At 48.3% G+C, this 117320-nt stretch overlaps 5 protein-coding genes and 1 long non-coding RNA gene across 10 annotated transcripts; 2 read left to right on the forward strand and 4 right to left on the reverse strand.

Annotated features, from left to right (window-relative positions):
* Window positions 1–5435: 5435 nt before the first annotated feature.
* On the reverse strand, window positions 5436–8665 carry Glyctk (glycerate kinase). Its single transcript, XM_038323484.2, has 4 exons — window positions 8000–8665; window positions 7636–7787; window positions 6899–7074; window positions 5436–6661 (listed from the first exon to the last, which is right to left on the reverse strand). Exons 1-4 carry the CDS (start codon window positions 8464–8466, stop codon window positions 5795–5797), a joined length of 1662 nt encoding a protein of 553 aa, XP_038179412.1. The 5' UTR covers window positions 8467–8665; the 3' UTR covers window positions 5436–5794.
* Window positions 8666–10041: 1376 nt separating this feature from the next.
* On the reverse strand, window positions 10042–23518 carry LOC119809057. Its single transcript, XR_006020758.1, has 2 exons — window positions 20853–23518; window positions 10042–10812 (listed from the first exon to the last, which is right to left on the reverse strand). It is a non-coding gene; the product is annotated as an uncharacterized LOC119809057 (long non-coding RNA).
* Wdr82 (WD repeat domain 82) lies at window positions 22595–43955 on the forward strand. Its single transcript, XM_038321754.1, has 9 exons — window positions 22595–23057; window positions 28835–28932; window positions 33087–33153; window positions 36804–36903; window positions 37361–37477; window positions 37822–37977; window positions 38403–38472; window positions 39455–39597; window positions 41383–43955. The coding sequence occupies exons 1-9, from the start codon at window positions 22897–22899 to the stop codon at window positions 41410–41412; spliced, it is 942 nt and encodes a 313-aa protein (XP_038177682.1). The 5' UTR covers window positions 22595–22896; the 3' UTR covers window positions 41413–43955.
* A 2272-nt stretch (window positions 43956–46227) lies between these two features.
* Window positions 46228–52349, reverse strand: Ppm1m (protein phosphatase, Mg2+/Mn2+ dependent 1M). 3 transcript variants are annotated; one of them, XM_038322439.1, is made up of 10 exons: window positions 51039–51331; window positions 50087–50204; window positions 49750–50004; window positions 49096–49208; window positions 48697–48781; window positions 48478–48596; window positions 48250–48313; window positions 47933–48040; window positions 47672–47820; window positions 46228–47371 (listed from the first exon to the last, which is right to left on the reverse strand). In XM_038322439.1, exons 1-10 carry the CDS (start codon window positions 51260–51262, stop codon window positions 47227–47229), a joined length of 1380 nt encoding a protein of 459 aa, XP_038178367.1. In that variant the 5' UTR covers window positions 51263–51331; the 3' UTR covers window positions 46228–47226. The 3 variants fall into 3 exon arrangements, 2 of the variants coding, with proteins under 2 accessions (XP_038178367.1, XP_038178368.1); XM_038322440.1 differs by lacking the exon at window positions 49750–50004; XR_005284647.1 differs by lacking the exon at window positions 46228–47371 and having other exon boundaries at window positions 47787–47820; window positions 48250–48327; window positions 51039–52349.
* A 3024-nt stretch (window positions 52350–55373) lies between these two features.
* LOC119810686 (twinfilin-2) lies at window positions 55374–75326 on the forward strand. Of its 3 annotated transcripts, XM_038324293.1 has the most exons (9): window positions 55374–55514; window positions 58793–58870; window positions 63241–63419; window positions 63734–63829; window positions 64216–64320; window positions 64417–64542; window positions 65269–65419; window positions 65545–65666; window positions 65863–66454. In XM_038324293.1, the coding sequence occupies exons 1-9, from the start codon at window positions 55490–55492 to the stop codon at window positions 66028–66030; spliced, it is 1050 nt and encodes a 349-aa protein (XP_038180221.1). In that variant the 5' UTR covers window positions 55374–55489; the 3' UTR covers window positions 66031–66454. The 3 variants fall into 3 exon arrangements, with proteins under 3 accessions (XP_038180221.1, XP_038180222.1, XP_038180220.1); XM_038324294.1 differs by lacking the exons at window positions 55374–55514; window positions 58793–58870; window positions 65863–66454 and adding an exon at window positions 72046–75322 and having other exon boundaries at window positions 62456–63419; XM_038324292.1 differs by lacking the exons at window positions 55374–55514; window positions 58793–58870; window positions 63241–63419; ... (4 more) ...; window positions 65545–65666; window positions 65863–66454 and adding exons at window positions 71170–71245; window positions 72046–75326.
* A 9653-nt stretch (window positions 75327–84979) lies between these two features.
* Alas1 (5'-aminolevulinate synthase 1) lies at window positions 84980–99603 on the reverse strand. The gene is made up of 11 exons (XM_038323288.2): window positions 99453–99603; window positions 98472–98694; window positions 95616–95843; window positions 93562–93711; window positions 92994–93216; window positions 90964–91148; window positions 90139–90318; window positions 89436–89600; window positions 87767–88035; window positions 86909–87071; window positions 84980–85284 (listed from the first exon to the last, which is right to left on the reverse strand). Exons 2-11 carry the CDS (start codon window positions 98671–98673, stop codon window positions 85124–85126), a joined length of 1926 nt encoding a protein of 641 aa, XP_038179216.1. The 5' UTR covers window positions 98674–98694; window positions 99453–99603; the 3' UTR covers window positions 84980–85123.
* Window positions 99604–117320: the final 17717 nt, after the last annotated feature.

Genomic DNA, 117320 nt, shown 5'->3' on the forward strand with positions numbered 1-117320 from the left:
GGTGGGACACCCAGAACAGCGCACCCCTGAAGGTTTGAGTCTACGCCCAGTCCTCCCTGCCTCTGGCTGGGCTGCAGCTAGGAGATTGCCAGGGGGCATCAGCCGCACTAACCGGGTTGTGACCCTCACAAGTACCTGTCCCGGGGTTGGTTGTGGGTCGGAATGTGCTGGGGCTGTTTCTTCTGCCCAGGTGAAGGGGGGCGGGGCAGAGCTCTTTCACCTATCACCAGCTCGCGGTTTTCCTCCAAGCTACTGACCCTCAGACTCACAAAGCCTTGGGAAACGGGACATGTTTCCCTTCTCAACGAGTCTTTGACCAGCTCCCGCCCAGACACGGTGCCCAGCACAGCATTCCCCAGAGTTGCAAACGGCATCTGAGGCCAGGGAACAGATGTTCCTGCAATTGACTCGCTGGGACTGGGAGGGACAGAAAGGTATCGGGTTCTGTGAGAGGGGTGGAGGGAGGAGGGGGAAGCAGGCGGAGACAGAGCCCTGGCTCTTGGGTGAAGAAGCTACAAGTGCACTTTCTGGGACAACCTGGAGCCACCACAAGAAGCTTAGAGCCTAAAGCTGGGTAGTGAGTGGGAGTGGACAGAAAGGACAGGGGCTGAGCCGTCAGGGCCCCCTTCTCAACTGGGGCTCAGGGCTAGTTTTGACTGGATCCAAGACTGAAAAGTTCATAGTCCAAAAGCTCTGCTTGTTTCAGGTGAGCCCGAAAAGGGTAGGAGAGTGGTGACCCACGGGGGACCTTCCCAATGGGGTGCATTGGGGGAGGGTGTCTCAGACTGCCTGTTTGGGATAGGACCAGATCCTACAGCTCTCGAAACACCCAGGGCTAGTAGTGGACCGGATCATGAAGGTGGATATGATCGTGAATCAGAGTTACTAGGGGTGTGGCCTAAGGACTGAGTACCTAGGGCACACACTCACAGAGGCTCATAGGGGACACACTCACAGAGGCTCATAGGGCACACGCTCACAGAGGCTCAGTCTCCCTCACCCTTGTCCAGAATTTCATTTTAACAGAGCAGCAGCTGCTGCTACCGAGTCTACCACCACTGCACCCAGATAGAGCTGGTGTAGCTGCTACAGACTGAATACTCACTTTCTGCCCACACCCTCCAGTCACTACAGGCCAGTCTGAGCCAGAGGGAGGGAGGACAAGCAAAGTCTCGGGACCAGCAAGAGTGATTACCGGGGGGAAACTACCCCTCCCAGGCTGGGGACAGCTCACTGCAGCTCTATCTCATGTCTGCCTAAGTCACTGGGTGTTAGGGCTCACCCCTTCCCCCCACATGGACAACCCATCTTCTCCCCTAGCGTACTCCAAATCATAACCCAGCCTGGGGCCAAGCCAGCCATCTCCTCCCTCCCTAACTGGGCCTATGTTCCTCATACATGAACCAAACTCAGAGGATGGTAGGCTTCCCTGCCTTTTTTTTTTTTTTTTCCTGAGACATCAGGGGACCATCTTCCCGCAATACAGGCAGCTGACTCTCACTCCAGCTAGCCCCCCTCAGATCCTGGACCTCCTGTAATTCAAATACCATCCCTGAACTGGAGACGTAGCTCAGTGACAGACACCCCTAGACAGTCACACTAAGAAGGGGGGACTGGGATGTAACTCAGTTGGCAAAGTACTCAGCTACCGTTCATGAGCTCTGGATTTGATTCCCAACACCACATAAAATTGTGACGATGGCACGCATCTGCAATCCCAGCACTCATGAGCTAGAGAAAGGGAGATGGAGAAATTCAAAGTCATCCTTGGCTATATCTCAAGTTCAAGGCCAACCTGGGCTATGTGAGACTCTATAAAAAAAAAAAATAGCCAGCTAACGTCATTCTAATGTCAGAGGACACAGGTGGCAGGTGGCTTGCTTGGCTTCAGGGCATGAACACCAATGTCCTGCTGGCTCTAATCCTGGCCCTTTCTGGCAAGAAGAGGGCTTCTCTACACTGAGATCTCCTTACAGGTATCTTTAGAAAATACTAATATCTGAATTTTTTATTTTATGTATATAAGTGGTTTGTCTGCATGTATGTATGTACATCACATGTATGCCTGGTGCTCAAAGAGACCAGAAGAGAGTGCTGGATCCCTAGAACTGCAGTCACAGACAGTTGGGAGCGGCCATGTGGAGGCTAGAAACTGATCTCGGGCCCTCTGGAAGAGCTGCCATCTCCACAGCCCCATCTATCTAGCACCTTTTCCCACTTTCTCTCCCAGGGCTTCCCGTTTGCATGGAGCTTTCCCATAGAGATCCACCTGGGCGCAACACTGTCTACAGCAGGAAAGGAGGAAAAAAAGGTAGCGGGGCCAGGACAAGGGTCTAGAACCTGACTCCCATGCTAATGTGTCTCCCAGGTCACTTAGGTGCCATTCTAGTGAAATTTTTATATGCACAGACTCCACACCCTCTAATGGATACACTAACTGTACAGTCTCTCTGCCTCCCACATTCTCGAGGCACTGATGACATTCTCAGGGACAGAGGGGCTCATTTATTCCCAAGGATGTTTGAACCAGGGCTTTCATCTTGATTCCAAAGAGGGCATCTAAAGAGTTGCCAATGAACTGGGTATGTGGTACCTTTAATCCCAGCACTTGGGAGACAGAGGCAGATGGATCTCTGTGAGTTGAAAGCCAGCCAGGGTTATATAGTGACCCTGTCTCAAAAAAATAAAAATAGAACAGAGTTGCCAAGGCTAAATGAAGGCTACAGGGATGAGGTCATAAGGAACTTGCAAAGGTGAGGGAGGAAGGGAGGAAGTGCTGGAAGCCACATGCTGTGTCTCTCCGCCTGGAACCCTCCTACCTTCTCACAAACCTTCATTCCCTGACCTCTTGGACCAATCCTGCCACATCCTCTTGGCTTCACCGCCTGCTAAAATCTTCAAGAGCCTTGCCTCTGTTATCAGAGTAAGGTTAACTCTCCCACAAGGCTCTTTGCCATCCTACATCTGCCAGATGAAGGTCTCCTTGCCCACAACATCTCCAACATTCTAACCACACCAAACTGCCTGCACCCGGGAATGGCGCAGTGTGGTGGAAGCCTGCTCAGTGGCTGGTTGGAGTTTACACATGCGCACTCAGGTGTGTGCGCACCTTTATGTAGAAGTCCGCCATTTACGTGCATGGGGTTTACTACCAGATCACTCACCACGCTGCCCTTCCATCCACAAAGAGACCAGCAAATCTGCTTTAGGGATCCCTGAAGAGACTAAGTATGGTGACATGACTGTCCTCCAACCCCTAAGGGACAAGGAAAGCAAAGGTACATCCCCTATAGGACTTGCCTAAGCCTTAGGTTGGCCCCAGGGTATCTGAGCCCCAAAAGGCAACAGAGAACAACCAAAAAGGTATAGTGCAGGTTCTTGTGCTGGGCCTGTGACTAACTTGCTCTACCGTTCCAGACAGACCATTTTCTCTCATTCTCCAGCTACAGGACAAATGGGTTTAGCTAAGCTGACCCCAAAAGACTCTCCAGACCCACAGCTCATGCCAAGGTCTAAGAATGAGGAAGCTTAAGATAAGGAGGGCTGGACACCCTCATGGAACAATCCTCTAGCATCGGCACATGAAGATGGAATGGGGACTTGGGCAGCAAAAACCTGAGTCAGGAGAGATGGCAGCCAAAATCCAAAGGAAGGGAGTACCTTCAATAATCCATAATTGATAAGACTCATGTGTATTTAGCCATTCATTCATTTTACTTTTCAGTGCTGGAACTGAACTAGGACTTCACACATGCTAGAATAGCAAGAACCATTGACTATATTCCCAGGTTTCTTTTAAAAACTCTTTGAAATGGGATCTCAATTGCCTAGGCTAGCCTTGAATTCTCTCTATAGCTCAGGCTAGTCCTCCTACCTCTCAAGTACCTTGGGAGATAAAGACCTGTGCCACCAGGCCCGGCTATATAATTGACAGTGATGGAGGGGAGAAGGTCCCATTGAGCATTAACTGTGAGAAATTTGCATATTTTCATCATCTACACTGTCCAAATAGATAGGTGAGCAAATACAGTGAGTTAAACCCACCAACTGTTTGCTCTAAAGGGGCCCAATTCAGACCCTGGCCCCCAGACTTTAAAAGCATACAGGAAAGGGACCAAGGTAGGCAAGGGGAGCTCCGGCAAGTTCTGCCCATAATGAAACCCTCAACAGACGATGGTGGCAGCCATACCCACAAGCAACCCTATTCTGAAAAGCACCTGTGGGACTGCAGGTGTATTCTGATGCCAGTGTCCTGTGCCCGCATGCTCACAACACCAAGACAAGTCCTTGGTCCCCGGCCCTCTCCTCTTGAAGTTCTTGCCTACAACTTGGTGTCCAACGGGAATACATTTCCATGGTCAAGGATACAAAGACAGGACCTCTCTAGCGGATGCCAGAACACCAGTGTAAAGACAAAATCCCTTGGGACTTTGACCCTCTACACCAGGAAAGAAAATGGTACACACCATTCCACTTCCCTAAACCCCTCTGGTCCTCAGAGGCAGCTTGCTTTGCCTCCCTCTCTCCCCATACCTGAAACATGCAGGATCTAGGTCTCTGCGTCATAGTCCAACTGCTAGCCAGACTGTCCAGAGCCCATGGTGAAGGGCGGCTCTTCCCAGGACACCTCAGCTCTGACCTAGGGCCCCACACACCCTCACAGTGGAAGAAGGGCCCGTAGGAGCAGCCCCAGGCCTCACTGTTCTCTATGGCTTTTTATTCCTATGTGATTCTACTGCTCACTCATATAGGGATTGGAGCCGTGGCGCACGGTGAGGAAAGCCAACGGAGAGCTCTGATACTGAGCAAGGAAGCTCAGTGACAGCCAGACCAGTGGCTGCAGACCAACCCAAGGGACTCACTTCTGACAGCTGTGATGGGACGGGGTGAAGGACTGTTGAACCCTACTTCTCGAGTCCTGGAGACATGTGCTGAAATGCTGGCACCAGGACCCTGGCTGTGTACCCAGAACACATGGGACATGATGGGTACAGAACATGGCCTGTTTAGCCTGGGAAAATGGGACGGGTATGAGAGAACAAGCTTAATGCCCTGCAGCCTGAAGAAACCCCTTGATAAGATAAAGGATGAAAGCTAAGAGTGGTCCAAATCCTGAAGGGATACCCTTGGCAGCAAGTAGAAAAATTGCTACCCAGCCAGGCTACAGCAGGAGAGGAGAAACCACGGCCAGGTTGCCATAGGGAGTCATGGTTGAATAGGTCACAGTCCTTACACCTCTCCTGCTCACCCACATTGAGGCTGCTAGGGGCCATAGTCAATCCTCACAGATTCCCATCAATGGACCCTGAGTGTGCCCCGCAGAGAAGGGGGTGAGAAACCCTGTGAGATACTGGCACCAGTGCTAGGACCACACCATGGTCCCCTTCCCAGCAGCTACTCAAAGCTCTGCACCAGAGAAGCACTGAGAGATGAGCTGAGACCCCACACAATGCTTCTTTTTATTTTCAGGCTCCTTAGCTTCACTCCATGGAAGAAACAGGCTAAGACCTGGACAGATGGGACCCTGGGGAGAAAATCAGGACTGGGAACTGGCCAAGGAGCGTCTTCTGGGCCTCAGCGCTACCTGCTGACATGAGAAAAAGTAGGGGGAAGAATCTGGTCGGGGGAATGAATATGGAGAAGATCGAGGGAGGTGGGTAGAACAGTAAAGGAGCCAGGCTAAGGGGACAGGGAGTCCTGACACACAACAAGGACCTGGGAACCAGCCCTGGATATTCCCAAGAGACCCTGCCCTTGTAAGCTCCTTATATACTCTCAGATATGAGCTATGCCATCACTGAGGATGAAAAATCAGGAGGTGGACATCCATAACATTGGTCCCTGTCAACCCTGTATGCAGCAAGTGTGTCCCACCCTGCAGGCTGCAAAAGAAGGTGTAGGAGTCATTGTGGGAGAGGACGGTGGCTATGTCCAGGCCTTCAGCAGAAGCCTGGCTGACAAGATCAGACATGACCCAGGCCCCGGCCACCTTTGTAGGCCCATCCTGCCCATCAGTGCCTCCACTCAAAAACAGCACACTAATAGGCCCCAGTGGCTGTGTGCCCAGCTCTGTTCCCACGCGCAGGGCCAGTTCTTGGTTCCGACCACCCTTGCCAGATCCCTGCAGCTGCACCGTGGGCTCACCACCAGCCAGGAGGCAGACTGGGCCTTTAGCCTTTGCCAAGGCTTCCAGAGCCTCCTCCAGCTGCAGGTCTGGGAGCTGGAGCTCAGCTGCCAGCTGATGGAGTTTTGCCTCCTCCTCCAAAAGAGGCCCAGCTATGGGTGAAGTGAGATGGGCCACAGCCACCCGGGCTAGCAGCCCATAGAATTGGGCCACACTTTTTACATCACCCTGCATGGCTGTGCTCAGCACCTTGGCATGGTAGCCCAGCACCTCAGCTTGCCTCTGAGCCTCAGCCAGTGCCAGAGAATTAGAGCCGATGATCACATTGAGGACATGACCACAAGCATGTGGCCCGCGGGGGTCAGAGTCAGCTCGAGAGAGCACAGTCTTCACAGAACGTGGCAGAGCAGCACGAAGACCATAGCGATTAAGAATCTGCAGGCAATCTTGCACATTGTGGTCACTGGCTACAGTAGGGCCACTGGCGATCACCTCCAAAGGGTCCCCAATCACATCTGACAAGATGAGGCTTACCACCTAAACAAAGGACACAAAATAAGACTCAATCTTGACTCCTCTCTGTCCCAGGGCCTTTACGAACAAACTGGTCCTGGGTGCACACGGCCTGGCATGCTTCCTGACCCTCTCACTGCCTTTGGCCTCCTTCCAGGACTTCCCCATTGAGGCCCCTGCCAACTTGTACGTTGGACTTAGCTTTCATTTCCCTGTCACCTGTGGGGAACCCAGGGCTGGCTGAAAAAGTGAGGACTGCACCTGAGCAGGATAGGCAGCCTGAGCCAGCCCTCCACCCTTCAGCTGGGACAGGGCCTTCCGGATGGTGTTCAGCTCCTGGATTGTGGCTCCACGGGCTGCCAGCAGCTTGGTGAGCATCTGTTTCTCCTCCAGTGTGACAGGTGGGATGGGAGCAGGCAGCAGGGCAGAGCCCCCACCTGTAGAAGCAGCGAGTGTTGGGGAGAAGGGAACCAGGTAGAACGCACGGGAAGTGGACTAAGACAATGGAGTTACAGTGCCCCCCTGTGGACACGAAGTGAAGTTGTTCCCCTAGCTGGGTTACTCCAGATCCCAGAAGATGCTAGGAGGGCTGCTGATATATATAGCTCAGGAGAGTGTTTGCCTAGCCAGTGTGAAGCCCTAAACTCGATCCCCAGAACCAAACAAATTATACACTTTTTTTAAAGCATGGAATAAGGAAGAGCAAGAAAAAAAAACAGCAAACAACCAAATAGAGTTCTGTGGGGCCTGGAAACTCAGTTTGTGGAGCCCAGGTGACACAGTTGCATACAGCAAAGGTCCTGACATGTGTTAGCGTGTTAGTGTGCCCTCACCATCAAAGTTCAGGATAAATGACTCCCCTGACACCACCTACAAGGCACCCTCTAGACACCTCACTGTTTCCCTTGGTTCCAACTTTGCCCTGTGACCGTGGAGGCTCAGATGAACTTCTCAGGAATCTGATATTTGGGGCACTCCCTGTCAGCTGGGACCCACACCTGAGATGAGCACAAGCAGCAGGTCATCGGCTGTGAGCCCCTCTGCCAGCTGCTGGATGGCCAGGGCAGCCCGTAGTGCTTCACGGTCTGGTAGGTTGTCCTCTGCACCCTCAAACACCTGGATGCGGCTGTGTGGCTTCAGCAGCATCTCTCTGAGGAGAGAGCAGACAGGGAAGGGATGGGGTGGGCTCCTCTCCTCCTACCTGACTTCTTGGCTGTACAGGGAGTGACATGAGGGAGATTGCCCACAGCGCGAATCTTGAAACCAGGCCAGACCCAGGAGATAGGGAGGCCAAAGAGAAACAGAGCGGTTTGCCTTCAAAGGGCAGTAGAGAGGAACCTTCCACCCCCCATAAATTCTTACTGCTTTCCAGCGTGCTCCATAGCAGCTCGGATCCCCTTGGGAACGCTGATCACACCCTGCACAAGATGCTGGCCCAGTAGCTCCTCGGCTGCAGCTGCCATGCCCAGTACAGCCTTGCCGAAGCCCACTAGGTAGAGGTTTTCCCGCAGCTGAAAACTCCGGTCCCGCACCTTCAGCTGTCTGCCACTAGGATCCAAGGACAGTGCCCTTTGCAGCATGGGGCCTGGCTGCACAGCACCCACGGCACTTTCAAATAGCTGCCGTGCCTGTTCTGCCAAGGCCATACCACTGGACTTCCGGGCCACTGGAGGACCCCAGAGGAATGGACGTGACGGAGCTCGGAGGAGACAGGACAGGACCTGGAGGGCTGCAGCCATGCCCCCGCTTCTCTCAGCACAGCCTTGTATCCATAGCTGCCTGGAGAGGGAGGAGAATGCGTGAGGCCACAGACAGAACCCCACCATCATGACCACCCTACTGAAACCTCAGGACTGGTGGATTCCATAGCCATGGCTGCAAGAGTGAGTCATCTGAAATGAAAGCTAAGACTCCATGAAGCCTGCAGGCAGCCTGACACTGCTCCAGTCCTGCAAGCCCAGCCCTGATGCCCAGCCACGTCCTCTTCCTCTGTAGGCCACACACCAGTCTTCCAGACACTCTGTCCCAAGTCCAAAGTTCCTATTCCATGGACCCTCCTCCTGAGTCACCTCCTCTGGCTGAGAGTTAATCATTCACAAAGGCAGCTATTCCTCCCAGTGGTCCCCTGCACCACCCACCCTTTTTCCACACCTCTGCTTCTAAGTTCTCACACCAAGGCAGTGCCCCTTTCTGGCATTTCTGCCTTATCTTTTTACCATTTCTACTGCCAGAAAGAAAGAAAAGAAAAGAGAGAAAGGTTGTTGCTTGTCTCATCAACTGACCCCAAGCCCACTGACCTCTAGCCTGTTCTGTTGCATTAGCTCAGACTAGTCTGGGGCCACTAGTTCTGTGTAGAAAGGCTACCGGCTATCAAGCACACAACCTGAGGATTCTCAGCACTCAAGACCAGTTCATCAAAAGGTCCGGGCACAAATCAGGAAGAGCTACAAAACTGGACTCAAGGTGAGCCCTTTGGCAAGCCCCAGGTCATATGCAAGTGGACATGTGCTATGAGGCGCAATCTACAGCACAAGAAAAGGTGCCCTTCTACCCACACAGCTGGACAGGGTCAGCTTGCCAGGAACACCCCTTTCTGGCTCCATAATAGCAAAACAAGCTCTGAGTTACACCACTCACAGCAGAAACAGCCCAGTGCTAGAGCAGGCAAAGGCCAGGCTCCTAACTGTGCCCAAACAATCATTTTCCCACTGGACAGAATGAAAAACAGAGAAGGTCTTGGGGTAAAGGTCAGGCAGCTATACAGGGACAATGAAACCAAAGCACTCATCTGTTTAAAAAAAAAAAAGTATCTAAATTTGGGGATAGAGGAGTACCGGAGACTGAACCCAGGTTTTGCATGTGACAAGTATGCACTCTACCACTGAGATAGATTAAAGCCCCTATAAAGGATACTTACTAGAATGAATGCCTACCATTATGCTGGAAGACAACTGTATCAGTAAGCGTGGATAGAAAGAGGAAGGAGTCTAGGAATTGGAATGCTAGTTTTTCTAAAGTTTGTAGTATATCTTTTCTTAAACTGAGCTCATTTGCAAGGTGGGATGAAATTAAACCTAATTCTTTCAGGGAACTTGCAAAGTACCATTCTGTGAGAGAGACACCCCTGCCGTGCATCAGTCATGGACTCCTCCGTAACAGTGGAGGGTTGATACTCTACCTGACACCTCAGGCTTTCTGATGCTCTGTCTAATGCAACAGAGAAAACTCCAGGTAACAATTTATCACCCTCCTAAACAATGTGCAACTTCCAGACCTGTGCCAGTTAGCCATGTAGCACACAGCCAACTTTCAAAAAAAAAAAAAAAAGAAAGAAAAAGAGAAAGAAAAATGCTGTGTTGTGAAAGGAATATACAGGGCACCCACCCCAAGGGTTTGGAGCTAAACACATCTTAGCTCAGCTCTAGGTGAACTTAGTCTATCTCACAGGGGAGCAAAAGCCTACAGGATCCTTATCAGACTCCAGGACAAAGGAATGCTCAAGATCAAAGTTGCCAGATAAAACGCTGGGCATTTGGTGAATTTTTAGTATAAATATAATCGGTACATTTGGGATTATTTGTAACTAAAAATTACGTTGTGGTGAATTGAAATCTAACTGGCCTTTTCAATTGCCAAATCCCCAACTCTTTTTAAGTCACTACACCTTTCCAGCTCCGGAGAGCTCCAATTGCTAAATGAAGAAATGGGAAGATCAGCCTTAACTCCTCCCGGAACAAACTGGATTTGACATCACTTCCTGATTTGGCCAACCGCCAGGTTACCGGAAGTGACGTCACCAGAGCTGGTAGCTTGTGATCTTCGCGAGAGAAATGATTACCGCACAGTGTTAGGTGTCGAAAAAAATTAAGGGGCTGCTATCGCCTGGATTCGCCTCCGTCCGGATCAGGAATGACTTCCAAGGTCCATGTTTATCCTTGAGACGCAAACTTACCTTTCTGTCGCGTCCAGCGCTGGAGACCGGAAGTACTCTGGGTGGGTGGAGATTCATCCGGAAATGGCAGATCTGGGGCCACTCTAAAGACCAGGATCGTGACTTAGAACTTTCATGGCTTACTGACAACCAGAAAACCTGAAAAGAGGTGTATGGAGCCCTCCGATTTCTGTATTCCTGCAGCGGATTCTCGGTGATTTGCAATTATCCTTCCCTCTTCGTCCTGTTAGATATAATCAGTCATTTAATACACTCCGAATTCCTGTTAGGTGTCAGACACTGGGCTGAAAGATCAGAGAGCTACAGCCCACCGCTCTAGAGAGATTTAAGGTCGTCCTTGTTCCTCCGAGTAGTTATAATTCCGTGACAATTCATTGATGTTTATCACTTTTCCTATCACTCTTCCCCATGAGCTACCAGATACAGCTAATTCAGCAAATGATTTTTGTTCCGTGGTCTTTGAACACAAAAGTGCAAACTGCCTGTAAACAAAAGTGAGTCTGAGCCTTCTTACCTGCTCTCGATCGCACCTTGTATCCACTATGACCCAACCATGCCACCTTCCCACATTTAAAATCAGCTGTTGGCTGGACTCAAAAAAAAAAAAATACACTTTTTTTTAACTGATGGAAAATATTTCTTCAAACATGTTTCCTTAAAACGTTCTGGATTTTTGTTGTTGTTTGAGGTTTTTGTTTGTTTTGCCATGTCCCCCAAGTACGGAAATTGCAGGCATGTACTACTGTGTAATTGAGAAGCTTTGTCACCCACCCACCTACTGTTCTAAATTTCCTTGCTTCCTGATGCTTCCTCCACTCAGCAACATCTTCCTTCCTTTTTTGTGAAATCCCTTCCGTTTTTCAACTCCATGTCCATTTTGCCGGCAACCCAGTGGGATCCTGTCTCCAAAAATATCTTTGAAAAGAAGGCAGAAGAAAGAGAGGAGGTGGGGTAGGCTGGGGAAGATGGTTCAGTAGTTAAGAGCACTGGCTGCTCTTCCAGACGACCTGGGTTCAACTCCTAGCACCCACATGGCAGTTCACACCTGCTTATAACTCCAGTTCCAAGGGATATGGCACCCTCACATATACATGCAAGCAAAAAGCACCAATACACATAAAAATAAACCTTAAAAAGAAAAAAAGAAGGGGAGAAAAAGGAAATTCCAGTTTCTGTTTGTACTCAGGACAACAGAGATAAAAGAAGGAATTAAATCCACTCAATACCATTCAGGAGTTTACAGTCCATTGTGTTTAATCTTCCTGCTGTTAAATGCATCCTGTGAATAGTTTGGGAATGGCAATCGAGTATTAAAAACCAGGTAAAGGAAAATGGGTACAGGGAGCTGGAAAGATGGTTCCAGAGTTAAGGGCAGTTGTTGCTCTTGTAAAGGTCTTGGGTTCTGTTCCTAGCACCCAAGGGGTTTACAACTATCCAGAACTCCAGTTCCAGGGAAGCCGATGCCATCTTCTGACCTCAGCCACCAGGCATTCATGTGGTGCACATACATGAGGCAAAACATTTATACGTATAAAGAAATCTTTTTTAAGAAAATGAGCACAGGGCTGGTAATGTAGCTCAACTGATGGAGAGCTTGCTTAGCATGCACAAGGCCCTGGGTCTGATCCCCAGCATCACATAAAACAGTGTTTATAGTTCATGCCTAAATCTCAACATTTAGAAATCAGGCTCTCAAAGTCATCCGGTCTATGTAGTTTGAGATCAGTTGATCAGTTTAGAATACATGAGACCTTGTCGCAAAAAACAAAAAAGAGGAAGGAAGAGAAAGAAAGGAAGGAAGGAAGGAAGGAAGGAAGGAAGAAAAAGAAAATTGGGGGGTTAAAAAGATAGCTCAGCTGTTTAGAGTGCTTGATAGTCTTGATAGTCTTTCAAAGGATAGGGGTTCAGTTCCTAGCACCCACATGGCAGCTTACAACAATCTGTAACTCAAGTTCCAAGGGATCCAATTCCCTCCTCTGGTCTCTGAGGGTACCAGGTGCACACACACATTACACTTACATACATGCAGGCAACACACACACATAGAAGTAGAAAATAATAAAACAATAAATGAATAGTACCTGAGGAGTAATACCCAGGGTTTTCTGTTGTCCTCACACACATGCACACAAATAAACATACATATTACACACACATACATAAGCTATCCGCAGGTTCAGCTTCTGGTCATGGCTTTGTTTCTGTTTCCAAAATGACAGTTTATCACTGTATCCTCCAGAGGAGATGAAATAAGACTTCACATGGTAGAGAGTTGAAGGGTCTCTTAGGAGAGGCCTTGATCTCATTTACAAAGGACATACCCTCAGGATCTAACCACCTCCCAGAATCCCCACTTTTTTGTTGTTGTTGTTGTTTGGTTTTATTTCGGGTTTTGGTGTTTTGTTTGAGACAGAGTCTCACTGTGTAGTTCGGGTTGTTCTAGAACTCACTATGTAGAACAGACTCATACAGATCTGCCTGCTTGTCTCTGGAGTGCTGGCATTAAAGGTTTGCATCACCAAACACCTGAATAAGGCTCTACTTCTTACCATTATTTCATTGAAGAACGTTAGGGGGATACAAATATCCCAACAATAGCAGAGCTCAGTGGACCTGTGTCACACCTAATGGAAGATCCTACAGACTCATTCACTGACTGGAATTCTACAGTTCTGAGGAGCTAGAATGCTGCACATTCTGGAGCTGAAATTATCTGGGGCAAATTTTAGTTCCCTTGAGTTTTCTTGTTTCTTGGGCCTGGTGTTTCTTAATATTTATTTTAGGTTATTTGTGTGTAGTGTGTGTACCTCTGTGGGGGCATATACACATGAGTATTCAAGGAAGCTAGAGTTCCCTGAAACTGAAGTTACAGTCAGTGGTGACTCCTCACCTGGCAGATTGGAACTGAACAAGGGTCCTCTGAAAGAACCAGCACACACTCTTAATCACTGAGCCATCTCTCCCGCCCTTAGTGTTTTTTGTTTTGTTTGAGACTGGGCTTCACACTATACCCCAGGTGCGGAACTCTGCATAGTCCAGGTTACCTGGAACTCATAGCAGTCCTTCTGCCTCAGCTTCTTTTGTGAGCTACCATCCCAAGCTTTTTGGTTCCTTAAAAGACACGTATCCCCTGCCTCTCTACCTGACCTAGCATCACTTTGACTACCACTTGAACCTCTGGAGTGCAGTGACTTACTAACTTACTAACGGGCCCCCAGCTTCTGCCAAAGAATGCTGTTAGGTAGCATCCGAGACAGACAGCAGGGCTTTCCTGTTTTGGTAAATGCAATGAATTATACTTTCTTCTGTGATTATAAAATTATCATATAACTGCTTCCATGGTGGGCAGTGCCAAGCAGAACAACTTGAATCCGTATTCCCTGGTCATGGTCACACATATTTAGCTCAAACCAAACTCTTGAGCCCTATGGAACAATCACTGTGTCTTGCAGTGAAGACTCATAAGAGAGAGATCCATCTTAAAATTCACAGTGAAAATATAGTGGGGCAGTGGCCTTTAATCCCAGCACTCAAGAGGTAGATGCAGGAGGATCTCTGAGTTCGAGGACAGCCTGGTCTACGGAGCAAGTTCCAGAACAGCCAGGATTACACAAAGAAATCCTGTGTCAAAAACTAAAAGGAAAATATACTGATTTTTACAATTTTATTTATAAAATTAGATTATGTGTTTATAATGTATATGTGTAGATACAAGGACATATGTGGAGGCCAGAGAACAGCTTTGTGGAGCCACATTTACATGGACTCCAGGAATCCAACTCAAGTTACCAGGGCTGTGCAGCAAGCGTTTTTACCAACGGAGCTGACTCACCAGCCCAAAATTGGTTCCATTTATGAAATATTTGAGAAAACTCAGACTTTCATCAGCTCCATATTAAGAGCAGCTGTCCCTCCTAAAGTTGCTTTAGATGTGTGTTTTGTCCTTCACTTGTCCTTGATATCCTGGACCTTGGGCCCATAGTTTCTTGTCTGCTTAGCGCCTCTTCCATACTATCTAGCCCCTAACACCTCACAGGGTCTGCACCAACCGGTCTGCTACCTGCCATGGAGCTGCTTGGTGGGACTTCCAAGGTCAGCCCTGTGTGAGGTTCTGCTGTGCCCAAGAAAGCCAGGAACTCTAGAGACAGAGCGATAGACAAGGAAAGGGTTTGTTGCTGTTTTGTGGATCTCTTTTAAGGCGCAGTGGGGAGCAGGGAGCATTCCGTGTGTGTACAGGTGCCCGTGGAGGCCAGAAGAGGGCATCAGATCCCCTGGAGCTAGAGTTACAGGTGATTGTAAAGGATCCAGCATACATGTTGGGAATAGAACTTAGAAGCGCTCTTAACCACTGAGCCATCTCTCCAGCTCCTTTGTGTTTTTATGAAGTGCTGGGGGGCAAACCCAGGGCTTCATGCATGCAACTGAGCTACATTCCCCAACAGCAATATTTCTTTCTTTTTTCTTCTCTTTTTTTTTTCTTTTCTTTTTGGTTATTGTTGTGGTTGCTATTTTTCGCCACCGCCACCCGGCTAATAATTCTTTTCTTTTAGACAGGGTTTTACTTTATAGTCTTGGCTGGTTGGGAACTGGTTGTGCAGGTCTTGAATTCTTCACAGAGATCTGCCTGTCTCTGCTTCTGGAATACTGGTATCAAAGGTATGAGACAATCATGTTTTCTTAAATTCCCAGGAGGTCCACGGTGCTCACTGACCTCTGACCAGCAAAAATACAACATCCCATAACTGGTGTGATATATCAAGAGTAATGAATTCTACTTGTGCACACCTATTTGATACTGAAAGCATTTTCACAAAAGATTCCACAAAGCTAAGCCTGGATGTACATAACCTGTAACCCTAGGAAACAGACACAGGAGGATCACACAGAGTTTGAGGCTAGCTAGTTCTACCTAGCAAGTCCAGGCCAGTCGGAACTAAGACTCAGATTTTATCTTAAACAAAATAATAAATGCATTTTTAATTTAAAAAAGGAAAGAAAGGAAAAAAGACAGAAAAGATCTAAATGTCTTAGTCGCAACAACAACCCAGGTGTTAGACTCCTATTTCCCAACATGTTAAGTTGTTCCAAATTAAAACTTTTCTTCGAGCTGGGCGGTGGTGGCGCACGCCTTTAATCCCAGCACTCGGGAGGCAGAGGCAGGCGGATCTCTGTGAGTTCGAGACCAGCCTGGTCTACAAGAGCTAGTTCCAGGACAGGCTCCAAAGCCACAGAGAAACCCTGTCTCGAAAAACCAAAAAAAAAAAAAAAAAAAAAAAAAACAACTTTTCTTCAGCTGGGAATTTTGTTTTGTAGTAAAACACTTAGCATATGTGATGCCCGGCATGGTGGTGCATGTCTATAATCCTAGCACTCAGGAAGTAGAGGCAGGATTAGAAGTTCATGGTCATCCTCACTACACAGCAGGTTAGAAGTCACATGAAATTCTTTTTTAAAAAAATAAAAGGGAAAAAAACCACAATTGATTTTTTTTAAAAAAAAAAAAAAAAAAGCTTGTTTAAAGATCTGAGCACCTGATTTTAATCACAACTAATCTCTGGTTGGTATTTTCTCTTTTTTTAAAGATTTTTTTAAATTTATTATGTATACAGTGCTTGCCTGCATGTATGCCTGCACACCAGAAGAGGGCACCAGATCTCATTATAGATGGTTGTGAGCCACCACGTGGTTGCTGGGAATTGAACTCAGGACCTCCGGAAGAGCAGCAGTGCTCTTAACCTCTGAGCCATCTCTCCAGCCCCAGGTTGGTATTTTCCTAATAACTACTTTTTAATTATAAACCTTCCTGTAACCTGTGAATGGGGCAGCTACAGGGGAAGGATCAATACATTTTAATGAACTTTACAGTTCATTAAAACGTGGAGCTGTGTGCAAGAGAGAAGAAAGCCACCCTAGTGAATTGAAGGACACACAAAACCCTTTCAATTTGGGGTGGGACCTCAAGCTTGGGGCCAGTCCTCCTCCACCATCACCCTTGGCTCTGACCTGCTAGCTATTCCCTGAGCCCTTGTCTAGTGGAAGGATGCAAGTGTGAAGTTGCTCTGCGGAAAGAAATGAGTTGGCAGTGTTGGAATGAGTTGGCAAGGTGGAACGGAAGGTGCAAAATGCTCACAGAAGCAGCTCAACTGTAGAACTGATGGGGGATCGCCAGAGTGCAGTTGTTCCTTAGGAGGTAAGAATGAGACCACAGAACCACCAGAACTTCTCTCTCTCCTCTCTCTCTCTCTCTCTCTCTCTCTCTCTCTCTCTCTCTCTCTCTCTCTCTCTCTCTCTCTCTCTCTTCTGGTTTTTCAAGACAGGGTTTCTCTGTGTAGTACTGGCTGTCCTGGAACTCTCTGTAGACCAGGCTGTCTTGAATTCAGAGATCTACCTTCCTCAGTGCCTCTCAAGTGCTAGGATTAAAGGCGTGTGTCACCACTGCCCAGCTATAGTTGTCTCTTAATAACTGGCAATAATGTCTACCAATGGGCATGGTGGTACATGCCATGGATGACAACACTCCAGAGGCAGAGGTAGGTGGATCTCTGTGAGTTTGAGCTGAGCCTGTTGTCTACATAGTGAGTTCCAAGCCAGCCAGGAGACCTTGTCTCAAGAAACCAGAGGGGAAAGGGCCAGGGAAGATGGCTCAGCAGGTAAGAACATGGTTGCTCTTCCAGAGGACTCAGGTTCAATTCACAGTCTCAGAATGATGGCTCACAACCATCTGTAACTACAGTTACAGAATATCCAACATCTGTTGTGGAATATTATTTTAATTAGGCAAAGAATATTACTTTAACTAGGCAAATGTAACTTGGTGTTTCCTTTGTTTATACTGTATTCAATGATGTAAAGGTGTGTTACATTTGTTTATGCTGCATTTGTTTAATTATGTAATTATGCTGTTTTACTTTGCCTGCCTAAGCCACCTGATTGGTCTACAAAAAGCTAAAGAGCAAATAGCTAAGTAGCTGAGGGATAGGCAGGGCTGCAAAGCAGAGAGAACAAGCAGGAGAAAGAAGAATATAGGCTGGGAGAAGAAGAGAGAAGAGAAAAGGGAGAAAGAGAGAGATACACCCAGGGCCAGAAGCCAGTCAGACACAAGAAACAGGAAAAAGGACAGGAAGGAAGTAAGGAAGCCCCAAGGCAAAACATAAAGAGAAACAGATTTAAATAAGAGCTAAGATAAGGCTGAGCATTTATAACTAATAATAAATCTCTGTGTCATTTGTGATTTGGGAGCTGGCTAGTGACCTAAAAGAAAGCCTGCTATAAACACCCTCTTCTGGCCTCAATGTGTATCCATGTGATGCATATATATACACGTAGCCAAAACACCCATAATAATATTTTAAAGTAACAATAATGTCCACCAATAATGGATTCCATAATTCCCATGGATACCAAAACCCATGGACATTAAAGTCCTGTAAAATAATATTTTGTTTGTTTACTTTGTTTTTGAGACAAGGTCTAAGTGTGTAACCCTTGGTGTCCTGGAACTCAGAGATCCACCTGTCTCTGCGTCCCCAGTGCTAAACACATGGTGTAATGATTCAGCCACACAACATAGCTGACACTTCCGGGTTCCAGGGCCAAGCTGTGTGGATAAGCCCTCAGGCAGAAGTGCCTAATGGCCCCGGGAATCTTAAATGACCCCACATGACCCATGTGCAGCATGGTTGCATCAACTATGTATGAAGCAGCTGCATGAGCCCTTACGCACATGCATGAGCTCTGTCATCTGCATATGACATAACCACGCCATCCTCCTGTGTGCATGCGCTAGGCAAACCTTAAAAGCTGGAGGCGCCATCTTCAGCACTCTCTGTATCTCTCTGCACACCGACCTTCACTAGGCTGTACACCTCCCATAAACTCCTAAGAGGGTTTGTTGCATGTTCCACGTTCCTTCTCACTCATGCCAGGTAATTTCACATGGGACACCACACCCAATCCTAAAATAGTTTTTGTATATAAGCCACATGCCTCCTTCTGTATACTTGAGATTGCCTCTTTTGTATTGGGGGGAGTTCAAGACAGGACTTCTCTGTGTAGCTTTAGAGCCTCTTCTGGAACACAGAGATCTGCCTGCCTCTCAAGTGCTGGGATTAAAGGCTTGCACCACCACCACGTGGTATATAATTCTTAATACAATATGCATGCTGTGTAATCGCTACACTGAACTGTTTAGGAGGCACCCACATGACAAGAGAGTCCTTCCATACCAGTTCAGATCTGCCCACCACAGGCTGAACTACATTATCCAGCTGAAATCCATGGGATAAAATGCAGGTTAGTTTATCAGAAAGTTTCCTGACACTTTGGAGACAATTCTGTGGGTTTTGTGATAGAGCTTCAGGTCAGTCCATATCTTTGCCTCAGAACAAGTCAGCATTGTCTGCCGACAATAGACTGTTAAATAGGAATGGTTATTTGCCCTTTGCCTTGGGAACAAGGCCAAAGTTTGAGTAGCAGAGCACTGTCTGAATCCAGTCTTAGGTGTTTGCTGTCTTCATGACCTTGAGAAACGGCTCAGAAACCCAGTCTTCCTCTTTAAAATATGCCTAAAAGAAACCGGGAAAACTAGCTTAGGCCCTGGGTTCAAACCACAACAATAAATAAACAAATCAGCCATTGGTAGGAGCAAAAGCAAGCAGAGTTTGAGACCAGCCTGGTCTACAGAGCAAGTTCCAGGACATCCAAGGCTACATAAAGAAACCCTGCCTCGAAAAACCAAAAAAGAAAGAAGTTTTTGTTTTACATTTACTTATTCACTTCGTGTGTGTACCTCCCACACCTTAAGCATCGAAGGCAAAGGGCAGTTTGAGGAAGTCTGATCTCTCCTCCACCATCCGGACTCCATGAGTGACCCTATGTCATGTCCACCTTGGTAGCAATCATTCTCACCCCTGAGTCAACTCATTGATCTCACATACATGGTTAAATAAAACCCTCAATGGGGTTGCCATAGAAGAAGTGACAATTTCATAATTTCAGAGCGATAGAAAATGTTATCTTCATTTACTTATACCATAGAACATTTATTTCCTCAGGAGCTCCCTGAGGGAATGAAGAGTTCACTTAGCAAACCAAGCAACTCATGAGGTACGCAGCAGTTATAGTGAGCTATGCACGATCTATGAGACTACTACACACAATCGCCAACAAAACCCCTACACAAAGTCACCACCTGCTTTAACTGTGTTCCGCTCCCCACCTTTGTTCTAGAGTAATTGCTCTTTCCCACACACCCTCTTTTCAAAGGCACAGAGAAGTCACCTGACTCCAGTTATTTCGAGACTCAAGGAAGCCCTGCTGGGCACTTGCACTCAGAAATGTTCTCCATTAGAATTTGTAAGGAAAAACCTGAAAAGGTGGAGGCACAGGCTTGTGATCCCAGTCCTCTGGAGGCTGAAACTGGACAACTGCCATTGGCCTAGCCCTTTTTCTGGTTTTGGTTTGTTTTTGTTTGAAGTAGTCTTACTAGATAGCATAGATTGTCCTCAGCTCAAATATTCCTCCTGTCTCAATCACCCAAGTGCTAGGATTTATGTACATATTATCATACTCAGCTCTGATATTTTTGTTTCATCTTAATAAAACAAAAAAAAATCTCACTATATATCCCTGGCTGACCACAAATTCACTAATGTAGACCAGTTCAAATGTGTGAGCTACCATTCCTGGCCTGGAGCTCTTTTTTTTTTTCCCCTTCCAAGACAGGGGTTCTCTATGAAGCGTTGGAGCCTGTCCTGGAACTTGCTCTGTAAACCAGGCTGGCCTCGAACTCACAGAGATCTGCCTGCCTCTGCCTCCTGAGTGCTGGGATTAAGGCATGCGCCACCACAGCCTGGTTTCCTAGAGCTCTTTTTAAATCCACGCAGTTCATTCCAAACTCCAGCTTCCTCTCTGCCCATTGCTCGCTGGAGCTAGCCATTTTGGGCTTTTCAAGTCTGTCCTTTCAGGCAGTGGTGTTGCTGGAGCGAAAACCAGACAAGCCCACCATAGCAGAGAAGGGAGCCAAACAGGAAGTGAAACTACGAAGTGTTTCATGACACTCTTAAAATATTTCAAAAAAAAATTTTCTTTGCGTTTTAAAAATAGTGCAGGACGCTAAGCCTTGCAAGGATGCATGCTTTGGTCCTGGGTGCAGGACACAATTCTGAAAGCCACCTTTCTAGGAGTTTTTTCTGACTGAGAACATTCGGTAGATTACGGCTGTGCCTGTGGTAATTTTTGTATGTTAATATAGACTCTTCTCACCAAAATGCCATCTCCTCGGTGGGTTTGCTTCCCAACTGCTGATAGGAAAGAACAGCCTCGTCCAGGAACAAGGAGGAGTCAGTTCGTCCTAATTGCCTGGTTCTACCTGGAAGAGATCTCATAAAGGTTTAGTCACGGAACAGTACCCCCAAAATAAAAAAAAATCACCATGTTGGCCAGTTTTATTTGTGGAAATATCAAGTAGATGGGCCCCACAGCAAAACTGCAAAGTGGGGAATCCCAGATTTCAGGTGTGACGCCATAGACATCTTAGCTGTAGCGTTGATGGAGCTAAATGTTGTGGATGATGTTAAAAGTTAAAGTGGGGCTGGAGAGCCGGCTCAGCGGCTAAGAGCACTGGCTGCTCTTCCAGAGGACCTGAGTTCAATTCCCAGCACCTACAGGTGGCTCACAGCCATCTGGAGTGGGATCTGATGTCCTCTTCTCACAGAAAGTTGTGCGTGCAGATTGAGCGCTTGTATACGTAAAACAAATCTTCAAAAAAAAAGTTAAAGTAAAGCTGGCTACTAAAAGCAAGACCGGCTTAGTTGGCTCAGCAGCTAAAAAGCACATGCACACATGCACACACTATACTTTTTAAATAGGCCTAAAATCACGATCATTTGGCTCTTGGCTACGTTTGTTCTCCCACGATTCTGATGTACTAGTCAGTCAGTCTGCAGGATCTTTACTAGAGATGGTCTTTAAAGTCCTTCAGTTCACCCAGCAGGTCCACAACAGGGCACCAGATCTGTCCTTGCCCTCAAGCGTTCACGGCAGACTGTATCCTCGGTTTTAGATTCAGAAACAATCCCTGGGAACTGAGTGCAGCAGTCTGTGGAAGATTTTTCTTGAATCGATTTGCAATTTGGAAAGTTGCCATCCATTCAGGTTGCACTCAAACCGGTTTTTTTCCCCTCCTCAAACCCCAGAACAAACTGCAGCCAGGAGCTCTGCATTGTTAGGTGCCAACGTCAGTCCAGACTTACAGTCTCGTCTTTTTCTCTCAGCCAACAATTTCTCTATGTAGACACCTCGGGTTCTTTGTTTTGTTTTGTTTTTACAGAAAGACGTGGGATTCCATTCCTAGTTATTTCCAAGAAGACTCCAATTTTGCTAGTGTTTCCATGTCGTGGTTTTCATCTTGCTCACCACAGTCCAGGTTCTATGGGACTCACACCTTCCTATTAGCTGCCGGTGAGTGAACCTTCATTAGGCTCCCCCTCCTTCTGCACTTGAAGTTAGCTATCTTCATGCGCTTTGACTCTGAAGAAGGATTTAAAGAAAGCTCTGACATACATTCTGAGCATGTATCCAATTGAAAATAAGTAACAGGTCACCCACTTTAAATTGTGTATGTTGTACTTCATTAAAATAACAAATGGAGGCCTCCTGGGTTGGTGGTGAGGTCAAGGCCCTCAGTCATGGGGTTCCCTGAGTCACCCCACGAACAGGCCACGCGGGGAGGTTTCCGCTAGTACCTGCCGCCCCAGGGACACCTGACTCTCCCTGGTAGCACTCACAAAGGAACCAGTCCCGAGGCGACCTCAACTTTCCCGCCCTCCGGAAAGGCTTTTCCGCTCCACGCCCGCAGGCCTCCCACTGCACATCCGCGAGCTGCGATCCCGGGCCGCGGAAATGTGCGCCCGCCCCGCTGACGTCATCTCCCCGCCTTCTCGGCTCGCGCCTCCGTTCCCGGCCCGCCCCCTTTCCCGGCGTTCGCCGCGGCCGAGGCTCCTCGCCCTCTGATTTTTGCTTCTCCCTTCAAGATGGCGAACACAATGAGCCGGCACAGCGCCGGTTGGCCCTGAGGTGACTGCGGAGAAGAACGGTCAGCGAGGTCCCGTCATCCCGACGCGAGAGCGTGCCCTGAGGAGGACGACGCGGCGGCCCGACTGTCAGCCGCCCTCCCGCTAGCCGCCAGCGCGGCGTCCGCACCGCTGGGGTTGGCCCTGAGCAGCCCGCCCGCTCGCTCGCCTCTCGGCCCCGCCCCGGCCCTGCGCCGCCGCGGCTGCCTCCAGCAGCAGCAGCCACCGCCGCCGCCATGAAGCTGACCGACAGCGTGCTGAGAAGCTTCCGCGTCGCTAAGGTGTTCCGCGAGAACTCGGACAAGATCAACTGCTTCGACTTCAGTCCCAATGGAGAGACGGTCATCTCCAGCAGCGACGATGACTCCATCGTGCTGTATGACTGCCAGGAGGGCAAGTGAGTGTGGCGGGGGCCGCGGGCCGGGCTCCGAGTGCCCCCCTCCTCCCCTCCGTCGCTGGTCCCCGCCTGAGGCCCCCCAGCCTGTCGCTCACTCCGCCTCCATCCTGCGGTGCTGCAGGAGCTCTTTCCTTTCTCTAAGACGATGGTGGTCGTAGTAACACCAGCCTTGCTATTGCATGTGTCTCCGGTTTCTCCCGAGCGCGCTTCCCCGTCGCTCGCCAAACCCCACCTTGACCTTGACCTTTAAACGCCGCGTCCGTGCACCCGGTGACCAGAACGGCGGCCCTTTCCGCCGCTCTCGACTGTCAGGAGGTGCGGCTCGGCTCTGAGCTCGGTGCAGAACCGTAGCAGCCGCTCTGCCCAGCAGCGGCGCCGGCTCTCTGCCCTCACGGTGGTGACCTGGATTCAGCCCTGGCACCGCGCCCGTCCCTGCCCCTCCGCTTCCCGCGCGGCCTTTCTGCCAGCAGTCCCCGCGAGATGCAGTTTTTAGCTATCAGGATTTATCGATTGTGACTGTGTGAGCGTGCTGCCCTTTGCCTGTCCCGATGCCCATGCTTGCTTACAGTTAACTTGTTAAACAGCCTCCCAGAAACTTTTCTTTGCCAGACTCATTCGAACTTGGCCGCCCCATTCTGATCAGAATGTGAGCTCCCTTTAAAACAAAGAAAGCATTCTGAACAATTTAGTGTTTCCTTTTGCATTACAAAAGAAAAAAAGTTTCCCCGGGTGTGGAGGCCCAGCCAGCAATCTCAGCTTTTGGGCGACTGGAACAGGCAGATTCTGAGTTCTGGGCTTCGTAGGCGCGCGACTCAAAACAGTCCAAAAAACCCGCCAGTGTATGGTTTGCCTGGGATTAACAAAATTCTGGATCTCGTTATGGGAGTTACATATTGGAGAACTTCCGCGGACAAGGATACTACGGTTATGTATCTTTGCTGAGCAGAGCACTTTGCCTTTTTCATAGCCCGAGTCGGGGGAGACATTGTCTGCCTAGTCTTACCCCTGTGAGTCCAAGTCCTTGATAAGCAGTGGCCTCCTTTGTAGCAGAAACTAGTTTTAGGCTAAATTTGATGTCCCTTGTCAACTTTAGCCAACATTCCCTAAGCAGATGTTTGGTTTAATTTAATAGCTACTGTTTTTAACATTATTTTGTTAAAGTTACCTATGATTTTGAACCTGTTCCTTTTATTTTTTCAAATAACAGTTTTCTTTTGGAACTTGCCTCTCTGAGTTCATCTAAAGTAAGGCTGTGTTGTAGAGTGAGCTGTCTATGATGTTTTTCCTGACTGTTTTCCTCACTGGGGCTATAATAAAGTATTATGTAACTGTCTCTGGACCGGCCTGTTGTGGGAAAGAGTTCCCTACAGTGATGGTCCTGGAGGTGAGAGAATTGCTAGCTGGACAGATAGTTATTTGAATTGATGTTCATTTTAGTGCATTGATTTTTTTTTTTTTTTTTTTTTTTTGGTTTTTTTTCAAGACAGGGTTTCCCTGTAGTTTCTAGAGCCTGTCCTGGAACTAGCTCTTGTAGACCAGGCTGGCCTCGAACTCGCAGAGATCCGCCTGCCTCTGCCTCCCGAGTGCTGGGACTACAGGCGTGCACCACCACCGCCCGGCTTGATTTTTTTTTTTTTTTTAACCCTGCTCTGACCAATCGAATTTGTTTGGAAGAGCTGGTAGAATTTAAAGTTGGGAGCTAGAAGTAATTTGAAGTTGGTTTGCTTGACATGTTTATAGTTTAGTTCAGTACATAGATTAGAATCTTTCCCCCCCCCCCCCCCCCCCGAAAAGCTGAAATGGAAATGCATATTCCTTATTGGAAGGAATAAAATGCTAACACTGTAATACAGTTTATTCATGCATAAAACCTTTTTACATGATTACAGACTTAATAGAAAGTTAACAATGTTCCAAAGAACTTTCTTGCTCAGCAGTGCCTGTGATTCCAGCACTTGGGAGACTAGGGGTAGGAATATTGGAATGCAGCATGAACTGAATAGCAAGACTCTGTCTCAAAAAAAGAAAATAAGGAGCTGGAGAGACGCTTAAGAGTATGCTTGCTGCTCCTAAAGAGGATCTGGGGTCCGTTTCCAACTCCAGCTTGGAGGTTCACTACCATCTGTAACTCTAGTTCCGGGAGATCTAACCCCTGCTTCTAACTTCCCTGATACCAGGAACACATGTGATACACAGACATACTTACAAAAGCAAACACCTATACATATAAAAATAAAGTAAGTCTTTAAAGAAAAAAACAATACTTGTTAAAAAAAATATGTTTGAAAAGAGGATCCAGGAGCTAGAGAGATGGCTCAGGGTTAAGAGCACATGCTAATCTTGCAGAGAATCTGGGTTCAGTGCCAAACCCACTTGGAAGCTCACAACTACATTCAACTCCAGTTCCAGGGGATCTGATACTCTCTTCTGACCTCCACAGACATTAGAAGTGCACAGCCCGCACTTACATAGATGCAGGCAAAACATTCGTATACATAAAGTAGATCTAACAATGTATTTTAGAAGAAAAATCCAACAATCTCAATATTTGGAACTCAGTATGTGACCATAGTGCTGCTGGCTGGCTTCAAACAGCAATTCTCCTGCCTCAGCCGCCTATGTGCTAGGATTACAAGCGTGAGCCAATAATGTTTGGCTTAAAAGAATGTTTTCTTTTTACATTTTTCTTTTGTATCAAAAGTAGTCTTTCATACAATTTTTCTTTTTGTACATTTTTATTGTGTGTGAGCTTACTGTGCGCGTATACGTCAGAGGACAGCTTGAAGGATTTGGTGTTTTCCTTCTATCAAATGAGTCCTGGGGATTGAACTCAGGTTATTGGGCAGTTGTTTTTAACCCAAAAAAAGAGATTTTGAGGATTTTTATTGTTGTTGCTTTGTTTTTGTCCACTTAAACATAATGCAGTTCATCTCTTGAGTTATATTTCAACTTGAAAGAATATAAGGGAATATTGCTTGTGGTTGGCAATACAAATTATCTAAGACATTTTGATTTTTAAATTTTATTCTAATTAACGTGTGTGTATGCGCGCGCACGCACACACACATTATACTTAGCCTTAAGACAACAGTTTCATGTAACCCAGGCTACCTTCCAACTTTTGATATATCCAAGGCTGGCCTTAAACTCCTAATCCTTCTCCTATGTTCCAAGTGCTTGATTATAGATGTGCACCACCCCACCCCACACACCAGCTGGCTTTACTGTCATTTTTTTTGTTCATACTTTGCCTACAGAATCATAGTTCTAAAGGAGCTTGCCAAAATACTTGGGGAAAAAAAGTGCATGAAAAGACACATGCAATGGTAATTTAGGCTCTTACTTTCATAATAGAACTGAAAGAAAGAAATAGCGTTCTTTCATTAAGAACAAATCTCAGTGTTTTTTAGATTTAAGACATACAGGCCTTATCTTAGTGGAACCAATCTTTTTTATACCACATGCTTTACTGCTTTGTCTTTGTTTAGTTGCAATGTTGAAGTTAGAATCCAGGACCCCATGCATGCTAGACAAGCCCTCTGTGATTGAACCATATCCCTAGCCCTGTTTTCAATTTTAGATGGGCTGAAGTACTAGGATTTCCGATAAATGCAAAGTCATCAGCCTTTTGTGTAGGCACATCCTCAACCTTACTTAATCATTAATTACCAAACACTCCAGACAGAGCTCCAGACAGTAGACTGGATCTGGTAGTATTTTATTTCACAAAAGGCAGACATATAGGAAGTATACTACAATTTGAAGAACTCTGTTTGGAATAGGTTTCATGAGGCAGAAGGCCTCAATGACTTTAACAATTGAAAAGCAAATGATTGACTTGTAGGCAGCCTGGATCACTTGATTGCTTAACCCACTGGTTCCAAAATAATTTCATATCAAGAAGGTAAACATTCTTTTGCATAAATTCAAACATTACTACAAGAGCTTGATTTCTTTTTCCTTTTTGTTTTTGAGACAGGTCTCATTTTGTAGTTTAAACTGGCCTTGAATTTGTTGTGATCCTCCTGCTGCAGCCTTTCAAATTCTGGCTGTAGGGACAGAGAGATGATGACTCAGAGGTTAAGAGCATTGCCTGCTCTTCAAAAGGTCCTGAGTTCAATTCCCAGCAACCACATGGTGGCTCACAACCATCTGTAGTGAGATCTGGTGCCCCCTACTTACTGGTCTTCAAACATACACACAGACAGAATATTGTATACATAATAAATAAATAAATAAATTCTGGCTGTAATTACAGATATGAGCCACCATGTCTGATTTAAAATTCTTCTAGACATAAATGTAAAACATGTTAAAGGTTTTCTTATTTTCTGACCTGATTTCATGTGGAGAATTCTAGCATTCAGATTTTGTTTTGTAGAGGTATTTGGGTTAAAAAAATTCTAATTTAAGCAGTATGTGACAAACATTTTGGTTATAGGTTTTTCTGAAAATTTTTTCATTTATTTTATACATGAGTACTCTAACTGCATGTATGCTTTTATGCCAAGAGATGGCATCAGATCCCCCTAGAGATCTGTGAGCCACCATTTGGTTGCTGGGAATTGATCTCAGGACCTCTGGAAGAGCAAGCAGCCAGTACTCTTAACTATTGAGCCATCTCTCCAGTCCCCTGAGACTCTTATTAGATGATCAAGGTTTGCATTAAGGGACTTTAACACATAGTTTGGAACTTTGGTGTTGGAGACACATACTTTTACATTAAAGTAAAAGAAAAAGGAACCGGGCTGGAGAGATGGCTCAGTGGTTAAGAGCACACTGGCTTGTCTTTCAGAGGACCCAGGTTCAATTCCCAGCACCCACATGGCAGCTCACAACTGTATGTAACTTTAGTGCCGGAGGGTCTGATACCCTCATACAGACACACATGTAGGCAAAACACCAATGTATATAAAATAAAAATAAATCATTTAAAAAAGAAAAGAAAAAGGAACCATGACTTAATTTTTTCTGGGGAAAGTTAGATTTGCCTCTTTTCTAAAAGGCTCAGCCGGAACTTTGTACCTCCATATAGGGAAATTGTGCATCTTCAAGAGTGAGTGATATTAGGGACATAACAGTGTTACATCTGGTTTCAATTTTGATAGATCATTTAAGAAAGTGCTTTCTGCAAGGTGGTGGTAGTGCACACCTTTAGTCCCAGAACTCAGGAGGCAGAGGCAGGTGGATCTCTGAGTTCCAGGACAGCCAGGGCTCTTACACAGAGAAACACTGTCTCAAAAAAAGAAAAAAAGTGCTTTCTGAATGAATGCTTAGGAAAATTTACTGACTTTCAGTTACTCTCATATCCTTCTGTTGTAAGTCATGATTTGTGATATTTTGTATACCTTTTTCTCAAATAAATAATAGTCTCAGAGTTTACATTTGAATTCTAGCACTGGAGAAGCCCAGGCAGGAGAATCATGAGTTCAAGGCCATCAACTACCTAGGGCCTTGGAGGCCGTGTGAGATCCTGCCTAAGCCCCCCCTTTTCTTTTGAATATTGTGTGGTAAAGAAATTGAATTTATATTTTTAGCTTCTAACTTGGACCTTGTGTTCACAAGTGAAAGACTATTATTGAAACAGTTACAATTACAGTTTTGGTGGCTGGAGAGGTGGCTTGGCTGTGAAGAGCTTGACTACACTTAGAGAAGACCTGAGTTGTCTACTCATAATGCTTGCCCCTGCCGTGTCCGTCAAGTGTTATGTGGAGAGCTCCAGTGTTTGTGATACTGGATTCTGATGGCTTTTGTTTTTCCCTCTGTTTGCTCATCAGACCAAAGAGAACCCTGTACAGTAAGAAGTATGGTGTGGACCTCATCAGATACACTCATGCAGCTAACACGGTCGTTTACAGCTCTAACAAAATAGACGGTAAGCAAGCCTTTTTAGGACACGGTCATGGTTCCTTTGAAATACTTGACAGAATATGTGTGAGAATTTGCGCTTTGGTTATAGTTGGTGTAAATATTTTCCCATAATGTTAGTAGTGCTGATTACATCTTTAAAAGTGAAAGGATGCTGGAAGCGAGCCACTGCACTTTGGAAAGACTTGGAACAGAATATGAAAATGTCTGCTTTACAATGGGGAGTAGGAAAAGGAAAAGTAGGAAGTAACTAATTATGCTTTATGATTTATACTCCTTGAAACTTGAAAGAATACTTAGAAAAAAACGAAAGGAAGACATACTTGACACAGCAATTAGTAAACTACTGGGCCTTTCCATTCTCAATGTGTGTGTGGATTAAGCCGGGTGTGACTGACATGTTACCTCTGTATCCCATCACTTGGGAGTCTGAGGCTGGAGGAAAGGCTAGCCTGGACTACGTAATGAAACCTTATCTCCAGAAACTAAAACTAAAAAAAGGCAGGTGGTTGGTATAAAGATAACTTTTACATTTCTAACTGAGGGAGAATAAAACAGAATTTGCAAATACTCTAAAGGCAAACTAGAAAGGAGACCAATGCATGAGATTAAGAGTAGTAGAAGCAGCCGGGCAGTGGTGGTGCACGCCTTTAATCCCAGCACTCGGGAGGCAGAGGCAGGCGGGTCTCTGAGTTCGAGGCCAGCCTGGTCTACAAGAGCTAGTTCCAGGATACACTCTAGAAACTACAGGGAAACCCTGTCTCGAAAAATCAAAAAAAAAAAAAAAAATAGTAGAAGTAGCCAGTTGGTGGTGTCACGTGCCTTTAATTGCAGCACTCAGAGTGCAGAGTGCTCTGTGAGTTCAAGGCCAGCCTGATCTACTAAGGGAGTTCAAGGACAGTGAGGATTGTTACACAGAGAAACCCTGTCTTGGGAGGAAAAATAGTAGAAGCATCCCAGTACTCAGGGCAGTTTACCCCTATCTGGACAGTTTAGCATTTGTAGCTAGACCCTTTCTTAAAAACAAGCAAAAAGGCTTACAAATCATTCACCTGTGCTAGTTTAGGGGAAATTAGAAGAGTTTAGCTCTTCTGTGGTCTGTATCATAAAGAATAGTGTGATGATCTTTGTGGTCTTTGATTCCAGAAATACTTACTGGGTTTTTTTTTTTTTTTCAGTAATTTTTTGAAGAATTGAAACTTTCTTTTTAATAAATGGTCTTTGCTTTTGATTGATTTCCTGTGGCATAAATTCCTAAATTGTCAGACTGTCTCAGTCATTGAACTATCACATCTTATTTTAGCCTTATTGGTACTGGTTTACTTATTTGCTTTTTGCAGTAAGATTTCTTAGTACAGAGATAGTATCACTGTAATTCAGGTTGCCCTTGATCAATGATATTCCTCCTTCATACACCTGAGTACTGAATTATAGGTGTGTGCCAGTACCCTTGGGACAAAAGAGGGCATCAGGTTGTTGCATCATGTGTTGTGAGTGCTAGGAACTACATTCAGGTCCTCTGGAAGAACAGCAAGCACTGATAACCACTGAGCCATCATCTCTCTGGCATCTAGCCCTTTCTTTTTTTTTAAGGTTTATTTTTGATCAAGTGTATATGTGCATGGAAGTGATACGTGCACATGTGAATGCAGGTGCCCACAGAGACCAGAAGGTGTCAGATCCCGGCAGTAGAATTACAGGTTGTTATTAACTCTATGGCATAGGTACTAGGGAACTGAGCTCAAGTCCTCTGCAAGTGCAGTACGTGCTCTTGGTCACAGAATAATTTCTTCTACCTCCCTCCCAATTTTGAGACACACTTTCACTGTGTAGCCCTGTCTGTCCTGGTACTCTGTATATAGACCAGTTTGACCTTAAACTCAAAGGAATCCTACTCAGTGCTAGGACTAAAGGCAAGCACCACCATGCCTGCCCATTCAGCAAGGATTACTTAAATTGCTATTTTAGTATGTCTCAAAGCAAATGAGCAGAAGTCTTTCTTTAATGAGACTTCTTTACCTAAACTTGATTTTAGTACATATCTAATTTCTATTTTTCATGTGTTTCAGAAGTAGTTTTCTAAGGAGGCAATGCTGTTGATGCTTTTGGATAAGAATAATTACTAAGATCTTGAGGGTAGATGGTTGGATGTATGGATGGATGGTTAGTTATATCTAAATAACTGGTGTATTTTTTTTGTTGGGCTACTTTTCTGAGTGGTTAAACGATCCTCCAAATATGGTACAAGCTGAGGCAGGTATGTGGCACTTGTAGCTTTGCTGCCAGGCCTCTGCTGTGGGGATGTTGCCTTTCCTGCCTCGTGTGCGTCCTGCAGAGTTCCTCCAGTGCTTCGTTCTCTTTTGCCTGATTCCAGGCTGAGGTAGTAGTTTGTACAGTTTGAGGGTCTATGATACCACCCGGTACAGGAGATAACTGTACAGGCCACTGCCTTGCCAGGAACAGCGCACCAGCTACCAGGTGGGGTGGAGAAGATGGTGAAGCCCTGCTCATCTCTAGGAGTCCAGGTAATGGGGAAGGGATCTCTTCTCTTAGGGCAGGTGAGTAGTTTCTAGCACTTGAATAACCAGAAATGCTTTATGGTTGTCATTTGAGAGACTTGGAGTTGTTCAAATAAGCCATGTAGAATTCTGTTATTGATCCTATAGGAAGGATTCCTTTTTCTCCCTCTTAGGGTAAATGCCCTTTTCTCAGACTACATCCCTGCAAGCCAAGTGTGTACAGTAATCCCAGCATTTGGGAGCCTGATGCTGGAGACTTGCTGTTAGTTTTGAGGCTAGCCTGGGCTATATGATGGATTCCAAGCCAACATTGACTATAGAATGAGACCCTGAAAAACAAAACAAACAACAATAACCACAAAACCCCTTTATAAGCCACTTGATGCTTTGGAGCTCTTTATTCTTTTTTGTTTGTTTGTCTTTGTTTTGTTTTTTGAGACAGGGTTTCTCTGTGTAACATCCCTGGCTCTCCTGAAATTTGCTTTGTGGGCCATGCTGGCCTGGAACTCACAGGAATCCACCTGCCTCTGCCTCCAAGAGTGCTGGGATTAAAGGTGTGCCGTCACACCTGCCTTGAACCTCTTATCTTGTGTTAGCCTTTATAATATGTTTTGTCCTTCCTGTATTTGGTGCCATGTTTATTATCTGTTTCTCAGCAACAATTTGTTTCTCTTCCTATTTTTTGTTTTTGTTTTCATTGACATTTCAGTTTGGTTTTTGAGACAGAGTTTCACTAACTGTACCATGCTAGGCAAACACTATGCACTGAGCTGCATACCCAACTTCATTTCATTCTGCTGTCAACATACTCTCTTTTTTCTTTCTTTTTCTTTTTTTCCTTCTTTCTTTATTTTTTAAATGTATGAGTGGTTTACTTGTATGTATATCTTATGTATCACGTATGTGTTTGGTGCCCAGGGAGGTTAGAAGAGGATGTCAGATCCTGGAATTGGAATTACAGACAGTTGTGATCTACCATGTGGGTTCTGGGAATGGAAGCTAAGTGTTCTAAACAGCTGAGCCATCCCTCTAATCTATTGTTTACTTTTCTAGATAAAATTCTTTCTGTCTTGTCTTTGACAGATCTGATGTGTAGATGCACTATTTTCAAATTCACTATAAAGCCCTCTGATTTGCAGTCCTGATACTCAATGTATGATTTATCACTTTGCGGACACTAAAATTAGTTTATAGTTAGTGATTTTTTCCTTGCCAAAAAATATTTATATAGGACAGATAGAATTTTAAATTATGAAGAATCTAAAGATTGGTAGCAAAACAATTATTTTTTTAATGTAGTTTTCACTCTGAGTCCCCCACCCCTACCCCAGTGCTGCAGATTGAACTATTGAGATTCCCATACACTAGGCAAGCACATTACCATTGAATTGTACATCTGGGCCCCAAAATAGTGATATTAAATGTTGGTATAAATGCTGTCAGCTGAAAACTTGGCTTTTGAGTTGTATGAATCTGTATGTATACTCTTTTTTGAGAGAAAAGTTGTTCCCCTTTAGCTATCTGTAATTTGCTTAGGTAATAGGATACAGTAGGTGCTTAGACTTTGTCTTTTCAAAAGTGAAAATGCAACGTAAATTTCATTTAAATAGTAAAATGTCATCCCTTGTTTGTTTTCTTACAGATACTATTCGTTACTTGTCGTTGCATGACAACAAATACATCAGATATTTTCCTGGACACAGCAAAAGGTAAGACTCAGTAGTATATCCCTCAGGTGACTCAGAAAATGGAACAGAAGGGAGACGTTTTATTAGTGAATCCAGCTTTCCTTACTGCTGTTCAATCTTCCTCTTCATATTGTTAACTGAACTCAGTCACTTCTTGGTTTACTGAGGTAAGTAAGGAGCCAGATGGTGGTGGTGGTATACACTTTCATCTAAATACTCAGGAGGTAGAGGCAGGGGGATCTCTGAGTTTGAGGACTTTCTGGTCTACACAGAAAAACCCAGCCTTGAAAAACAAAGGACCTTTTGAAATAATGAACTTGGAGTATAGTTCAGTGGCTGAGTACATGTTTAGCATGTATGTGGCTCTATATTCAGTTCTTCTTGCCAAAAATAAATATAATTAAGGAGAGGGTTAGATGTAGCTCAGTGCAAGAGCATACTTGCCATACAAGAGTCTGTGTCTGTGTGCTTAAGAAATGTGGACTAAGGACTGGGGAGATGGCTCAGAGGTTAAGAGCCCTGGCTGCTCTTCCAGTGGTCCTGAGTTCAATTCCTGGCAACCAAATGGTGACTCACAATCAGCTGTAATGAGGGTCCTTCTTCTGGTCTGCAGTACAGAACACTGTAAACATAATAAATAAATAAATCTTTGAAAAAAGAAAAAGAAATGTGGACTAAAGTTATTGGGTGATAACCTATGCTTGAAAATTAGACTTAGTGTTTATTTAGCAAAGCTAAATCTCAGCTCTTAATAAAAGAACTATTTGCATTTATAAGACCTTCCACTACAGAGGCCAACATTTGAATTAGCCTCTCTACATGTTCCTTATGGTATGAAGGAAGTTTTTTGTTGCTTTTTAAGACTTGTTTATTTATGCATTTTATGTATATGGTTGTTGTGTCTACATATATGTCTACATTCCAGAAGAGGGCATCAGATCCCATGAAACTACAGTTATAAGTGGCTGTGCACTACCATGTGGGTACTGGGAATTGAACTCAGGACCTCTGGAAATGCAGCCAGTGTTCTTAACCACTGAGCCATCTCTCCATGGCGCCATTTGTAAATGGACTTTTATTTTTGTCTCACCTGCCAACTCCCAAATAACAATATAGAAACTTAATATTTATTATAAAAGCTCAGCGAGTAGCTTAGGCTTGTTACTAACTAGCTCTTACAACTTAAATTAACCCATTTTTATCTATCTGCTTTTTGCTCACAGCTTTATTACCCTTACTCTGTAATGCCCATGCAGCTTCCTTTCTGTCTGACTGGGGTGACGCTGCCTTTCTTCTTCCCAGCAGTCTCTCCCCCAAAATCCTGTCTAGCTATTGGCCATTTAGTTTTTTAGTAAGCCAATCTGAGTAACACTTCTTCACAGTATACAAAAAGATTATTCCACAACACTCCAGCCCTCTACTCTTTTTCTTTCTTTGTTCTTCCCCCCCCCCCCTCTCTCTCTAAGACAAGGTCTTACTATGTGGCCTTGAATGTCCTAGAACTCATTGTCTAGACCAGGTTGGGCTCAAACTGATAGAGATCCGCCTATCTGCCTCCCAAGTGCTGGGATTAAAGGCATGTATATTAATATAGATGGTAGAGTGCCCTGACAGGTATTATGTCACTTTTGCTGAGAGGTGTAAAAAGACATCTGTCTGTTCACCCCAGAATAGGGTGCCAGTGATAGAAATGATTCCACCCAAGTCTTAACTTTGTGAACCAGCAAGTTTAATTCTAGTTGTTTATAGGAGCATGGGCAATTTAAATGGCAGCTATACCCATCTCTCTTCTCTTCCACGTAATTGTTAACTCCTTATATGTCCTTGGAAGGGATCAGGGTCTTTTGAGGGTTCCACAGTAGTAGTCACAGCTGCCCTGATTTCAAGAGGGCCACATCATGCCTGAAGGATGACAGGAGAGATGACTGAGAGCCGCCTGTTGGAAGTGGTACTTCTGCTGGATATGGTGGTGCAGGCCTTTAATCCCAGCACTCAGGAGGCAGAGACAGGCAGATCTCTGTGAGTTCCAGGCCAGCCTGGTGGTATACATAGCAAGCTCCAAGACAACTAGGACTATATAGAGAGACCCTATCTCAAAAAACGGGGAAAAAATGTGTTTCTGGCTGAGCATGGTGTTATGTCCTTGCTCTATGTTCTAGTGCTATAGAGGCTGAGCTAGGAGAACGTTACAAATTGGAGGCCTGCTTGGATACATAGTAAATTAAAGGTCATCCTGGAATACATATTAATACCCTGTTGCAAATATTCCTTCCCCCTAAGAGGGGAAATCAGTAAAGAAGTTGCACTTAGAATCAGGCAGGGTATTTCTGTGCTGCTGAAGACAGGACATGTCAGTTACTGTGTAAGCCAAAGGATGGGCCACTTTATTCACTTTAGCTCTAGTGTGTTGGCACAGTGTGAACTGGCAGGTAAGTTTTCTAGGGCCAGGGTTTTAGTTCTTATGTTCCCTGTACTTATCAGCACAGAGCCTTTTGTATCAACTTAGACCTTGTGAACTTTTGAGCTAGACAGTGTGACAAAATGTGTGTCTATATACATTCTGCTCTTGCTGTTATATTGCTATGGCAACCTGGGCTACATGAAACCCTATCTCAAAATAAGAAACACAATTTCATGATTGTATGTATGTATGTATGTATGTATGTAGTTGGGCAAGCATTTCTACTATAATTCCAGAATATTTTCATCTCCCTAAGAGAAACTCTATACCCATTAGCAGCCAGTCATCTAAGAGCTGTCTCTAGACATTTTGTATAAATGGTGTCAGATATCATGCGGCCTTTTGTGTTTGTCTTTTTTTCATGTAATATGATGTTTCCAAAGGTCGTCCCTGTTGTTATATGAATTAGCACTTGGTTTCTTTTTGTTCTCAAATAATATTGAGTCATGTTATATAGCTAGCCCAGTCCTGTTGATTTGTTAATTAGTGAGCATTTGGGTTATTCCTGTTCCAAATGCTACTGAAAAAATGTCTACATTTTAGTATAGATATTTTCAGTTTGCTAAAGTATATATACCTAGGAATGGAATTTCTGAGTCTTTCCAGAAAATGTTTGGTTGGTATGTTTGGTTGGTTAGTTTTGACTTTTTGTGGTGGGGTCAGAGGATCAGACTTGGAACTAACTGGCTTGGAACTCACTATATAGACCAGACTAGCATTGGACTCAGAGGTCCATCTGCCTCTCTCTACCTCTCAAGCACCACCACACCTGGCCTGAAAAGAGCTTTTGTAGAGTATCTGTACCCCCATATTTCATCAGTGGTGTATACAGGGGTTCTAATTTTCCACCATGCTCCTCTTCACCAGTACTGAGCGGTCCTTTTATGACAGCCATTGGTGTTGTGAAATAGTATATCGCTGTGCTTTTGATCGTCAATAGAATTATATATTTTGTTTTTAATACTACCACTGAACTGTATAGCTTCAGCTTGAGACCATGCTTTTTTTTTAAATACAGAAGCTCTAGGTTGATTTTTTATTATTATTATTATACTATTGCTTTTGGTTGCCTCAGATAAGTTTGCGTGTGCTTTCTAAGATGGTAGTCTTGGAAAACAGGTTATATGTAGGCAGGGAGAATGGTTTAGGGTTCACATCCAATTTTTACTCATATTTTGCTTCAACTCCTATTTATCTTGATACATTGCAGGGTGGTGGCCTTGTCCATGTCACCTGTGGATGACACTTTCATTTCTGGGTCTCTTGATAAGACCATTCGACTCTGGGATCTCCGGTCTCCTAACTGCCAGGTAATGGTACCTCACAGTTATATTTTTGAGCATTTTCTGTGGAAAGCATTATCAGCTCTCCCTCTCAGATAAGGGAGACAAGAGTGGTTCCATTTTGGGATCCCAGAGTCTTCTTAGGTGGCAGCAAAATCTTTCTCAGTTGGCTACTGCTTGATAAGCAGATCTACTCCAGAGCAGATTGCATTATAATGTGGCTTAGTGCTTGAACAACTGCCTAGACCCTTTAGTCTCAAGGGGTTTGTTTCTCTTTGAACTCTTTAATATTGTACAGTTAAGGCTGGTTGGAAATGCATCATATAATGACTTTTTACATTTTAGTCAGTTTTGTTTCTTTACTTCTAATGTTTTATAGGTAGCTGGGTGCAGTTCCTATTCCTTCCTTAGTTTTCATGGAAAAAGTCCATGATTGAGTGGTGGACTCCTTCATTCATTAATTTGTTGTCTTCTTTTCTCTTAGGGCCTCATGCATCTACAGGGCAAACCAGTTTGTTCCTTTGATCCAGAAGGGTTAATTTTTGCTGCAGGTGTCAACTCAGAAATGGTCAAACTTTATGACCTTCGTTCTTTTGATAAGGTAAATCTTTGAGTCCTTGAGCTATATTAAGGTGGCAGAAAATTTAAGGGCAAGTTGGAGTGTGAGAACCTTTTCTAGGCCAGGCATGGTGGTACACATCTTTGATTCCAACTCTGCATTCCAGAGCAGATGCAGGTGGATCTCTATGAGGTCAACCTGGTATACGTAGTGAGACCCTGTCTAAAAACACAGCCTTTCTGTGGTGGAGGAGGCAAGTACTGGGTAACAGAGAGTGGCAGAGCTTGCCCACTTACAAAGAATCTAAATGGGTAGAAGGAGAAGTTTTACTCAAGGAAGTATTGATGTGTGTGGAGCCTGGGAACTGCTATTTTTCTGTTTTGCAGGGACCGTTTGCAACCTTTAAGATGCAGTATGATCGGACTTGTGAGTGGACAGGACTTAAGTTCAGCAATGATGGCAAACTCATACTCATTTCTACCAATGGCAGCTTCATCCGTCTTATTGATGCATTCAAGGGTGTGGTGATGCACACATTTGGGGTGAGCTGACAGCTTTGAAGTATGGCTCTTTCCTTGCTCATAAGGCCTGGGCTGGGAATGCTGTTAGCTGGATTGTGGAGATAATGGTTGTCATTGACTCAGTGATGGGGCATGACCTTATGGTTTCTTCCTGCACATGAACTTTACCTCCTTTGTATCGGAGTCGTTCACCTTTTACAAAGTGCCCTAAGTTTGTTTTCCAAGTATAATTATTAATAACAATAAACGGGGGTTTTTGTACCCTCCCCACTAAATATGGAGTTAGGGTTGGGGGTGTTTTATGTGGAATAGCAGCTACATTTGGTCTTGGTGACACTGCAGTTCAAAGACCTTTGGTGGAAAGGGGCTTGTGTGTTGGGTTGGTGTTTCTATGCAGTTGTTTTTATCACTGTCCCTATAATGAGAACCATCCTCTTTTGTTTCAGGGTTATGCTAACAGCAAAGCTGTTACGCTCGAAGCTTCATTTACTCCAGATTCACAATTTATTATGATTGGTGAGCTGATTTTATTTTCCTCATTATTCCTCTGTAATATGCATTTGTTTATGTTATCAAGCAAAGTAAAAAATGCTGTTCAATAGATGTTTTCAGATTCCTGTACAGCACCTTCAGACTTCGTAGTTTCCTTTACTGTGTATGCTAGCATACATGCAGTGCCATGTATGTGCAGGTCAGAGAACATCTTTGGGGAGTCAATTTTTTACTTCCACCATTTGAATTCCATTGGTTAGACTCATGTCGTCAGACTTCCTGGCAGGCCTCCTTTACCTTCTGAGCATTCTCTCTGGCTTTCTTTGTTTGTTTGTTTGTTTGTTCATTTTTCTTTTTTTTCCCCCCGTGGTCTTGTTTATATATAGCCCTTCTGAACTTGAACTTGCTATATACATAGTAAGGGCTTACTTTGGATTTCTCTGATTCTCCATCTCCCAAGTACTGGGATTGCAGGGTATGCCATCACACTGACATGGGTTCTTTATTGGAACTGGCAATGTTCTGGTTTTCCCTTCATGGGCTTTAGAATTAAGCTCTTAAAAAGGCATGACTGTGTTGTATTGGTAACTTGTGTAATCTACAGTAGTCTCGTTGGTGAGGTGTTGGCAGGCTAATGATATTTATCATTTCTAGATGAGAGTGCAAAGGCATGAGGGGAAGATGGCATAGGAATAGTAAAGCACCCCTGCACAGCCACTCCAATTGACAGCACTTGGGTACTGTTACTGGAAGGCAGAGGAAGGAAAGTTAGGAGTTTGAGGCTGACTTGGGCTACGTACAGAATTCAAAATTATCTGGGCTATTTAACAAAACTAAGTCCCTAAAGAAAAAGGAACAATAATTAGGTCAAGATAATTCCCAGTGTCCTTCCACCTTTGTCCTCAAAGTTTCTGCTGAGGGATATGTCCTGATACTTTCTAGATCTCAGTCTGTCTTGTTCTTTATTTGCCTCTTGAAGTGTTATTGTCTCCATCATTCTCTTTAGGTTCAGAAGATGGCAAGATCCATGTCTGGAATGGAGAGAGTGGTATAAAAGTAGCTGTATTGGATGGTAAACACACGGGTCCCATTACCTGTTTGCAGTTCAACCCCAAGTTCATGACCTTTGCCAGCGCCTGTTCCAACATGGTATGTAAACAGTAAGAGATATTTTCCATTATGATCCTTTGATTTGGGGTGTGGGTGCCTTAGGCAGCAAGCTCTGTTCCATCCAAATAGTACAAGTTCATGTTTCAGAAGTGGTGGCTTCCCTGTCGCACCACCACGTCATGAGATACCTGACTAGGCTGGTCTTTTCACGATTATTCCTCTTCCAGTAAGATGGGATTATCTGTGCTTTCTAAAGATTTGCAGAACAGTTTTTGTTCTGACCCTAGGTTTTAGGCCTAAGCTACTTAGGTGGTTTTTTTTTTCCCTCAATATTCTGACCAACGTTTTATAGGTGTATTCTTTCAGAAGTTTTGAATATTGTTTTGTTTTGGTATGGCTTTTGGAAATAAGGTCTCTCTAGCCTTGACTGACCATGTACTTCAATTAATCTACCTGCGTTAGTCTCCTGAATGCTCAGATGAAAAGTGTAAGCCACCATGCCTCCATTCTTTTCCATTGAGTTCTTCAAAAATTCTTCTAGTAATTCATAAATACTTATTTACACACACTCACTTTGTTTTTATTAATTTTTAATTTATTTATTTGAGGCAGGGTCTCTTTGTAGACCAGGTGGCCTTTCCTGAACTCAGAGATCCACTTGCCTCCCAAGAATTGGGATTAAAAGTGTGCACTACCGTGCATAATTTCATTTTGTTTTTCCTTCTGTGTATTCTTGAACACGTGCCATGGCACACATGTAGAGGTCAAAGGGTGGCTTGTGGGAATTGGTTCTCTCCTTACACCATGTGGTTTTCAGGGATCAAACGTGAAGCTTGGTGACAGACATATTAATCTTAGCACTTGGGAGTCAGGAGAACCAGGAGTTGAGTCCAGCCTGGGTTAAATGAAACCCTGTCTCAAACAAAAATGAACTTAAAACAAGAAGACTGCTCTACGGGTATTGAAACACTTATGCCTGACAACATGAGTTTGATCTCTGAAACTCATAAAGAGAAAAATCAACTCTCACAAGTTGTCTGACCTTTATTCATGCACCATGGTTCACACAAACACAAATGTAATTTTAGAAAGCGGAATTAGCTGGAGATGGGTGATAAATGAATCTTAGTTTCTGGTTTCCCTTGAAGTCTGTCCATCTTCAAGGTAGGAACTTGGATGAGGTGTTTCACTACTGCCTCTATCCAGCATAGTGCCCTCTTCCTTTAATGTTGAGGCTTGAGCCTGGGGCCTTTACTACTGAGTTGTACCTCTAGCCCATTTCTTTGGAAGCCAAGAAGATAGTATCAAAGAAATGCAGCAATGGCTGGAAATACAGCTTAGAACATGTGCCTGCCATGTATGAACCCTGGCTGGCTGGGTTCAGTCCTCAGGTACTGGAAGGACAAAAGGAAACTAATTTGAGCTGGACATGTTGGTGCATACCTATAATCTAAACATTTGGAAGGGCTTATGTAGTGAGTTTGAGATCATGTAAAACCAAAAAGCCACATAGCCCTGAAAGGCAGCAAAACCATCTCATTCAAACCTTCTCAGATTCTGGGAGGAAAGGGTATGATTGAGGCCACCTTGAGATTAGCTGTAAGGCCAGGCTACTCACAGGAGTGGATGTTGGAAGTAACCAGAACCAACTTTTAGAGTGTCTCTGGCCCCATAGAGATAATGGTTTGATCAGGAGTAAGGGTCACCAGACTAATTCTTCACACCATTGGGGTTGGGTACCTTGATGCTGTGAGGTGGGGAGGAACAGCCTTCCATGGTGAGAAGCCTAGCTTTTTAAGAAGCTGATTTGTGTTCTCCTTCCAGGCCTTCTGGTTGCCCACCATTGATGACTGATCCTGACACTGCTTGGCTATTTGTACAGTGAGGGCGGCCAACAGGAAAGTCAGAGGTGACTGAGATGACAGTGGGATTGACTGAACTGGAGAACATCTTTCCACATGGCTTTCCCAGGATGTGCTGTCCATCGCTCTAAAGAATTGCTTTGCTGAGCGCCTTCCAGAGGACTCTTGGTGCTGCAGATTCAGTTGGCACTCAGCCTTTCCAGCTCTCGCTGCACCGAGCTCTTCAGAGGGTGATTACTTAGGACTAGGTTACAGTGGGGCCCTTGGGCCCCTTCAGTTTTGAATATATTTGCTGCTGAAGAGCCAGTGACATCACCAATCTCCGCACATCCTTCTCCCACCACAGAAATGCATGGGAAGCCACAGTTCTGGTTTTGAGATGCTAGGGCAGCTCAGCACCCCTTGCCCTCACCCTGCATGTCTTGTTACTGGGTCTCCCTGTGTAATTGTGGCATTATTCCACAACCATCATGTTTCGTAGGTGCCAAATATTTACAAAAATAAGTCTTCATTATACCTTTGGGTCAAAGAAAGAAAGAAAGGAACAAATAGAGAAGGACCTTGTTTGTCAGGAGGCTTTACAGTATTCCTGTGTAGGTGGGTGGGGCGGGTCTTGGGCCTAGATGTTGGCTAACAAAAGGCCCAAGAGTACGAAAGGGGGGGAAGGGAGTAGCAGGTAAATTCTGAGAGCTGAGAGGTTTAGCTGCCTGGTGCAATTCCCCCATCCAGACAGTCCTGCAGTCTTTTTGTGGGGATCCTACTGAGCTGGGCTTGTACAAAAGCAAGGTAGTAGTTTATTTTTGTACCTGAGTCACATCACGTTTTCCTGTGGGCCAGTATTGTGGAATGAGTCTGAGTTGTTTACACTGATGCCTTCCTTCCCTGCCCACCATAAATTGTGTACATAGTCAGCAGATAATATCCCTCTTCCCCAGCTCTTACCCAAGAGCTGGCTCTAGGCCTGTGTTATATGTTATATTTAGCCTTTTTATATATGACCCTTGATCTGTTTGTATTTGAGCACAGTGTGCGTGTCCACTTAAATACATTTGTGTAAACATGCACATAAGTATGTGTATATGCCTACTATCTCTCTCGTCTAGCTTATCAAGAGTTCATCAGGAGAGGGAACCCTGCAGCTAAGAAAGACTATTTGTGGGTAGTGTTCACCACAAGTGTTAGTCTTCTCTGTTAACTTTAGGGAGACAACGTGAAGCAGAGCTTCTAGTGTTTGCTGTTTCATGGCAGCTAAGTAAGAGCCTTGGGATGACTCCCGTGCTCTTCAAGCCACACTTCGGGGCCCTCTCTACAGTATTAGCATCTTTTTTGCCTGATTATGCTCTGTCTGCACCTGTATATGTGTGACAGTCACTTTTGCATGGCTTCTGTGCCTGGCTTGTGGCATTTGGGGACAGGGTGCTAGAGCCACAGTGTTTTAGTTTGTCAGGACTTCTCACCCTGTTGTTCTACATCATTGCCCGTTCCTCTGAGAGCAGGCTAGGACCAGACTTGAGAAGAGTCGCAACTGACCTTTTCTTCCCAGTATGGCCACAGCAAACATTTAGGCAAGCAATCCCCTGCAGATCCAGAAATCAAGACCCAATCAGCTATGATTTGCCCATGAGTACCCAGCTGCTAGGTGTCAATCAGGCTATCACTGCTTCTGTTCAGGAGCAGACATAGACTTCGAATCACTAATGCTATTTTTTGAGCAATTACTTTTTGACTTGTTATTCCAACTGAAAAGGCGGCTACCTTCACTGAAGTCTAAGTGTTGCTGAGCAGTCCTGCCTTTCCAGAGTGGACATACTGTAGGAACCAGGTGATCGGAGTTATTACTGTCTACCTTCAGAATCTGAGTCCATGTTTAGATAAACTGCTGAGAGCAGGTGTCTGTAACCATGGATTAGCACGACTGCATAACCTGAAAGAGTTGAGAAAGAGCAGCCAGCCTGGCCGCAGGAAAACTGAGTTCAGGAGAATCCGAAGCTGAGGCACCGTGCTCTTGGAAGACATACTGCCTCACAGCCACTGCTGGGCCCTGTGGCAGCAGAGCCGAGTTCTGAATTGGTAGAAGATGCAACTGGAACTGATAATACTGTATGTTGTCACAGGGTAAGCAAGAGGGAGAAAGCAGAGTTGGCAGTTTGGAGGTGTATCCTGGGATATAGTAACTGTCCTCTGGAAAATCAACCAGAGCCACTGCTCTGTGTGTGACAACTGGCACTGCACTGTTCGACCACCAGCCACTGGGGTATTTTTTAATATATTGTTCCCCGTTGTAACTGACAACTGTTTATGAAGGAAAATTTGGGGATTTTTAAGAACCAATTTGCCACCCAAATGGTACCACTGTTAATCTTGATGTTAAATGTTCTTCTAGATATCTCTGTGCATAGACTTTGATGTGTTTACATAGTTGTTATCCTACTGTATATACAATTTTATGTCCCTTTTGTACTTAACATAAACCTTTTTTTTTGCCATGTTACCAGTCTTAAACAGAATTTTATGGCTTACAGTCTCTTCCATTGAGTTTCTGTGACATGATTTGCCTGCTTCACATCAGAAGGGATGCGCTGTTCCAGTGTTCTGGCTCAGGTGGCACTGCCTGTAGTGTTGTGTGAACTGTTGGGCTTCCTTCAGGCCTGTGAGCCACAGGAGCCCCTTAGGCCCATCCCTTAACCCCAGACTCCAATTAAATTACCACAGGACCAGTAATGAATGACTGGAGAAGGTGAGCCTGACCAGCTCTGTTCTTCAGAGACCTCCTCACTATCTGCCTTGCACTCTTTACCTCAAACTTTGACCAGATTGGCATCCTAGGGTCCTGACGGATGGAAAGTGATCATTGCATTTGGCAGGGTCAGCTGGCTGCCTGGTGAGCCACCTGCTTGGGTAATGCATTGGGAATCATTGTTCCTTGGGACCTGCTTTCTGCTTCCCTGACAGAACCAGAATAGGTAAAATTGTGGCTTATTACTTTGAAAGAAAATGATTGGTTTAGTTGACCAGGCTTTCTACTTAGTCTACTCTAAAAGGCCCCTCAAAGACAGCAAGTATCCAGCAAGATGGATCAGTAACTGAAAGTTCTTTCCACATAAGCATGACAACCTGAGTTCAGTCCCCAGATCGATCCCATGGTAGAAGAGAAAAGCCACTTCCTGAAACCTGTCCATAAGATTGCCACACATGCCATGGTGTGTGCACACAAAACTCACAAATGCAATAAAAGCCCACTGCAGCAGCTATTCCAACATTTTTGATTTTTGCAATGTAGAGACCTGATATGCCCAATCCCTTGTAGTGTGTGAACAAGAGGAACAGACATAGGTTGTGGGGGCGAGCTGGCTCAGCAGTTGGTGTGGGCAAGAGGCAGGCACAGGATGTTGCCTGCACTTTGCTGAGAGGATGTGGAGGGATGTACTGAAGAAAGAGGAAGCCAATTCAGCAGCCTTATACAGTGACACCAGCATCTGCCAGCCACCTGCCGGGCTCAGGGGGCCAGTTGAGGGTCTGGTGATGTGTTACACAGGAAGTGGGAAATGCCAATGTGGCTGTCTAGTCTTCCTTGGATAACATACAGGAAATGAAATCTAAGATGAGGAAATGGGTCTGAGCATCCCAGGCAAGTTAACTACACAAGTTTTGTAACTGCAGTCTAGAGCTGTGTGTTACCTGAAGCCCCTTGGTTGTGATATTAGGAGTCAGGTAAAGCTCATGTAATGGCTACTATATTTCAACAGATAATTCTGAACCTCAGTAAGTTTTAGATGGAGACAGAATTTGGTTTGGTTTATCGAGACAGGGTTTCTCCGTAACAGAACAGCCCTGGCTGTCTTTGTAATTTTTTTTTTTTTTTTTTTTTTTGGTTTTTTCGAGACAGGGTTTCTCTGTGGCTTTGGAGCCTGTCCTGGAACTAGCTCTTGTAGACCAGGCTGGTCTCGAACTCACAGAGATCCGCCTGCCTCTGCCTCCCGAGTGCTGGGATTAAAGGTGTGCGCCACCACCGCCCGGCTGTCTTTGTAATTTTTTGAGACAGGGTTTCTTTGTGTTGCTTTGGAACCTGTCTTGGACATAGCTCTGTAGACCAGGCTGGCCTCAAACTCACAGAGGAGGCCAGATCTGCCTCCGCCTCCTGAGTACTGAGATTAAAGGCATGTACTACCACTACCCGGCTTCCCTGGCTGTCTTGGAACTCAATTTGTAGACCAGGCTGGCCTCGAACTCACAGAGATCCTCTTGCTTCCCAAGTACCGCAATTCAAGGCATACACCACCACCACCCAGCCCGGACTGGAAAGTCTTAAGGGGAAGATGAATGAAGTCTCATTAAGCAGCCTTATATAAAACCCTTACTAACTCAAAATTTAAAGCACCAGGTCACTCAGACATAAGTGAGGAATCTGGTAATGGTCCACACCTGTAATCTCAGTATTTAGACTGAGGGAGGAGGGTGAGACAGGCCAACTCAGGCTACCTAAGTTTCAGACCGGCCTGGCCTACATAGTGAGAAACCAGTCACTCTAGAGGCAGAAGCCTCTAGAGACTGCAGTTTTAGGATTGCCAAGGCTATATAGTGAAACTCTTGCAAAGAGTGGGAAGGCAGCCCTTCTGGTACCTATAATCCAGAGTTCACAGGTATAAAATGCCTTTTCATTCCCTGGCAACAATGAGGGATCTGAGCATGGGAAAAGTCCTGATTATATACAAGCTTGCATGGTAGAACTAAAAGGAATCCACTGAGAGGCCACAAGAAGTGTCAACCAAAGCTGTGTGAGCAATTCATAATTCACAAGAGCTTTTTTGCATACAAACATTTAATACCAGAGACTGGCTGAGTTCCTGCAAGGAAAGCTACATGTGGCCAACGCTGCGGGTAGAGGTGAGTGAATCCTTGGAGGCTGGGCAGGGTAGAGTGGGCAGGAGAGCAGCAGAGGGGGTGGGGACAATGCTAGGTGACTTAACTTGGGTTAGAAACAGGAACTGGATAGCTGAGAAGTAGATGCACTTGGCATAAGATCTGGGGAAACAGAACAGACACTGTTGGCATAGATATAGGGGTAGGCCTGGGGACTGGTGAAAAGCAACCAGATTGGCAGCCAGGCTCCAGGCAGTGACAATTGGCCTAGCCAACTCTGGAAGCTTCTCACCCTGTTTTTGCTCTTCCAACTTTATCTGGGACCTGTGCCCTTCATGAGTAGAGAGAACGACAGGACCTGAACTGGTCTCAGGAGCTATCTTCAAGATGGCTGGTCCAGCCAGGCATAGTGGTGCATGCCAGCGCTCAAGAGGCAGAGGCAAGTGATCTCTGGGTTCATGCCAACCTGGTCTACATAAGTTCCAGGACAGTCAGAACTACATAATAGAGACCCTATATTTAAAAAAAAAAAAAAAAAAAAAGATAGTTGATCCAGCAGATGTGAAGACTGCCCAGAGATTTCAAGAAGGCACCCTGTGTTAATGGATGGTTAAATGGATGACCTGACATTCATGGGTTAGAACCAAATGAGTTTGCTGCCTGTTCCCCAAAGCATTTTAGTACCCTAAACCCTTTAGGTTACTGAGGAGCCAACAGACACCGTATGTTGCTGCCAGAAGGATGTTAACCATTGCAGAAGGTAGGGTCTGGTAGGCTAGGCTCTCCACCCACTGCTGTCTTTGAAACAGTTAAGGCAGAAAGCAAGAGCACTGAGCTGTGGTTGGGGACAGGTCAGACAAGGGTCTGCTCTTAGCCACAGTGGATGTCCAGTATGTCCGGACTGCGCTGGTCCTGAAAAGGTCATAGAGTGCAAGTATCTGAAGCCTCAGTGGCCACCACTTCCTTGGCCTGGGCTGTGCAAGGGAATCACGAACACAGAGACATCATCGTAGGACACCTGCCCTTCTCCAGTGGCACCATCGTCCTTCCCCTGTGTGTTGTGTATCAGCACTTTGGCCAACTCTGAGAACCTGTAAAGACCAGATGTACTTTGGGGATGAGCAGAAGGCCAAAACCAGCCCTCCAGAACTCAGTGCACAAGACAGAGCATTCGGGAGACCCTTTGCGGTGCAACCATAAGACAACCAGCAAGCCTGAAAGGGCCACAAACTAGATTATCAGACTAGACTTAAATTTTTTTGCTCATATCCCCTTTCCCTTGGGACACTTGAGACCTTTATCAGGCCACCTCCCCTGAGTTAGTACTGTCTTTGCAGCTGTAGCTACTTGGACCAACCCAGGTCCAGTTAGGTCCCCCTCAGCTACAGTACCTATGTGGGTCCTCTCGGTTCCCAGTGAGGAAGCTCCGCACAAGCCGTGCCACCTGCTCATTGGACAGGACATCCCAGAGCCCATCAGTTGCCATGACAACCACATCCTCCTCTTGCAATGCCAGTTGGTCCACATCCAACACAGTCACCTGCAAGTTAAGCCTGAAGATCCTCCAATGCTCCCTTCCCAGCTCCTACTAGGTTCATTCTCTGCCCATTGTGGGCAGTTGGAACCTGGAGTGGGCTACATTGCTCTATCACCTGTGGGATGGAGAGCAGGAAGGGCTTGAGCTGGATGTTGGTGTCCAGGACTCTGAGTTGATGGTCTCCCAGGCCTCGGGAGACAGCCAGTGTTCCTAGTAACCGAGCCTGGGGGAAAGGAAGGGATGCAATGACAGTAAGGAGCTTAGATATGCCCAGGGTCTGGCTCTGCTGAGCACAAAAGGGGAAGTGGACTTGGCTTCTAAGAGAGAAACATCATGAGGGAACAGACACGAGGATAACAGCCACAAGTAAGGGACAAAGGAGCTCCCACCGTCAAGGAACAACTAAGGGATTCTAGGGCAGGGGGCACTGACCTGCCTACCCTGTCCGTGAATCAGTGGATACTTGAGGTCAGACTTTTCCACCTGTTTGTAGCTCCTGCAGGAGCGGACCTAGAATTAGCCAAAGGCCCACGCCCTACTGCAGCTTCTCCCATCCTCAACCCAGCTACCACACCTTCACATGCCCACCTTGCCCAAGCAGGACTGCCTCAGGCCATCCAGGAGAGCCTGGACCTTTTCCCACCCTGTCTTCCAGCTCACCAGCCGTTCATGTGATGATCCCGGAACAAAACCTTCTGCCCTAAGTCATCCCCCTTCAGCCGCCGTGGAAACTCCAGTCGGGTGAACTCACCAGCCAGAAGCTCAGGGTAGATGAAAGCCTAGGGTGTGGAAGCCAATTTCAGATCAGGCTCCCTTCCCAGGGCCCCGTGTGGGCCTCGGCCCAGGGAGTTGAGGGGTACCTCTGCCAAGAGTGCCTACCAGCTGCTGGATCCTCTGCCGCTCGGTTTCTGGGGTAAACTCAGAACTCAGCACCCGTATCTCATCTCTCCGCACCAAGATGGCTCTACACGGGTTGGAGGAGGGGAATAGGTCTATGAAACAGCTTCCATACTCACCCATGGCCACCCTCCAACCACCGGGGGCCACTTCTGGCCATGCTGATCCCTCCATGACTGCTTAGGACCTAGAGAGTAAAGGTGCAGCCCTTTCGCGTGGCCCCTGTAGCCCCTTCCTGCCTTGGCACCACTGTCCACGCATACTTGGCTTATGCCAAGTACAAATGCATGGTCAACCAGTCCCCCTCATTTCTAAACCTTTCACTGCCTCAAGGTACCCTCTTGCCCACTACCCTGCCCCGCCCCCCAAGGTTCCACTCACCTGCTATCCCCAGCATTGGCCACATACAGCTTCCCCTGCAGGGACACAGCCACCAGGGCTGTACAGCCACCCACCTGGCCCGAGGCCTCCAGCTCTCTCCCAATCACATCATCCTGGAGCAAACCAAGGGCATCACAGCTGCTGCCAGAAGTGTCAGCCATCTCAGTCCCCCAACCCTTATTACAATCACATTCTCACAAAGCAAGCCTACAAATCCCGGCTCAAAAGCTTGACCAGTAGCCGGGTGGTGGTGGCGCACACCTTTAATCCCAGCATTCAGGAGGCAGAGGCAGGAAGATCTCTGTGAGTTCGAAGCCAACCTGGTACAGAGTGAGTTCCAGAACAGCCAAGACTACACTGAGAAACCTGTCTCAGAAAAAGGGGGGGGGGGTGGCTCCTGAATTCCTATGTAAAGATACGAATTTACACAAGGGAAGTGTAATTCAAAATAGGAAGAGAAACCAGTGTTTGCTCTGAGGGCCAACAGCAGTACAGGTGAGCAATTAGCACACAATAGGAACTAGATAAATGGGGAGTTAAGCTGAAGACCACGGTGCTATCACTAGAAATGAACAAATAAACACAGCTTTCTCTCCAGAGTCCAAGGAAGCGGGTGACTATGGTATGCAGTTATACTCCAAAGGCCTCACTCACACATTCCTGAAAGGCACTCTCCAAGGCCCCAATCACCAAATCTTCTGCCCGGATACCCTTTTCCTCCACAAACTGGGGGTCACTGGAGCAGACGCAGCGGCCACTGAGATGCATGGGGGGCTGGGTGGCCAGCAAGCCTTCTACCACAGCCTCCAGCTGCCGGCGCAGGCAGGAATGCAGGGTGTTAGCAGCCAAAATGGCTGCTGCAGGTCCGCCATGCCCATCAAACAGGGCCCAGTAATGACCTGTCAGGAACTGCACAGGAAGGACTGTCAGGCTCCACCAAGCACCTCCTGGCCCTAGCCTGAAAGTGGAGTTCAGGCCGGGCTGTACTCACCTCCTCTGGGCACACCGTCAGCCACTCGTCTTCAATCCCAAACTCACATCGCTGGATGCACAGCTTCCCACAAGCAGCCTGGTCCTCATTGAACTCAGATTTCTCAGCATTGATAATCCTGAGGTCATAGACATCACCAGTGGTGTCTCATCTAAGCCATTGTGGTACAGAGACTTCACCGGGGACAACTGCTTCTTGGGTGCCGTCCCTGACACATCTGGACAACTTTTTTCTTTTTCTTTTTTGAAGTTCTTTTGTGTGACTGTGAATGTGTGTGCAGAGACCAGAGGGGGCCGCCAAGTGCCTTCCTCTATTGCTCTCCACGCTAGTGTTTTGAGACAGGTCAGTCTCTTACAAAGCCTAGGGCTCACTGATTCAACTAGACTGCCTGACCAACAAGTCCTGTGTCTTCTTCCCGCATCTACCTCCCCAGTACTGAGATTACAGGACGCAAAGGCCACATGCAGCTTTTTACAAGGTTTGCTGGAGACCAGAACTCGGATCCTCATGCTTGCTCTACAAGCCAGTTACTTTACACTGCCCCAATGATGTAAGTCTTCTAACTGTTCATTGGCTTTGTCACTAGGGTCAAACTCAGTGCAGGCCCTTTATAGTCACTGGGCAGGTCCAAAGTTGGTGGGGTCTCATCTCTATCCCAACCCTATTCCATAGAGCATAGGCCAAACCTAGAGTGAAGTGTGAGGTGTGACACACATCCCAAAAGACCAGAATAAAGAAGGGTCCAGTTGATGATGGCCCTCCAGGGACCTACAACCTTCTCCAAAAGAAAATGCCAGAGTGAGAAATGGAGGAATGTTGTCAAGAGTCCCGCGGTGAGGACAAGAAGGGGGTGAGCTGGCGTGTCCACACTCAGCCAGTTTTCTAGGTCAGCAGAGAACCCAACGAGATCAAGGAGGGGGTCTGGAGGGGACGCGGGGGCAGGAACACTCACTCGGCGTAGCCTGCGTTCCAAGGCAGCGTGCGGCCTCGCGCCGGGCAGCGCACGGGCCGGGAGTCCGAGCGGCGCGAGGTGTCGGTGGCGCCGGGGCTGGAGCCCGAGCCACGCAGGAAGCGGGGACGGTGATAGGGCACCGGGCTGGAGCGCGGCCCCGGTGGCTGCGGCTCGGGAAGCGGACCCCCGGGTAGAAAGCGGCGCCGGAACCAGCCGGCGGACATTGCGTGGCGGCCGGGGGCTGCCCGCGTAGAGCGGGACGCCCGGGTCCCGCCCGCCCTAGAGAGGAAGCGGGCCTTGGGGCGGAGACTGGGGTGGGGGCCACGCCCCCTCCTGGCCCTCCCGCCCCTGTGCGTGCGGCCGGAGAACATCACCATCACCTGTAAGAAGGGAAGGCTTTCGCCCACCCCACTTTACTGAGGCCTAGCGAGGTGAAGCCGCCTGCCTGAGGCCGAGTGGCACTGAGCAGGTGCGAAGGCTCACCCGCACCTGCGGGACTCGATCCCACTGCGAGGGGAACCCCTTCCCTCTACTCTAGGAACCGTGAAGTCATCTACAGTGGGTGCTGGGCGAGTGCCACACAGAGCCTCAGCCTCGCGCTGCTAGCAATCGCCTGACGCAAAAGGAGGATGGGGACAGCATGTCCTTGGAGGTGTGAGATGGCACATTGAGTAAGAGCGTGCCCAGAATGCTCCAGAGTTCTGTTCGTCCTGGTGCTCATTCTCAGAGGCCCACTCCCAAATAGCTGCCCCTGCAGTCAAGATGGCGTCTCTGGACAGCACAAGGTCCTCCCTGGAATGTGAGTGATGAACAACAGGAACCTATGGGAATTTAAAGGAGAGCGTGGTTCCTTTCTCCAGCTTGTCAAAGGTGCGACCCTGAACTGAGGGAAGTGTAAGAATTCCTCTGCCGTCTTTTGTTGCTTTGAGACAGGCTTTCACCATGTAGCCCAGGCTAGCCTGGAATTTGCAAACCAGGCTGGCCACAAACTCTAGGCACTCCTTCTGCCTCTGCCTTCCACGTACTACAATTACAGGCAAGTGCCATCACTCTGGCTCAGAATGTCTCTTAAATTCTAGGTAGCTGTCACTGCTGGGGCTAGCTACAGTGTTCCCTTTTATGTCTGCACATTCACAGAGCCCTTGTCACTTTCTGTCACCTAAGCCCAGCTGCCCCTCTGCAAGGCTGCAATTTCCATTTCAGGCCCACAGAGGGGAAGTATTAGATACCCAGGGTTTGCAGTATGACAGTGCAGCGGAGTTGGACCACCCCTCAAGGGATTTCTCTTCCTCTTTTCTCCTCCAGGAAGCCAATTCAAAAAAATCTCTTAAGGGCCAAGGATGGATGGATGAGGCATTCCCTCCCTCCCTGTCTTTGTCACTGTCCCTAAACCCAGGCGGTCGCCCAGTAGGCTTCCCTTCCTTCAGTCAGCCAGCCCTGCTCTGCTGGCATTCCTCCTACCCAGGGAGAGGAGGGGTCTTAGGAAACAGAGCTGCATCCCAGTAACTTGGGGGAGCTAACCTACTGAGCCCACCGAGTAACAGCCACACTCAGGGCATAGGAACACGGAGCTAACTAGCTAACGTAGGGTTCTGCTAGGTGGTGTCTGATCCAGGTATGAGTAGAGACAAAGTCTAAGAAAGTTATAGCCAGACACCCTCCCCCACCTCACCCCACTGCTTCCAATAAAAGAGATGGATACATACGATGATTTCCATCGTCTACACCGTTTGCCTTAGTTTCTTTATTTCTTGCTGTAACAAAGTATCTGTAAAAAGCAACTACGGGAAGGATAATCTATTTTGGGTGGAGGCAACTGGTCACAGTGTGTCTGCCACCAGGAAGAGGGGGACTCTTCCCAAGTTATTCAGACCCTAGCCCACAGGATGCTGCCCACATTCAGGGTGGGGCTTCCCTCCTGATTAAACTGTCCTGGAAATGACCTCATAGACTAGCTCAAAGATTCCCCTCCTAGATAATTAACTGGACAGTCAAGATCAGTCATCACACTCTCTTATATACACTTCCACAGCCTGTTTCCCCATCCTTGGCAATAACAACTCTTATCAAAGTTTTAAAACGTTTGCCTACAGGAAAATAATATTACAAATACAGGGTGCTAGAGAGATGGCTCAGTGGTTAAGAGCACTGGTTGCTCTTTCAGAGGATATGTGTTCAGTTTCCAGCACCCACATGGCAGCTCACAACTGTCTGTAACTCTGGTTCCAGAGGATCTGACACCCTCACACAGACATACATGCAGGCAAAATACCAATTCACATAAAATACAAATAAATAAATTATAAAGAAGTTTCAAATACAGTTCAGTTTTCATTTATTTTACAGTTTTTCTGACTCCTTGTTTGTTGATATGGTCCCATGTCACCCAGGCTGTCCAGGAACTCACTATGTAGCCCAGGCTAACCTTGACCCTTTTTCTTTTTCCTTTCTTTCCATTCATTCATTCATTCATTCATTTTTGAGAAAAAAATCTAGCCATGTAGCCCTGGCTGGCCTGGAACATAAGGACAGCCTTAAATTCTAAGAGATCCACCTGTTTTTGTCTCCCTAGTGTTGGGATTAAAGTTATTTGCCACCACACTTGGTTTATGTAGTGCTGGGGACCAAACCTAGGAATTCATGCATGTTAGAAAAGCACTCTATTGGCTGAGTCACATCCCCAGCCCTAGGATGTTGTTTAAACTAATTAGTTATTGCTTGTGTTTTCTCATAGACTTGCCATTTCCTTTTTGTGTGTGGTATACACACACACACACATACCATCTATAGATATATACCATATATATGTGTGTGTGTTCGGGTGCAATGTAAAACGTGGTGGGCATCAGCCATCTGCCTCTATTGCTCCCCATCTTACTGTTTTAGATTCTCTCACTAAACTTGGAGGTCTCCATTTAGCTGGGCTGGCTGCCAAATGAGCTCCAGGTAGCTCTTGGCCTATCTCCTCCAACTCCCTCTCCTCCAACACCCCCATGGTCTTCCTGCCCAGTCCAGGGGGTAAAGGGGTAAAGCCAAGCTTTTTCATTCTGGTGCTGGCTGGGAATCTGAATTTATATGCTTGCCATCTCTCCAGTTCCTGACTATTAATTCATCTAACTTTGGGGTTTTTTTAAGTTTTTATTTCAAATTAATTTTAATTTTTTTATGTCTGAGTGTTTCACCAGCATGTATCTCTGCACATCTGTGCCTAGTTATAGGAGACCAGAAGGAGCTGGAATTACAGACAGTTGTGAGTTGTTATGTCACATGAGTGCCGGGAACCAAACTTGGGTCCGCTGCAACAGCAGCAGCCAGTGCACTTATTCAGCGAGCCATCTGTCCAGTTCCATTTATCTATTTTTAAATAACAATCCTCAGGGCCGGAGAGATGGTTGAATGGCTGCTGGGGCTGGAGAGTTGGTTCAGCAGTTAAGAGCATTGGCTGTTCTTCCAGAGGTCCTGAGTCCAGAGTTCAATTCCCAGCAACTACATGGTGGCTCACAACCATCTCTAGCAGAATCTGATGCCCCCTTCTGGCATAAAGTTGTACATGCCCATTGAAAACTCATACATAAAATAAATAAATAAATCTTTATTTAAAAAAAAAAAGAGTACTAGCTGATAAATGACTGTTGGTAATAGCAGCAGAAAAAGCCTCCGATAATGGAGACAAGTTCATTAACAATTGGGAAGTGTCTCAGACTAAGTTCCGATCCTTAGAACTGCTGGGCCACGCGCATCTTTGTTTGGGAAAACTTTCCTCCACTCTACACTCTACTAGGTCACCCAGATCTCTCCTACCGTATTCCATCCACAGTTCACCTCCTCCTACGGTTCCTCACTTTCTCAGCGTATGGCTCCAGCCACCACATACACCATGCACCAGATGGGTAGGAGATCGTCAGTCTAGGCTTCCACCTGTGAAGAAAGGCCTGGGGACCAAGAGTCCCCCCCCACACACACACACACAACCACACAAGCGCGCATGCCCACTTATACTGAGATCCCCTCACGTGTCACAAACTAGGGTACGCCTGAATCGGCTCCCACTCTCAAACCTCCTCCGAGGCAAATGCATAGTCCCTCCCACGCCCAAGCGCGGTTCCGCCCACAAGACTCCTGGAATTTGGCCGACTAGCGCCCGCCCACATACCCCTCGGACACCCGCAGGCCCCTTCTGTGTCACGGAGAGGGTAGCGGCGAAGCACTCGGCCATCCGAACCCCGGCGGCCCGCTGCGCGCACGCGCGGTACTAGTGCCCGCCTCTGCCGGCCTCGCCCTCCGGGGGCGGGGCGCGCTGGGGGCGGGTCCTGCGGCACCGCCCGGGAAGCTGAGCGAAGCTGGGTGCTACCGCCACATCCTCCGGAGCTCTGGGTCCAGGCGAGCCGAGTCGAGCCGGGCCAGGACCAAGCGGAGCGGTCCGACGGCACGAGCGAGTGGAACGCTGAGCCATGGCGCACCAGACCGGCATCCATGGTGAGGGCGGATGGAGGGCGGACAGGGGGCCCAAGGGCTCTGCCGCGCCTGGTCTGCGCGCTTGGTCCCTTCATCCTCCTCTTCCTCGCACCCTCCAGGGAAGCTTCCTGTTCTCTTTTGCAGCCGCGAGTCACATCCTGGGGGAGTACAGACTGCTGTACCTAGCCGGGAGTGGGTGCACATGGGTGCACACAGCAAGGGTGGAAGTATCTTGTGTGTACTCATCTGGGGGCGGATGTGCCTGTATGTACCCATCTGGGTATTTTTGTTCTTTTCTGAAGATGGGGTGTACCCGGATGTGCACATCTGGAAAAGTGCACACGCATGTGCACATGTTCTCTGTATACAGTCCTGTGTATGCACATCTGGATGAGACTTGGTTATGTCGACCCAGGCTCCTTCGTGTGCATGCACTAGTAGCTGGTTTTGGACACCGTAGGTGGCATGGATCATCTCAGACATCAGTGTTTCCTGGCAGCATGCACACACATCTATGGGTGTCTGCATGTGTGCACCGTTCAGGCACATCTAAGTGTTGGATGCTTGTCTGGGTGTCTTATGACCATGGACTTGGATATATGTGTGGAAAGGGTATCCTGACCTTTACTCCTTCCAGGACCCCCATACTCTTGAACTAGGCTAGACAAAAGCTGGCATAGAGCTCTCCTTCTTAAGTAGAATGGGGAGAGTTGCACATCTGACCTTGGCCTCTGACTTCTTCCATTTTCCACTGTGATCTGCTCCAGCCAGAACTGCGAAAGTCCCAACTTCAAGCTGAAAGCAGGAGAGAGGGACAGGAGTTAGGCTTTCTAGGAGTGCTCCTGCCTCCACCCTCATCTACAGGAAGTGTCTACAGCCCAGAGTGTCACACCCACAGTTCCTCTCCAGGGTCCCAGTTTCCTCCTTAGATAGACTGAGACAGAAGCTGTTGAATAGCTTAGACGTCAGGTGTTTGGGCCCAGCCTGGTCTCACTGTCCCCATCAATTACTGGCCTGGGAGGCCTACTTCCCTGGCCAGTAGGGAAGGCCAGGCTGCTTGCCTAGACAGCTTGTTGGTTTGGCCGGCTGCCACTCCTGTCACCACATCATGATCCCCTGCCCAGGGCTACCACCATCGACCTTCCTGACCGCCTGAATCCCTGCTTGCGGTTGTGGCCACTTGGTGGATGGATAGTCCTCAGAGGCTTTCCCCTTGGCTCCGCCTCATCCCCAGCCTGCTTGTCCTGAGCCTGCCAGGACCTAGATTGGGCCCTGGCCTCCCTCAGGTGAGCCAACTTCTCCTGGAGATGGAGGGTCAGGTTCCCTGAGTCAGCCTCAAAGTGGGAAACTGTCAGGGGGAAACTACTGCTTAGCCCGCCCCTTCCTTCCTCTTTGTCTGGTCTGAACTGCTGCCTCCAGCTGGAAGGAGGTGCTAGGAAGTTAGTGCCCACACACACTGCTGACAGACCCTGTGGTGGACTCTACCCTATTCCTTCATTCCCCATGCTGGGAGACAGGCCTGCTTAGGGGAGCTTCCCACTATCCCGCCTATGAGGGTGTCCACCCTCCTGTTTGGAGCCTGCTGTAGATAGCAAGAAAGACCATCCCGGAAGATCAGGTGCCAGCCTTGGTCTGGCCATAGAAGTAGGCCTGGTGACCTCAGCGTGGGCCCCAGAAGGACCGTAACCTGAAGCTTGCTGGAGATGGAGGTGGGCAAGGTGGGGGTGGGGAGGCATGAATCTTTGATGACAGAGGCTCAGGTATCCCAGGTCTGGCCTCTAGATTATTGATGGTGACTGGGGAGGCAATGGGGTGGGGTAGGAAGGGATGTCACGTTCCCTGCTGGCTTTCAGTTCTCACTGGTAACAGTAGAAGGGGTTTGTCAGCCTCTCCCTCTGGGGAGCTTCCTGGCCTCTCTCTCAAGGTCTAGGCAGGTAGGAGAAGCGATAAAACACAGCCACCCTTAGATCAAAAAAATAATTATTAGCAGAAGTCCCGTTCCTTAGCACCTTCTCCCATGGACCAACCTTTGAGTCTGAGGGAATTAGCTCTGTTTTATAGATGAGGTTGAGGTTCAGAGAGGTCAGAAGTCACACAGCTAAGCGGAAGCTGGGGCCCCAAAGATCAGGTTTAAAAACCTCAAGCATCTGCTGATGGTTACTACTTGTTCATGCCCAGCGGGGATGTGTTCCTTGTGTACAGTACCAAGCCATGTTTCTCTGTCCCCAGGACTTGTTAGGCCCTGGTGGGCCCCTGGCCACACAGTGACTTTCATGGGTCTACAGCCTTAGGTTGCAGGGAAAGGGGAGCACCTGAGGACATGACCGAGAGTTTGTTTACCTAAAGCCCCTCCACCCCGCCCCTAAGCTGCCCATCAGCTGCCCAAGCCAAAGCCTATAAATACTCTTGTGACCTCAGTTCTCCAGCTGTGTTTCTGCCGGGGATCTTCTGACCCCGGCAGCCCCAAGGTCACACTCACCCAGAGACACCCAAGCAGGTCCCTCACACACTTGGACTGTGGTTTTCCCGCTCTGCTACCAAGAGTGGAGTTGAGACGATTCGTGATCCTCTAACCGTGACTGTGGTCCTCACCTCGGCACTGTGTCCTTGGTCATTAATGACCTTCCAGCTCTGCCCCCCACCCGATTTCCAAGGTGGAGTCTCCTTTCCAGGCTCCACTCCTCCTCCAGGAAGCCTTCCTTACTGCCTGGGAGCTGAGGCTTCGTTGCCCCTTGATAGGATTATGTTGGGGCAGGTGGGCCCCTAGGGCTTTTGGTACAAACTGGCTGAGAGCTGGGACTGCAAGTGCATTCTTGTGTCATGCACACCTTTATCTATGTTTTCTGTCTTGCCAGTTCACATGGCATAGACACACTGCAGCTGTGTCTGTTGCCTGTGTGTGTGTGTCTAAATGAGTGTGTCCACTTACACTGACCAGCTGAGTGGGTGCCCAACAACTGCTGGACCATCCTATTGCCAGGGGACAAGTGGGTGCCCTTGGTTCTGGCCAGCTTGACTTGTCTTTGAACCTGCTCCGTCTTCATGCAGACGGTCCCGTTCCTGCCTGCCCTGTCATCAGAGCTGTCCCAGCCAGCAGGCCATCTGCCTACCACTCCTACTAGCTAAATTTGGGAGCTTGTGCTCAGTGGCCGTCTCGGGTTCCCAGTCACATGGGGGAACCATATTTAACCCACTTCCCAGCCTAGCCCTCAGACCCCTTGGAGACAGCAGCAGACCCAAACTCATCCCTGTCCACTCTGCCTGCTCACCAACGGCAACTATGTTCCTTGTGCTTGTAGCCACTGAAGAGCTAAAGGAATTCTTTGCAAAGGCCCGGGCTGGCTCCGTCCGACTCATCAAAGTCATCATTGAGGACGGTGAGTGTCCCCCACAGGCTGGGGCATGGCATGGGGGCTGAACCCAGTTGCTTCTGGGGATGGGAACAATGGGTATTAGCTTCCCGCCCCCCTTTAAACCTCATTTTCTCCATCTGAGAATGGAATGAGGCCATTCACAGAGGAGCCTCTGGGGAGTCCTACAGGTGGGGATGGGTGGCCACTCTGTTGTGGAGAGCCCTGTTCTGTGTTCGTGTCCAACCCCAGTACCTAGAGGCTGTGAGATAAGCCTTGTTAGGGTGCTGAGCTAGATAGGTGGCAGGGGCCCAGTGAATATGTGTGTATGTTGTTTGCATGTGTGTGTGCGTGCTTGTGTGTGTATGGTCAGCAGAGTGGACCTGGCTTGGCTGCTAGCTATGGGAGAACTAAGATGCCAAGGACCTTCCCCAGAATGAGAAGAAAGAACTTTATGTCTTCCCATTCTGAAGACAGGATAGAGTAACTCTGTCCTTGACAGGGCCTTGAGCTGACTGGGGACCCAGGGTTCTTACGAGCCAGTACTAGGGGTATGAGAGTGTGAGACTTGAGTCAAGGCCTGAAGCAGACGTATCCAAGAAGGCAGAGGATCCGTCTGAGGCTGAATAGGGGTGGGGAGACAAGAAGTCCCTCTCTCTTCTGTGCCAAGCGACTGCCTCAGCAGGGAGGGATTAGATTCTAGGAGTAGGTGTGGGGCCCTTCTGGCATCCTCAGTAGGCAAGCTGTCATGAGCCTTTTGACGCCGGGCACCCTGAATGAGGCTAGTGTCCCATTCCCTTTAGCAGGGCCTGCTAGACCCAGAATTCATCTCGGGCTTTAGGACCACAGCTAGGCTGGGCTTTGTCCAAAAAGATACCCTCAGAGGCTACTGGACAGGGGTCGTTATGGCAGGTGATGATTGGAGGCCTCCGGGACTTCCCACCCTTAAAGAGACAGTTGAGCTGGGCAGTGGTGGTGCACGCCTTGAATCTCAGCACTCGGGAGGCAGGGGCAGGTGGGTCTCTGTAAGTTCGAGGTCAGCCTGGTCTACAAGAGCTAGTTTCAGGTCAGGCTCCAAAGCTACAGAGAAACCCTGTCTCGAAAAACAAAACAACAACAACAACAACAACAAAACAAAAGCAAACACACAAACACAAAAGAGACAGTTGAGCTCATTGACCCCATTTTCAGCCCTGTCCGTTAACCTCCCAGGGAAGATGTTATTTGTAGATGTCACCATAAGCATAAGAATCTCTAGGTAGATTATTAAACCCTAATTCTGCGTTCCAAGTGTTAGGGTACCTGGGAATGCCTGGGGAAGGGTACAGGTTTATAGTTTAGTTGAGTGTGGTTGGAGCACCTGATTTTTCTACGATTTGGGGTTTTTGTTTATTTGTTTGGTTTGGGGGGGTGTTTTTGTTCAATACAGAGTTTCTCTGTGTTGCCTTGGCTGTCCTGGAACTCTCTGTAGATCAGTCTGTCCTTGAACTCACAGAAATACAGCTGCCTCTGCCTTCTGGGTACTGGAATTAAAAGTGTGTGCCACTATCCCAGTTCTTCATTTAAACAAAACAACAAAAACCTGTTTGCGCCTGTGTATGCAGTGCCCATGGAAGCCAGAAGAGGGCGTCAGATCTGCTGGTACTGGGGTCACAGGCAGTTGTGAACAGCCAACGTGGGTTCTGGGAATCAAAGGCAGGTCCTCTGGAAGGAATAACAGCCGGTGCTTTCATCTGAACTATCTCTCCAGCCCCAAATTACACTTGCTACGCAAAATTCCTGGTATAACTTGGCATGATGGGATATGCCTATAATCCCAGCACTTGAGAGGCTGAGACTAGAGGATCTCAAGTTCGAAGCCAGCCTAGACTATATTGATTTGTCTCCAAATAGAAAAAGGAAGCCACGGGAGGTAGAGGTAGAGAATCAAGAGTCATTCTTGGCTATATAGTGAGTTGGAAGCCAGCCTGAGCTACATGAGTCCTGGTCTAAAAATATTATTATTATTATTATTATTATTATTATTATTATTATTATTAATAAATTCTGGTTTATTTTTAAATTTACATTTAGTGTGCATGAGCATGCGTGTGTGCGTGCATGTGTGCATGTGTGTAGATCAGAGAACTTTGACCATGTGTATCCCTGGGATTGAACTTAGGTCATCAAGCTTGGTGGTGAGTACCTTTACCCTCTGAGTTATATCATTCTGTCTTAAAAATGTCAGAACTGCCTAGAGAGATGGCTCAGCAGTTATGAGCACGCACTGCCCTTGCTGAAGAACCAGATTTGATTCCCAGTATTGACATGGTGGTTCACAACCATCTGTAACTTCAGTTCCAGGGGATCAAACACCTTCTGACCTCTATGGGTACCAGCCACATACATGATGCACATACATAAATCTAAGTAAAACACTCATGAAATAAATAAAAACTTGAAAAATATGACCAACAAACTAAACAGTACTGACTGTGTTTAGTCCTCTTCCCCAACCTCACAGGTTATAGTTGCTTGCTTGCTTTCTTTCTTTCTTTCTTTCTTTCTTTCTTTCTTTCTTTCTTTCTTTCTTTCCTTATTTATTATGTATATAGTGTTCTGCCTGCATTTATACCTGCACACCAGTAGAGGGCACCAGATCTCATTACAGATGGTTGTGAGCCACCATGTGGTTGCTGGAAATTGAACTCAGAACCTCTAGAAGAGCAGCCAGTGCTCTTAACCTCTGAGCCATCTCTCCAGTCCTCTTTTTTTTTTTTTTTTTTTTTTGGTGGGGGTGGGGTGTTACAATATTTCTCTGTGTTGTCCTGGCTGTCCTGGAACTTGCTGTGTAGTCCAGACTGGCCTCGAACTCATGGAGATCCGCCTGCCTCTGCCTCCTGAGTGCTAGGATTAAAGGCGTGCCCCCACCACTGTCCAGCTTTAACTGCTAACTTTCAACCCTAATTCCCTTCTGAGTTCTGGGTAGTCAGGCAAGGAAGCCAGGACCTATAGAGCTGGTTAGACTGGTGGCCTCACATATTAGATTCTCAGGCAGCTGGATTCTTGACCCTATCCAAAAGACCTGGTGGGACCTAGTGAAGTGCTGGCATGACCAGCTAGGGTCACCCGTGACCCAGCTAGGGTCACCATTTTGCCCAGTTCTTCCTCTGGTTTGGCATGTGTGACCAAGTATATATATGGCATCTGAATGAGGTCTCCGCCTGAAACTATGATTGGATGACCTACTTGGCCAGAAAGGTGGTATAGGTCTGTCAGGTCCAGGCTGGCCAGCAAGATGGCTCAGTGGGTAAAATTATTTGCTGCGCAACGACCTGAGTTCAGTCCCTGGAACTCACAGTGGACTGAGTCCTGAAAGTTGTCTTCTGACTTCTACATGCACACTGTGAGATGCACGCACCCATATGCATAGATGTCACACACACACACACACACTCACACACACTAATAATAATAGTAATAGCCAGGTGGTAGTGGCTGTTTAATCCCAGCACTCTGGAGGCAGAGGCAGGCAGAGCTCTATGAGTTCGAGGCCAGCCTGGTCTACAAGAGGCAGTTCCAGGGCAGGCTACAAAAGCTACAGAAAAACCCTGTCTCAAAAAAAAAATAGTAATAATAAATAAAAAAAAATAATAAGTTGGTTGTTAGATAAACTGGGTGACATATTCCTGTAATCCCAGCACTTGGAAAGCTGAGGCAGGAGGATTGGACGTTGAAGGCTAGCCTGGGCTGTATAGCAAGATTTTGTATCAGAAACAACCACAAACAGAAGCTGGGCAAGATGATGCACATGTGTAATCCCAAGCCTTCAAGAGGCTGATGACCATGAGTTCAGGGTCAAATGGGGCTATGTAATGAAACCCTATCTTAAAAAAAAAAATAGTTGGCTGCTCTTGGTTTTTACTTTGAGGGAGAGGGCCGAAGCTAGGCGTGGTGGCCTCTCCCCTGGCACACTGTCCTAAAATGAGCGTATCAGAGCCAGGGGCTGAGGGATTTGAGAGCAAAAAGTCGTACCCAGTTAAGAATGCACTGACCAGCGCAGCACCCAGTGTAGGAGTGCCTTGAGGGGACTGCATTGTTGCTGGCAGTGGGTACAAGCTGTGTTCCTTTGTGTGTTTGTGTGTGCACAAATACATGAGTGCACATGAATACAAACAAGTGTGGGGTGTGTGCAAAGGAAGCCCCCTGCAGCTGGCATGTGAGTCCTCCTCCATTCGCTCATATTTATCACTCACAATTCAACTTCCTACTTTGGAGATTTGAGGGCTCATGGGAAAGTGGGGTGGAGTGGCCAGCAGGTCTGAGAAGGCTCAGAAAGCTACATCCAAAGGACAGAGGTCACAGGCAGAGGGGGAGGTGGGATGTGCCGCTTTGGCTCACCCGGCCTCTGCCCCCAGAGCAGCTCGTGCTGGGTGCCTCGCAGGAGCCAGTGGGACGCTGGGACCAAGACTACGACAGAGCTGTGCTACCGCTGCTAGATGCCCAGGAGCCCTGCTACCTCCTCTTCCGCCTTGACTCTCAGAATGCCCAGGGTTTCGAGTGGCTCTTCCTGGCCTGGTCACCTGATAATTCTCCTGTGAGTCCTAGGCACCGTTGCCCATCTCCCTGCTTGGGGCCAGTGGGAAGTGGGGAGAACAGATGAGAGACTGGCCTAAGGAAGCTAAGGGAGGGAATGTTAGGGCCTGCCCTAACTCAACAGGGCTGTTTGAGCTGGGTGGAGGCGCCCCCTGCTGGCGAAAGCTGCCTGATTCAGCTTTGCTGCGCTCCCTGCTGGGCATATGGGATCAGTGCGATGACCTGATTCCAAGCCCTGCCTCCGGCTTCTGGGGCTCCAGTTGGCTCCTAGAGCTGCAGCTTGGTCCAAGGGCCTTAGAGTTTGACCCATCTTAGGTGCGGCTGAAAATGTTGTATGCGGCCACGCGAGCCACCGTGAAGAAGGAGTTTGGAGGCGGCCACATCAAGGATGAGCTCTTCGGGACAGTAAAGGTTAGTCGACCAAGCCAGAATGCAGGATGGGGACCAGGGGGTGAGGCACAGTGTGAGGGTCACAGAACAACTCAGCGCCAGGCTCAGGGTGAAAAACAGGAGGACAGGGAGCTGGGATGCACCATAGTTGATACAGTGTTTGCCTAGCGTGCATTAAACCCTAGGTTTGATTCCCAGCTCTCAGGAAGTGGAGACAAGAGGACTGGAAGTCCAAGGTCATTGTTGACTGTGTTGTGAATTTGAGGCTAGCTTGGGTGCTACATAAGATGCTGTCTCAAATAAAAGAAATGGAAAGATGAGGGTCTGGGAGCTGCAAGCAGAGATGCACAGCAGGCTTCTGCCTGCCTGCCTGGGGTGTCCATTTATACCTTTGAGCCTCCCCACAGGACGACCTCTCCTTGGCTGGGTACCAGAAGCACCTGTCATCCTGTGCCGCACCTGCCCCACTGACATCGGCAGAGAGAGAGCTCCAGCAGATCCGTATCAACGAGGTGGGTGCGCAGTAGGGTGTGCACTGGGGGTTGCTAAACGTGGTGGGCTGCAGGTGTGGGTAGTAAAGCCTCTCTTCGTGCTTGCCCCACCCCCAGGTGAAAACTGAGATCAGCGTGGAAAGCAAGCACCAGACCCTGCAGGGCCTGGCCTTCCCCCTGCAGCCTGAGGCCCAGCGGGCACTCCAGCAACTCAAGCAGAAGACAGTCAACTATATCCAGCTGGTAAGCACACACAGGCCGGGCACTGTGGGCTCCTCCTGTTCCTGCTGTTCCTGCCTATGTGTTACACAGCCCCAGCCCCATCTCCTGAACCGCTCTGCTAGTCCGTGTTGTTCTTAGACTGAGTGTACAGCTCAGTTGGTGCAGTGCTTGCCCGGCACACACCAGGCTTTAATCCTAGGCAGCAGCACATCGAACTGGCTGTGGTGCACACACCTGTAGCCTCAGCCCTCAGGAGGCAGAGGCAGGAGCACCACACTGGCTCGAGGTCATCCTTGGCTACATAGTGAGTTAGAGGTCAACACCTATGGGTTTACACTGGCCCTTAAGCCTGACCCTTGTCCTATACCAGAGTTTCTCTGGAACCTCCTTGACCACCTCTTTCCCAGGACTCTGCCTCCTCTGCCCAATCAGAATGGCTTTCCCTTACAGACACTTTCCTGGGGCTTTGCCTTTGAGGATGGAGCCATTGCAATGCCTTATTGAGATCGAGGTCTTCCTCGCTACCCCAGACAAATCTCGTTGGGAGCTTCATCCCCAGCTGAACCTTCAAAGGGCAGAGTTGGGGCCAGGCCTGGAAGGTCTCTTTAGAATAACCCCTGCAGCCTGAAGTCCAGCCTTGGGAGGGGGACCCCAGGGAGAAGGGTCCTCCAAACACTCCTGCCTGCCTACCAATCCGCTTCCTAATGGATACAGTGATACCCTCACACCTCCCCGTCTCCTCTGCAGAAGCTGGACCTGGAACGGGAGACGATCGAGCTGGTACACACAGAGCCCACAAATGTGGCCCAGCTGCCCTCCCGGGTTCCCCGAGATGCTGCCCGCTACCACTTCTTCCTGTACAAGCATACCCATGAGGGTGACTCCCTTGAATCTGTGGGTGAGTTGCTATGACAGAGATCTCAGTTCTGTGCTGGTCAAGAGCAGCAATGGCAAGCCACTGCTTGGGTCTGCTATGGGGTACCCCAGCCTGTGTGTGTAGGCTCACCTCCTTGTCCCACACAGTGTTCATCTACTCCATGCCGGGGTACAAGTGCAGCATTAAGGAGCGCATGCTCTACTCCAGCTGCAAGAGCCGCCTCCTCGACTCTGTAGAGCAAGACTTCCAGCTGGAGATAGCTAAGAAGGTATAGCCTGTCCCCAGGGCCCATCACCCCACTCAGCACGTGGGACCCTGGAGTCCAAAGTCCATACAGGATGCATGGCTACAGTGTTGGATGGGTGGGGAACCTAAGATCTGAGACACACACAAGCCCAAGCCTTGACTGCCTGGTCACTTCCTTTCCCTAGCCATACTGATGGCTTCTGTCTTGATCCACACAGATTGAGATTGGTGATGGGGCGGAGCTGACGGCCGAGTTCCTCTACGATGAGGTGCATCCCAAGCAGCATGCCTTCAAGCAGGCCTTCGCCAAGCCCAAGGGCCCTGGGGGCAAGCGGGGTCATAAGCGCCTCATCCGGGGCCCCGGCGAGAATGGAGATGACAGCTAGGTGTCTGGACTGGGAACAGAGCCAGGCATGTGGACTGCAGGGTTGCCACCCTACCACTTCTGCACCTCCTTCCTCCCCAGCCTGGGCTCTAAGGAATCGCATCCTGTGGGACAGGAGGGCAGGTGGCTGAACGCATTTGCTACTTTCAAGGGGCATTGGACCAGCACTTCGTGACCTTGCCCTGTGGCTGTCCCTTCCTCTCATCTGTGTGCACAGGGTGGCTGGGGAGCCCTACCTGGCTCTTTCAAGGGGATCTGAGTGGGGAGCCCGGCATGAACCTAGCCTCCAGATCTGATGCTATGGCCCCAACTCAGTCCAGAAGCCTTTGGCCACAGAGGGTGGGGACAGTTGGCAGGGGCCAGATGTCACAGGAAGGGATGGGTGAACGCTGTATTTTCTAAAGAATAAAATATTTTTAAATCAATATTGAGCCTCACCTTGTGAATTGAATGCCTTTGTTGGCTTAGCTGTCCTGTCCCTGTTTAGAAGGGGCTTGCTGGCCTGCCAGGGTGACGCCCGGGCACTCCTGACCGCGGGTATATGGGAGATGCACGAGTGTACAGCTGCAGCCCTTCCCATGAGGCTCACATGCTTCCATGAGGTTGTAGAGAACTGGGTGTCTGTTTCCTGTGGGTGCTGTGACAGGTTACCACAAACTCGGTGGCTTAAAAAAGAGGTAGTTTGAGCCCAGTCTGAGCAACATAGTAAAATGCTGTCTGAAAAAAAAGGAAAGAAAGCCTTCCACATTTATATATGTGGATCTGGAGGCCAGACGAGGCTAACACCGTGGGGGCAGACAGCTGGCTTTTGGTGAGGTTAGCCGGGTTCTCTACCCTGAACTTGAAAAACCAGATTCTGCTGCTCTGGGCTTCCGTGGACTTGTGCCTCCATCTGTGCTCAGGTCTTTCCATCTTTAACTTTTCTTCTTAATATGTTAGCGTTTTGTCTTGCAGTGTAACGAATGAGACAGTCTTCCTACCTCAGCCACCCTAATTACCAGCAGATACCACTGTACCTGGCCTTGTCTCCGTTTTGTTGTTGTTGTTACTTTTATTTTTGTTTTTTCTTTTTTTATTTTATTTATTATGTACATAATATTCTGTCTGCATGTATGCCTGCAGGCCAGAAGAGGGCACCAGACCTCATTACAGATGGTTGTGAGCCACCATGTGGTTGCTGGGAATTGAACTCAGGACCTTTGGAAGAGCAGGCAATGCTCTTAACCGCTGAGCCATCTCTCCAGCCCCCTTATTTTTGTTTTTTCAAGACAAGGTTTCTCTGTAGCTTTGGAGCCTGTCCTGGAACTAGCTCTTGTAGACCAAGCTGGCCTCAAACTTACAGAGTTCTACCTGCCTCTGTCTCCTAAATGCTGGGATTAAAGGCGTGAGCTACCACCACTCGACTTTTGTCTCTGTTTTGTTCATTTGTTGGGTGGATTTCTGAGACAGAATCTTGTAGCTCAAATTCTAATTGGACTTAATGATAAAGACCCAGAGTCAGATATTAGGGGTGAAAGCTGAAAGATTAGAGAAGCAGAGAAGCCAGTCACCAGAGTTCTTACTTCTCTGAATGCTCAGACCAAAGGAACGAGATCCTGTCTCTATGAATCCTCAGACTGAATCCTTGAGCTCCTGTCTCCTCCTGCCTTGTATTCCTCTCTCTGCCCAGCCATATCACTCCTGTCTCTACCTCCCTAGTGCTGGGATCAAAGATGTGAGCTCTGTTTCTCTTTTAGGCTGAGTCACTCTTGTGTAGACCACGCTGGCCTCGAACTCACAGGTGTCTGTCTGCCTCTGTCTCCCAGGTGCTGGGATTAAAGGTGTGTGCCACCACTGCCTGGCCTCTATGGCTAACTAGTGGCTTAGCTCTGCTCTCTGATCTTTAGCAAGTTTTTATTTAATTGCTCACAAAGAAAACATCACCACAGAATCTCGTGTACCCTAGGCTGGCCTCAAAGTAGCTATGTAGCTGAAGATGATCTTGAACCTCTATAGTCACGCACCACTGTGCCTGGTTTACAGGGTATCAGGCATCAAATCCAAGGCCCTGTGAATGCTAAGCGAGCAGTAAGTACCGTAGCTACATCCACAGTCCCTGGGTCTACTTTCTAACACTCACCCTCTTGGCTTCCTGTCTCCACTTCCCCTGACAATAATGTAGGATTGGGGGAATTAGGAGATGGATCCCTAAGAGGGCACTGTTTGTTTTTTGAGATAGAATATTATTATGTCGTCCTGGCTAGCCTGAAGGTTTGCTATGTTAACCAGGCTGGCCTCAAAATCACAGAGATGCCCCTGAGTGCTGGGATTAAAGGTGTACACCACTACACCTGGCTCCTAAGAAGGCATTGTGGATCCCACACCACCCTGGGTAAGGGCTCTCTGGCTGGGTTTTCACAGCCCCGAGGCTATAATGGGCATTCCAGAGATCTGTATCTTGGCGTCTTCAGTCCTGTGTGTCCTTGTCAGCATCCCTGTGCCCCTCTTCAGGCCTGCTTTACTCTTCCCAAGGAATGCGGGCTGGTGAGCAGAAGTGGACACCTGACACTGTGGTCCATGAGGAGCCCCTTGACCTCTGGGAAACTGCCCAAGTTTGATACTCAGCAGAAGTCATGGGTGAGTCTACGCCTCTGAAGAGCGGGTAGACACCGCCTGTCCGTAGAGAAGACGGATGGAGAAGCATTCAGCTGCTGAGTGATGCCGTCTTTTCTCCTGGCTCAGGGCGTTGTCCCATCGCAGAGGCCCTTTTCAACCCCTGTGAAAGCCCCTAGGATTATGGACAGAAAAGCTGGCACCCTGCAAAGTTCCACGGGAGACTCAGTCCAAATACTGGTTCTCAGGCAGGCAAGAAGATCATGCAGATGGCTTGCAAGCTGCCAAGCCAGCTAAATTGTTGGTACCTTGGGTACTGCCTGCTATGAGATCCACTCTGATGAGGGTCTGGCGGAGCCAGGAGACTAACATAAAACCCTGCCCCTTTCTGGAGAATGGCCAGTTCTTCATTCATTCTCTCATTCATTCATTTATTCAAACCACTCAGAGATAACCCGACCACCAAAGCTGGGCACCGAGGACAGGACATAGCTTCATCAGATCCTGAGCAGTGCCGCAGACACAGATGGGAGTTTTTCTCCTCAAGAAGTCAGCCTTCCAACAAGAGAGTAAGACAGTATCCAGCAAAGCATGAAGGGCAGGGCTTGGTGTGGCAGCAGTTGAGAAACATTATACAAAAAGAAAGGCAGCAGGCCACAGTGCTCAGGAGAGCCAGACCTGGCAGGTTTACTTACTTATGTCTGAATTTCTTTGGTCAGTGCCTCACTATGTAGCCCAGGCAGGCCTTGAACTCTCATTCTCCCGCATTATCCTCATGGCTCATGTTTGGACAGTGACTAGGGTTTCGGACAGTTAAGGAGGATCCGGGCAGAGGTGGGACCCAGAATGAAAGTTTTGAACAGAGGAGCTGGAGAGAGGGCTCAGCAGTTAAGAGCATTGGTTGCTTTTCCAGAGGACCTGGGTTCAGTTCCCAGCACCCACATGGGAGCTCATCACTGTGTGCAGTGCCAGTTGTAGGAGATCTGACATGCTCTTCTGACCTCCTCAGACACTAGGCTTGCAAGTGGTCCACAGACACACATGCAGGCAAAACATACATGTGTATGCACGCATACACATATACTATACACATATATAGAGGCATACACATATATACACTATATACATATATGCATGTATATATTATATATAATTATATACATTATATGTGTATGTAGGTATGTATATGGAGAGACAGACAGACAGACAGACAGACAGACAGACAGACAGAGAGAGAGAAGTTTGAACGGGTCTTTCCAAGGGCTCAATGTGAATAGGCTGCAGGGGATGGGAGCAGGACCAGGATGATGTTAGAGATGCTGTCAGCTCAGGCAGGCAGGTAGATATGCAGCTTGTGAGCAGTTTCTAAAGGGATGCTTTCAGGGCATAAGGTTTCTCCAGGTTTTCTAGACTTAAAAAATCTGAGTCCCAGTCACCCAGGCCAAAGGAGAGTGTGCAGAGTTGGGTAGTCAGTGCTGGGTAGCACTTTCTTCCAAAGAAGGTGGACCATGCCATCCTTCAGGAAAGCTCCTTACAGCTTAGGATGGAGACAACGAAAAGCTTCGGGAAGTCCCTGATAGTGAGCAGATGATGGGCCAGGCCCTCAGACTGTTGAGAGGAACTCTCAGATGAGAAGTGGGGGTGGGGTAGGTGTGGGGGATGGGGGCTGCCTGAAAGAAGCCGAAACCTACTGAGCTGCCTGCAAAAACCCCAGGCCAACTGAATTGCTTAGAAAATTTACCTCCAACATTTTGAGTTGCCAGTAAGTTGTGCCATGAGCACAACATTTCAGCTTTTGTGGAATCCACGACCTATGCTGGGGTGGGCTTTTGGTGGTGCAGCTATCTTTGGGTCATTGCTGCTTCATCCATGCTTCTGCCAGTAACTCCAATCAAACTCATTGATTAACCAACTTGGACTTCATTGATGTCCTCAGTTTTGGTCTATCGTTGGTTCCCTTCCTTGGGTGAGTACCCATTGGCACACATCTCCCAGGAATAGTATCATACAACAGCAACATAAGCCAGCATTCCAGTTGGACCAGCCACTGGAGCCTGGGGCCTGGAGTCTGGTGGGGCATTGGGGGAAGTGGACATGCAGAGCAGGAGACACAATTCCTGGAAGAGATATCAAGGCTGCTGCCGTGCTGAAGGCAGATGTTGGCTCCAGCCTCCGACTCACAGAGGCTCTACAGAGAGAGAGTCTGTCCTGCGAGCACCCACGGGGCGAGCACTGAGGCTTGAGGGTGAGGTGACGCCCTCCTCGTGGGCGTCCGCACTCTGCCAAGCTCTGGTGCTACTCTAGATTCTGGTTTCTCGTTGACCTTGGGCAGGAGTCTGGGCTTCCGTCTCTTCCCACACCTCCCAGAGGACAGATGTGAGGCCCTCATGGCTGACTGTGGGGTGAGGAAGAGAATGGAAAGAGGAAGGGGTGAGGAGGACTGGCTGCCTGCCATCTAGCTATGCAAAAATCCTGTGACTCACTCTACCACCTGCCCTCCCAGGGAAGGGATAAAGTATTAAACTGTAGTGAAAGTGTCACTTCCTCAATGCTCTAAGGGACCCCGGTGGAGCATCGTTCTCTGCTGCCCAGCTCGTCAGACGGAGCCTCCATTCCCCAACATGGTAGGACCCCAGCTCTTATTCCCCGGGGGGATGGGTATCATGGGAAGGGATGATGTTAAAATGGGCAACAGTGGAAAGAACAGTCCACTCGGTGCCCTTGGAATATTCATGTACTCTCCGCCTAAGGAAATTGGAGCAAACATTCTCTGAGCAGAGAGGGCTGAACCTGCTAGGTGGATAGAGCAGTTGAGACCCCAGACTTCAGCCGGGGGTGGCACCCCGGCCTGCACATGGCAGAGCTGCTGCCCATTGCTCCCTCCAAGCTTTCTGATTCTCAACAGGTTGAGGGTTCTCAAGTCAGATGGGGGAAGCAGATGGAGGGGTAAAAAGACCTAGAATATACGGGTGAGGAGCCAGCCCACCCCCAGGGGGTTCAGGCCTCCCTGCATTTCGGCCAAGGAGAGGGCAGGAGGCTAACGGAGCAAGGCTTCAGGGAGGCGGAGGATTGGGGCCTTGGCAGATGTTGTGTTCAGGAAAAAAGAACTGAGGCCCCAGAAGAGAGGAAGAGAAAGTGTGAGAGGCCCCGCAGGCCTGTTGGAGTCTGTCCTGGCCCTGCTGTGTGTTGTGTTCGGAGCAAAAGCTCCAAGTCTGGGGTCTGGATTCCAGACCATCCTGGTTCTGTGTCCTAGGCCTGAGTCAGTGGCTGAGCCTAAAACCAAATAGCGGTCTTGAGTGGGCTAGGAGGAGGCTGGCGGGTACGGCACTTGGAAAGGACTTGGGAACCCTGAAAAAAAGCCCCGGTGAGAGGGAAGGACAGGGTAGTATACCACTGGACACTCATCCAGTCCTGGCTCTCCCAGGTTCTCTGCCTCAGGACCCTGCACCCCTTGTCTCTCCTGGTGCAAGCCGCAGTGCTGGCCGAGGCTCTGGCCCTGGGCACCCTGCCTGCCTTCCTGCCCTGTGAGCTGAAGCCTCACGGCCTGGTAGACTGCAACTGGCTCTTCCTGAAATCTGTGCCTCGCTTCTCTGCAGCAACACCCCGTTCCAATATCACCAACCTCTCCTTGATCTCCAACCGCATCCACCACCTGCATAACTTTGACTTCGTCCACTTGCCCAACCTGCGGAAACTGAACCTCAAATGGAACTGCCCGCCTACTGGCCTCAGCCCCATGCACTTCCCTTGTCGCATGACCATCCAGCCCAACACCTTCAAGGCTGTGCGTACACTGGAAGACCTGAACCTGAGTTACAATGGCATCACCACTGTACCCCCACTGCCCAGCTCCCTAATGAACCTGAGCCTGAGCCACACCAACATCCTGGTACTCGATGCTGACAGCTTCACTGACCTGCACAACCTGCGCTTTCTCTTCATGGATGGGAACTGTTACTATAAGAACCCCTGCCGTGGGGCAGTGGAGGTAAAGCCAGGGGCTCTCCTGGGCCTGAGCAACCTCACCCATTTGTCTCTCAAGTATAACAACCTCACGAAGGTGCCCCACCAACTGCCCCCCAGCTTGGAGTACCTACTGGTGTCCTATAACCACATCGTCAAGCTGGCACCTGAAGACCTAGCCAACCTGACCTCCCTGAGAGTACTTGATGTGGGTGGGAACTGCCGCCGCTGCGACCATGCCTTCAACCCCTGCATAGAATGCAAGCAAGAGTCCCTCCTGCTGCACCCCGAGACCTTCCATCACCTGAGCCACCTCGAAGGCCTGGTGCTGAAGGATAATTCTCTCCACGTGCTGAACCCCTTCTGGTTCCACGGCCTGGGCAAACTTTCAGTGCTGGATCTGAGTGAGAACTTTCTCTATGAGTGCATTACCAAAACCACCGCCTTTCAGAACCTGACAAGCCTGCGCAAGCTCGACCTGTCCTTCAATTACTGCAAGAAGGTATCATTTGCCAAGCTCCACCTGGCAAGGTCCTTCGCGAGCCTGGTGTCCCTGCAAGAGCTGAACTTGAATGGCATCTTCTTCCGCTTGCTCAACCAGTACACGCTCAGGTGGCTGACCCCTCTGCGCAATCTCCACACTCTGCATCTTCAAATGAACTTCATCAACCAGGCCCAGCTCAGCATCTTTGGTACCTTCCCAAGCCTTCGCCTTGTGGACCTGTCAGACAACCGCATTAGTGGGTCTTTGGTAATGCCAGCAGCCACCCCCAAAGAGGCAGATGATGGGGCGCAGGAGAGTCTGTGGTCTGGGGTTCTTGCTCCAGCTGCGCTGAGCACCCCTGACCATAAGAACACCATGGTCAGATGCAGGAACCTCCCGTTCACCTTGGATCTGTCTCGGAACAACCTGGTAGCAATCCACCCAGAGATGTTTGCCAACCTCTCACACCTCCAATGCCTCAGCCTGAGCCACAACTGCATTGCACAGGCTGTCAACGGCTCTCAGTTCCTGCCACTGACCAAACTGAAGGTGCTGGACCTGTCCCATAACAAGCTGGACTTGTACCACGGGCGCTCTTTCACAGAGCTCCCACAATTGCAGGCCCTGGACCTGAGCTACAACAACCAGCCCTTCAGCATGAAGGGTATCGGTCACAACTTTAGTTTTGTAACCCACCTGTCCACGCTGCGATACCTCAGCCTGGCACACAATGACATTCACAGCCGTGTGTCCTCACATCTTCGCAGCGCCTCGTTGGTATCCCTGGACTTCAGTGGCAACTCTGTAGGCCTTATGTGGGGTGAGGGGGACCTTTACCTTCAGTTCTTCCAAGGTCTGAGAGTCTTGAGCAAACTGGACCTATCTCAGAATCGCCTGCATATTCTCTTGCCCCAGAACCTCGCCAACCTCCCAAAGAGCCTGAAGGATCTGAATCTCCGTGACAATTACCTGTCTTTCTTTAACTGGAGCAGTCTGGCCTTCCTGCCCAACCTGGAAGTCCTGGACCTGGCTGGAAACCAACTAAAGGCCCTGGCCAACGGCACCCTGCCTTATGGCACCCGGCTCCAGAAACTGGACGTCAGTAGCAATAGTATTGTCTCTGTGGTCCCAGCCTTCTTTGCCCTGGCCTTAAATCTGAAAGAGGTCAACCTCAGCGACAATATCCTCATGACAGTGGATCGCTCCTGGTTTGGGCCCATAGTGGTGAACCTGACAATGCTAGACGTAAGAAGTAATCCTCTGCACTGCGCCTGTGGGGCGGCCTTCGTGGACTTCCTGCTGGAGGTGCAGACCAAGGTGCCTGGCCTGCCCAACCAAGTGAAGTGTGGCAGTCCTGGCCAGCTGCAGGGCCGGAGCATCTTCGCGCAGGACCTGCGGTTATGCCTGGATGAGGTTCTCTCCTTGGACTGCTTTGGCATTTCACTATTGGCCGTGTCTGTGGGCATAGCAGTACCATTACTACAGCATCTCTGCGGCTGGGACGTCTGGTATTGCTTCCATCTGTGCCTGGCATGGCTGCCTTTGCTGGCTCGGAGCCGGCGGGGAGCCCAAGCCCTGCCCTACGATGCCTTCGTAGTGTTCGATAAGGCGCAGAACGCGGTTGCAGACTGGGTGTATAACGAGCTGCGGGTGCGGCTGGAAGAGCGGCGCGGGCGCCTAGCCCTGCGCTTGTGCCTGGAGGACAGAGATTGGCTGCCCGGACAGACGCTCTTCGAGAATCTCTGGGCCTCCATCTATGGCAGCCGCAAGACACTCTTTGTGCTGGCCCACACGGACCGGGTCAGCGGCCTCCTGCGCACCAGCTTCCTGCTGGCTCAACAGCGCTTGCTGGAGGACCGCAAAGATGTAGTGGTGTTGGTGATCCTGCGTCCTGACGCCCACCGCTCCCGCTACGTGCGCCTGCGCCAGCGCCTCTGCCGCCAGAGTGTGCTCTTCTGGCCCCAGCAGCCCAGCGGGCAGGGCAGCTTCTGGGCCCAACTGAGCACAGCCCTGACTAGGGACAACCGCCACTTCTATAACCAAAACTTCTGCCGAGGACCCACAGCAGAGTAGCCCAGAGCCACAGCTGGATACAGCGGCACCTTCACGCCTGGCCACGCGGGTTGCTCGGCCTATCTTGCTCTGTCATTCTGCTTTTCTCCAGGAGCACATGTTGTATGCTGCCTAACCACCAGCCCTGGGTTCCTGGACAGTGTGGGTGGAAGGAGAGATGGGGAAATTCTCTGTGTCTCCACAAATAAAAGAGGGAGAAGATGGGTAAAAACGGGACCCACAGAGCAAAGGTTGGCTGTGAAGGTCAATTTTCTTCCCAGGCATCTTCCAGGAGTGTCTGAAGATAGTCACCAGTTGTGTCTGGATTCTTCCCAGAGAACAGGGCCTAGTCTGACTTTGTTGTTGTTTTGTTTTGATTTTAAAAATGTTCTCTGAAGGCCCTGCTCTCTGTGCTGGCCTGTGTCATCATCTCTCTGCCTGTCTTGTATTGAGCTGGGGTTCTGCCTCCCTCACCCACTGGCCTATCTTGAGGGCAGAGAAGATGCAGGCCTAGTTTATCTCTGGCCCTTAGCAAGGTCCCTAGAAAACTCCCAAACAGGGCCGCGTTCAGTACTAGGTGTGTAAGAAAAGAGGGATGATAGCATACTCCCGGGGCCGTGCCTAAGATGGACAAAGAAGGCCAGTCTGGATTAGAGTTCTGCCAGTGGCAGTAGCAGCAAGGAGTGAGAGCCACAGGAGATCAAAAGTGTATTCAACCTCTGTGTGTAGGAGGTGTATGTGTGTGTTTGTGTGTGTGTGTGCAATGCGTGTATGTGTGAGGATGCACGTATGTATGAGGGTCTATGTACACATGTGTGGAGGGGGTTCTAGAGGTCAACCTTACATGTTATTCTTCTGGTGCTGTACGATTTGGTTTTCACCGACCCAGCGCTCACCAATTAGTCTGTGTCAGCTGCTGGAGAGCACCAACCGTCCCCCTTCTCCCAGCCTCCGTGTTATAAAGGTACCACGTCCCCCTTCTCCCAGCCTCGGTGTTATAAAGGTACCACGTCCCCCTTCTCCCAGCCCCAGGGTTATAAAGGTACCACGTCCCCCTTCTCCCAGCCCCAGGGTTATAAAGGGCCACACCGAGCTTTTCCATACAGGTTTGGGATCAAATTCAGGCCACCGTGCTTTCCAGACGGCGTCCTCTTCCCAGCCCCGTGTCTGCCCTTCTGACATCATGACAAACAGTGTCACCTGCATAGTTCACATCTGAGATCTGTGTGCTGAGTTAAAACACAAAACAAATTATGCCAAAAATGAAAACTTCAGGGGACAGTTTGGTATCTGACTACATTCCCAGCTCCACTGGGGCACATCAGGACGTGGGCCACAGACTGAACACGCCTATTCAGATGAACTCACCATCCAGCCCTTCCCACTTCCACCTAGAGGATCATGCCAGGTCATGGTTCAGATACCCAAAGAGACCAAGGTGAGCAGCTAGCTGGCTACAGAGGGGAGGGGGCCTCTTCCATGCACTTGTCTCGCACACCTGCTTAAATTCAGACTGAGGCCTCGTCACATCTGATCAAGATGGAATATATATACATATGTCTTTCTTTCTTTCTTTCTTTCTCCCTTTCTCCTTCCTTTCTTCCTTTCTTCCTTCCTTCCTTCCTTCCTTCCTTTCTTTCTTTCTTTCTTTCTTTCTTTCTTTCTTTCTTTCTTTCTTACCAGACAGGGTCTCACTACAAAGACCTGGCTAACTTGGAACTCTATGTAGACCAGGCTGGCTTGGGACTCCCAGAGATCCACTTGCTTCTGCCTCCCAAGTCCTGGGATTAAAGGTGTGTACCACCATGCTCAGTGTTTTGGTTTGTTTTCTTTTTTTTTTTTTTTTTTTTGGTTTTTTCGAGACAGGGTTTCCCTGTAGCTTTGAAGCCTGTCCTGGAACTAGCTCTTGTAGACCAGGCTGGTCTCGAACTCACAAAGATCCGCCTGCCTCTGCCTCCCAAGTGCTGGGATTAAAGGCGTGCGCCACCACCGCCCGGCTGGTTTGTTTTCTATTTTCAAGTTGCACTTACTTCCTGTGTATGTGTAGAGGTGAGCAAGTGCCATGACCGGCTTGTGGAGGTCAGAGGACAAAGGTCAGGTCTTCTTCGATCATATGTGGTCCAGAGATTAAACTCAAGTTGATGACGTAAGTAAATTCCAGGAAAGAAGCTGCACATTCCACCAAGCCTTCTGCAAGGCTGATTAAGATGTCAATCACTGTGCAGAGGTCAGACTGTTACAGAGTCCAGAGACTAATCACAATTCTAATAAATTACAACTTACCTTAGCGTTCTAACTGACCAATCTTTACCTGTCTCTCTGTCTAACCGAGTAAGATAAATGTGTTCACTTAACAAAAACATAGTTGTTTTTCCCCCACCAACCAAAAAGCTAAGAATGTTATCATAGCAACCGAGGTCTATAGCAAGGTCCACCCCACCCCTGCTCTGTTTGAACCCACCTGTTTAATGTTTCCATCCTTGTATTTGAAAGGTGCCTCAACTTGAAGCGTTTTGTTTTATTTTATTTTTTCAAGGCAGGGTATTTCTGTGTAGCCTTGGCTGTTCTGGAACTCACTCTGTAGACCAGGCTGGCCTCCAACTCACAAATATCCCCCTGCCTCTGGCTCCTAATCTGCTGGGATTAAAGGCGTGTGTCATTATGCCTGGTTTCTACTTGTGATTTTCTTTGTTCTCTTACTATAAAAATTTCATTAAACTGTTACCACATTGGAACATGACATTTGAAATAACCTGCATCTGTGATCCCAGACCATAGTCACTCATATTTGGCTCCAGAATAAACTATCTCTCATCCCCTTTAAGCCGAGAGTTGTGTTTTTGTGTCAACGGAGACAAGGGCCGTAATCAGATGGGTCTTCTAACTGGCCCCTAAACGTTTTTACTGTTTATGTATTTATTTATGTGTTGGGAATCTCCACTCTGATCTCACTCCTCCCATTCCAGACCCCTCCCCTCAGAAAGCCCACCAAGAGTCAGCTTCTCCCCTGGAGCTGCTCAAGACCACGCCCTACAGGGTATTTAAGACCTATTGCGTAATTTCTCTCTTGCTTTTCTGAGAGTCACCCAGGAGTTGCTTTGCTCTGTTTATTAAATCTGGATTTATTAATTCGGTCTGATTTGGCTTATTGCATGAGCAGAGGAACCCAATAACCAGAGAACTAATATTAATCAGTGGGGTCCTGAGCTATCTCATTTTTCATCTTTCCTTCCTTCCTTCTTTCCTTCCTTCCTTTCTTCCTTCCTTCCTTCCTTCCTTCCTTTCCCTTTTCCTTCCTTCTTGTCTGTCTTTTCAGACAGTGTTGAAGCCCGTGTTCCTCCAACATAGTAAATTATCTTCCCTAACTAGACTGGTACGGAGACACGAGGAATAATCAGACACAAATCACATGGTCATCATTGAAGGGCATTTCAGGGTCTTTTCTCCTGATGATCTCTTGACGATCTCCTGCGTTTATTATCCAAACAGCTTATATACCATCACATCAATTGAGCAGGGAAAATACATTAGGCTGTCTCCTAGGCAACCAGGTGAATGGCCTTTTGTCACGTTCGCATCTACCTGTTTGCCGAGTATTATGCTAGCTGTCACATAGGCCTGAATTAGCATCTCTATAAGATATCCTCCAAATTACAAAGGAAGGAACACCAAACATCCTAACCATTGTTAGGCAGAGACAGCTTGTCTGCAGAGCTTCGTGACCACCTCAGATAGGGCCTATGGCTTTTGTGCCTGGTAGCCACACCATACAGAAATATGGGCCTATAAGACAGGATCTCACTACATATCCCTAGCTGTCCTGGAACTTGCTGTGTAGACCAGGCTGGCCTCTAACTCACAGAGATCACTTGCCTCTGTCCACTGAGTCCTGGGATTAAAGGTGTAGACCCCAGATCTGTGCTTCAAATTTTTTAGGTACCATGCAGATTTCAGAATGCAGCCAGTGTGGGTGGATAGGGTCTGTATTCAACGAGTCCATTGACCTTGTGGGTAGTGCTGTACCTGTAGCCCCCAGGATCCCGAATCTGAGACTACTGTTTTCATCATTGAGAAGCAGAGGAGACCACACAGCCTCACAGAGCTGGGGTCTGGAGTGGTGATGGAGAACTGAACCAGTTTGGCACACTTAGGTCAGTGGCCACTCAGGGGCCTCCTACGTGGGGGTGGGGGAAGAGTGCTGGAGCTAGGCACAGACAAACTGCTGATTTTACAAAATGACTGCCATCTTCCCTGTTGTCCCCCACCCCTGCATCTCCAGAGCACAGCCATGAAGGAAGTACAGGCTGTCTTCCTCTTTTACTTGTGTGTGTGTGTGTGTGTGTGTGTGTTACTGTTGTCTGAACTCAAGACCTTGTATATGCTAGGACTTTGCCACTGAGCTAGGACTTCTTTCTAACTCAAGCATGGGGGCTTCTGCCATGATATCCCTTCTTATCTTATTTTCCCTTATGAAAGACAGGACAGTCCTTGACCTATGGGGTCCCGTGCAGGCTCTGACCTGGGTGACCTGAACAACAACAACAACAACCAGGAACATTCCTCTGCAGCCTGAAAACCTGGGGAAGTCCCTGCTGAGTGGCTCTGACATTGTTTCAGCCATACCAGAAGCAGAAGTAGGAAGCAGACTCCTGCCCAGGGCCAGTGTTTGGTTTGTTTATCTCCCAGGCCGCCAAGGCTGCTCTCTGGCAGTTCAGATAGAGTCTATCCGCTTGTCCATCCATCTCACACTAGCTCTGAGCAGTGAGGCTGGAGCGGGCAGAGTTACAGCCAACGAGGCTGAGTGGGAACCAACCCTGCTGCACCCACCAGCACACCAGGAAAGAGATAGGACCCTGGTCAGGCAGCCAGTGGCTGCATCTCAGCTCTGCCATTTAAGTTGTCTTGGGCAGGGGACTTCCCGTTGGAAGCTTCAGTTTGCTCATCTCGAAAGAGATTGGTCAGAGCTATTCTGATGGCTATTGATCATGTGTATAAAGGCAGGGCCTCAGCTGTCTCTGTTGGGTATGGGAATTGATACTTGGAACCACTAACTGACAGGGCTCCAGTGTTTCTCTTTCCACCCAGAGAATGACATTCCTAGTCAGGAGGCCCTGCCCAGGTCACTGACGAAGTCTAAAGGCGGGCATTGGCAGTTCTCTGTGAGAAAATCTGTGAGCCTTGCTGTTGTCCCCTCTGATTGGGGAGCAGTGAGGACCAAACAAGCTGCATTCCAAGACAGGAAAGCTGACAGGAGGAAAATGTCAACTTGAAGAAAGTCTGTGTACTAGGATTTTTTTATACACGCTTGTATGTGTGGATGTGGACATGTGGGTGTGTGGGGGGGTACACCTGTGGGTTCGCGTGGAGGCTGGAGGACAAGCCCAGGTGCTATCTTCAGGAATGCTGCCCGCCTCCTTCGAATCAGAGTCTCACCTTGGCCTGATGCTCACCAATTAGATGAGACTGGCTGGCCAGTGAGCTCCATGGGTCCTCCCGTCTCTGCTTCTGCAGCACTGGGGTTATGGGAATCATCATCATGCATACATTTTTAAGTGGGACGAGGGTCAAATCCAGGCCTCATGTTTGCAAGACATATATTTTGCTGAGTTATACCCCCTGCTGGTCTACTGAGATATTAACAAACAACTCACTTGGTGTCCTAAGCCTCTAAACATCTTTTTTTTTAAAAAAATATTTATTTTTAAATATTTATTTATGTATACAATATTTTGTCTGTGTGTATGCCTGCTGGCCAGAAGAGGGCACCAGATCTCATTACAGATGGTTGTGAGCCACCATGTGGTTGCTGGGAATTGAACTCAGGACCTTTGGAAGAGCAGGCAATGCTTTAACCTCTGAGCCATCTTTCCAGTATGCCACCCTACAGTTTCACATTCCATCGACTTGGAAAAACTATTATTACTTTTAAGTAGTCACATGTCCCCCCTGCTCCCTGCAGACCCTTCCGCCCTGTGTTCTCATAACCCCAAGAAGCAGGGAGGGAGGATAGACCCACAGACCTTGTTCACCCTACTGGCTTCATCTTAGGAAGGAAAAATGGGTCCTCCCAAGCATCTGGACATTCCCCCTGCCAAAGGCAAAAAAATCCCACTTGAAGGAAAGGCAGTGGAAGGTGCACTAGGCATGGGAATGTGAGGAACAATTGTAGTTCTGGAAGTTGGCACGAGGCAGCCAAACTGGGAAAACCCATCAGGAAGGAAATATACTGTGGTTCTGAGGTGTGTGACTTCTCCCATGCCCAGTGGCCTGTCTGGGTATGATGCCTTTATCTGATGGGACCATGATGCAGCCAAGTTCCACACAATGCTGTTAAGTAAAGGGACATGACCTGTAGGTCCGGCCTCACATAACCCTGCCCAGTGAGAACATGAGGTTGTCCCATCTACAGCTGTGAGACAGAATGCACAGCTGGATTCTTATTTCCAGCTGCCTAGCCTTTCCTCAGCTCAGTTTCCTGCTCACGTGATTTGGATATCACCAGGGCCCCCTTTTATTCAATCAATACATATTTTTCTCAGAACCTACTGAACACTGGGCTCTGTGCTGGACTTGGAGAGGACAGAATGGAAAAGACAAGGCACCTCTCCTCAAAGTGATATTACAGCCAGGTGGTTCTAGCACACGTAATAATATGCCACTATAGGCAATGGTGGCGCAAGCCTTTAATCCTAGCACTCAGGAGGCGGAGGCAGGCAGATCTCTGAGTTCTAGGTTGACAGACAAAGTTCCAGGACAGGCAGGGCTGCACAGAGAAACCCTGTCTCAGGGGGTGTGGGTGGGTAAGCAATATTACAACCATGTGTGGAAACCAGGTTATTGCAGGACACGGAGGTAGGAGCCAAGAGAAGTGTGGTGATGTCAGAGGCTATTGCACAGGATTGTTCTCTGGGCCAGATGACCACCATCTGCAGGAATTCAACTGGACTTGTTGGCCAGAGAGCATCACAGCTGGGCTTGTTAACTTCGAAAAGGATGTGGGGAGTCTCTCAGGACGCGTACTCAAGAATCCAGCCACCCCTCCTGTGGGTAGTTTTAATGTAATTGGCTCCCATAAGCTCATAGAGAGTGGCAATATTACGAGGTGTTAGAGTAGGTATGGCCTTATTGGAGGTAGCGTTCACTGTGGAGGCAGGCTTTGAAGTCTTATATATGCTCAACATATATAAGTTGAACATGATGTGTCTCAGTTCACTTCCTGTTGCCTGTGACTCAAGATGTAAGATTCTCAGGGGTTGGAGAGATGGCTCAGTGGTTAAGGACACTGACTGCTCTTCCAGAGGACTAGGGTTAAATTCCTAGCACCCACATGCCAGCTCACAACTATCTCTGAATCTATAATCTGACACCCTCACACAGACATACACGCAGGCAAATACCAATACAAATTAAATCAAAGTAAATAATTTTTTTTAAAAAAAAAATTAAAACAAAAAGCCGGGCAGTGGTGGTGCACGCCTTTAATCCCAGCACTCAGAAGGCAGAGGCAGGTGGATCTCTGTGAGTTCGAGGCCAGCCTGGTCTACAAGAGCTAGTTCCAGGACAGACTCTAAAACTACAGCAAAACCCTGTTTCAAAAAAAAAAAAAAGATATAGGAATTCTCAGCTCCTTCCACACACTATGTCTGCCTGCACATCATGTTTCTTACATGATGATAATAGACTCTGAACTATAAGTCACCCCATGGTCATGGTGTCTCTTCACAGCAATAGAAACCCTAAGAAAACTCTTTAACTTGTATGTAATTCTGCCCTAATTGCACATGGCCTGAGGGTGTCTGGGAAGTGCTGAAGGATATAGGTGAGGAGGGACAAAGAGAGGAGGGGGAGGAGGGAATTCCATCTTCTCTCTTTTTTAAATAATTTTTTAAAAAAGATTTATTTGGGGCTGGAGAGATGGCTCAGTGGTTAAGAGCATTGCCTGCTCTTCCGAAGGTCCTGAGTTCAATTCCCAGCAACCACATGGTGGCTCACTACCATCTGTAATGAGGTCTGGTGCCCTCTTCTGGCTAACTGTATACATAATAAATAAATAAATAAATAAATATTTTTTAAAAAAAGATTTATTTACTTATTATCTATACAGTGTTCTGTCTGCATATATGCCTGCAGGCCAGAAGAGGGCACCAGATCTCATTACAGATGGTGGTTGCTGGGAATTGAACTCTGGTCCTCTAGGTGAGCAGTCTGAGTCAACTCTCCAGCTCCTGGTAATTCCATCTTTTTTGTTTGTTTGTTTGCTTTGTTTTTTGGTTTTTCAAGACAAGGTTTCTCTGTAGCTCTGGTACCTGTCCTAGAACTAGCTCTTGTAGACCAGGCTGGCCTCGAACTCACAGAGATCAGTCTGCCTCTGCCTCCCGAGTGCTGGGATTAAAGGTGTGTGCCACCACCGCCCAGCAGGAATTCCATCTTTATAGGCCCAGGGAATAGTCACCCTAGATGGGTGTAGACTTCCCAGGTGGCTGTGCTGTCACCCACACTCCTGGTCATAAACTCTCTTTTTTTTTTAAAGATTTATTTATTTATTATGTATACAACATTCTACCTCAATGTATGCCCGCACGCCAGAGGAGGGCGCCAGATCTCAGTACAGATGGTTGTGAGCCACCATGTGGTTGCTGGGAATTGAACTCGGGACCTCTGGAAGAGCAGCCAGTGCTCTTAACCTCTGAGCCATCTCTCCAGCCCCTGGTCATAAACTCTTATCTATTGCTGTGATGGTTTGAAAGAAAATGGCCCCCAAAGGGAATGGCCTTGCTGGAGGAAGTGCGTCACTGTGGGGGTGGGTTTTGAGGTCTCTTTTACTCAGGCTTCCATGTTTTTCTAAGACCTCTCAGACTGCTGTTGGGGTGGAGGCAAAGGCAGAAGAGGGCAGTGGCAGCAGCCTGGGCTAAGATGGGTTTTGCGGCTGCTTTGTAAGAGAGCAGAGCTGGCTCTAGATGAGAGACTGCATCACCTGAGCCAATGACATGAGGACCAGGTGCAGAAGCGGCTGTGGGGGTGTGAAAGGGGGGCAGAAACCCCAGGAAGACTGTGAGGTGGGGTGCCTGGTGAAGCAGGCCCAACAGCAGTCATAGGAGCACCCAGCGCAGAGGGGACACTATTGGGAGCAGGGAACGGCATGGCTTAGACTTGGATGGGAAAGCTTTAAAGAAAACCAAGGCCAACTGCTCAGACACCACTGAGGAATCTAGTGAGAGGCAGAAGAACCAGTGGCTGGGTCTGGCAAGACTGGCAATAGGGGTGGCAAGGGAAGGGGTGGCAAGGGCTGCGCAAAGAGGGTGGGACAAAGAGCTGCAGCTGTGAGGGGTCGGGTCTGGGTGCCAGCTTGGCTATTGGTTACAGGTCCTGTCTGCTGCCGGGGAAGAGACAGCAGAGGGGGAGAAGTATGTGACAGAAGACAAGGGGTGGCTTCAGACTGCGCAAGAAGCGGCAAGACCCAAATACAAATGGAGAGGGCGGACGAGGTGCAGAAAGCCTTGTGCATTCTCTGAAGAGGGCATGACTAGGGGTCAGGGAGGGGCAGGCCGCAAGACTTGGTAAACACAGATGGGCCTTCCTTCAGGCTTGACTCAAGTGTGACTTTCAGTGGGAAGTGTGAGATTGAGGCAGTGGCTGAAGGAAAGTGGGAAGGACAGAGACGGGGCTGTGGGGACACCGGGGCAGGAGGTTTAGAGGATAGTCAGCAGCGGGTGGTATCATTGCTTGCAGTTACGGGGTGCCAGCTGGCCCAGCTACAGGCTCAGTGCTGTGCTGGTCAGATCTGAGCAGAGCACAAGGCCTGCAGGACATCAGTGTATACAGCCGCAGCGCAGGCCAGGTAATCAACAGCAGAAACACCTAACACACAAGAATTTATTTTCAGGACTATAATTTTACTATAGATTAAGATTTAATATATAACTTATTTCACATATAAAGACAATTCTGGCTACTATTTGGATATGGTAATGGCTGGGGGTTAGGTGAGTAACTGAGGTCACAGTCAGGCCTGGGCAGACACCATCTTGCTCATGCCTGAGAAATAGGCTTTCTCTCTCTCACTCATCACTTCGAAATGCAAGGGTCTCCTGCAGAAGTTGCACTCCGCTGACGAATGTGGCTTCAGCTCCAACCCTACTCGCTTCCACGTGACCAGCAGCTTCTCTGTGGGGAGAGACAGTGTTTGAGCACCACAGGGATCTTCTGCCCCAAAGAATCAGAGCACGTCCACACAGAAGCCTGCACCCCAGTGTTGAGGGCAGCAGCAATCCTGACTTCCAACAATGCAAGCATCCAGCACCCATGCACAGATGCAAACAGGAAATCGTATGGCAATGAAAAGAACACAGTTAGTCAACACCATGAATGTATCTAAAAACCTTTTTTTTTTTGCTTTTCTGATATGGGAGGGTCTTCTGTTTGAGTTGATTTCATTGGTTAATAAAGAAACTGCTTTGGCCCATTTGATAGGGCAGCCCTTAGGTAGGTGGAGTAGACAGAACAGAATGCTGGGAAGAAGGGAAGTTAGTAAATCCTCATGCCTCTCCTCTCTGGGTCAGATGCGATGGAGCCAGCTGCCAGGTCAGACATGCTGAATCTTTCCCGGTAAGACACCACTCGTGGTGTTACACAGATTATTAAATAAGGGTTAGTCAAGATGTTAGCCAAGAAGAGGCTAGATATAATGGGCCAGGCAGTGTTTAAATGAATAATACAGTTTGTATGTTGTTATTTCGGGGCATAAGCTAGCCAGGCAGCCGGGAGCGGGGTGGCGGAATGTGGCCCGCTGCTCCTTCTATACTTTTCGAGACAGGGTTTCTCTGTATAGCCTTGGAGCCTGTCCTAGAACCAGGTTGACCTTGAACTCACAGAGATCTGCCTGCCTCTGCCTTCTGAGTGCTGGGATTAAAGGAAATTTTACTTTTCAAAGCCAGCCTGTTCTACAAGAGCTAGTTCCAGGACATGCACCAAAGCTACACAGAGAAACCTTGTCTCAAAAAACAAAAAACAAAAAAGAAGGTAAAATTTATGGTATGTGAATTAATCTCAGTGACACAGTTCTAAGAGTAAAAACACAACCCAGAGTTGGGTCTTACTTCACAAACCAGCTTCAGTAGCTGCTGCTGGGTTAGTACACTAGCCTGAGTATCTCAGGGACCTGGGGAAGGGGAGCTCAGGGGTGGAGGGCCTACTTAGCATGCTAAGACCCCGAGTTCAACCCCAGCACCAAAACCAAACAAAAGTCCTCTGAGCATCTTGAACATAAGGTCTATCCTTCAAAGTTACCCTGACTTGGGAAGGTTCAAGAGGGCCTAGGGAGGCAATGGCCAACTAAAGCTAGAAGCCCCTTCTGTGTCCACCTCAGGAATGGACATGGCGGGTGGGGGGCAGCACAGAGCCACCAGAATGAGGCAGTTCAAGGACCTCATGTCAGGAAAGGGAGAGAGTGCAGAGAAATGTGAGCGGAATTCTAAAGGCCAGGGCAGACTTGCACCATCAGAGGCCTCTAGTCCCCTCAACAGCCACAACCCACATGACAGAAGAGAGGGCACGGGGTGGGGGGGGTGGGGATCAGGCTTCCTGAGAGCTTCCAAACAGACCATGCACACTGTCAAGTGAGTCACTACTGTCTAATTTTAGAGTTTTGTCATGTGCCAGCCGAGGGCATGCTTAGCTGCTTGGGACAGGAAGAAACTACTGCCCACCTGAAGCATCAGGTAAACCCTGCCAGAGCTTTGTACGGTCCCAGTGCGGTGGAGATATTCCCTGAACCATTGCACCAACTCACCAAGGAAGAAGTTCATCATCTGCGGGGTGTGGTGTGGGGTGGGGGCGATCCGTAGGAGCTCCTCCCCACGCGGCACCGTGGGGTAGTTGATGGCTTGGACGTAGATGTTATGCCTGGTCATCAGTTCGTCACAGATTTCTGTGTTTTTAGCAGCATCGGCGACCTGTGGTCCACCACAGTGGGAGCAGGGTCAGAATCAGACATGCTAATTTGGCAGAGACAGTCAAGAACCCAGTGTCCATGCATGCGGCTCAGGCTCAAGGCCAGACTGCAGCCGAGTGTACAAGCCTGGGGGAGGTAGGCGATGCTGCCTGGACGCCTGCCGTTTAAGGGAGCTCCGCAGGATGGGCTACAACCCTGGCATGAAATGTCACACGGCTGCCCTCTCAGGTCCTGTACGGTCAAGGAGGTGCTTTTTTTTTTTTTTTTTTTTTTCACGCAAGCAAATCCTTGTTCCCAGGAGGGTCTGCCTGCTCTGGGGTACTAGCTATTTCCTTACATTAACCGTGGACGTCAGCAGGGATATAATTACAGAGGGAAGTGCAAGACCGGCTTTGAAATGCACCAAGTGGAAAGTCACACCTCAAAGCTGCCCGTGCTTGGCTTCCAGAGCTGTCCAGACACGAGTTCCGTGTTTACCCTGTTAAGGTTACTGCTCTGGAGAGGGAAGCTGTGCTCCAGCTCAAAGACTTCCTTGTTATTGTGAAGGCAGCCCAGGCAGCTAAAGACAGAGGCATGGCAGAGGGCCACTAGCTGTGGCCCCAGCCCTAGCAATCACCCCGCACAAGCCCAGCTTTAGGAAGGTGGACAGAACACTGGCACATCACGTGTGGAATCCGACCACACACAGGCCATTACCCGCACAGGGATGATGTGACTTGGGCAGTGGATGACCGGGAGGCCAGCGTCCATCAGCATCTGCCTCATCAGCTTGACATTGCGCTGGTGCTGGCGGCGGAGGGCGCGCCCCTCGGCACTCTTCAGGATCCGCACGGACTCCAGGGCTCCAGCCAGCAGCATGGGAGGCAGGGAGGTGGTGAAAATAAAGCCAGCAGCATAGGACCGTACGGTGTCAATCAGCAAACTTGTGCTGGCGATGTACCCTCCGACACAGCCGAACGCCTTACCTGGGAGGAAGAGGAGCTGTTAGGTTGGCAACAGCAGCATGGGCGCTGAGAGGCACCGCAGACTTTGTGGCCGTCACCCAGCTAAGGCATCTGAGGCAGGACTGAAACCTTACTTGCTGTTCAAGCAAAGGGCAGGGTCTGGACAATTGGCATTTGCTGGATAAATACAAACACTCAGAACCTGTCAGGGCTGACTTAGGGTCAGGCTTGTTTTTCAGTTCTGGCCAAGGCCCTTGTATAATCTGTGTCTCATATTTCAGGATTAAGGGCTCCAAAAGGGTTGGTTCTCAGGAGCCTTAACTCTCTGTTCTGAAGTGAACATTTTTTCTCAACCACAAGAGGATTAAGCAGGGGCAAACTCCTAGAGTGAAGATTTCTCTGCCTAGCACTTCCACCTCACTGGGCCACACCTCCACCAAGCCTACCCCACACACTGAACTCGGCATTTGAATAGGGGGCTTTCCTCTGTTATCTCTGGGTCTGGAGGAGGCTTCACTCCCTTGACAGGGCTGGAAAACACTGGGTTTTCCTTGCTGGTCCTTAATTAAGTATAGGTTCTAACTTAGGATTCACTGACTGCTACACAGGTTTCTCACTGCCCTTAACAAACTCGAAATGTTTATGGAAAGAGAAAAGAAAAGAAAAAAAAACCTCAAATTTCTACAACCTCTCAGCAATTCTCACAGGCGAAGGCAACATCTACAGTAATGAGCTATAAATACTCATTTATCTTCTCTACAGGAATCCTGATACAGCTCCCGGTGCTATTTCCATCACATTGATGGGGAGAAAACAAAACAAAACAGGCACGGAAAGGTCACACAACCAGGGAGCTGTACAGCCCGGACTGAGCCAGACTTCAGTGCCATATGAGGAGAGGAGCAGGCTGGGACAGCGGAGCTCGCTCCCTGGGCCAGGCACAGAGCACGAGCACAGCATTTCCCAACACCTGCTGAAGAGCACTGGGGTGCTCGCTCCTTCAGAACCCAGCAGCACAGAGTGAAGGCTTTTGTCACAGCCACAAGAATGGCTGGAATGAGCTCAGATGGCAAGTAATGTAATTCCTGTCATGTTTAGCTGTGGGAGTCTGCGAGCCTCCAAGTCCCCAGGGATGCTCCGAAGCGGGGCTAGCATCCACTGGACTGAAAAAAATTCACTGCAAGATAGAAGTGGTGGCATACCTGCAGAGCCAGCACTGGAGAACCTGAAGCAGGGGGGCCACCGTGAGGTCAGCCTGGACTATAGACTAAAACAAAATTCACCCCCAAAGAGAAACGGTCCAGGCTTTACGTGCTACCCCACTGCTTCCTATCCCGGTGCCAGTCAAACCAGCCAGTTGCTGGTCTTGTTATGTATCCGAAGTTCAGTGTAAAAGGGCAGGATTTACAAAGCACACACACCAAGTGTCCCAGAAATGATGTCCATTTTTGACATGACTCCATCCCGGTCACCGATCCCTCCACCTCGAGCACCATACAGCCCCACTGCATGGACTTCATCCACAAACGTGATTGCTCCAAACTCATGGGCCACATCACACAGCTCTTCCAGTGGACACACTGCTCCTAAAGAAAGCCATGGAAATATTAATATTCGTGGTTAGAGCCAAAGCAAAGGACTTACATTCTTTTTCTGTTTTTCTGAGACAGGGTTTTTCTGTATACCCTGGCTACCCTGGAACTCTGTCTGTAGACCAGGCTGGCTTTGAACTCAGTTCCATTAGTCTCTGCCTTCCGAGTGCTGGGATTAAAGGTGTGTGCCACCAATGCCTGGCTTGCCTTATATTCTGTGGGGTCACTTTTAGTACTGGGGAGAAAATGAACTTTCCCTAGTTCCTGTTTGCCTTGAGGTCATAGTCTAGCAACAGCCAGAGCAGAAAACCCAGTTACACCATTCATATAATGTCTCTCAACTACAGAATCCCAGCAGAGACAAAAATGCAAAACCCAAGGAAACCTCATATTTTTGGTTTGTTCCTGGCGTTGAGTATAGCACCAGAGACACCGTGAAGCAGAAGGCTAAAGACCAGCTCTATCCCCAGGGCCCACACACCACACTTTTTAAACAGTTCAAGGCTTCAGACTGGTCTCAGCACAGACTCACCATCCATGGAATGAACAGTTTCAAATGCCACAATCTTGGGAACTGAGGGGTCAGATCTTTGCAGCAGTTCTCTGAGATGGTTGACATCGTTGTGGCGGAAGATATATTTTGGCACTCGACTGTTGCGAATCCCTTGGATCATGGAGGCATGGTTCCCAGAATCAGAGTAAATTTCACAGCCTGACATAAGAAAAAATGCAACTTAGGGGCAGAGGCATCAAAGACAATTGTCCTCCTGGACAGGTGCAACAGACCTTTTCCTGCTGACAGCGCCTTGAAAATGTTCACTATGAAAGACACCGTGAGTCAGTATTTGTCCTGAAATAGAAACTAGCTACTGCGTCTCTTCTCAGAAAATGCAAAGGCAGAGATAGCCCATGGCTGTTAGGATGGAGCTCGGGTGTAAGGCACTTGATTTACATGAGCTGACGCCCTGCGTTCCATCCCAGCATCATGAAACACAGAACACGAAAACCATGGAGAACAATCCTTAAAGCCACAACGTCAAATACCCAGAAGCCCAACATTCTAAGGCAGAAGAACCAACAGTTTGAAGCCAGCCTGTGAAATTACACAGTGAGATTATGTGCAAAAACAAAAACTGTCTCAAAAAAAAAATGGGTACCTCATTTCAAACTTAATGAAGATGTGACTAAATGCAATGAAGCATTTGCTAAAGGGGCTTCTTAGAATATGACTACAATCCAGTCAGGGGCTTAAGGACAGGACCTTCCACGTTCTGTTGGAACTCCCAGTCAGCACCTAGTGCTGATCCAGGCTGCCAGGCTTGGACGGGGCTAGGATGCTGACACAAGGCCTCCTTACCAGGCATCATCTTGGCCAGGGTGAAGAGGGTGGAGTCATTGGCTACAAAGCACGAGGAGAACAGGAGTGCTGCATCTTTGCCATGGAGGTCGGCCAGCGCCTGCTCCAGCTCCACGTGGAACTTGCTGGTTCCAGAAATATTCCTAGTCCCACCAGCTCCTGCACCATGCTGCTTCACAGTCTCCCTGTTAAAAATAAGTGAAATACTTATACTAAGACTACTCCAGGGTTCAGATCTCCACGTCTCGATCTCATTACAGATGCTGGGAGCCACCATGTGGTTGCTGGGAATTGAACTCAAGACCTCCGGAAGAACAGCCAGTTCTCTCAATCTCTGAGCCATCTCTACAGTTCCAGAATTCATTTAAAATCCGGGGGTCTTACATTCCTACAACCCCAGCACTGGAGCAGAGGGGATCTCAAAAAACAAAGATAAAAGGCTATGGAGTAAAGACCTAAGGCTGCCCTCGGGCCTCTAAGCACACCCCATCCCACCCCACACACACAAGTACTCTCTCTCTCTCTCTCTCTCTCTCTCTCTCTCTCTCTCACACACACACACACACACACGAACACTTTAGGGTTGGGGCTGGAGCTCAGTCGGTAGAATGCTTACTTAGTATATAAAAAGCCATGGTTCAATTCCTGGTACTGCATAAACACACACGCCTATAATCCCAGCACACACACAAAACAACCACAACAAAACCATGATTATACTTCAACTAAGCCAGAAAACTCATGGTTCTATTTTTATTTCATTTTAATTTTTTGTTTGTTTGTTTGTTTTTGAAACAGGATCTCACTATGTAGCTCTAGCTATTCTGGAACTCACTCTGTAGACCAGGCTGGCCTTGAATTAACAGAGACCCGTCTGCCTTTGCCTCCCATGTGCTGGGATTAAAGGCATGCACCACTATGCCCAATTTATTTTTTATTTTTTAAAAAAGAACCTTTTAACCCATGGTTCTAAACAACATATAAATTGGTCCTCTTTCCAGAACCCAAGAGAATGAAAATTATGTTGATTTCACCTAGGAGCTCTCTCATTATGAAACCTGGGCCATAAATCTTAGCGGGATTGTTAAGAATAAGTGTTCAGGGACTGGAGCAATGGCTCAGTGGTTAAGAGCATTGACTATTCTTCCAAGGGACCCAGGTTCAATTCCTAGTTCCAGAAGATTCAATACCCTCTTCTGACCTCTAAGGCACACACATGGCAGACATGCAGGTAAAATATTCATACACATAAAATATACAAATCTTTCAGCATAAGTGTTCATTTAACAGTCATTAAGATATATTAGCCATGTAACTTGAACTAAGGCTTCTTTTTCTAAGAATAATCATTGCCCCAACAATAAGTTAAGAGAAAGCACACTCTAGAAGGCAGCAAAGCAGTCACACATTAGAACACATGCAAACGCTATTGCTCAACCTCACATGGAACTCTCTTTAGCAAGCCCTTGGAGAATCTGATGAGCGACTCTCTCAAGCCATGGTGGTCCTCCTGAAGGACAAAGATGGGACCTCCAAGCCGGGTGGTGGTGGCGCACGCCTTTAATCCCAGCACTCGGGAGGCAGAGGCAGGCGGATCTCTGTGAGTTCGAGACCAGCCTGGTCTACAAGAGCTAGTTCCAGGACAGGCTCCAAAGCTACAGAGAAACCCTGTCTCGAAAAACAAAAAACAAAAAACAAAAAAAAAAAAGATGGGACCTCCATCCTTTTAAACACGTCACCCTGAAATAGCCTTTCCCACTACCTTCACATTTTTCGCTAAAGCAGTCAACAGCGGTGGTTATCAAGGCTGAGCACATGTACCAGTGAGATGGCTCAGCAGGCAGAGGGACTTTGCTGTAAGGCCTGGTGGCCTACACTCAATCCCGGGACTCCTGGACCGGAGGACGGAGAGCTGTGTCTACAGGGAACAGCAGCATCACCGTGGCACACTTGCAGGGACTAAATATTCTCCCACAAAACGTCAGCTGTATAAGCCATCTATGTCTTGCCAAATAATGCCAGTTACTTACATGACTGCCCCACACACGCGCGGGTGGCGACTCATGCCTAGGTAGTCGTTACTGCACCAGACCGACACCTGCTTTTTGGAGAGGAGGGAGTCTGTGTAGTCGTCTGCCATGGGGAAGATTTGTGCTCTCCGGTTCACAGTTTTAAAAACTCGGTAGGTATGGTCATTTTTTTTCTCATCAATTTTCTTCTCAAAGAAATGATCATATTGAAAAGTGGAAACAGCTAAAATGGAGACAAAAAAAACACAGTGCAGTCTTTTAAGAAGACTCCCGGGTTTGGGGAAAGACAGACCTGAGTTCAGATCTCAGCTTGGCCATTTCGTGACTATATTCAGGACTAGAATGATGTCCCAGTAGCGTGAGGGGTAAACAAGACTGTACTTGTCAAGTGCTGGGTACACTGTCCAGTACATAGGCGATGGGTAACAAAAGAGAGGAGGCCAATGATCAGTGGCATTCAGTGCCACTGAGCCCAACAGTACTCAAGCAAGGGCCACAGGGCTCTCCCTCACCATGCTGCTTTGCCTCTAATCTGACATACTGTTAACTCACAAACAACAAGACTCACATTTTGGCAAGTTATCCTGAAGAAGATGAGACACTCTTTCTGGCCTCTGCTTCCGCATAATATCCTGGAAGTCCTTCAGCCGCTGGCTCGGATCCTCTCCACCGGTTTTTACACTGGTCACACTGGGGGTCACAGAGTTCTGGGCAACCTCTATGGCAAAAGTAATAAGAGGCATAAAAGATGGACTTTTTATTCTTAGTTCGCAATACCTTCTAGGCATAATAGATTATGGGGGTGGGCGGGCACAGCTGGAGCAGCTCAGCAGCTAAGGGCACTGGCTGCTCTCCTGGAGGGGGTGGGTGAGCACAGCTGGAGCAGCTCAGCAGCTAAGGGCCCTGGCTGCTCTCCTGGAGGGGGTGGGTGAGCACAGCTGGAGCAGCTCAGCAGCTAAGGGCACTGGCTGCTCTCCTGGAGGGGGTGGGTGAGCACAGCTGGAGCAGCTCAGCAGCTAAGGGCCCTGGCTGCTCTCCTGGAGGGGGTGGGTGAGCACAGCTGGAGCAGCTCAGCAGCTAAGGGCACTGGCTGCTCTCCTGGAGGGGGTGGGTGAGCACAGCTGGAGCAGCTCAGCAGCTAAGGGCACTGGCTGCTCTCCTGGAGGACCTGAGTTTGATTCTCAGCATCCATATGGTAGCTCAGCTGTCTGGAACTAGAGTTCCAGGATCTGACATCCTCTTCTGGCCTCTTTTGAGCACCAGGCACATTTTGGTGCACAATATACATACAAGCAAAAAATTAAAATCAATTTTAAAAAAAACTTATTGTCTGGGCATCTTGGTACATGCCTTTAGTTCCAGCACTCGGGAGGCAGAGAGAGGCAGATCTCTATAAATCTGAGACCAGACTGTGCTACACAGTGAAACCCTGTCTGAAAAAACAAAACACAAAACCAATAGAATAGCCTGTTGTCTACTTCATGAAAAGAAGCCAATCATAACCAAAGTTAGTTGTAATGAGTATACAGAATGTCTCCTCCTTTAGTGTGCTTATTATATAGTGGTATTTGATCCTGGGCTGCTTTTGGGCTTTTCGAAATGGAGTATTGTTGTAGCCCAGGCTGGCCTTGAACTCAAGACCCTCTTGCCTCGCGTGTGTAGTGCTGAGGATACAGGCTTCAGTGCTATTTTGTTTTCACAGCTACCGGCCAGTTCCAACGGACGTGAGTTAGAGCCTAAGGCTCCCAGCTGACTGGCACGCCTCCTGGACTCTATACAGCCTACTCCCCTCCTGAATACTTCTTGCATGAAAGCAACTTTTACTGAGGCAGCCATCCTTTTTTCTTTCTTTCTTTTTTTTCCGAGATAGGGTTTCTCTGCATTGCTTTGGAGCCTGTCCTGGAACTAGCTCTTGTAGACCAGGCTGGCCTCGAACTCACAGAGATCCGCCTGCCTCTGCCTCCCAAGTGCTGGGATTAAAGGCGTGTGCCACCACTGCCCAGCTCCCTTTTTCTTTCTCTTCTTTTTTCAAGGTAGGGCCTCTCTAAGCAGCCCTGGATGTTCTGGAACTGGCTATGTAGACCAGGTCGAACTTAAACTCACATTGATCCTCCTGCCTCTGCCTCCCAGGTACTGGAACTAAAGGTATGTGCCATGCTCAGCATGCTGAGGATTTTAGGGGCGGTTGGGAGCTCAATAAGGGTAAGATTGCTCTCCCATGGCCATCAGAAGGACAACCAGCTTCGGAGTCCCAAGCTAGCACTAGTACAAGCTAGACTGCAGTAATACCATGGTTCTACCTTCTATCCTTCGAAAGGGTAAGAAGGACCAAAGAGACAAATGAATGCTAGCATCTGTTCAAGACGACAGGTTATTTCCAGAAAGTGAGCATGACTTGGGAAGCTGGCTACCTCCTATACCTTCATCAGAAAGCAAGTCCCACAATCTGCAATACACTCGTGATGGTCTAGTTTGAGGATCCTCCTTCCTCTCTGGCACTAGAGAGGAAGGTATTCCCATTAGCACTATGCTGGCCTACTAAGAGCTCACACATAAACCGGAGGTCCCAGGGGCCCAAATGACAGGTTCCCTCTTCCCACTGACCAGAGTCATTTCTGTTACCTTTCCTCACAGCGTGCATTTCCTGCACATCCTCCTGAAGCTCCAGGCTGGCCTTGCGGAAGACACTGCTGCCTGTCTGGCTCAGCTGTGCGGCCAAGAAAGGGCACTTGCTCCCAGAGCCCTGGCTTGTCGCGGGTGACGGGTGTCCAGACGGGAGCTGTGCGCCATCTGGAGTCAGCTGGGATTCGTCAGGAGCCTGCTGGACTGCGGCTTTGGCAGTTTTCTCTTCTGAGGGAAGAAATGGAAAGAACAGGCATCAGGACCCGCTTGCTGAGGGCACAAGCAAGCCACCGAGTCACAGCGCCTCAAACTTTATGCTCGTTCTAGTCTATAACTCATGCTAGAGTTTCCTCTGTTAGACTCTGTCTCGAAAAACCAAAGAAAAAATAAAAATAAAAATAGACTCTGCTAACATCTATTCTCGCCCGCCTCACCACACAGGGGTCCTCTGAAGGACTGGTTGGCCCAGCCCAGTTAGCGGCCAAACTCACAGGCATTCTTCTAAACCCAAAACCACTATTTCACACTTTCAGACAAACCAACATTCCTTTTCCATTGTTAAGACAGGGTCTTGCTATGTAGCCCATGATACTTGACTTGGCAATCCTCCTGCCTCAGCCTCCTCAGCGCTGGGATTATGTGTGCACTTAGCCTCCAAAGCTCTTGACTTGGATCACTGTCAGCAATTTCTACCTCATGTCCACTCAGCGTATTTCAGGGGAGCCATGCTCCCTAAGGCAACTGGTAGCAGTCACCGTTACTCTCTTCACGGTTTCTAAACAGATTCCCAGTAAAGCGCAACCAGTTTTAACAATACTTCTGAAAAAGAAAAAGGCCATCACTTAGATCTTCACGCTGACCTCTCTGGGTTCAGACTATTAGTGTGCCAGAAAGGACGCAGGCTCCACGCACACAGCTCACCTACTTTCTCGTTTAAGTTCATCAGAGCTGCTGACGTAACCCAACTGGCTGGTTTGGGACTCCTCGATCCCTTGAGCAATGTGCTCACCTTCCTTCTAGAAAAGTCTTCCTTCATCATTTTGGAAGACTCCCATGAGTCACTGGCTGCTCTTTCTACAACTTGGATAAGGTGTCTCAATACAGTTTCCATAACATTTTCTATAAAGGGAAGTTAAGAAATGTTATTTTGAAATTAACTTAATTTTACAAGTAATACAGATCTTTTGTAGAAAGTCTAGACAACAGAAGGGAAATGAGCCTTCTAACTCAAACATGGCCACTTTTCTCAGGCACGCTGAGAAAAGATAACTAACTCCGGACAGGAAATTCCCTGAAGGACTGAGCCCTGCTCCCTTACAGAACAAACGTTCCTTTCCTACAGGTTCACACCAAAAAGAAGCCCGGAAGACGAAACGTTCACGAGGATTAGGAGGACTCTGAAAAGTCCTTATCCTAGATATGGCTCAGTGGTTAGGAGCACTGACTGCTCTTTGAGACGACCCAGGTTCAATTCCCAGCGCCCACATAACAGCTCATAGCTGTCTGTAACTTCTAGATGTGATTCCCACATACAGACATACTTGCAGGCAAAACACCAATGTATATAAATAAAACTAAACAAATTTAAAAAAAACAAAAAAACCCCAAAAAGCCCCTTTCCTGGCAGAAACTGACCAAGACCACTCCAGCCTGTTCATTAAAGCTTATCTGCCTGAGTCAGACCCAGGCATTGACAGCACATACTCCACGCCACACACACGCCCTGCTGAAGCTGAAGACAGACAGTAGAGTGGTGGGTGCCAGGTACTGGGGAAGGAGTATGGGGGTTAATTAAGTTTGGAAAGATGAAGAAAGTTCTGGAATTGGATAGTGACAGAATGATATGAACATATATAATACTACTGATTCACACACTTAAATGATTCGAACGGACACTGTAGTGGTGCTGTGCTTATCCTCCTAGCACTTAAAAGGCTAAAGCAGGAGGTCTGCCACAGTTGGAGGGCAATCTGGGTTATACTATGAGACTCTGATGGAAAAAAATAACAAACTAAAACGGTAAGTTTTATGCTATAGGTATTTTACAAATACACACACACACACACACACACTACTTAAAGGAAAGAAAAAACCAAAAAAGATGGCTCAGTGGTTAAGAGCACTTGCTGCTCTTCCAGAGGACTCAGGTTCAATTTTCAGCACTGAGATGGTGGTAGAACCATCTCTAACTCTCCGGGGGATCTGACCCCTTCTTCTGGCCTCCTTGGACACCAGGCATACATGTGGTGCAGTCAAACACTCATAAACATAAAATACAATGAATACATCTTTTAAAAAATAAAAACCTGGCAGTGGTAGCTGAGGTCTGTGATGTCAGCACTGGGGGGGCAGAGGAGGGGTCATGACTATGTGGCCAGTGTGAGACCCTACTTCAAAATGCTAAGCAGGGCTGGGCGGTGGTGCACCCCTTTAATCCCAGCACTCAGGAAGCAGAGGTAGAGTCTCTGTGAGTCAAGGCCAGCCTGGTCTACAGAGCGAGTTCCAGGACAGCCAGGATTGTTACACAGAGAAACCCTGTTTCAAAAAACTTAAAAAAAAAAATACTAAACAGATTTTAAACTCACTACTTTACCAAGACCAAATCTTCATTGAGGAACAGACTGCATGCAGCTGCTCGCACCAGACAATGAGGAAACACTAGAGCCCAGCAGACCTGACATGCGATCCAGAAACCTGTATTGTTTCTCTTTTAAATCTAGGAGCATGAAAAGCTCCTAATCCAGGAGTCAGAGGGCAGTTACACAAGATGACTCCCCTCCCATGCACAGTGCTGATCCCTCCCTCAGAGTGGCCCTTACCACCAAGGAGGTGTCCCTCACTGCTAACCCGACTTACTCTCGTTGGCTGGAGGGGTTTCTTTGGTCTGCTGGCAGTGTACTGCTGAAGAGGACAGGGTTCGAGGGGCTGGCTTGGCTCCCACTTCCATCATCATCTTGGGGCAGTTTTGAGCATAGAACAAGAGAGATTTTCCAGCCTTCTGCAGAAAGGCCTGAGGGACTCGCGACAAGAATGGGCATCTTCGAACCACAGTCTCCATGTCTGCGGAGGTTGCTGGCTCCTGGAGAAGAACTCACTGTGATTGATGTCAAGGGTGCCCCGGGTATACCTCTCACTCAAAACCAAACCAAACAAACAAAATTAACGACACACTGAGGTAGGTCTCAGTAAAGGAGTGGCGGCCACACTCTACCCTGGTCACCACTTTATCCTCCACCTCGGGGAAAGCAACTTCTCCAGAGTAAATAGGGACGATTAATAACCAGTGACCAAGGGGGTGGAAGAGATGAAGGACAAAGCAGAATAGGTGTGGGAGGCCATAGGCTCCTCGAGGAGTGTGCGCCTTAGCAAACATACAGGGGCAACAGTGAGGCTAGCGAAGAAGTCACTGTCACCTAAACAGGTAGGGAGGACGCCTGGGGACCCTAGCAACCCGAGGAAAGGGAAAGAGTCTAAACCAGTCCCGAGACAAGGTCATGCCCCTACAGCTGGAATCGGGAAAGGGAGCAGAAAGAAGGATAAGGTCAGGGCTGACTCGGACAGGAGCAGGGCTAGCCAGCCCAGAGTCGGGCTCGTGGAAGGGGATCAGCGGTGAGTCAGAGGTTCCCTGGGGTCGCAAGGGTAGGAGGGAGATTCTGAAGCCGCCTGTCAAATGCCGAAAGTCAGAAGAGGACTGAACCGGGCCTCTGAAGTAGCCTAAGAGGTAAAGATGGAGTGGTGGTGGACGCTGAGCCAAGGTGGGGGCCAGAGGGGGATAGGGCGTGTGGCCGCGGTGGCGGGGCGCGCCGGCTTCCCGCGACCACCGAGCGCGACCCTTACCTGCGCGGGCTCTCGACGGGACGGCGGTAGGCGCTCGAGTGGAGGGTGCTAAATGGACCAATGCCCTTGTCCGCTATAGCAGCCTGGGGGACGCAACTGCTCTGTGTGGCCCTAATATAGAGCCAGAGTGACCGCTGCGCATGCGCCGTAGGCGCGGCCTCTCCGGCGCGTGCGCGCCGGAGTCGGCAGAGCAGAGAGGCAGGTCTCTCCGTGTGGGCTCCGCTCCAGCTGGTGGACTGACTCAGGCCTAGGCTTCCAAGACCAGGAGGGCAAGGTGGTGGGCGGGCGGGCGAGCGGGCGAGCGGGCGGGCGGGAAAAGTCCCTTTTTGGACTCTATCCTTCGGTCCTCTGTCACCTTCCACGAACAGCCAGCCCTACGACCCGGTGTAGAGCGTTAACCAACCACTCAGAAACCTGCCTGCTACTAGTAAAAGGGTTTCTTGGACTTAGAGGTAGGGGTTACAGATCCTAGAAATCTGATTAACTAGGGGCTTAGTTTTGCTTGTCACAATGACAGGGCTTTTCTACTGGATGGATGGCCCAAAAATAGAATGACCCGGGTGAGGATGTACTGAGGGGTCTTGGACATCGGAATGAAGAAGCAGCAGCAGAAGGGAATCCAATGGTAGCACATTCTGGCCCGAACTGAAGAGAAAAGAGAACTGAGGAACTGGCTAGCTGGAGCCCAGAGCTCCAAAGCGCTAGCCATCCAGATGGTGAAGGCGACATTACAGCAAGGGCCCGACACAGGGTTTAACAGCTGTAAGTTATTGCGCTTGGGTTTCGTTGTGTTTGCTGTTTTGAGATAAGGTTTCTCTGGACCCGCCTCGTAGACCAGGCTGACCTCGAACTCAGAGATCTACCTGCCTCCATCTCCCAAGGGCTGAGATTTAAAGGCGTGTGCCACTACCTTCCCGCTCTTGTTTTTATTTTGAGATAAGGTCTTCTGTAGCCAATCTAGGCTGGCCTCAAAGTTTTTAAAAAAGGGTGACCTTGAACTTTTAGTCGCCTTGCCTCTGCCTCCCCTGTGCTGGGATCATAGGTATGAGTCACCATGCCTGGTGTATGTAGCACTGAGGATTGAACCCAGGGCCTTGTGGCAAAAACTGCTAGTTGAGCTACAGCCCAGACCCTGTTTCTGTTGTTTTCACGAGCCAGGGTCTTGCTCTGTGGACCAGGCTGCCTCAGACTTCCCCAGATTCTCCTACTTCTGTCTTCAAATGCTGGAGTTACATAAAGTGCCGCAAGACTTAATTAGCTCATTTTTATTTTTATTGAGCACCGTCCAAAGTCCTTGCTGGCCATGATGTACACCAGTTGAATGGCTTAGTACTCCATTCTGTGTTAATCCCCAAAATGGGAGGAGTACACCAACCCAAATCATCTTGGCCAAATTAATTAGAGCAAGCAGTTAATTAAGGCAAGTTTTTTTTTTTTTTAATTTGTGTACATGATCTGCCCCCTACCCCAAAGCAGGGTTTGAGAAGTCAGCATTGGATGTGAGGAAGCATGGTTTTCATAGCTCAGGGTAGGGGGTTTCCAAGTGGGAAATTTGGCAGGCAAAATAGGCAGCGTTACAGCAGCGGAACATAGCACAGCAAGTTAGTCCTAACGACCTCTTACAACAAAGACATGATTGCAAGGTGGTCATAAGGTGATCATAACAACAGGTAGTCATAACAACCTTTTGAAACTAAGGTTTGCAAGATGATTAAAACTGAAACAAAGACACAATTGCCATTTCCTGGAACAGGCCGTGCAGAACCATTTGTAGTAAAGGTTACAGATGGGGTATAGACTAATCCTTGAGAAACAGATTTAATCATAATCGGGAATGAACCGAGTTTGTCTTTAAGGTGGCTTTTAAGCCTAAAATGGAGGCAGGTTGATTCTTCGTCTGGAAGAATCAGAGTTGAGTCCTGCCTCCTTTGAGACTCCTGAGACCTTACTGAGGGGAGGGGCCTGGCAGTCTCTCAGGAATGCCAACCTGGTCTCCTTATTCCACACCCTTTTCTCAGCTTGTCCCAGACTGGACCTGTGCCAGGCCAAAAGCTGCCCTCCTGCAGTTGAGGAAAGAACCATTCTGGATGCTTCTTTCCCAGCTGGACATCAATAAGCAGAACAAAGTCCAGAGTAATAAAGATGGAGGTGTGCCTGGGTACTTCCTGGTTCTCCCTGAATGCCCAGTTAGCTGGCACAATGAGCCTGTGACTGCCGAGGAGGCACTTGAATCCGTAGTGGCACTGTGAGCACGGCAGGGCAAGGGCTCCGAGCTGTCCAAGACCTAATTCCCACTTTGCTCTGGGGTAGCACCTATCAGTCGGAGAGGAGAGAGAAGGCCAGCCTTTAACTCAGAGCTTAGACCTGGTGCTGAGCTGATTGCACTTGCTCAGGGCCTCACTTTCCTTGTCTGAGCAATGGGATCATAATGCCCACTGCCTCGCTGTCTTAGGAACCGTTTGGGTGGTGAGTAGCAAAGCAGAAACAGAGCAAACTGAGTATTGGAGCACACATGAGTTCTAAACCCATCTCTGAATTTCCAGTGGCTTTGGCCTTCACAGCCAAGGCTTGATTTCCTCATTTGCGAAGCTTTTCCAGCTCCACAGCTTGTCATCGGCAGCAGTGTCAGGGTGAAGTCATGACTGCAGAGACTTACTGTTTAAACTCATGGTAGCCAGCTCTCTGGGAATTTCCTGTTTAATAAGGGGCGGAGGCTAGGGGACGAGGAGGCCCACCCACAAGGAAAGTGAAATAGGATGTTGTAAAACAATCCCAAATAGAGGAACTATTACTTCAACAGGAAGGAGGGAGTCTCCAGTCACCAGGAAGGCGTCCTGAAGAGAAGTAGGTGCTGGCTGGAAGGGTGGGTCTATGTGGTGCTGGAAGAATGCTGGGTAGAAACAGGAGTGGAGAGTCCCAGGCCTGTGGGAGGGGAGTGTGGTGTGTGAGTCAGCCTGAATAGCTTGGCCACTTGTATACAACAGCCAGAAGCTGGGGCAGGAGGTGAGACCAGACAGGCCCTAAGTGAGCCACAGTGTCAGAACCCAAAGCATCATTACTAGGGTTCTGCCCAAAATGCAGGGCTCTGGGCTACACTCCTCGATTTTTTTGTTTGTTTGTTTGGTTGGTTTTTTGTCTTGTTTTACTTTGCTTTGTTTTGTTTTGTTTTTTTGAAACAAGGTTTCTCTGTAGCTTTGGTGCCTGTCCTGGAACTAGCTCTTGTAGTTCAGGCTGGCCTCGAACTCACAGAGATCCACCTGCCTCTGCTGGCGAGTGCTGGGATTAAAGGCATGCGCCGCCACCACCCAGTTTACACGCCTCAATTTTTTGAACCAGGAGTCTGTATTTTAAACAGACCACCCTTCCTTTTTGGTGGGCATTGGGTCTCTAAGGGCCACGTGTTGGGATATGCCATTCCAGTGGTTTGTGTTTAAGACCTCAGAGGACAAAGCTAAATTCAAGAATCCTAATCCTAGTTCTGCTACAGTCCAGCTTCCTGAGCAGATACTCCATTCCTCAGCTTCCATCTTTGTGAAGTAGGAGTGACCTCACCTGTCTTGGTTTGTGCCTCAGTGAGCCTGTGTGGGTCCAGCAGCCGTCCTCCCCTGGGTTGCTGCTTCCAGGCTAAGTACTCCCTCCTTCCCTTTCTCTCCCTACCCTGCCCCGTGCATCCTCCCGCCACCCCTCCTGACCTGCAATATAAACTCTTTATCCGTTGGTCTGGCCCTGAGCAGGGTGCCCAAACCGCTAGAGTTCAGGCAAGGTCAGCCCTCATCCTAGGAATGACGTGCAGACCTCACTGCTTCTCAGCCAGCCTGCGTCACTGTCACAGTCAAGGACCGCTGCACAAAGCACCCGGCCAGTGGTCAAGGCAAAAGGAAAATGTCAACCCTTGCCCCCAGAATCCCCACTCCTTACTCTGGGCCCCACGAGCTGTTTTCAGGAGCACCCCTCCATGACAAGTTCACTAGCCAATCTTACTGATTACCCCTCTCTGGCCTCAGTTTCCCCTCAAGGAGACCCTGGTAGCAGGGGGCAGTGCTACCTAGCATGCTCACTGTCCTAGATTTAACTCCCAGCAATGCAAAGCTAAATTGAAAAGAAAAGAAAGCTTTCCAGCCCAGGCTGCTGCTGCTTCCTGTAGCTTTGGACCAGAGGAGCATCTTGGGCCAGTACTCATATGTTAAGGTAGGTGAGGGCTACTGGGCATCCTGGCCCTGCCCTGGAGGGCTGGAATGTGAACTCCAGGTTTACAATGCCAGGGTTCAGGAGCCACTGTGTGAAATGGTCTGCAGAGGCTGAGGAGAGAGACTGAGGTACCGTTTTTGCTTTGTCCCTACCTTTGGAGTGACTTTAGGTGCTGGGGAGCAGTGTAGACCCTGACTTCTGTTCATGAAGATGAGTGTGAGATTGGGGACTCTGGCTGGAGGGGAGCTGTAACAGGACCCTAGACCTTAGCACAACTGACTCCATGATGGAAGTACCATTCAGGCTGTAAAACTCAGCACACAGACAGCACCACCTGCCAAAACTAAAATAAAGGACTAATCCATCAAAGTCCATAATTCTGGGAAAGTCTCTAAGTGTACTAACTTTGCTTTTTGGCTTCTGTAGTTCCTCTTCTGGCTAACTGTTTTTGTCAACTGAAATATGTCAGCCCAGGACATAGTTTTTGTGCTTAAAAGCCACTCTGAGAAGCCGGGTGGTAGTAGCACATGTTTTTAATCCCAGCACTTGGGAGGCAGAGACAGGCAGATCTCTGTGAGTGCAAGGTCAGCCTGGTCTACAGAGCAAGTTCCAGGACAGGCTCCAAAGCTACAGAGAAACCCTGTCTCAAAAAATAAAAAAAATCCAAACAAACAAACAAAAAAAAGCCACCCTGAGAAAGGTGTAGTACTACACTGAGATCCCAAACACCCAGTGTAGTTGTGGACCAGCTAATAAAGACTTTCTATTGGCTTATACCCACGTCTGAGCAGTCTTCTCTGGTGGATATCCCACAACAGAACAAGGCTGTTAATGCTTCCAAAAGCAGGTTTTCATAGGGTTCTTTCAGAACAGTCCACCCCAATCCCATTCTAGAGATCAGGAAATCCTCAAAAGGCTCCAGAGATCCCCAGAATCTAGACTTCCTGCCATATACAACACATTATAGCCTAGATATCTGCTTGGCTGAGATATCTTGTATTTTGTTTTCATTTTTTTTTTGTTTTTGTTTTTATGTTTTTTTTTAAAGAGAACCTACATAACTTGTTTGCTTGTTTGTTTTTACTTAAAAAGCAATCCCAGGCTAACCAAATGGCTGACTGCCAAGCCTGACAGTCTGAGTTCAATCCCTAATATCCACATGGTAGGAGAGAACCACCTCCTGCAAGTTGTCCTCTGACCTCTACACACATGCATTCAAACACTCAGTAAATTAATAAAAATGTATTTTACAGCCGGGTGGCAGCAGCGCATGCCTTTAATCCTAGCACTTGGGAGGTAGAGGCAGGCGATCTCTCTAAATTCCAGGCCAGCCTGGTCTACAGAGTGAGTTCCAGAACAACCAAGGCTACACAGAGAAAACCTGTCTCGGGAAAAAAAAAAAAAAAAAAACAACAGTAATTTACAAAACCGATGCCTCTAAACAAATCTGGGTCAAAATAGATGACGTCAAAATGACATCAGTCCCATTTGTCTGTGTGTAGGGTTTTCAGCTAGCCAAAGAAACTGCCAAATTTGTTAACATTGTTTCCATTTCTAAATCATCTTTGAAGAAATATAGGGGTCACATTACCTCAAGGTAATCCAGAAAGTGACACTCGCTGTCTGCATTCATGTTTTGTTTACCAGTTAAAAAAGTAATTTAATTTCTTTTCTTTCTTTCTTTCTTTCTTTCTTTCTTTCTTTCTTTCTTTCTTTCTTTCTTTCTTTCTTTTCTTCCTTTGAGACAAGGTTTTGCTGTGTAACTCTGGCTGACCTGGAACTTGCTATATGTAGACCAGGCTGACCTCGAACTCATAGAAATCTGCCTGCTTCTGCCCTGGCTTCCGTGTGCACACATGTGAAGGATTAGTCCTCTGGTTTGGCAGTAAGTGTCTTTACCTGCTGAGCCATTTCTTCAGCCCCTTGTAGGCTTCTTTTGTGTAGCTGTTTCTTGTCATGATTCATGACAACACCAACCAGGGATTTTAGCAGAGGCATTTTCACCAATGGGCAGGTCCTCAGGCCGAGCCTCCAGGCACATGCTGTCTTTGATCTCTCTTCTCACCTTGACTGAGCTGTGGGGGAGGCAGAATCCAGGAAAAGACCCGGTGTGTGCCAGGGTGGTGAGGGGAAAGGAAAAGGAGGTGGGAGGTGGATTCTGGTCAGAGCTGAGGCCTGGTATCAAGGAGAGGCAACCTGAGACAGAGCAGTGGAGCCAAGGATTTAGCGAAGGCTGGGAAGCCTCGTGAGGAAGAGGAACATGATGGACACCAGCGAAGCTTGAGCCAATCAGACAACGGGGGAAGACAGATACAGTCGCAGATGGGAAGGTGGCTGTCCCAGTCAGCTGCAGCCAGATTTCCACTGTTGTCAGCTGCATGTCATCGCCTGCAGTGGCCTGAGTTCTGCACAGACCTCTACTCCCTGGAAGAGAGATTCTTGACTTGGCTGAAGAAAGAATTTTAGGAAGAGCCAGTGTGAAGCAAAGTTAGATTAGGGAGAAGGTTGAACATTGTTTTCTTTGTTGTTTTAACATAGCTTTAAGTAGAGAGTTGGTAGAAAAAGAAGTTCTTGGGGAAAGACCAAATACACCCAAGCGTGGATGTGGACTGTTGTGTATGGTGTTGGGTTCACGCGGTTGTGAGAGAAGAAACAGGCACTGGAGGATGGTTTTTAGCCTTTCTAGCTTCAGGGGAGACAGCCTCTGGGGAACTGACTGTCTCTAGCTTAGCCAAGGGCTCCTTTATTGTTATTGAATTTACACCTTTTAGCAAGTCAATTTTTATACACCAAAAGTTCTTATCTGAAGCTTCCAAAGAGGCGATGCCAATGCAAATTCCTAGCTCCTGTGACCAAGTTTTGCAGAGGTCTTAAACCTTTAGGAAACTCTCAGATAAGATTTACATACTTCAAACAGAAGATACCAGATACTGCTAACACTCCCAAGTCAAACCAGCTGCAGAACACTACAGGGTCTCCTGAAACAATGGACCTTTCAGGAGTAATGTCCAGAGTAATGTCCAGAGTAGTGTCCAGAGTAATGTCAGCCCTCTGAGGAGAGCCACAGACCTGACGTGGGAGCTCTTAAAGGTCCCTCCCAAATGTTTGCTAAGAAACATCTGCTTTTCTTTCTTTGCCATCTTCTTTTTATTGTTTTCTTCCTTTTCTTCCTCCTCTTCATCCTCCTTTTCTTCTTCCCTCCACCCCGCCCTTTTTTTCTTCTTCAAGACAGGGTCTCTCTATATAGACAGGGTTAGTCTTGTGAAATCACTGAGATCTGCCTGCCTCTGCCTCCCAAGAGCTGAGATTAAAGGTGTGAGCTACCACACTGGGCTTTCTCCTCCTCCTCCTTCTTCTTCCCCCTCCTCCTCCTTCCCCTCCTTCTCCCCCTCCTCCTCCTCCTTCTTATTTTGAGACAGGGTCTCACTGTGTAGCCCTGGCTGGCCTAGACCTCACTATGTAAACTAGGCTGGTCTTGAACTCACCAAGATCCATCTGCCTCTGCTGAGTTCTGAGTTCAAAGGAGTACAACACCATACCAGACCCTGTCCTCTCCTTGGATAAATGAAAGTATAGGGTGGATCTAGAGGTACCTAGGACAGGACTACAATCTGGAAAGACAAAAGCAGTAAGCCATAAGGGTTTCCCAAGGGTGTGTTAGGACCCATCTTTTACTTTCTTGTGATATTTCTAGAGAACAGCAGATTTATAGCTGGCAAAGGAGGAAGACCATATATACACCCCACCTAGACCTTAGCGTGATTCATTGCTATCTCAGAATTCTTATTTAAAATATCTTTGCATAAAAGGAATCTTGTCTCTGTGTGGACAATCTTCATACCAAATGCTGTCAGTTGTACTGGAATATTCTTAAGCTATTTTTTTAACATTTATTTACTTTAGGGGGAGGCGTATACATGCCATGGCTCACACGTGGAAGCCATAAGAGGACAACATTCTGAAAGAAGCTGGTTCTGTCCTTCCACAGCATGGAAGACCAAACTCAGATCATCAGGCTCGGTGGAGAGCACCCTTATCTGCTTGAGCCATCTCCTCAGCCCTGTGCTAGACCTGAAAGGCTTTGGTGGAATCTGGGACTAGCCCCTCCATTCCCTTCCCACTTTCCCTTATTTCCCCCTGTCTTTCTATCCTAAGCAACGTGATTATCACCCACAACAGGGGCCTTGGTCTATCATCCCAGAGGCATTTAAAGGCTTACTCTTCAACCTCTTAATTCTTTCTGGAACAAAAGGGAGGGAGAAGCCAAGAGAGTGAGCAAAGGCTGCAGTGTGGTGGCAAATGCCTGCAATCCCAGCACTCTGGAGGCAGACTCTGTGAGTTCAGGGCAGTCAGGACTATCTGAGACCCTTCCTGTCAGGGGGGGGGGGAGGAGGGAGGGATTAGGGACTCAGAGGGGAAGTAGATCTAGGTGTGTATGGTCAGGAAGGACAGTTGGGGATAGTTGCTAAAAATGCAGTTAGCAAATACATTTATGTGTTTGGCCAGATGCTGTTACTGTTGCCAACTTCAGGTTCCCCTTGAAGCAACCGTACAGGAGAGTGCCACAATTAGTCCCTATATGGTACAGAGCCCAGGATAGGTAACTTGTATACAGCTAGCAAGAGGGAAGTGTGGCTGACTGTTGGTCTTCAAACTTAGAGAAAAACTTCAAGGAAGCAGGCTGTGGCTGCATCAGGGGTCTTGGGTCTCAGTGGAGGTGTTTCTGTACTTTGGGTGCCTGGTCCAACTGGAGTCCCAGGATCTCAGGAGGCAGGACTCCTTCCAGACCCCACACACTTGGGGACATCACCCATTCCCATCAGTGTATGGTTAGTGACTCTGAGCTTCTTCCCATTTGGGGAGTCTCTGGAAGGAGACAGGCTCTTCTGCCCCACACCACATAACTTTCTTCTAATAATAGAAAACAGGATCTTTTTCTTTCTGCCTCTTTGCCTAGGTCTAACATCTCTATCCCTTCTGCATGCTAACAATAGAAGGGTAACAACCACTACCTGTCATGGACATGAGAAAGCCAGGCAGGGGTGGGTGTGTGTGTTTCGAGACAGAGTTTCTCCATGTAGCCCTGGCTGTCCCAGAACTAGATCTGTAGATCAGGCTGGCCTCGAACTCACAGAGATCCGCCTGCCTCTGCCTCCCGAGTGCTGGAATTAAAGGCGTGCCCCACTACCGCCTGGCTAACGTGTGTTTTAAGCCTGATTCTTACAAGCACCTATTCAGTGTCCATATCCAATATTTTCTCCTCCAGCCTCAAGCAGTCAGCACAGGCCCCGAGCTTCACTTGCTTCACACACAAAAAGCGAGGGATGCTTCTGTGATGGTCAAATGTTCCATGTAACCTTAGCTTGAGCATGGGATCACTGTTTAAACACTGTCTAGATGTTGCTGTGACTGACACCTGTGAACAGCTGGTTTTAAAGGAAGGAGATTGCTCTGGATAAGGAGGGTGGGTCTCCATCAGTCAGCTGAAGGCTTCCGAAGCAAACACAGATTTCCTGGAGGAGCACGCCTCGTGTCACAAGCTGGGAAGGCAGAAGTCTGGCCGGAGTGTCCAGCCCACCCACTCATCTACAGAGTTCAGACGTGTCAGTCTCTGCAATCACTCGGGTCTTTTCTCCCTCGCCCTCCATCCTATCCCTTCCAGTTCTCAGGAGAACCCCGACTGGTTTACACGAGATTGGGGTGAAGACTCGGTGAAAGGGACAGGGCCTTTCTGGAGTCAACTCTACCTGGAAGCAGCAGGCAGGAAGTGTCAGTTGTTGGCTGTGAATGAGAAAGGTGAGGGCTGGGAAGGTGAGGCTTCTGAGGCCTCGGAGAGCTGGAGTCAGGATTCCAGCCAGACCTGCCTTTTCCTCGTCAGCCACCTCCTCACAGGTTAGTCAAGGGGCTCATGGCGGGCTCTCTCTTCCCAGGAGTTCCCTTCCGGTTTACTTAAAGCCCTCAGGCGCTGGTAGGAGAAGTAAGACCAGAAGCCCTATGAGGACTCTGATATTGAACTAACCGATTCTTGTGCAAGAGCAGTTGGGGGTGGTGGCTTGCCAACACTTATTGCTGCCAAACTGTCTTGTGGCTTTGAGATAAGTGAAGTTAACGAAGGAGCAGCGACAGCTGGGAAGCCTGGCCCCTGTCCCAGCAGCCCTAAGGAGCTAAGGTCTTGGAGAGACAGACCTGGGATCCACATCACAGAAGCCTTTGGGAGCCTCACCACGGAGGTGAGGGCAGTGGAAGAGCCGGAAGGCCCTAGTCCTCCATGCTCTCAGAGGTCCTGGAGCCTGGTGCAAGGGGTAGCAGGGCACTTCTTTACCGGGTTCCTCTGGCTTCAGTCCTCATCTCAGCCATTCCCCCAGCTCCTCCCTTGGACTTTATTTGGTAGATCTGAGGAGTTTGGGGCACTAAGGGACCCATAGGGCTTGGGCACACAGTACTTCTGGCTTAGTGGAGAAGGAGGGATGGCATGACAGCCTAGTGGGCAGAGGCACTCGCCAGGAAAACCTACTGACCTGATCCTCAGAACCCACATCGAGGTGGAAGGAGAGAACCAACACGTGCCTGCATACCTATATCATGCACACATGCAATAATAACATAAAAATATAAGAAATAGTCATTGAGACCCTATGACCATCGATTATCAAGACAAACTCTACTACTGTTAATATTTGGCTGCTAATTTTTTTTTTCGAGACAGGGTTTCTCAGTAGTCATGGAGCCTGTCCTGGAACTCGCGCTGTAGACCAGGTTGGCCTCGAACTCTTGAGATCTGCCTGTCTCATCTCCTGTGTGCTGGGATTAAAGGTGTGCACTAGCACCACCCAGCTTTTTTTAAACTTTTTTTTTTCCATGACAGGGTTTCTCTATGTTTAATAGTTCTGGCAGTCCTGAAACTCATTTTGTAGACAAGGTTGGCCTCGAACTCACAGAAATCTGCCTGCCTCTGCCTCTGGAGTGCTGGGATTAAAGGTGTGCGCCACTACTGCCCCGCCTCTAATTTTCTCTTTTTGAGATAGGATTTCTAGTCAAGGCTGGTCTCCAGTTTCCTAGGTAGTTAAAGATGACCTCTAACTCCTAGTCTCCTTGTCTCTCTCTAAACGCTGATTTATGCAATGCCAGGATTGAACTCAGGGCTTATATACGATAATCAGGCTATCAACTGAGCTACATTCCCAGAATGATGAGAAATGCTTTTACTTTTTATGTTTATTTTTTCTTATGTGTATTTATAAATGATTGCATGCATGTATACACTCCTGATTGTAAGCCTTCACATGGGTGCTGGGAACCAAACCCAGGTCCTTTGCAAGAGCAACAAGTGAAATCTCACCAGCTCCTGGATGACACATTCTCATTGTGAAGGCACCCTTAGGTGGTTTGCAGTGATAATCTGTTCGGAAATAAATTGTCAAGAAAATAACTCCACGCAGCTCGGTACTGTGCTGTGGCCCCTCAGTTAGAGCCTGCTAATGGAAGCTATCTTCTCGGAACCTGCTGAAAACCGTAGGGAGGGGATCCCCTCTGGTCCTTCTATTCCTGTGGGTTCTTCTCAGAGCCATGGTGGGAGGCATGATGACAGCAGCCCCTGGCGATGGAACAGGGGAGGAAAAGGGGGAGAGGCCTGAGGTCACCTCAGAAGTGAGGTCACTTCAGAAGTTATAAGCTATTCAAAACAGACAAGATGGTGGGAGGTGGGAGGGGGCTAAGAAAGTGGGTCTAGTGGACTAGGTTGACATGCTTTCAGCTTCTAGCCGGCCACAACAAAAATAACTTGCTTCAACTGCAGGGTCTTGTTCTGTAGGGTGAGAAGAGTTCTGTAGTCTTGGGGTTCAACCCCAGGCAAAGCAGGCCTTAGGGTCAGCAGGGTGAACTATGTTAGACCCAGCCTGGGAGAGGGACCTGCTGGCAGGAGAGCACTGCCACTTATCTTCCTAACCCCCAGAGTCCGTCGGCTTGATGCAATTACTGGTTATGACACCAGTTTTGTGCTTCCCCCAGCTAACTGCCACAGGTCACTAAGCCCCAGGTTCCTCTTTGCTTCACCTCCCTCACAGAGGTCTGTTGAGCTAGCTGTGCTACCCTGACCTGGGGCTTTGGAGGGCACCATGCCAGCACCCCCCCAACAACCCTAGGGTACACAATGAATACTTGTTGAATGAATAAATGAATGCACGAATGAATACAATATATAAATGAATGAGGATTGTATGCTGACTATGTGTGAATGAGTTTGATGTGGTTTCCTAGGCCCCAGAGAAGGAGTAGTCTGTTAGTCTTTGGGCATATTGCGTCAGTCAAGGAGTAGGTGTGGAAAGCTAGAAGCGGATGGCTGATCAGCAAGGAGCCTGAAGAGAGGCTGGGGAACATTAAGTGAGATCATGCACAGGCCACCCAGTTCTGGACACCCTCAAGGGCCTGCTCTGGTAGGTTCCATAAGTGACAGGTCTGGATACCCGCCACCACATGCCAACTGGGCATTATATATACATCATTCATACACACACACACACACACACACACACACACATATATGGTCATACAAGCCCTCCAGTGTGTCCTCAGCAGCGGCAGCAACACCTACGCTGACCCTGGGAAGGTCTGCTCTGAATCTCAACCTGTGACTATGAAGTCAATGAAAACCACTGGAACTGACTTAGGATAGAGGTTGTGAGACTGACCACAGCACATGTATGTGTGCTGAGCCTTTGTTTGATTTTGTTTATATTCATTTGTTTTTCACGACAGGGTTTCTCTATGTAGCCCTGGCTGTCCTGAAAGTTGCCCTGTAGACCAGGCTGGCCTCAAACTCACAGAGATCTGCCTGCCTCTGCCTCCCGAGTGCTGGGATTAAAGTTGTGTACCACCACTACCTGGCTTTCCTTTATTTTTTTTCATATGGCAAATCTTCATCTCAGACCCCAGTACTCCTAGGCACTTCTCCCATACCCTTTAGTGGCCCGTTCATTAGAAGATGACTATGGCTAGGCGTGGTCACCAGGGAATGACCCAGGCACTGAGTGGTCACCCCGTACCAAGTCAGCACTGGAGCCAGAAGACACAAAGCCCACACTCTGAACTGGCATTTTCCCCTATGACCAGAAGGCTATTGGAGTGTTCCGTGGTCAGATAAGTTGGTGTATTATATAATTCCCTTTGCGTTAACTGCATTTCAGAAACAGTTTTCCTATGTTCTGCCTGCGTCTTAGCAGGCCAAACATCGCTGGCCAGCTCGAAAGTGACAATTCAAGTGTGAAAGATTTTATGGTCAGTTTCCTTCCAGGATAGCCTGCTGGTTGCATTCACACACACACACCCGGACAGCTCTCGAATGCATGCACAGTCTCAGCCCTCGGGCACACAGAGACACAAACTCCCATCACATATGGCCGTGTTCCCAAGCCCCGGATTACAGGGACAACACCACAGATAACAAGCTGCCTCGGGTAGCCATCATGTCACATTGTTACAAGTGACAATATAACCAATGTGAGCCCCAGGATTGGTAGCCACAGTGTGCCATGGCTGGGACGTCACCATACACACGTGGGCTGAGCTGAGCACTCATAGCTTTGCATTGCTTCACCTCTACTGTGTTGACCCCCCCAAAGGGCTTCTGGGATATGTCATCACCTGCACTCCCAATGAATCCAGAGGAATCATAAGGCCTTCCTATCACCCCCCCTGTTACTTCCTCAGTAGTCCCCTGCTCAGAGCTGTCCTGAAGGCCCTCAACACGCCTGAAAAAGTATAAACGGACTGGAACGTGGACTCTGGGATAGCGTGATCACAGCCCCTTTCTTTCTGGGTCTCAATTTCTCCACCCACCAATGGGAATGTGAATGGAGGGGGCAGTCTCTTCTAGCTCCTGTGATAGGGACATCTCCAACTCTTTGGCTCCTCTGACATTCCCTAAGTCTCTACTCCAACCGCATTGCCTGAAGCCTGTTGCTAATGAAGATCCCTGTAAGGTACCCTTGCCCTAACCCTAACCCTAACCAATCAAGCCATTCCTGAGGCCTGGGAGGGGCTCCCTGGGGCAGAGCTGGTGTTCGTTGTCTACAGAGCTAGGAGAGTGACTCTTCAGCTTGCAAGCAGAGAGATTGCTGGTTGACCTTCTGGCACCCACCTAAAGCCTCTGGAAAAAAATGCTACCTGAGCTCAGAGGGTTAGTTTCCAGAAACAAAGGGGAAAAGCCTTCTAGAGAAGCTGCCTTGCAACCTGGCAAAGGACTCAGGCAGGATGGGCACTCTGGGCACGCATAGGTGGCTGTTGTTCTGGGAAAGTCAAGGTGGTGGTCTCCCTGGTGTCTTTCTTGTTCCTTGCTCTTCCCAGATGCTCGACCTCCACAGACAGTCCAGAGTATTGATGTTTGAAGCTCTGTAGCCAAGTTCCCTTGCCCCTGAGTCTGGGGAAAGGTCAACTGATGTGTACCTAACCCAAGTCCTGTCAGGGTCACCATGAAACAACTGAAACTTTTCTTCAAAGGGCAATTGAGTGGCCACCCAGTGCCAGGTACACTATAGGAGCCAGAGAACACAAACAACATTCCGAACTGGTATTTTTCCCTGGGACTAAATGTTTACTGGGTGTCCTCGAGCCTTCTGTGGTGAGGCAAGTTAATGTGTTATATAATTCACAAGTTCTGAAGAAAGGTGAGCCGGCTTCATTTCTGTGGGTTTTGGCAGGCGTTGTGAGCACACTGTGTACGTGGGGATTATTTAGGGATGTGGGCGGAGGAGACACTCAAGTGTGCTTTGTTTCCCTCATAGCTACGCATAGAACCTGTCCTAAGAGCGTCTAGTGAGGTCTAGTGGGGTCAGAGGTCTCCAGAAGTACTTGAGGGCTGGGGACCAAGTGCTAGAGCACTTGTCTGATGCACTTAACCACTGGTTCCTAGCACTTCAAAACAAATACAAAACAACAGAATACAAAACAAACCAACCAACAACAACAACAAAAAAAACCTTAGAATCCCTAGAGCGAGCCTCCTGCGGCACCCCTCCTCCACTCATTTAGATCCACATCTGTGTGGTCCCTGGGTTCCTTTATCAGCAGATGCCTCTCTGCCCACCACACCTGAGAGGCCAGACATCAGTGACCATATCAAAGAGCCCTTTCAAAAGCCCAAACTAGCACTGTCCCTTCACAGCTTAGAGTAGACTAGTGGCTCCTTTTTAGAAGCTATTTCCTCATAGGCCTCTCTAAAGCCTAGCTACTTTATTGACAGCCCTTCATCTTTCTATCCAACTAAGAAATCCCTCCCTGGGGCATCTTCCTTCCCTCCGTTTGAGGGTGTGCCAACCTCATGCTTTTCTTCCCCTATTTCCCCATCTTAGTGCCTGCTCTTCTACAAAGCCCTGGCTGGCCACTAGGACTTTTGCCTTCCCCTGCCCCTCCCCACCTTGCTCTCAACTTTCCTCTCTATGCCTGAACTTTCTGATCTCTGTAACCTCTGTCAACTCCAGGAGGCTAAAGCCTGTTGAGGGCTCCACCCCACAGTACACAGTTCAGGGGTGGGGGAAGGGATCCATTATCAAATAAAAGGAGCCTGGAGCAGCCCAAGGAGCCCCCACAGGCCTGATGTTTGGACCTCTCAGGCCAGCTGGGCTGGAGAGGATGGAACTATCCCACAGGAGGGAGCAGCCCTCCCGTCTGGAGTCCTAGGACAGTCTAGGCAGGGAGCACAGGTATCTAAACCTGGGCAAAGGGAGTGGCCCTGTGGGTCATGTAACCGGCTCCATGAGTCTTATCAGTGTGAACCTGTGTCCTAATCCCTGGAGCTTGTTGTGTTCCTGACAGCGCACACGGGTCAACGCAGTACGGATGAACTTGGCTCACACAGTGATCTGAGCTCTCCACAGTGAACCTGATAAGCTCTCAGGCTGTCCCTGTGGCAGAAGGTTCTGAATGGAACAGGAACCTGATAGAAACAAGTCCATCCTAACCCACCTTCCTGGCCCAGGAGGACTCCAGTGGGCAGCTGTAGGAAGAAAGGTTTATCTTGGGGCAGACTGATTCCAGATATCTGAGCGTTCCAAGGAAGGATGGGGAGGGGCAGACCCTCTTGACTCACTTCTTTCTTTAGCAGGAGGTGGTTATCCATAATCTTCTCTGAGGTTCCCTGATCCCTGACTCTACAAGTAGTGATACCAGCTGGACTTACCCCCCACCACACACACACCTCCATCAAGTCAAAACTGGCCTTTGGGACAGCCTTGAAAGTCCAAGGCTCTCCTCTCTGTGCGTCTGCACAAGATGTCAGTTCTGGCCTTGCTTAACGTTCCTAAGGAAAGTTCTGTGGAGCAGAGCCCTGGTGGCTCTTTCACAGAGGAAGCTGATATTGTGCCCTGGGCCTGGCTTGTAAGCTGTGGCCCTCTAGTTACTTGAGCCAGACCTTGGATGCAATGCCATGACTGTGTATGTAACCGCCCAGGCACACACCCGGATGCTCTGTTGGATATGTGGGTACAGGGCTGTGTATGTAACTGCCCAGGCACACACCCGGATGCTCTGTTGGATGTGTGGGTTCAGGGCTGTGTATGTAACTGCCCAGGCACATACCCGGATGCTCTGTTGGATATGTGGGTACAGGGCTGTGTATGTAACCGCCCAGGCACACACCCAGATGCTCTGTTGGATATGTGGGTACAGGGCTGTGTATGTAACTGCCCAGGCACATACCCGGATGCTCTGTTGGGTATGTGGGTACAGGGCTGTGTATGTAATCACCCAGGCACACACCCAGATGCTCTGTTGGATATGTGGGTACAGGGCTGTGTATGTAACTGCCCAGGCACATACCCGGATGCTCTGTTGGGTATGTGGGTACATGGCTGTGTATATAACCACCCAGGCACATACCCGGATGCTCTGTTGGGTATGTGGGTACATGGCTGTGTATGTAACCGCCCAGGCACATACCCGGATGCTCTGTTGGATGTGTGGGTACTTGCATGAAAAGATTCCTGTCTGTTCTCTCTCAGCTTCCTCTACCTACTCTTGTTTCAAACACCACTTGTTGACAGGTAAGAATGTACCAGGCCATGCAGCAGTCCCATGCCCCAGGATTGTATTCCCCTAAGAGATACATCCAACTCCATACCCCTGCTGTCAGTGAATCTGATTTTATTTTGAAATAGGGACTTTGCAAATGTCAGATTAAATAAATTCATCCTAGATGAGACTGGGCTCAGAAGAGGAAAATCTGGACACGTAAGGTAAGATAGTCACGCGAAAAAAAAAGGAGGCAGAACATAGAGATACTGTTCACAGGGGCAATGTCTAGATGGAGGTGGGAAGTGTGCCCCTCCTTGGCATGCCCAGCACACCCTATTGCCCATAAATAGAAGATTCATGTCCCCTGCATAATATTCAAAGGCTCCCTGGTTACTGTCCACGCTCCTGTGACCCACAAGGTTGAGAGAGAGGAGGCCCAGGGTCTAGACTTAGCATCTTCTCAATAGGAGTCCCCATCCATTGCCCTGCACCCACTACACTCTGACTCCAGTTTCCATACTGACCTGAGGACGGGCCCTGCTGCTGCTCCCAAAGCAGACCAGAACAACCTGGTCACATCTGTGGAAGCTTGGCATGATTTGGTAGACCCAGAGCCAGGGAGGGTGGGGAGGAAGAAAGGGCAAGGCCACGGCCTGTTGGCTGTTGAACTGATCT

This window comes from Arvicola amphibius, chromosome 3 (genome assembly GCF_903992535.2).
Source record: "Arvicola amphibius chromosome 3, mArvAmp1.2, whole genome shotgun sequence".
Taxonomy (NCBI): domain Eukaryota; kingdom Metazoa; phylum Chordata; class Mammalia; order Rodentia; family Cricetidae; genus Arvicola; species Arvicola amphibius.

Coding starts and splice junctions, on each gene's coding strand:
- Glyctk (XM_038323484.2), bottom strand. CDS start 8,466: ATGATGGTGGGGTTCTGTCTGTGGCCTCACGCATTCTCCTCCCTCTCC. Junction 7,075..7,635: donor GCTGCTTGTGCTCATCTCAG/GTGTGGGTCCCA, acceptor CTGCTTCTACAG/GTGGGGGCTCTGCCCTGCTG. Junction 6,662..6,898: donor AGGCTGCCTATCCTGCTCAG/GTGCAGTCCTCA, acceptor TCCTTTGTTTAG/GTGGTAAGCCTCATCTTGTC.
- Wdr82 (XM_038321754.1), top strand. CDS start 22,897: ATGAAGCTGACCGACAGCGTGCTGAGAAGCTTCCGCGTCGCTAAGGTG. Junction 23,058..28,834: donor TATGACTGCCAGGAGGGCAA/GTGAGTGTGGCG, acceptor TTTGCTCATCAG/ACCAAAGAGAACCCTGTACA. Junction 33,154..36,803: donor TTTCCTGGACACAGCAAAAG/GTAAGACTCAGT, acceptor GATACATTGCAG/GGTGGTGGCCTTGTCCATGT.
- Ppm1m (XM_038322439.1), bottom strand. CDS start 51,262: ATGTCCGCCGGCTGGTTCCGGCGCCGCTTTCTACCCGGGGGTCCGCTT. Junction 48,314..48,477: donor GATCATCACATGAACGGCTG/GTGAGCTGGAAG, acceptor CCGCTCCTGCAG/GAGCTACAAACAGGTGGAAA. Junction 47,372..47,671: donor AACCGAGAGGACCCACATAG/GTACTGTAGCTG, acceptor TGGTCTTTACAG/GTTCTCAGAGTTGGCCAAAG.
- LOC119810686 (XM_038324294.1), top strand. CDS start 62,988: ATGAATACAAACAAGTGTGGGGTGTGTGCAAAGGAAGCCCCCTGCAGC. Junction 63,420..63,733: donor GGTCACCTGATAATTCTCCT/GTGAGTCCTAGG, acceptor GACCCATCTTAG/GTGCGGCTGAAAATGTTGTA. Junction 64,321..64,416: donor AGCAGATCCGTATCAACGAG/GTGGGTGCGCAG, acceptor CCCCACCCCCAG/GTGAAAACTGAGATCAGCGT.
- Alas1 (XM_038323288.2), bottom strand. CDS start 98,673: ATGGAGACTGTGGTTCGAAGATGCCCATTCTTGTCGCGAGTCCCTCAG. Junction 87,072..87,766: donor GTCACATCATCCCTGTGCGG/GTAATGGCCTGT, acceptor GGTGGACCACAG/GTCGCCGATGCTGCTAAAAA. Junction 85,285..86,908: donor GATGATGAACTTCTTCCTTG/GTGAGTTGGTGC, acceptor CTCTCCCCACAG/AGAAGCTGCTGGTCACGTGG.